This window comes from Rattus norvegicus, chromosome 13 (assembly GCF_021556685.1).
Source record: "Rattus norvegicus strain SHRSP/BbbUtx chromosome 13, alternate assembly SHRSP_T2T, whole genome shotgun sequence".
Lineage (NCBI taxonomy): Eukaryota > Metazoa > Chordata > Mammalia > Rodentia > Muridae > Rattus > Rattus norvegicus.
The window spans coordinates 87,928,041-88,072,219 of NC_141546.1; the positions used below are offsets into that span (position 1 = coordinate 87,928,041).

A 144,179-nucleotide genomic window follows, 5' to 3' on the forward strand; every position below is an offset into this window, starting at 1 on the left:
CTTGCTCTGACAGGACCACTGGCCTCATGAACTCATAGCTGTAGTTGCCTACACTAGATCAAGACCGTGAACATTCTAGCATGGAGTGAGAAGCTAACCGAGAAGCTAGGGGACAATTGGTGACTTCTTGGGAAGGGTTACTCAGTTTTAAAGGCTATGGCTCCTGTTAAGTTAATCATGGTCCAGTGGATGATCCAATACCTAGAAGTATAGAGACAGCACAACATGGAGTAAGTCATGAGTTACTGAAACAATAAAAAGATGCAAAGTTGTTGGAGGGGGGCACGTGTAGGGAAATGGTAGTGGGTCTGGTCTTGGAGAAGATAGAGTGGCCATGATCAAAATGTATTGTATTGCATTCTTAAAGAATAAAATAATTTTAAAAATGAATGGAAAGCGTATGTCAAATATTGTGCCTGGGTAAGTGGTTCACTATTCTGTTCATACAGGTGTCTGAGAAAAACAACAAGTCTTGGAATAATCAGATAAGTTCATTGTTTCCTCCATGTCTGCCTCTTTGCTACAGAGGTAGAGGGGCCACTCTTTCCTCACCTAGGAATGGAGCTGTGCATATACAGGAAGAGCTTCGTTTCAGGTTAATTGAGACCCAGGCCTCAATCAGAGCTTGCTCTTCTTTGCAGCCAAGGCTTAGCCTCATCCACACCTCAGTTCATATCCAACAGACACTTTTTGAGACCTATAAGTTGGTAGGGCCAGCGAGCCCCCTGCATGGGTGCCTAACACAGTTTTGAAAATGTGCATAAAGCCCTCGCTTTTGAAGGTTGAAAAATAAATCCCATGTGTTATTAGATGAACCCGTAGAGAACTAAACAATTTTTACAAATCCGATTTCCATGTAATCAGCTTATTGATCACTTTTAACCCAGTTGGATGGGTATAAACAGTTTGATTTTCACTCTCCAACTTCTGTTTCCAACTAGGCTCAGTAGAATTTCTATTTCCTGTGTCTTGCTGCTATATTGGACAGTTGCCATGTGTCTTTTTCTTTCAATTATTGAAGGTTTTGGTTTCCTTTTCCTAACTCTGCCTGCTACCTCAGGCAGTATCATGCTATTGATTTTCTTTTTGTTCCAGCTGTTGGGATTGGGGATGACAATAAGGAAGATGGAGTCTATTATTTAACCTTCTTGAGGGTGATAGAGAGAGCGGGACATGTCTGATACTAGGCTGGCAAGCTTGTTAGAGTCTTCCAGGAATGGTCATCACATTTTCCCTTGCTGTTATTGACACTTTGACTCTGATACATTGGTACACGAATGCTGGCATTGACATATTGACATTGTTATTGACAAAGGTGTGATGTTTGTCTGGGAAGGTATTTAAATGTTAACCTATGTATATTTGTGGGTTCTATGGAGGGCCCTTCTAAACCTTCTAGACAGTGTCTTGGCACGAGAAAGAAAATCACTGCTTTTCTCAAGTTCTCCTCCAAGAAGATATTCATGAGTTGCTCTTTCAAGTTCCTCTTGCCTGGTGGCTGCTCTTGGGAGAAAAGCCTAGAGTCTGTCTCAAGCCGGCATATTCAGCACAGTCCACTTAATCACAAGAAATTAAAATGCTGTTGCTGTGCCATGTCCTTTGTGTGCTGATTACTCCCCAGTCTATTGGTGAAGGAGAATTCTGTCTCCATTAGTTGTACAAAATAGTCAACAACATCTGACACTGGTCAGATGATGTCACCAGCAGGGAAATACTGACATAGATTCACAATCAAGTGAGAAGGGTCACAGAGGGCTTGTCCTCAAGAATGGACTATAAGAGTGATTGGAGGAAGGCTGTGCTGTGCCTAGAAGATGAGACAAACCTTGATTCCCATAGTATGAATGGTTCTGAAGAACTTTGAAGGTGGGCAGAGAGGTGAAGCATATTAGGTTGAGAACTGGTGGGTGCAGGTGGCCCAGGTAAGGGGTGAACCAGCTAAATATACTCCTGGTAAGGTTTCTGTGGCTCCATGATGTTCAAAGATGCAAATCCAGAGCTGGAATATTAGGATTTATAGTCTCTCTCTCTCTCTCTCTCTCTCTCTCTCTCTCTCTCTCTCTCTCTCCCTCCCTCTCTCTCTCTCTCTGATTTTTTTCTTCCTCTGCTTTTAGGCTCAAGGTTGGTTTTCTGAGTCTATTAACCACAAATTATTCAACATGGAGATGAGATCCCAGCAAATTCTTTTCATAGCATTGTCTCTTATCTATCTATGAGCAGATTTCTGGCTTCAGAAAGACAGTAAATCATGATATGGAGCTTATGATAGAGCAAGCTGCTCACTATGTGATGGCTGTGAAGGGAAAAAGGGAAAGAGAAAAGGACAAGGTGGGATGAAGATCGAAGACATATGCCCACCCTGGTACTAAAAGACTTCCAACTAGGCTTTATCTCTTAAACGTTCCACCACTTCTCACAGGCTGAGTCAAGCCTGTAGTATATGAGTCTCTGGAGGACTCATACAAATCATAATAAATTCCAAGGCTGCCCCTAGAAGCTCCTGTTGTGACTCTCTATAGATGCCAGGGGAGTAAAGAGAAGGATGTCATAGTTCTGTTTAATTGGGAGTAGGAAAGATGAGTCTTATCAAACTCCGAGAGAGATGTTAAGACAGAAATATTAGTGACCATCTTCAAAAATATGTCTTCTTCTTAGATGGGTCAGTGGTGTAAGAATATCAAGAATGTCACTGGACACTATTTTCCCCATGTCCTCTGAAGGTATGACTTTTCCTGGCAAGATAACCCTAAAGACAGCTGAGTTCAGGAAAGAAATAACTAGTAGGGCTGAGGGTCTTCAGGCTTTCTGATGTCACTTTGAGATTAAGGCATCAGCCTTTATTTTATATTGTAATAACTGAGTGTGCTATGCTTAAATTCACAATACTAAGATACTCAGGCTGTTGATGTAGGTATGTACGATAATACTTTAGGGTTCTGATGACAGCAAACATGGGACTCACTGAGTCTGCTATCTATCCATGCAACACGAGAATTGACATGAAGCTTCACATCTGTGCAGCTCACATAGACCTAGGATGCCCTCCATGCTCCTTCAGTACCCTTCACTTCCATCCTTTAGTTTGGAGAGAGATTTATAAAGATGATGGGCATGAGAGGAAACTGGCTGTGTGAAGAGACTCACAGCTATGCCCTTGGGCAGCAGCTTCTTATGATGGATGCGGGCTACCAAACATCCTGGCACGATCTCTGTGTGACTCTAAGGCCTGAAAGAGAAGGCTGAATGAGTGGAACACTCACCTTCCCCTCTTTAAGGCAGCTGCAAGATCCTTGTCTACTTCTAGTTAAACTAGGGGATCTTAATAGTTTTCTATGCCTGTTTCCATCTACAAGGGGACATTAGAATCTGCCAATCAACGAAAACCAGAAACAGGCACAGAGATCCGCCTTCTCCCATCCCTTAGTCTCATGATAGCTCATTTCATTGTCTGGATTCCCTTCACATCCCTGTACAGCATCCCAGCTCGTCAGCTCCTCTCAGCACGTCACCACAGGGAGATTTCTTTCCAGCACATTCTCTCTGGATGAACACAATTCGTTTCTATTTTGAAAACTGACTCCTATATATTTATGATTTCTCCTCCATGAACTCATATCGCTCTTCTCAATTCTACACCCACAAGTCTATCTGCTTCACTCCCATTTGAATAACGCCTAGGTATTTTAACCTTAAAAGGCTCAAATCCAAATCATTGTCTCTTTTCTCACACTGCAGTCACTTCTTGCAGTATTCCTTGCACTGGTTAAGCATTCATCCTAAGTTAAACACTTCGGGATCATCTTTGACTCTCTCAGCTCTCACACTTAATCCATCACCACAAATTGTCAATCTGTCCTCCCGCGATTTTTTCAGATCCCTCAGTTTCTCCCTATCAGCTCATTCTTCTTCTAGCCTAGTCCACCATTTCCTGTCTTCTGCAGCCCCGCAGTGCCTTCCCAGCCACTCTTCTCCCTTTATTACCTACCAACCCCTATGCTAGTAGGTGAGCTTTCTGAATGAGGTATTAAGTCATTGCCATCACATTACTTGAAGACACATGAGCACTCTTCATCATCCTTAGGATACACATCCTTCAGAATGGATTATAAAGTCATTTATCATGTGATTAACGTTGTCTTTCCACTTTGCTCTTCTGTCAATGTCCTGTGAATTTCAAGTCTTAGCACTATTAAATATTTTGTAGCCCAAATTATATTATTACTTAACCATTGCTGCTTCTCCTGCCTGCGATATACCTTCTGTCTTCTTCTCCCAGAGGCTTCAGCAGCCTTGCATTTAGTCCTGCAAATGGGAGTCCATTCTTTTGTGTTTTAAGATATTAAGCTTTAACTTCACTTCTTCTAGTAATACTTAGAACCCACCAATGTATATCACTATAGCATTTCACACTTATTTTCCCACAAGTTTGATCATACTTCATGGTAAACATGTGGATAATTATTGAACTCGTCTACTTCTAGGCAAGGATTGGGATTTCTTAGTCATTTCTTAGTCCATTGCCTGTTATGATGTCTTCACGTAATATGGCTTAGAGAATTGAAGTTCAAAATTTTTATTGTGATGATGTGTTTGTGAGAGGGTATATGTGTGATGGTGTGTGTGTGTGTGTGTGTGTGTGTGTGTGTGTGTGTGTGTGTGTGTATAGATCAGAGGAAAACTATGTGGAGCTAGTTTTCTCTTTCTACTGCTTTATGTGGGTTCCAGGGATTGCACTTAGGTGACCAGGCTTATGTGGTAAGTGCCTTTGCTCACAGTGCTATCTCACCAGCCCCAAGAAACCAAATTTTGATAATAAGTAGATGATTGTATAAACTTAAAAGTGTACATTTGTGCATACACAATTACAAAGGCACACATTATCTGTCTTTTCTATTATCTCATGAAATAGAGAAATGATAGGATTCCATGCCAAGCAGATAGTCTTACTGTTTATTAACTCTAAGGCAGTTTACTTAACCTCTCTAAACTGCATAACAAAAGCAGAAAATAACACTTTCCTCCATAGATACCTCTACTAACCCATTTCTCCATCTTGGAAAGAGACACATGGAGAGGTTAGAATATCATTAGAGTAGGACAGGCACAGGCACGATTATAACCGGTCGTCTAATTGCAGAACTTTGTTTCTGATCTCCAAGCAATGACCTCTCTCTCAGTTAACCCTCTTTCAAGAGAGTGTGCCTTCACAGGTGATTCTATACATTGTTCTGTTCTTTCTGCACTACTGCTATTTGAAAATGTTGTATAAGAAAGGAGGAGTGTGACTGTAGTCCAGCACATTGAAAACTTTCTCATTTGACAGCTCAAACCTAGGGGGAATAAAGAAAAGATAAGGATCATACAGGGAAATAGAAACTTCATAAAGAATGAGAGTAGGAGCTCCTTAGCCAGAACCAAAGCCTGCCACATAAGAGCTTGGATACTTCACAGGACTGGAGAGCAGTAGACACTCACTGCGAACTCACCAAGCCATGAAGGAGCAGCTACAAATGTACTCAGTCTATGTTTCAGTTTGATAAGTAGCTCATTGAGATACGGCTTATACTAAGAACTGTGCTAGGCTCTGGGGTACAGAAGCAGCAGTCCTCTTACAGAAGGGTTGGTTATATCCCAGACTAGGAAATGGGAAATTCTGATATATTTCCAAGATAGAGATGAACTTAGAATTTGGGACTTTATGTGAGGCATATCAATATGTTATTTAAGAAAAATCCTTTCACAGAAAGGATATCTGGGAAGAGACCAGAGTGACTCACAGTGAAGCACAGTATGTGGTTTAACAAAATTAAGGAGGAAGAGATGGCTGTGAGACAGTTTAAAGTTAACTGGCGGATCTTTCTGTCAGTTCTAGACTTGCCAATGGCCAACCATTAACCCCAAAAGCTGAGAGAAAAAGGCAGAGATTAGTGCTAGGATGAAAACTCAGTGGGTAAAGTGTTTGCTACTCAAGCTAGAGGTCTTGAATTCAGATCCCAAGCACTCATAAAAACCAAATAAAAACAAAAACAAAAGCAGATGTGTCAATGTGTATTTTTGGTGCTAAACCCAGGGAGTAGAACAGAAGAACTGATGAGCTCCAGATTCAGTGAGAAAGACTTCAAATAAAAAGGAGGAGAAAGATTGATGATGATAACGGATGTCCATGTTGTATCAGCACACATGCACCCATGCTCACTCAAAGTTACCTCCACTCAGGAACATGCACACGCACATGCATTTGTATGCATACTTCCACCTACCCACTACAGAGGCATTGTGGCTTTAAGGATCAATTCTGAAGACTGTTGTGAGGTGACACATTCCTTCTCTTGGGTTTCCTATTGCTGTGATAAATCAGAAATAAGCAATGTCAACTTGGGGAAGGAAAGGTTTATTTCAGTTTACAACTTTCAGGTCCTATTCAGTGGCTGAGAGATGTCAGGGCAGAAAGTCAAGCAGAGACCATGGAAATATGCTAATGTATGGCTCCTGTTTCATGGCTTACTCGGCCTGCTTTTTTAAAGAACTCAGGACCACTGTCCGGAGGCAATTCTATCATCTGGTGGGCTGGACTTTCCCAAGTCAATCTATCAGAAAGATACACTACAGACTTGGCTACATACAGGACAATCTTATGAGAATGATACAGAAGGCACATATCATTCCTCAAAGACTCACTGATGAGGAGGGCACTGTGCTGCTCAATAGTGCTGAGAATTACTTCATTTAATGCTTAAACTTTAGAGGGTATGCTGGTTCGTTTTGTCACATGTCTGGGAAGAAGGGATCTTAATTGAGAAAACGCTTCCATTGTTGTCTATAGACCATAGTTCTATATTGTTTGGAATTCCTCTTCCTTTCAAAGATGAATTTCTTTGGGCACAAGATTCATCTGATTTCTATTCCTTAGATTTCCAAGTCATCCCTGCTTTGTTCTCTCATTTTAAGAGTTCATTTTTATTTTCCAGCATTTGGTATTTTCATGTCTTCTTTACCTCATGCACTCATCTCCATTGGAGGCAAAATAGGAGTTGACTAACTAGGCTGTAAGAAATTTGGATATTTGGAGCCCAGCACAAAGGAAGCCAAGCTTTTACCCCATTACAATTGAAAATCTAAATCCACAAGGAGTTTCTAGCCCTTGAGTGGGTTTACTTGTCACTTAGCCAAAAGGGTAATTAAGAAATGTCCTGATTGTTAATTGAATATGGCACATCACTCTGTGTTTTTATATAAAAATGTTTTTCTTCAAGTTTCAAAGACTGCATTCAAGTAAGAAGAAGGATGCTTTTCTGTATCACTCCATGCCCTTTTGTGAAAATCTCCACTACTTCTGATTCCGTGTTGCTAAGGGATTAATCAGTGCAAATGACTAAATCAACACTGGGGCCAAGAGAGGTCTTAAGGCAGCTGAGAAGTTAGCTCGCAGGAAACGTGGGTAAAGCAGAAACAGACTCATGTGGGCTTGCTGCTGTGGATTTGCTTAATACTGCACACTTGTCTTTAGGGAGGGCCAAATGCAAAGGGCATGGAGAAAAAACACAGCAGGTGCTGTGGTTTAGATGTTTGCCCTTCCAAAATCCACGTTGTGACTTTAGCCGCTATGGGAATGTATTAAATGATGGATTTGCAAGGAGGTGATTACATCTTGAAGACAGTCCTCATACATAGGATTAGTAGCCCCATAAAAGGGCTACTAATAAAAGGCAACCAGCTAGGACTCTTGTAGCCTTTCCATCCCTTGTGCCCCACAAGGATACAGCCTTTTGTTCTCTCTGGAGTGTGGAGAGCAAAGCACTACCCTGGATGTAGAAGCTGAGTGGCCATAACCTGCTTTGATTTTTGGACTTCTCAGTCTCCAACACTATGAGAAATAAACTTCTATTGTTTCCAATTGCTCAGTCTCAGGTCTTTTCTTTCAACAGCACCAATGGTTTAAGAGAGTAAGTATGTCTAGTTATAGAAAACATGCCAAGAACTCCAAAAACAGAGTTTTGTACTAGGAAGTCAACAATCACAAGGTAAGAGATTATTCGGCTCTTTTTCTTCAAAGCAGTGGTCCAGGCATAGTGAACAGTACTGGGAAAATCAGTTCCCAATTTCCAGAGGTGACTCAAGGATAGAATGAGGAACCAAAGCCCAAGGAGATAATGTTCTAAAGCTGTGTGCCTGTTAGTTTGAAATGTCTACCTAATACAGCCCAGAATCACCTGGGAAGGGAGTCATAATGTGGCGTTATCTAGGTCAGGTTGTGGAGGATTTTCTAGATTGCTAATTGGGAAGACCCTGAATTTGAGCAGCACTATTACATGGTCCGAGCCCTTGACAGTCTAGGCGTGGTAGAAAACTAGGTGAGAGCAAGCAGGCAGACAGTACAGTCACGTCAATTTTTCTCTGATCTTGCGTGGATGTGACGTTGACCAGATGTTTCAATCTGCTGCCCCTCATACTTCTGCTGCAACAATGGACCGTAACCTGGAATTGCAAATTCAGTAATGCCTTTCCTCCCTGCAGATGCTTTTGGTCAGGGTGTTTTTATCACCAAAATGAGACTAGAAGCATATTTTCTTATAAAGAACTTTCTGGGGACACAGAAAGAACAGTCATCCATGTGGCAGGAGTTAGGGTACACAGCACTGCTATCCTTTCTGGTAACTGTCGTTGGCATAAGACTAGCCACCACAGTGTGTCTGTAAGATTGTAATGTTGATGAGCAGTGGAGTGTGTGGGATGCACATGCAGATGTGGCAGTACCATGAAGCAGGTTCAGAGCTGAGCTCTGAGAGAAAAGAAAGCAGGAAACATGTTTTCTCTTTCTCTCTCTCTCTTGCTTTCCCTTCCCATGTGTGTATTTCTCCATGCTGTGCAAGAGGTTCTTTGGCCTTTGGGCCTGACCTGTCCTATATCACTTTCTATTCCTCATTCTGAGGTTTTCAACTTCTTGGACCAAGCAGCTACAGATTTTCCTTTCCCTAGCCTACAGACGGCCATTATGGGACTGTTCAGCTGCAGACTGTGTGAACCAAACTAATAAATCTCTTGTTATAATTATATATACCCCATTGGTTCTATTTCTCTGGAAAACTCTAACTAACATAATGGTCCATAAGGGACCCAAGGGTTATGAGCTCACAGGACTAGACGCCTTGATGGTAAGGGGAGCCATCCTTTCACATTCAGGAGAGACTCTCATCCTGGAGGAAGGAATGCCCATGTATCAGGGACTTCCACCTCAGGTTGGCAGGTATGGATCTTGGTGGCAGGACTGTGAAAGTGCTTTTGAAACCTCACAATGTGCCCAAGACTCCCAGGTCCAAAGCTTTGGGGTGCTTTGATGCAGAAAGGGCAACGATACATTGCAGCAATTAAGAAGAGATAGCAGATACTGAAGGAAGCCTGGCCTAAACGTCTCAGAAGTTCATAATGATACTCTGTGCTCTGGCTAAAGCTCTTAGAATATTACCTCTCCCCCATCCAAGCAGAGGAAAAGAAATCATTCCCCTAAATGCAAATGGCATTAAGGAATAAGCAGAGAAAATACATCTGACAACTAGTGCTCTTGCCTTTTAATCAGTATATACTGACTGAACATTGTCCTAGGTCCCATAAAGACATTTTCACACACGTATACAGTGTATTTTGAGCATATGCCCATCCTACTCTTCCTCCTCCTCTCTATTCCTTCTTTCTCCATCTCTCCTTTCCTTTTCCTGCTCTCTTCCCTTTCCTCCTTTTCCCCACGTTGGTCGCCTTCATCTCACTAGACAGTTTATTTTCTATTTTCACGACGCACAGTCTGACAGGGCTTATGTTTCTGTACAAAATCTAGGATCTACACATAGGAGAGGACACATGCCTTGCTGTGGCTGACTTAATTTGCTTAAAAAATGTAGCCTCCATTTGCATCCATTTTCTTGCAAATGACAGTATGGTGGTATGGCCTTTAGGGCTGAATACAGTTCTACCCTGCACATTTAACTATGGACCATGTTTTCTTTATGCTGACACACACCTAAGTTCATTCCATAACTTATCTATTGTGAAGAGTGCAGCCATATACTCTGTGATGTGTGGATAGGGAGTCTTTTCCATAAATACTCAGGAGGATTAATAAAGCTGGGTCTCAGGGTAGATCAATGAACTTCCTTCCTTCCTTCCTTCCTTCCTTCCTTCCTTCCTTCCTTCCTTCCTGCCTGCCTGCCTGCCTGCCTGCCTTCCTGCCTTCCTGCCTTCCTGCCTTCCTGCCTTCCTGCCTTCCTGCCTTCCTGCCTTCCTTCCTGCCTTTCTTTCTTTCTTTCTTTCTTTCTTTCTTTCTTTCTTTCTTTCTTTCTTTCTTTCTTTCTTTCTTTCTTTCTTCACTCCCTTTTTTCTTTCTTTTATTGCTTTTGAGACACTTACATACTGACTTTATGTTCCTACAGAAGTTTTCCTTTTTTACATTCTTGCCAAAATAGTTTTTTTTCCTTAATGACTTATTTTCTGACTGGAATCAGGTAGAAGCTCAGTTTAGTTGTAATTTGCATGTTCTCTGATAGCTAGTGAGGCAAACACTTTTTCATATGGACATTAGAATTTCATCCATTGAGAACAATGTGTTCCTTTGCTAGCCCTTTTATTGATTGAGTTCTTTGATTTCTAAAGTAGAAACTTCTGTTTTATCTTTTTGGAAAGTCAGTTACATCAAGTGACATTTTCACTAAAGCAGACATGTGAAGAAACATTTCACTGAAGCAGACACAGGTGAAAGCAGGCATGTGAAAGGACATGTGATGAAGGAGACTTTGCCAATGACACCTATGTATTTGGTTCGACTTACATTGCACTGCTGAGTTCCACTTGTGGTGACCCCATAGAGAGAAACTTGCCAAAGATCTTCTCCTGAGGTTCCTGTAGCTTTTGCTGCTTCTGTGGACTCTGGCTGGTTGACAGAGTGATATCAGCTGATACAGACTCAAGTGGAGTTTGGCTGAGACAGACTCACATGGTGAGGCAAGTCCTATGGAGGGGGGACCGGTGATGTTTGGAGGGAGTATAAATAGGACCCAATGGAGAGTGATGGCGGGCTTGCATAGCTAGCTTTGCAAAGCTTCTTGGTCTCATCTTTTTGCTGATCTTCACGTCATTGACAGAGGCACAGAAGAGAACTTCTTTCGGCATCCCTGCTGGCCCTGGTTGCTCCTGCTAACTCATGCTAACTCAGCTGAGACCTGGCTGTCTCTGCTAGGTCGTGCCACTACTGCTGACTCCTGTTTGCTATTCTAACATTACTGAGCTGGACTACTGGTATAATCCAGTGGGTCTAGCTGCCACTGCTGACTCCTGTGAACCGAACTGCTGATTTCCTGACAATGCAAATGGGATTTGCTCCAAAGAACAATTTCTAATAGGTCCACTGCCCCATGCCCTACTAACCTTTAGTTTCCACTACTTCTGGTGGGCGGTGAGCTAGAAGGGAGGTTAAAGCGTTTAAGAATCCTTATTAAAAGTAAAGAAAAATTTAAGCCTGCAGGTTTCTCATTATATATTAGCTAATTCTCTCTTAGATGCACATGTAGTTAGCAATGATTTTCTTCCAGTCTGTCGGCTGTCCCTGCTCTTAGTTATCATCTTTGCTTGTGTAGAAGCTTTTAATTTCACAAAGTCTAATTTGTCAATTGTTGGCATTACTTTCCCAAGTGACTAGGGACTTTTTCCCACAAAATCCTTACCTATGATTATATCTTGAAGGTTTTTTTCCCTACTTTTTTCCCTCTAAACATTTCATATCTTGTATGTCTTTGACCCCTTGGGAGTTCACTTTTTGGATAGGATGAGAGATAGGGATCTAGTTTCATTTGTCTCTGTGTGAATATCCTATTTCCACAGCATCATCTGAAGAGACCATCTTTTCTCCAATGTATACTTTTGGTCTTCGTCAAAATCAGGTGGCTATAGTTATGCAGGCCTATTTTCCGAGCATTTCATTTTATCCCATTGATTGATATATCTGTTTTTGTGCCTATATGTTTTATTTTTGAAGTCATTTAAACTTCCATATAAACATCAAGACCACACACACACAGACATACAGACATACAGAGATACACAGACAGACAGACAGACACACACAGAGAGACTAAAGAACAACATTGAAATTTTGGTGTGGATTTTATTGAATCCGTATGTTGCTTTTGGTATTATATTTATGAAAGATTGCTTTTCTGAGACAGAATATTTTTTAGTAAAGTCACGAAACAAAACAATCTTAAGCTCTATCATTTCTATGATGACTAATCTTGGTTGTCACCTTGACACATCTAGGAGGAGGGAACCTCAATAGAGGAATTGCTTTTAGCAGATTGTCCTACGGCGTGTCTGTTAGAGGCATTTTATTGACTACTAATTGATGTAGGAGGGCTCAACCGTGGTGGGTTGTTATCCCTGGGCAGTTTGGTCTGGGCTGTACAAGAAGGGTAGCTGCATGTGGGTCTGGGGAACAAGTCAGTAAGCAGTGTTTCTCCATGATCTCTGTTTCAGTTCCTGTCTCCAAGTTATTTCCTTGAGTTCATGCCTTGGCTTCCTCAATGATGAACTATAAAGGTAAGCTGAAATAAACTGCCTTCTCTCTAGATTACTTTTGCTTAATGTTTTATCACAACAAGAGAAAGAAACTAGAAAAACTACCTAAGACGGCAGTATATAAAAATGTATTCATGTTAAAAAAAAAACAGAAAAAACTTCCTAGAGAATTTAAAAGTTAGGATATATAATTTGAATATATGTTATAATTCAAATGGAAAACTTAAAAAAAAAGAATATGTATGTATTTGGCCGGGTATGGTTGTGCATGCCTTTAGTCTCATACTTGAGAGGCAGAGTCAGAAGAACCTTAGTGAGTTTGAAATCGTCCTAGTCTAGGTAGTGAGATCTAGGACATCCAGGACTATATAGAGAGCTCCTGTTTGAAAACAAACAAAAACCAATGAAATTTTCAAAAAGTTTTTGAGCTTCTAATTAATTACATCATTTTGCTTTCCTTGGGGAAGACAGTCTTTCCCACCATTAGCAGTCCGTAGATGCCTGTAATTCTTTGCTTAGGGTTGAAACCTCCTGAGGTTTCCCGCATTTACTTTAGCATGTCTAGTTGTGTTGGCCTTGATCAGATCACTTTTAGGCATCCATGCTGGTGAGACTTGATAGGTGGAGCTCCTAATATTTATAGAAGACACAATCTCACAGACAACGCTTTTTTTTATCTTTATTAAATTGAGTATTTCTTATTTACATTTCGATTGTTATTTCCCTTCCCGGTTTCAGGCCAACATCCCCCCTAACCCCTCCCCATCCCCTTCTAAATAGGTTTCCCCTCCCCATCCTCCCCTCATTACCACCCTCCTCCCAACAATCACGTTCACTGGGGGTTCAGTCTTGGCAGGACCAAGGGCTTCCCCTTCCACTGGTACTCTTACTAGGCTATTCATTGCTACCTATGAGGTTGGAGCCCAGGGTCAGTCCATGTATAGTCTTTAGGTAGTGGCTTAGTCCCTGGAAGCTCTGGTTGGTTGGCATTGTTGTTCATATGGGGTCTCGAGCCCCTTCAAGCTCTTCTAATCCTTTCTCTGATTCCTTCAACGGGGGGTTCCATTCTCAGTTCAGTGGTTTGCTGCTGGCATTCGCCTATGTATTTGCTGTATTCTGGTTGTGTCTCTCAGGAGCGATCTACATCCGGCTCCTGTCGGCCTGCACTTCTTTGCTTCATCTATCTCATCTAGTTTGGTGGCTGTATATGTATGGGCCACATGTGGGGCAGGCTCTGAGTGGGTGTTCCTTCTGCCTCTGCTCTAAACTTTGCCTCTCTATTCCCTGCCAAGGGTATTCTTGTTTCTCTTTTAAAGAAAGAGTGAAGCATTCACATTTTGGTCATCCTTCTTGAGTTTCATGTTCTGGCAACGCTTTTTAATCTATCTCACTATGCCTTAGGTGTAGGAATTGTGATGTAGATGTTTCAGTTGGGCCGGAATCTACAACTCCACGTTTTGATCATTTGTGGTTTCCTGTGATGATCTGTGCTGCAAAGAGAAGTTCCTTGATATGGAGAGAAAATTACATTTACCTGTGGGTATAAGGACAAATATTTAGACTGTAGTTACAGATTATACTGGGTTAGTAAAGGGGCAATTTTAGGTTCTCCAAGATCCATGACTTCACTAGCGCTAGACTGGCTGGGTTTTCTGTATCATTCATGATTTTTTTCTTGTTGACAATGGTTCTTAAGTCTAGTTAGAGAGATTTTGGTGGCCACCAAGGCATGTGTGCCATATTGCACACTCAGGGTTACCATGCCATGCTGGCTTTTCTAGTCGACAGGCATCATAGCTAGATAAGATTGTTTACTGCTTTCATCACTCGAAGGTGTGCCTGGCATCTTCTGGAAACATAAAAGCTAGTCTTCAGGGAGGAGACTTTCAGATCAGATCCAGCTTAGGGCCTCTGGGTCCTCAAGTTGGAAACTTAATGCTTAATGTAATATTGGAAATTGAGGCCTGATTACTTTAGTCCCTTCTTGTAGTAATGTTCCTATGCCCCCCTCTCTTTTTTCCCATGTGTGATGATACAACATGAAGGTCCTCGTCAGGTACTGATACCAATTCCTGGACTTCTCAGTCTCCAGGACCATGAGCTCTTTTTTTTTAAAAAATAAACAACAGTAAGTGCTATTCTGTCATAGCAACACAAAAGAGACTCATGCAAATTATTTCTTTTAAAGGAGCTGCATATGTTAAGACGTTTTCCCTATACATTATTTTGTGACTTAAATGATTGGAAAACCAATGTCTCTGAATGGCTTCTGGCTGCTGTCCTATTTTTTCTCCTCATTTTTCTATCTTTCTCCTCTATGGCATTATCTAGCAGTTGTCATGGTACGTGGAAATGAAGAATATTTTTATGGTTCGTCCTCCAAACAGTGCATAAATCTTTTTGACCAACTCATTTTCTCATCATAGCAATTAGAGAGGAGCTAGTTTCATGGAGAGAGCCAGAAACCACAGAGAATTGGATCAGCACACCTACATTAGCAAGGTGAGAATTATGCATGATCTATGACCATGCGTAGTATAGTGAAGACCATATATAATGGAAGGAAAGACTATAGTATAAATTGAATAATAAAGACTATATTTTCAATTGCTAGGCCAGTATATTTTGACTAATGTGCTTTAGTTTTTAAAAAATACATAGCTATCACTTTCCATTCAGGAGTCTGGCAGAATTTTCTTTTGGGGGACTCCTTCACTAGTAACTTTTCTCATCCAGCTGCCCATTTCTAACTTCTGTGCATTGTATTGTGAAAGTAATTTTTGTTGATAAAACAATCATGTTTTAATCTCTTTCTCTTTCGGTGAGTGTGTGTGTGTGTGTGTGTGTGTGTGTGTGTGTGTGCGTGTGTGCATCTGCATGTGTGCACACTTGCATGTGTATACTATGGTGCACATATGGAGGTCATAGCATAAGTTTGTATGTTGGTGTTTACCTTCTATGTTGCTTGAAACAGGGTCCTTTGTTGCTAGTATGTAAACCAAACTAGCTGCTGCTGCCCTGTCATCTTCAGGGATTCTCCTGCCTCCTCCTCTCATGTTGCTGTAAGAACACTGGGATTATAGATGTATGCTACCATGGCCTTAAACGGGTTCTGAGGATCTGAACTCAGGTCTTTGTTCTTGCCTCGCAAATGCTTTACCAATGTGGCCATATCCCCAGATCCAAACAATCAATTCTAAATGATTTTAAGTAGTTCCCCTTTATGCTTTCATCTCACCTATAATTTACTACTCCTTCTTCTTCAATGTACCCATTTCCTTACTTTCACATGTACTCTAGGTCAAACACACAAATACAAAATTAGAAGCTCACACCCACGTATGAGAGAGAGAGTGTGTGGAGTTTGTCTCTTGAGGCTTGAGTTGGGACTATAGCTGCAGTCTTATATCTGGATCTGCTGCTCTATTTCACTGATGTGTACATCTCTTTTTGTGACAGTACTATGCTGTTTTTTATTACTGAGTCTCTGATATGAAAGCGCAAGAGTGGAAATACTGGGACAAAAGGTTTAGGTGGGATGGGGTAAGCAATAGGGAAAGAAGGAATACGAATGACTTAACTACATCTACAAGTGTGTGAAGATACTTTATGGAAAAAATGTAAGTTATTTAAAGCACGGCCAGAAACACATGGTCAGGGAGGCCATAGGCTCTAGGGGGAGTGCCTACTGATGTTATTTTTGTAAATGGCCCTGTGTCAAACTCTCCTCTACATATTTATGTTTATATTCATAGATTCGTGCTGCTCTGAGTCTCGGTCAGAAAAGCTTCTTATTATAGTGGGATGGGTAGTGGTCAGTGCAGAGACTCATAACTTCAGATATCTGAGAAAAGGCAAGTGTGAGTGCTCAGTCACAGATGAAACACTTATATCACCCATTGCCCCACTCAGGGCTCATTACAGGAGAGGAGGGTGGGACAAGTGTCAGAGCTGCAGTGTGGGGAAGAATGCTGTAAAAGAATGGCCTTTGAACATGACATTGCTGTTACATGCATGAACTCAGACCTTCACACGATAAAGAGGATTAAAAAGTGATCATGGAGGAGCTTCTGATGCCTCTCTTCTGGATGAGGATGAAGATTGGTGTGTGTGAAGGTATGAGGTCATGTAGGTTATCAATGCCCCAGTGGATGATCCCATTCACAAAACTGTATGGGAAGCTCTCATCAGACTTGGAAGACTTACAAAAGGATAGGAAGTTAGGAGGGAGATGTAGATATGTTGGGGGTGGAGGGAGACTGGGAAGGCATGGATGGAGGGATAAGGAGATGAATATGCTTAAGGTATATTGTAAACACGTATGAATTTTTAACAAATATGTCCCTTACTCCATCTCTGAAAACGGAAGTGTGGTTTTTTTTTTTAATCATGCCCATTCTCTCTAATACATTAAGTATTCATTTGAAAATGATTGGGAAAAGCTTTGAAATGTGTGGAAACAAAAGTAAGGTTTTTAAATGGAGAAACACAATTCAGAACACACAGAACAGAATTCGCACATTAGAATTATGAGGTTGTTTACGATGAATGCAATAAAAACATGAGTTCTGTCTTCTTAGAATAGGTTAACTGAGAAGTCTGTCCAGATTTCTACCTATAGCACAGTTGACTATTCTGTATCTTGACCTCTAAACAGTATAGTTAAGTATAGGAGTGTGGAAAGTGTAGGTGACTTGGGGAAGGAGGTCTTGTTCTACTGCATTATCTGACTCAGGATTGAGGTAGGCAATAGAAGCACAGTCATAATTACCAATACTTAGAGTAAGTGGTGAGGGACTGGTGACAAAGGCTTTTCATTCAGCTCTTAGCTGGGCAATCTTTGAGACAGGAGCAATAATGAGAGCATAGAAGTTGATGATCTATAAGGATCATGTAGTAAGCAAACTGACAACAAAATCATTTTCCTATCAACAGTAGGATCAATACAGGAGTGTTTCTTGACAGGGAATATGTTGCACACAAAATGATGAGTGGCCACCATATGATGAAATGGTAAGGAAAATAAAGGTATCACCTGGATAGATGCCATAATCAGGATAATTGCAAAGCTTCATTTTTTTTAAGCAGCATGTCTGCTAATCTTCGTGATGACTGCCTCTCATGGGTTTGTAGGCAAGCATGTAGCAATCATACCATCTCTGTGAAGAAGCAGTTGGTGACAGCTAAAGTAATGAAGAGGAATGCTTGTATAGCAGAGCCTTGTAGACTGATTCTGGGATACAAGGCCAGTGGGCATCTGCTGAAGAACCACCTGGGCTCTGACCTAGCCAGAATGTTCACAGGTACCTGGAGCTATGGAAGTGATGGTCAGAAATAAAGTCACAATGATAGCATAGCACTGTCAGTGGAGGTCAACTGTACAGGATGACAAAACATCTCTAGGGAAGCCTGGAAAGTTTCAGGAAAACAGCATGAAAGCCTCTGTCACCTCTGGCAGGATGTGAGCAGACCGTGTTTCACATGGTTCACAGGTTTGTTCTTTGTCGTTCTTCAGTTGCTATGTCTGAAAGCAACATGAGATGTCAACACAGAGATATTTTCATCATAACAGGGATTCTAGGATAGAGTTTGAGAAATGGGTTTAGGGAAGAGAGGGAGAGGAGTGGTGAGAAGAAGAAGAAGAAGAAGAAGAAGAAGAAGAAGAAGAAGAAGAAGAGGAGGAGGAGGAGGAGGAGGAGGAGGAGGAGGAGGAGGAGGAGGAGGAGGAGGAGGAGGAAGGGTAAGGGTGAGGGTAAGAGGAAGGGTAAGAAGGGAAAGGGGAAGAGGAAGGGGAAGGGAGAGAGGAAGGGAGAGGAAGGTTGGGGAGAAGGGAGAGACAAGAGAAAGAAATGGAGAAGAGAAAAGAAGGAAGAGGATCAGCATCTTTGTGGCTCTAATGAGAACCCATTGGTTCACATGGTCACCTACGTCATGCCATCCCTATCAGTCTTGCTCTTTCCTTAGTCTTCCTTTTTCCCTGGTCTCCAAAGTACCACAACGTGAGGCTGCTGCATATCTTTTCAAAGTATTCTGAGGGACATATAGTGTTGCACAGTGCATGGGTGGATGGCCTTTCATTTTCCTGTACGAAGGCCACAGAAGTCTGGTCTCTCCCCACCATAGATTTGCCTTATTTTTGTCCTAGGGAAAATTTGAAGAGGTGGGACAATGACCTGAGGCTGACTTAGACTCACGGGCCGGTAGCCTTGCTCAAAAGAAACTCCTAGTAGCATTGTTTTGAGAACAGAATTAGCCTGTGGGAGAGCTGAACTTCAGGAACACAGTAGGAGTGCAAATGTTGTATTTCTACTGCTAGCCAGATTGGTTTCCGTGAGACGAATCACAGGCAAATATCACTCTACTGTAAAAGTGTCCACAGGGACTTAAAGGGTTTCAGGACAAGTAACTAGGGAGAGAAGGGAACATACTGGGAAGAGAAGCGAGGCCCAGTAATGGCAACAGAATATTAGACCTTCAATAAAGCCAAGGGTGGGAGGCAAACCAACATTTTTTTTTTTTTGGAGAAGGCCTGGAGCCTCCATTTAATGCTGTTATGAGTGTGGCCATCACTTCGAGCCATTTTGAAAGTAGAGAGAATTGATGATGGCTTGGTACAAGAAAAGGGCATCAAATAGGCAGAGTGAAATTCAGAAGAAGGTAGAAAAGAAACCCAAAGCCTTCTGCTGTCCAGCTTTCTCTCTTGCACCACACATAATATTTTGTAAAAAAATTAGGTGGGGGACTCTGAGATTGCTACCATATATCAAGTGGTTGTTTCAGATGATTTTACTTAAAGGGCAAGAAAACATTAGCTGGCACCATATTTAGGTAACTGTTACTAGGAATCTAGGAAGTGATATAGATTTCTGGGAGTCTGGGAAATGCAATCTGGGAATCCCCGTGTTTCAGAAAAGACTCCATCTTTGAAAACAAGGAGCCACATACCTCAGGTAGAGGTGTGTGTGTCACTTACAAATGAATTAATTGATTTGCATTGAAAGAGGACTCTCATGGCAGCCCTGGCTTTCGTATGCACTTTCACAGCATATGCTCTGTGTTTATTTTGTTCTATATTTGGGAGATTTTAGAGTCTTTCATTACAACGTGTCTCACTGTCAACCTGTCTGTCATGAGTTCTCAATTCAAAGCGAGCATGAAGGAGCGTGTAGCTCAGATGGTAAATACAGGGCACTTCCTATTGTCCCAGAATCAAGTGGGGGAAGGTGATGGAGAAGAGAAAGGGAGTATAGGATGTTGGGGTGAATCATTTAGCTCTCTCCGGTCTTCTTAGAGGCCTGAAAATAAGATACAGGGAATCAAAGAGCACCAGAGTCTCTCTTTGGGAAGGAGAAGAGGTCAGAAAGGGCCCAGAGTTAAAGGCATGGGTTGGTTCCATTCCTCGAGGTTGGCTGGTTGAGTCTTAGTGGTCGGAGTGCCTGTCAGCGAACGTGAACATAATGACTATCTTAACAGGGCTCTCCCACTCCCAGTGACTGCTATGTGAGTCCACCCAGCCAGAGCGAGTGCAGCTGTGCACAGTAGCTGCTGTTCTTCTACCACCCAAGACCAGGCCCTGTCTGTGGCTGAGCCTGCGGGTGTTTCTGTGTAAGGAACACACCAGTGGATAATCTCAAAAGCACAATATAGCACAGAAAGGAGCTTTCAAAATGATTTATACATTCCAGAAGGATAAAAACCCTGTGGGAGAGTGAGAACACTGAAATGTGCTCATACATCAAAATCTTAGCCATGAAGCCAATGTTCCTTCCAGAGACGGAAGGAAAAGAGAGCGGAGGGGGAAGCGTAATTTGAGGGTGAAAAAGGAAATACCATTTGAAAAAAGGGAAGATAGTTTTGCATTATGGATCTTCCAAAACATTTCAATCTTTATAAACCAAAGTGGTGCCTAGAAACAGAGTCTGCTTTTTTAAAAATTAAAATATTCAAACCAGATTAAGTCTTCGTAATTAAGTTTTGTGTGTGAAAGAATAGTGAAATTAAAAGAAAGATAGTGATGTTCACCTCTCTCCCTTTCCTTGCTTTTCCATCCTCTCTGCTTTCTACATAAAACAGGTCTAAGGAGCCAGGGCTGACTTCACAAGAAGCAGATGATAATGACTCATTAAAATACACAAGAGAAGGATGGTCTGTGTTTGTACAGAAGCTTTCTTAGATCTCAAAGCCTCTACCCTGCCCTATTTAGGGGATATGACTCTGTTCTTTTCTCATTTTAGAGATTATCAAACAATTGTGGTTCATTTCTGAAAGATTGCTGCCATGCTAGGACATCTGACCGCCATTTTTGTTAAAACAAGAAACAGAATTCTGGTACCTTTCAAGGCCCAGCCTTGTTAGTCACCAGGTCAGCATGATGACATTTAGCAGGTTACTTACATCACCACACAGTGCTGGTAAAGGCATTTGTGAGAAGTTGTGAAGAGCCATAGGATCCAGATGGTGATAATAGCAGAGGCAACATGGGCCAACATAACAAGAAGTTAAAGCGAGCAATTTTAGGTTTCAGGGAGGCATTCTCCTCATTGCCACCATTGGAACACTGAGGACATGCACCATGTCACAACATGTATCCAGGAGGTCTTTCATGCATCTCCACATCTAGTCCTAGCAAGAGTTCTTTTATTTTTTTTATTGGATTTTTCATTTACATGTTATTCCCTTTCCAGGTTTCCTGTCCATAAGCCCCATCCCCCTCTCCCCTTCTTCTATGAGGGTATTCCCCCTCACCACCCACCCACCCCTTCCTACCTCCCTGCCATGATATTCCCCTATACTGGGGAGCAGGTGTCCAGCCTTGGCAGGACCAAGGGCTTCCCCTCCCATTAGTGTCCAACAAGGCCATCCTCTGCTACATATACAGCTCGAGCCTATTAGAACAATTTGGATAAGTTGCTGCAGCTCCTGGAGCAATGAGTGCAGGGCTTTACATTGGCCCTTGGCTCTCATTCTGAGGATGTGTGGTATAAGTAGGTACTGATAAAATAGGATGTACTTTCCTTTTGGATCTTGTGGCTATATGCTACTGCCCACAGGCACCTTAACCACCTCTGCATGGGGTGCCTCTTGGAACTTCTCATGCTGATCTGAGAAAGGATGGCCATAGACAAAACGTAAATAGCAACCCTGGAATCCAAACTCATTTGTTTTGGTATTTTATTTATTTTTATTTTAAAACATTTTTATGTACAAGTGTGTAAGTATGTCTACATGTGTTTGTGTACATATATATATGTGTGTGTATGTGTGTGTGTGTATGTGTGTGTATGTGTGTGTGTATATATGTGTGTGTGTGTGTGTGTGTGTGTGTGTGTGTGTGTGTGTGTGAAGACCAGAGGTTGATGAGAGGTTTCTTCAATTGCCCTCTACCATAAACTTTTAGATAGGTTTTTAAATTACATCCAGAGCTTGGTGATTTGTCTAAACTGTGTAGCTAGAGGGATCTATCTTCCTACTGCTGGAATTACAATCAAATGCTGTCGTGCTCAGTTTCTTTCTTTCTTTTTTTTTTTATTAACTTGAGTATTTCTTATATACATTTCAAGTGTTATTCCCTTTCCCGGTTTCCGGGCAAACATCCCCCTCCCCCCTCCCCTTCCTTATGGGTGTTCCCCTCCCAACCCTCCCCCCATTGCCGCCCTCCCCCCATAGACTAGTTCACTGGGGGTTCAGTCTTAGCAGGACCAAGGGCTTCCCCTTCCACTGGTGCTCTTACTAGGATATTCATTGCTACCTATGGGGTCAGAGTCCAGGGTCAGTCCATGTATAGTCTTTAGGTAGTGGCTTAGTCCCTGGAAGCTCTGGTTGCTTGACATTGTTGTACTTTTGGGGTCTCGAGCCCCTTCAAGCTCTTCCAGTTCTTTCTCTGATTCCTTCAACGGGGGACCTATTCTCAGTTCAGTGGTTTGCTGCTGGCATTCGCCTCTGTATTTGCTGTATTCTGGCTGTGTCTCTCAGGAGCGATCTACATCCGGCTCCTGTCGGTCTGCACTTCTTTGCTTCATCCATCTTGTCTAATTGGGTGGCTGTATATGTATGGGCCACATGTGGGGCAGGCTCTGAATGGGTGTTCCTTCAGTCTCTGTTTTAATCTTTGCCTCTCCCTTCCCTGCCAAGGGCATTCTTTTTCCTCATTTAAAGAAGGAGTGAAGCATTCACATTTTGATCATCCGTCTTGAGTTTCGTTTGTTCTAGGGATCTAGGGTAATTCAAGCATTTGGGGTAATAGCCACTTATCAATGAGTGCATACCATGTGTGTTTTTCTGTGATTGGGTTACCTCACTCAGGATGATATTTTCCAGTTCCAACCATTTGCCTACGAATTTCATAAACTCGTTGTTTTTGATAGCTGAGTAATATTCCATTGTGTAGATGTACCACATTTTCTGTATCCATTCCTCTGTTGAAGGGCATCTGGGTTCTTTCCAGTTTCTGGCTATTATAAATAAGGCTGCAATGAACATAGTGGAGCACGTGTCTCTTTTATATGTTGAGGCATCTTTTGGGTATATGCCCAAGAGAGGTATAGCTGGATCCTCAGGCAGTTCAATGTCCAATTTTCTGAGGAACCTCCAGACTGATTTCCAGAATGGTTTTACCAGTCTGCAATCCCACCAACAATGGAGGAGTGTTCCTCTTTCTCCACATCCTCGCCAGCATCTGCTGTCACCTGAGTTTTTGATCTTAGCCATTCTCACTGGTGTGAGGTGAAATCTCAGGGTTGTTTTGATTTGCATTTCCCTTATGACTAAAGATGTTGAACATTTCTTTAGGTGTTTCTCAGCCATTCGGCATTCCTCAGCTGTGAATTCTTTGTTTATCGTGCTCAGTTTCTATATGGGTCCTGGGAACCCAAGCCCAGCTCCTCAAGTTTGAGCAGCAAGCATTTTTGCCAACTGAGTCATCTCCTCAGCTCCTGGCCTATAAATCTAGGTTACTGTATAATGTTGTCATACATGTAGCCATGTCCTGGAAAAGACTAAGAGTGAGTTTAAAATAATTTCCTGTTCTTGTTCTTCGAGTGGTCTTATAAAAGCATTCTTTCCAACAACAGAGAGTACAGCAGATACTTTAAAAAGCTTCTATGTTTTCCAAATGTGACTACCGTTGGTTTTCCCTAATGTTCACGAAATACTCTTTACATACCCATTCCAACTCAGTTCTGGCTAGGGCATATTTTAAGTCAAAGAGACATGGATGTGGTTGCAGGCATTCCCACACCATTTCCCTATGAAACCACAGAGAACTAAATTCAAGGTTTCTCCTCTAGAAATTCATTATGGACTACTCCGGTAAAAACATCAGTCCTGGAGCCCGGAAAATGCTTTTACCTGTTCTTTTTGTAGCCACATAAAAATCAGATCCTTACTCGTACAACGAAGAGACTCAAAAGTTTTAGGAGAGATGGTTAGTATGCCCATCATTACACGACAGTGTTTTGCTTGTTTCCTAAGCTGACAGTTTTAATGATAAGCAATGGGAATGTTAAAATGTCAGGCAATTTTGGAATGAGTAGGCAATCAATTGTTTAGATTATTGTGACCTTCCAATATTTCTATATTCCTTATTGGTTCCAAATTACTCAAGTCATCACAGTGACTTTTTGGTGTTTCAACTGCACTTGAGAAGAACGCTCAATTCTTCAACTTTCAGTTATTCTATTCTTAAATACACTTCCATGGAACTGACCTTTCTTTTTGAAAACTATTTTGAGAATATAATATCATAGCATCATTTTGCTTTCCCCTTTCTTCTCTCAAAACCCTCTCATATACCCTTCCTTATTCTTTTTGAAAATTGATGGTCCCTTAGTTGTTGTTACACACACACACACACACACACACACACACACACACACTCCTAAATACATAAATTCAACATGGTTGGTCTGTATGTATGTTTTCATGGCTGAACATTTGGTACTGAGTAACTAATTGGTGTGCTCTTCCCTTTGGAAGACTGTATCTTCCACTCTCAGTATTCCTCAGTTGCCTGTAGATCTTTGTGTATGGTTGAGGACCCATGAGAAGTCTGTCATTCCTGTTTCAGCTCAAGTTTTTAGGCAGCCAGGTTGAGACTTCATGGATGTAGTTACCGACATTCCTTGGAGGCACAATCTCATAGCGAATTTCTTGTACCTAAGGCTCCTATACTCTTTATGCCTCCTTTTCTACAATGATTCCTGAGTTTAGGTGTGGATGTTATAGATGTGTCTACGGGGACTGGGCTCCACAACTCAGAATTTTGATTGGTTGTGGTTATCTTTAACCTTCAGCCTCCATCTGTTGCAAAGATAAATTTTCTTAATGTGGGGCGAGAACTGCAGTTTTCTGTAGCTATAAAGACTACTATGTAGACTGTAGTAAGGGATTGTACTGGTTAGTAAAGTTGTGATTGTAGGTTCTTTTCCTTTGCTAGCCGTAGCTAGTGTGCTAGGAACTAGTACCAGGCATTGTTTCCTTCTCGTTGCAAGTGGTCTTAAGTCAATTAGAGAGCTGTTGGTTACTACCAAGGTATACATACCACCACTGTACGTTTAGTGTTATTGTGTTATTCTGATTATTTTGATTCATAGCTGCCAGTGGCTTCCTGTCTTTGAAAGCTTGCATGGAATCTCTGTTACCATGAAAGCTAATCCTCAGAAAAGAGACATTCATATCAGTTCTAGCTCAGGGGCTTCTCGGCCCTCTGTCTGAAGTACATGGTTTCTTCAACACTAGGGACTTGACTTCTAGCTCCAAGGACAACCAAAGGCAATAGCAATGGCCTGTAACGTTTTGAGAGTTTCTTGGACAAGCCGGACAAACAATTTAAAAGAAAGCTTGTGCTTAGTAGGTTTTTCTTTTTCTTTTCTTTTCTTTTTTTTTTTTTTGCTTTTTAGAGGTAAAAATTTTTCTTCAAATGAACAATTAACATTGTAAATAATAGTAACAATAACAGCATAGCATACACAATCCTGCATCTAAGAATTGACAAAGGAGATGATTGAGAATCTGTGATGCTTGTGTTCCTCAACCAGAGCAAGGTGTGATGGTCTTCAGGAAAAGGCAAGACCTTGTTTGAAGAGAGATTCTGCTTTGAGTTGTTACTTGATGGAGTCATGGGTCATGTACTTAAGTTTCTTGAGAAGATGGTTGTTGGTCTTTCAGTTTCTTTCACTTCAGGCTTAGCGAGAGGGTTCCCATGGAAACACAAAGCTGCCACATGCTTTTTGCTATTCAGATTCACAGAACTTGAGAAGGCCAGGGCCACAGTAAAAACAGGGAAGTATTGTCTGAATTAAGATCATTGTGGACTCCTAGAATTTACAGGGCTAAAAGGATGCATGAGTGTTTCTCTTGAATAAAGTATGGGCCACATAGCAGAAAGAACGGATGTATAGTTATCTTGGATTCTACCAAAAAAGAGGCATTTTATGAGGCAGAGGGTTTCCAAGTACAAGAAACTGGGTAGAAACACCTAGATTCTAGCACAGACACAGATACAAATAATAGAGGAGAATAAATGATTCCTCTAACTTAGGTGGACTTTGGAGGGGAAGAGAAGTGCATGGCCCTGAAGATAAACATGAAGATATGGAGGATGGATTGTAGCACAGGCTGAGAGTCGTTAGGAGGAACCCATATTTAGACAACATAGACTTATTAAAATATAAACTCCAAAAAAGGCACATAGCACGTTTATTTCACCAGTATAACATTTTCGGTAGCTGGCATCGTGCCTGGAATAGAATAGTGGCTCAATAAATATTGAACAAATGGTTGCTACTATTTGCCTATATGGGATTCATTTCTGAAATTTGTTTTATGTCACTTGCAAAGGGAATGCTAAGCGAAAACACTCTACTATGGAGATGCAATGCTAAGGCAAACAATGTGTTCATATGCTCTTAGTGGAAATACTGATTACTCTAGATAGTCATTGTTAGTGAATGTTTATGGGAAGATTTCTCTCTGTGTGTCTATGTGTACATAGAGTATGTGAAGGTGTATTCTTGTATGTGTGTGGGTGCATGCATTTGTGAGTGCATGAGAGGAGGCAAGGAAAGATGTCAAGTGTCCTGCTTTGTCATTATCTGTCATATCTCCTTGAAGCAGGTTTTCTTTTCTTTTTTAATTGGATTTTTAAACCAGGATTTTCCTGGTTTCCTGTCCATAACCCCCTTATATCATCTCCCCTCCCCTTCTTCTATGAGGGTGTTCCCCCACCCACCAACACCTTCCCACCTCTCTGCCCTGACATTACCCTACAATGGGGCATCGAGCCTTGGCAGGACCAAGGGCTTCTCCTTCCATTGGTGCCCAACAAGGCCTTCCTCTGCTACATATGCAGCTGGAGCCATGGGTCTCTTCATCTGTACTCTTTGGATGGTGGTTTAGTCCCCAGGAGCTCTGATTGGTTGGTATTGTTGTACTTACCCTTCAGCTTCTTCAATTCTTTAACTCCTTAAATGAGGACCTCGTTCTCAGTTCAGTGGTTGGCTGTGAGCATCTGCCTCTGTATTTGTCATGATTTGCTAGAACCTCTCAGGAGATAGCTATATCAGGCTTCTGTCAGCATGCACTTCTTGGCATCAGCAATATTTTCTGGGTTTGGTGGCTATATGTATATGGGCTGAATCCCCAGGTGGAGCAGTCTCTGGATGGCCTTTCCTTCACTTTCTGCACCAAACTTTATCTCCATATCTCTTCCTATGAATATTTTTGTTTCCCCTTCTAGGAAGAACTGAAGCATCTGCACTTTGGTCATCCTTCTTGAACTTCATGTGGTCTGTGGATTGTATCTTGGGTAATCCAAGCTTTTGGGCTAATATCCACTTATCAGTGAGTGTATACCATGTGTGTTTTTTTGTGATTGGGTTACCTCACTCAGAATGATATTTTCGATTTCCATCTATTTGCCTAAGAATTTCATGAAGTTGTTGTTTTTAATAGCTGAGTAGTACTCCATTGTGTAAATGTACCACATTTTCTGTATCCATTCCTCTGTTGAGGGACAACTGGGTTCTTTCCAGCTTCTAGCTATTATAAATAAGGCTGCTATGAACACAATAGAATATATGTCCTTGTTGTATGTTGGAACATCTTTTGGGTATATGCCCAGGAGTGGTATAGCTGGGTCCTCAGGTTTTACTATGTTCAATTTTCTGAGGAACTTCCAGACTGATTACCAGGGTGGATGTACAAGTTTGCAATCCTATCAACAGTGGAAGAGTATTCCTCTTTATCCATATCCTCGCCAACATCTGCTGTCACCTGAGTTTTTGATCTTAGCTATTCTGACTGTTGTGGGGTGGAATCTCAGGGTTGTTTTGATTTGCATTTTCCTGATGACTAAGAATGTTGAATATTTCTTTAGGTGCTTCTTGGCCATTCAATATTCTTCAGTTGAGAATTTTTTTGTTTAGTTCTCTACTCAATTTTTAATAGGGGTATTTGATTCTCTGGAGTCTACCTTCTTGAGTTCTTTGTATATATTGGATATTAGCCCTCTATCAGATGTAGGATTGGTAAAGATCTTTTCCCAACCTGTTGGTTGCCATTTTGCTGTAATGACAGTGTCCTTTGCCTTACAGAAGCTTTTCAATTTTATGAGGTTCCATTTGTCAATTCTTGCTTGATCTTAGAGCATAAGCCATTGATGTTCTGTTCAGGAAATTTTCCTTGTGCCCATGTGTTCCAGGATATTCCCCATTTTTTCTTCTTGAGTGTATCTGGTTTGATATGGAGGTCCTTGATCCACTTTGACTTAAGGTTTGTACAGGGCAATAAGAATGCATCCATTTGCATTCTTCCACATGTTGATTTGTTGAAAATGCAGTCTTTTTTCCATTGGATGGTTTTAGCTCCTTTGTCAAAGATCATAGGTGTGTGGGTTTATTTCTGGTTCTTTAATTCTATTGGATTGATCTATCTGCCTGTCTCTGTACCTTACAGTTTTTAATCACTATTGCTCTCGTACAGCTGGAGGTCAGGGATGGTGATTTCCCCCAGAAGTTCTCTTATTGTTGAGGATAGTTTTCACTATCCTGGGTTTTTGTTATTCCAAATGTATTTGCAAATTGCTCTTTCTAACTCTATGAAGAATTGAGTTGGAATTTTGATGGGGATTGCATTGAATCTGTAGATTGCTTTCAGCAAGATGGCCACTTTTACAATGTTAATCCTGTCAGTCCATGAGCATGGAAGACCTTTCTATCTTCTGAGATCCTCTTCAATGTCTTTCTTCAGAGGCTTGAAGTTCTTGTCATACAGATCTTTCAATTGCTTGGTTAGAGTCACACTGAGGTATTTTATATTATCTGTGACTATTGTGAAGGATGTCATTTCTCTAATTTCTTTCTCAGCCTGTTTATCCTTTGAGTAGAGGAAAGCTACTGATTTGTTTGAGTTAATTTTTTATTTTTGCACAAATGAAGGATGCTTTTATTATTTTTTCATCTTTATTAACTTGGGTATTTCTTTTTTTTCATCTTTATTAACTTGGGTATTTCTTATTTACATTTCGATTGTTGTTCCCTTTCCTGGTTTCCAGGCCAACATCCCCCTAACACCTCCCCTTCCCCTTCTCTGTGGGTATCCCCCTCCCCATCCTCCCCCCATTACCGTTGAGTTAATTTTATATCCAGTCACTTTGCTGAAGTTGTTTATTAGTTTTGGGATTTCTCTGGTGGAAATTTTGGGGTCACTTAAGTATACTATCATATCATTTGCAAATAGTGATATTTTGACTTCTTCCTTTCCAATTTGTATCCCTTTGACCTCCTTTTGTTGTCTGATTGCTCTGACTAGAACTTTGAATACTATATTGAATATGTAGGGAGAGAGTAGGCAGCCTTGTCTAATCCCTGCTTTTAGTGGTATTGTGAAGCAGGTTTTCTTTTTTTTTAAATTTTTTATTAGATACATTTCTTTACTTACATTTCAGATGTTATTCCCCTTCCCGGTTTCCTGTCCATAGGCCCCCATTCCCTCCCCTCCTCCTCCCCTATTCGGGTATTCACCCTATACATTCCCCTTACTGCCCCCCCATATTCCCCTGCACTGGGGGTCCAACCTTGGCAGGATCAAGGACTTCCCCTTCCACAGGTGCCCCAACAAGGCTATTCTCTGCTACATATGCAGTTGGAGCTCAGGGTCAGTCCATGTATAGCCTTTCAGTAGTGCTTTAGTCCCTGGAAGCTCTGATTGGTTGGCATTGTTGTTCTTATGGAGTTGCAAGTGAAGCAGGTTTTCTAACCTAACCTGGAACTCATCATTTTATCAGATGAAACTTCTCATCAATGAGTTCCAGTCAACCTTTGTCTCTCCTACTAGGCCCACCTCTGAGGTTACAGGTCTATATGGCCACATCTGGCCTTAGATGTGGGTACTGGGGACCTGAACTCAGGTCTTCCTGCTCTCTTATGTAGGACTTTTACCTATGGACCCCACCTCTGAAGCCCTAGACACATTTCCTAGTATTAACTTATCATAAAGCAAACCTGAACTTACAAGATAATTATTCAATTTAGCCATCATTGGGGACTCTTCCTCTTGCAGTAGATCAGGACCAATACAGACTCTCACACCTGGGCAATGTGAAGAGAAAGGCTGTTCTTGTAACATTTAATTTTAAATGGGATATTTTCATGAGATCCCTTCCCTCATGACTCAGGAAACTCTTGCAAAAGAGGAGAAGGTAAGGTCTTAGGAACCTTTGGGATTGGAGGAAATGACCTTCCAGACACAACAGGATTGATCTACATATGAACTCGCAGAGACATACTGTGGTAGCGTGCATAGAGCCTGCATGAGTGCAAGTCAAATGGGGTACAAGAACGGAGAGGAGGAGGTGCCCATGAGTTCCTATCCCTAACTAAACAGCTATCTCCACTGTCTTCTTCTTTTTTTAAAGATTTATTTATTTCATGTATATGAACACACTGTAGCTATCTTCAGGCACACCGGAAGAGGGCATCGGAACCCATTACAGATGGTTGTGAGCCACCATGTGGTTGCTGGGATTTGAACTCAGGACCTCTGGAAGAGCAGTTGGTGCTCTTAACTGCTGAGCCATCTCTCCAGTCCTAACAGCTATCTCCAATTGACAGTTTTCTCCTATGGAGTCTCACTGGGCATATGAACCTCACTTATATGTAGGCACCATACCTAGCAGTAGATGGCAACACCAAACTAACCTAATGATGATTTTTTTTTTGGAGATGTTTTTTGGCTTATATTGCTTTGGTTGGCTTTTTTTTTTTAACTTATTGCTGTTTGCTTGTATAGTATAGTTTCCAATTTTGTATTTTTATAATTGTGTGTGTGTTTCTTGTGCTTTTTCTTTTTTAAAATTCCTTTTTTTTTGCCTTGTTGTTTAAAGAGAAGGAAAGCAGGTGTGTGAAAGGGAAAGTTTTTTTTTTCTTTTGGAAGGGAAAGTTTTAATCAGAATATGGCGTTATGAAAAAATTGTTTTAAAGAAGATGGAAGTTGAAAATGACTTCCACATCTCTAAAATCTCCATCCAAAATCACTTGATATTCAGATAGCAGATATCTCTGTGCTCTTCCTGCCCCTTCTCACCTGAGCTCACTGCTCCCTTATACTGTTCCATCAGCTTTGATCTGGTACCTGCTTCTTTGTGCTTCCTAAGTAATTAATTTCAGAAACAATTGCTTTGTTTATTGTTCTGGATGCTCTCATTGTGCCCTTCCTGGGCCTTGCTCTCCATTATCTTTGAGCTAGACCTGTATTTTTTTGTCCATATGCAGCCCAAACTGCATCTTCTTTTGGACGGTTATCCTGGTGTTTAGAGTATGTTCTAGGTGCTGTGTTTTATTCTCTTTGTAATCATATCAACGACTACCATTAATAATATCTGGATGCTGTTTTGGAGTGCTGTAGCCTGTATGATTCTTGCTGTGCTAAGTTGTAGCTTCAGTGTACACAGAGACATAGGACTAGGTGACTTACAGAGGGCAAAAGTCACTTGTTGAGATTTGAACTGTATCTTGTGAGAGGAAGGAAGTGTGGGAGGAGTGTAAAGACATTTCTGTTAGCAATATTTATTACGTGTTCCTCAGACATGGAATCTGTCTGTGATAACATCTCAGTGGCTTGCAAAAGCCAGGTGTTCTAGATCACCACTGGAGCTTTTGAGACATCATACATGTTTGTTTTCATACAAATTGATCTCAGTTTCTATATGTTTTTAATTTTCATTTTTATTCTAATCTCTCAATTTCATTTGCTGTCCAGTTTTTAACTGTCACTTATCTTTATCATTGTGTCCCTTGAGCAACATCATTTATTGACTTGTACTTTGAAAAGTAAGCAGAAGGATTTCTACTGCAATTTTACACATATTTTGAGCTATTATTAAACTGATCACCAGTAGCTTATTAGTGTTGCCACTTTCCTCCTTGTGAAATGCTTTGGCATTTCAGTTGCTTAAATTCCCCCTGCTTTATAACTTGATTTTTCAAGATATTGAAACACCAATTATCAAAAGAAGTAGAGCCAAGAGAAAGCATTTGAAATTACATCAAGCAACAAAACAATGCAGGTAGAATTTGATAGGATTTTTATTTGGCAGATATGTAGACAGGACATTCATAAAGAAGAAAAAACTCCAGATAGAGTGAGTTCTGCCACCTTGACCTCGTACACACTGATCATCTCATTTTCATGAGCTTTTGTTGTCCCACATACGGGGCTTGATGACTACATAACCATTTATTTCATAATTCAGGGCCCGCCAATCCAAAATATTAGGATTGGGTGGGAAACCTCTGTCCACAGAATGAATGTTCTCTGGGGTCAGCACACTGTCCCACATGTACAAATCTGCAATCTCTCCCACAAAGGACTGTGTCTTGTCAAACCCTCCTCCATACGTATCCTGCTCCTGTCCCAGGACAATACTGGGTGAGGATTTCACAGTGTATCCCTTCTGCAAACCCTTTTTTACCCAAGGCTTTCCATTGACCCAAAATTCAGCAATACCAGAGGAGGACTCCCAGCTGGTACAGAAATGTATTGGAGAAGGGAATTCTTCTAAACCACGGACTGTGACTTTTGAATTTCCAATGTATAGGCTATATTGTCCAACTTTGTCTTTATAAATTAGTAGCTCATTGTCTCTGCTGTTGACACTGTAGGAGAAAAGACTCTGAGAGCGGGAAAGGTCACTGTAGGCTCGGAAACACAGTGTAAAATTCTGCAGCGGTTTTTCTAGCCATGGGATCAGCTTCACATAATCAGTTTCAGATTCTCTGGGGAACACAAATACCTTCTGATTGAGGTCTGTGAGATAAAGCAAGAAAGAGAATGCATTTCAACAAATTCAGAGAAACAATATCTCAGGTTCAACTTTTCTCATTTTATGCTCCCCGACAGTAGCCTAAACTTCTTACCTGTCTGAGCAAAGGCTTCTGAAAGAAGGCTGGTGAAGACAGACATCCAAAGCAGCAGCTTGTCCATGCTTGGTCCAGGGTATGACAGCAGCAGCAGCAGCTGTTGCTTGGGTATGGGACGAAAGTGTGGTGGCCCCCTATGCTCTTCAGATTTTAAGTTTTGTATGTGCCTTTGATGACAATGAAGGGTGGAGAGAAGCAACACCATGTGAGGTATTCCCAGGTCCTCTTTTGTCCTGCCAATATTTAGAGCTGTTATTGGAAAGTAAATGATTAGCTCCTGTGCTGGAAAATCAGTGACAGTTATTCATTAGACACAAGCCAGTGCTAGAGCTCTAATCCCTGTGACCCAGATTCCATTGCTGGGAAGAGAAGAGATGCAGAACTTCAAGATCCTACCGATGGAACGAGAGGCCAGGTTGGCCACATGAGTTGTTCTGTTTTGCAGCTGGGTCTCTTTCTCATGACTCCGTGCTTTGCTAGACGGGGATATGGGGACAGGGCAATTACATACCTATTAAAGTTAAGCAAAGTGGCCTTTTCCGTGTAGGACGTTCTAGAGTTCCAGCTTCTGCCAAGCACCCTAAAACATCTATTTGTCTCTTTGATTTCGATTCCTCAAATAATGAGTAACACATCCAGGCATAACTAAGAGGATAGAGACAGCTGAACTACAAACTTCCTGTTTGCCCTGAGCATACTAGTTTTCTACAACGATTACTCAGCTACCCTTTATTTTATGACTCATGATGCTTTCTTATCTTAAACTTTCTTATTTCTCATTGTGACTAATTGGTTTTGGTGACATACACACCTGCCGAAAGTCAGCGTCTTCCTGTTTCCCGCTCTTTCCTTTGAGCCCTTGGGCATTAAGATGCATCTTTGCTGATGAACGCATTGTTGCATTGTGCTCAGATGTGTGCACTCATTCCCACACTCATTAGGTGTGGAGAATTAGATGGGGGCCCACTCTTACAGTGCCAATGAACTTCATACCTGTGTTCTCTCCTGCTAATTTAAAAGTCAACCTTTATTAGTCACCACTCAAAGCTGCTTGGCTTTCTCCTTTCTGCTTGCTTGATTTTCTTTCTCACCTCTAAAACCTATAGAATCTTTATTATCATTTTTTTGTGTCTAGCTTATTATTATTTTCTTTCTTTCCTTTCAGTTCACCTTGGGTTAATTAGGCTTTTCAATGACACATTGAAAATGACACTACCATGGGTAATCATCTTCTTCAACTCTACTCTCATTATTCTTCAAATCCTCATCTCTGGGAATATTTTTTTAAATCTATTTTTTTCTAATCTAAGCTGAATCTCGGGTTGTGAAGCCTTTCATAACTTGCAAAGTGTGGGTGAGGAGTAGACTTAGCTGGAGTTACACATCCTATTATTTCATGCATTATATACTGAACTTTCTTCTTGGAAGCCTATGCCATCTCCAGTATCCCTCTCCCTTGCTTGTGTTCTCTGAATCAAATCCTATTTTCCAGTCAAACACCTCTATTTGTTACTCTTTACTTCTGACTTACATCCTGACTTTGTTACTTCTATTCATCACCTTGAAATCCTTTATTATCTTTTTCTTTTTATTCAAACCCTAAAGGTTCTTCAAAATAAATCTCAAAAGTGATCTGCTTTCTAAGGCTTTTCTAATGGACCAACTACATATGATCTCACTTTTTTGGACTCTTAAAAATATCTTAGTTTTTTTTCTCTTACTTTGGTAAGACAACACGACCAAAGCAACTTAGAGAAGGAAGGATTATTTGGAACTTACAGCCTGCATGCTGGCACTGGAACAATATCTCACAGCCCCATCTTGATACACAACCATGAGACAGATAGATAATGACTCAATTGGCTGAGCAGAAAACTCTTTCTCTATCTTACACCCAACACAAGTGTCATAGAAGTGTAATGCTATTCCTGTCGTGCCCAGCTTTTACATGGGTGCTGGGGTTATGAACTCAGGTTCTTATGCTTGAGCATCAGTCACTTGATCCATTGAGCCATCTCCGCAGCTCCAGGGTAAGATTCTGTCTTTACATATAGTTTAGTAACAACAAAAAGTGTAAGGTAATTGAGTAAAATGTCTAGGAAATGCTACAAATAGGCACCAAGGAAACCTTTACTGTGAACCCAGGGACTATGTAATTCCAGGTTTAGGTGTTAATCAGTGAATACCATAAAATTCAGACACTAGGTTAACCAGCTGTGTATAGTTGTCATCATAAATTAATTACTATTCTATCAGCAAAAAAGTTTCAGCTGTCTGTGTAGCATGGAATCTTTTTAATTGATAATAAATTCATAGAAGCAGCCTGGGGAATATATGAGCCAGCCCAAAGAGCTTGGAGGAATAGAGTTTTATATTGCTGTTGGGGATGAGTGACAGCATGTATTGTTGACTATGGGAATACAGTAAAGAGGAACTCTTGGTTGACAAGTAAGTGCGATCACTATTAGAATGAGAAGAAGGTAGTAAAATGGATAATTGGGTCTTCTTTAGTGTCCCCACCATAGAATGACTCTTAGGCTTTATAAGAAAGCAACCCATGCTTCAGTAATCATCAAGACAGAAATCAAGAAATTTGTAACAGAGATATGGAGACAATTATTTCAAGGTGTAGGAGAATGAAACCCTAGTCTTCATACTGAGGGTATTTTCCACAGAGAGCTAATTTATGCTATTGTCCAGAGACTTTCAAATGCCATCTTGCTAGTGAACATTCAAGTACAGGCTGTAGTTTCTGTCCCTGCGGCTTCTATGAGGAAGAAAAGGCAATGATATATTGCAAAGAAGCATGGTGATGTGTGTGGCCACAGTAGAGGTACCCTGCTTTAGTCGCCATCAAATAGGACAGAAGAAGGTACTCTCTGAACCAAAAGAATTGATTGCAACGAGACCGATCTATAAGATGTAATTAAAAGATTTCCTGAAGGATTCAATAATGCCTTTGTATTCTAATGTCCTGTGTGATTGTGACATGTTTAAATCACAACTGTTAGGAAAAACTAGAGAGAAAGAGACTGAAGTAGGCAAGGGGCAGTACTAAAATTATTTTAGTACTGTGAAACAATTATTTCCCATGGGTTGGTTCTGTTAGTCACAAGAATATTTTTTTCCATCAATTCCTTATTTTCTTTTATTGGATTTAAAATTTTACATTTTAAATGTTATCCTCTTCCCTGATTTCCCATCCAGAAACCCACTATCCCATTTCCTCCCACTCCCTGCTTCTATGAGGGTGCTCCCTCACCTACCCACCCACCCACCCATCCCTTTCACTTCCCTTCCCTGACATTCTCCTACACTGGGGCATCGAGCCTTGACAGGACCAAGGGCCTCTCCTCCCATTGATGCCTGACAAGGCTATCCTCTGTGACATATGCGGATGGAGCCATAGCCAGCTCTGTGTTTTCTTGGGATGATGGTTTAGTCCCTGGGAGCTCAGGGGTGGGGCGCTGGATGATTGATATTGTTTTTCTTATGGGTTGCAAACCCCTTCAGCTACTTCAGTCCTTTAACTCCTCCATTGGAGATCCTGTTTTCAGTTCAATGGTTGGCTGTGAGCATCTGCCTCTGTATTTGTTATGCTCTGGTGGAGCCTCTCAGGAGACAACTATATCAGGCTCCTGTCAGCAAGCACTTCTTGGCGTCAGCAATATTGTCTAGGTTTGGTGTCTGTTTATGAGATGGATCCCCAACATGGGGCAGTCTCTGGATGGCCTTTCCTTCAGTTGCTCCACATGTTGTCTCCATATTACCTCCTGTGAGTATTTTCGTTCCTCCTTCTAAGAAGGAATGAAGCATCCACACTTTGGTCTTCCTTCTTCTTGACCTTTATATATTTAAAAAGCATTTAGATAGAAAAAGACAGTTGAAAATTAAAAGTAGGTAATGCCCACCCCATTATAAAATCAAATATAATGCAATCATAATGACAGAAAAGGAATTAAGGGGAATAGATGAAAGTAAGTTTGTATGATGTAAACTCAAACTGTATTCTAAACTTTTTAATTCTTATCATCTTAAATCATTTTCTATTGCTACAGTGAATGCCATGGACTAGGTAATTTATAATTTAGCATGGTTATAGATTCTGGGAAGTCTTAGAACACTGTGCACCACCAAGAGAAGATTCTTACTGCACTATGACAAAAGGCACCAATAGTGAAACAGAGTGAGCATGCTAGAGAAAACTTGCTTTTAATAACAACAGCAGCCAAAATAAGCCAGTAAGTTATAATCTACAAATAACTCATCATTTCAAAGGGCCTCACTGCCTAATGACTTGGGGGGAATAAGTTGGATAGTTTGAGGGATATATCCAAAATATGACACATATCATTTGGAAAAATAAGATGCTTCTGCTGTGGATATGATACTAGAGATCCCACTGGGAAGAGATGGGTGCCATATGTTGGGTCCAAAGTATTAATCCTGAAATGATGCTGTGCTTAAGGGAAAAAGAGGTGGTGGTGCATTTGAAAACTATGACTGCCACTTAGGTTTAGATATATGGAATTATTCTATAAGCGATGATGAAAGGTGGAATTGTCTCTTACAGGGGAAGAGAGAAAAGATCATGGGACTAAAACTATTTGAAGGAACACTTACTTTCATGGAGTTGAAGGGAAGAGAAAAGTTGGGGTCTGGGAGGACAGTATGTGTAGTGTCATGGAAACCAAGCTAGTGAAAGTTTCCAGAAAGCAGTGTCTGATGGTATTAGGTATACCAGAGAGATCTAAGTGGAAAGGATGCTGGATTTAGCAATAAAAATGTCATCAGTGACCTTTACTAGAGCAATTTTCATAAAGTGGGCATGGCAGAATTCAACCTTAACAAGATGATAGTTGAAAGAGCAAAAGAGATATTTCCTATATTTCAGTAATTCTGACAAGGGACAAATGAAAAGGATCAAATCCTTTCCAGGGAGCCCTCAATCCAGTGTGTATTTCCCACTTAGATTACATATTGTCTCTTTCTAACAGAGGGATTTGTTCTCTTTTTCTCATGCCCTAATACTCTGAACACCAGGTCCCAGGAGGCTGCTGAATTTCTTCTTCTTCTTCTTCTTCTTCTTCTTCTTCTTCTTCTTCTTCTTCTTCTTCTTCTTCTTCTTCTTCTTCTTCTTCTTCTTCTTCTTCTTCTTCTTCTTCTTCTTCTTCTTCTTCTTCCTCTTCCTCTTCCTCTTCCCCTTCCCCTCCTCCTCCTCCTCCTCTTCCTCCTCTTCCTCCCAGTTTTGGCATCCTTACAAACTATCTGTTTTCTTTCTACATCCTTTTGGTACTTTATTAAATGGGTATAAGCTCACTAGACTCTATCCTCATGAATGGATTCAGATCATGATTACAAGAGCAAGTTAGCCATAAAAATGAGTTTGATCCCTTCTTTCCTCCTCTTGTGTACTTCTTTTCCATGTGAAACCTTTGGCTATGTTGTTGCAAGACCATCATTACATGCAGAACTCCTTGACCTGAGATTTCTTAACATCCATAATTGTGGGTCAAGTAAACTTCTATTGTTTATAAACTACGATTTATGAAAGGCAGAACACAAGAGCAACTAGGGGACCTGACAAAGAAAATGTCTGGATACTTAAGCATCCAAGGTGTTGCTATGACTTCTTTTGTCTGTTTATAGTAAGATAGTAGAAAGGGGATATATTTGAGGATGGAATCTGTGATTAATAGGGAAAGGCATAACCTTTTGGTATCAATTTAGGGAAAGTCTAGGGATTACATAGCATTTGTGATCAGAATCCTGGTAGAGACACAGACAACAAATGACATTTTGAAGAAGTTGCAGATGGAATTGAATGTCAGAGAACCTACTGACAGTTGAAGATTGTTAGAGAAGAAAGTCCATTTTCTTTGGGGGCTTGGTCTTTCATAGGCTAATCATACTTCAGTAGATGATTCCACAACCATCCATATGTGGGTATCACTAATTGGACTCAGTGGGCTATAGTAAAAAGAAGACAAGAAGGTAAGAGGAGGAAGTAATGGGAAATTAAAGAAGGAACCATAATTGAAGAGTGGGAGATGATAAATTATACTGGAAAATATTACGTGCATGTGTGAATCCTCAGAGAATAAATAAAAATATCTATAAAGCAGAAAAAATGGTATTGAATAAACTTTAGTGTTTTCTTCCATAGTGGTGACTATTTCTTCCACAAAGCATTTCTTAGTTACCTACAGTACAGTATGGTTGAGTCCTCACAGGCTTACTCCTGTGTAATTTAACATTTCTGTTGTTGTCCATGTTAAGCTCGTCTTTATGCCTACTAAATAAGCACAATCCCTATGTTCTAAATAGTTGTCCTTAGACCCACATTAAATATAGTTCTCAACTCTTACCAAAATTTTTCTGCTTGAGTTGTTTGCTGAGGTGCTTATAGTGCTGAAGAGATTAAGGACTCTGGATTTTTGAGTTGATGTTGCAGTGAGTTAAGTCTTTGGAGTCTAATGGAATGAGATGAATACATTTTACATGTGAGATAAAGGTGGATTTTGGAAGGCTTGTTGAATTCTATTACTTGAATTCCACAGTTTATGGATCGATCAGAGTTTATGTGTTAATAACTTAGTCCACAGGGTTGCAATGTTAAGAGGTGATGCATTTAAGATGTGGGTAGGTAATGAGAAATGTATCCTTATGGGATTAGTGTGATTTTTGTATAAGTGACCATATAATAAAAGCACATTTGGCCCTCTTTTACTCCTTTTAAGATTCTCTTTTATTATATGATGTCTTCTATCATACTAAGTCACAGCAAGCTTGCCCTTACAGATGTAGTCCTTTACTTTTGGGCTTTTGAACGACAAGCCCTCTATTCCTCTCTTATTTGTAAATTACCCAGTTTATGGCTTTCTGCTACACAGCACAAAACAGACTATAAAACACTCAAGATTATGACAGATTCTTTACCAAGGTAGCTCTTTCAAACTAAATCTGAGCTCTGGGTACTGTGATGACAGTAAAGCCCCTCTTTTCCCAATCCTAAGGTCATCTCAAATTGCCCTGTCACTTTCTGGGTTCTATTGATGCATCAGAGTCTCTTTTCTCCATCTCAACTCTCTGTTCCCAATTTCAGACTTTATTTATAAAAGAAAACCCCTGCTGAGTTAGCTCTCTTCTACTCTGGGATTCAGTGAGACATTCAGACAATGTTGTCTCACCAGGATCTCACATTCACATTCAGAATTCAACTGAAACTATTCTCTAGGCATCTCAGAGTTTTCCTTCCTTTTGTACATCCCTGTTTATTTTTGAGATGATCATTTTTGTAGTTTCTTAAGTATAAAATTTAGCTTTTTTAAAATTTTCACCAAATTTTAATTTTGCAAAAATCATTCTTCAGATCAGCTTATAACACTGGCAGTTTTCAATCAGAAAAGGTTTTATTACAAGAAACAATGACATCATGTAAAAATGCAAAAATTGTGCAATTACGGCAAAATGTTTAAAAATATCTACACATTTGCTCCATAGGACTACAGTACTTACTACATACCTTATAAGGGAATTTTTGTCCATCATTTCTCATAGAATTTTTAAAAATAAAATTGGCTTTTTATTGGAAGTCACTTGTCATAACAATCTCCTTGCAATTCATGATCTCGCATGACACAAACATTTGAGAGAAGGAAATTGGGTTGGGGATTTAGCCAAGTGGTAGAGCGCTTGCCTAGCAAGCACAAGGCCCTGGGTTCCATCCCCAGCTCCAAAAAAAAAAAAGAAGAAGAAAAAAAGAAAAAAGAGAGAAGGAAATTGCAAAAAAAAGAAAATTTTAATAGTGAGGACTCAGTGTATCCCTACTTGTTGAACATGTTGAAAGAAAGTTTACTGTTGATAGGAATTATTTCTCTGTCTGTAGTGATATATGTCTCTGTCTTAATAAAGGTATTGAGGAAGCAGGTGCAGAGTTTTCACGTAAGCAGCTGGAAGAAGATGTGGTTAAACCTGTTATGTATCAATATGTATCTTGCTTATTATTCTGTTTTCCCTTGTGCCATCTTTCCTTCATGACTAAAAGCTCAGCTCTAAGGACCTTCCCTACTCTACAGATTCACTTCTTCTTCTTCTTCTTCTCCTTCTCCTTCTCCTTCTCCTCCTTCTCCTTCTCCTTCTCCTTCTTCTTCCTCTCCCTTTTCCCCCTCTTCTTCCTCTTCTTCTTTTTCCTCCTCCTCCTCTTCTTGTTATTGTTATCATCATTATTAATATTTTATTTGTTTATATTTCAAATGCTGTCCTCCTTTCCAATCTCCCCTCTGCAAATCCCTACCTCCTTCCCCTCCATTTTGCTTCTAAGAGGGTGCTCTCCTCCACCCATCTACTCTGGCCTCTAGTATCTCCCTTTGCTGGGGCAAAAAGCCTCCACAAGACCAAGGGCCTTCCATCCCACTGATGCCAGACAAGGCAGTCCTCTGTTACATATGTAGTAGGAGCCATGGACTGACTCAAAAATACTCTTTGGTTGGTGGTTTAATCTCTGGGAGTTTTGGGGTGTCTGGTTAGTTGATATTACTGTTTTTTCTATGGGGTTGCAATCCCCTTCAGCTCCTTTAGTCCATCCTCTAACTTTTCCATTGGGGTCCCTGGTTTCATTCCAATGGTTGGCTATATTTGCCAACAGATGTCTTATTCAGTCGCTGGCAGAGCCTCTCAGAGGACAGCTATACTCGGCTCCTCTCTGCAAGCACTTCTTGGCATCAGCAAAAGTGTTGGGGTTGGTCTACAGATGTTACAGACCCATTTCATTGCCATTTCCCACCCATTATAACACAAAGCAAGAGCCTCACAGAAGTTGCATGGTTCACCTTGTCAGGTATCCCTAGCACCAGTGAGTGCCATTATCTATATCCTCACTAGAAAGCGATGACATCACTGTATATTACCCAAACCACTGAGCACCAAATATAGTGGTGAGTTCAGAGCCCATGCAGTGCTCTTTGTTCTCACAGATGAGAGCCCTTCTCAATTTTCTTGTTCTTTGTCATTTTGAAACACAATTCACTGCTATGTGATTGCCTAGACATTCGTGAGAGATAGACCTGGGGAACAAGACTAGTGTGTGGTACTTTCTTGAATATTGATTATAACAGTTGTCTACATCATATCTATGCTCCATTAACATATGCTCTGTGCTATATAGTGACACACTCCCGTGTCATCCTACCATGAATCTCTCCTGTATTAATATTACTCTTGAAAGAAAAAAAATCTAGTAATCACAGTAAGGTTATGGGTTTAGTTTACATTTCTTATATCAACACACATTGCAATCATAATGTTAGGTATTTCATCATTTGTGTTTATTCCTTCATCTTGTCTTTTATAGCTATCATTATGGCCTAGATTAAGCCCAAATAGATGAGTTAAATATAAAAGGAGCCTTTTACCCAAGGCCTCCCTACATGCTTAGCACTCCATTGTTTACTGGCTTAGATACACAGAAGCAAAGGATACCAAATGTCCAGTTGTGGACAGAAAGATTTCTTAATAGATTGACTCATTTCATCAGAGACCTTTAGTCTGGGGTGATGTTTTTCCTGCTCACAAGCATTTCACATCTCTCTAGTGGACAAAATAGAGAGCTTTGTTGTAAATTGGCTGAAGCACTTAGGCCATTCTTCTACTTGAGCTCCCCATAGAAGGCAGAAGCTAAGATCTCAACTCTATTGCTCATTACCGCCACACAACAGCTCTTGAGTAGTACTTTGATGGCTTATTCTTATGGGTGAGCATTGTGACTGAAAGTCCTCTTGGCTCTCATTTCTCCTGGCCTTTCAGCATTTGACTTTTGTCTTTGAGTGGTGTAAACCTAGCAGTGATGATGGCAGGAATAACTTCAGTTAAGTAATCCCAGGGACAATCTGAGACTCTCAGTTCCATCATTTGACCCTTACTAGGTATTTCAAAATGTTTGATTTACCACTTGATGGTTGAAAATAAAGACTTTCAGCAAAGAAAGGCTCTTGCTTCCATGGACTCATCCTGACTGACCATATATTTAGGTGGAGAACACTTTACTGACATCAGAAGCAACAGATCTTTTTAAAACCACATCATCCTTGTAGTTCCCATGCTACTAAAATGAAGATTTTCTTCTCAGGAAATGACACTTGTATCCTAGGTGTCCTCTTCTTCCCTCTTGAAATCTTTTAAGAATGATTACTTTGCATGGAGGCTGTGTGGTAACTGGGTCAGGAGTGGCTAATTGTGTGCAAATAGCTTTGAGTGGTCCACTGTAAATGTCAAATATAATTTTCAATGATACAAACCTGCCAAATGTCCTTGTGTTTTTTCTGGGTAGATAGGTTGACATGGGGTGGGAGAGAAAGGCTGATGGTGCATTTTAAATCATGTGTCCCTTTTGGCCATGTATTTTCTTATAAGCCCCTCTATGTCTTTATCTTATTCTTTTTTCTTGAGTAGGTCATTATGCATGTGATTGAGACAAATTTTGGGTATTATAACACAGGTTGTTTCACCTGCATACCAGTTTCCTAATAACAACTCGATGGCTTATTATTTATATGAATGCTTATGGCCTTAAATTAGACTCATTCCCCTACTAACTTGTAACTTATTTAACCTGTTTATCCTATTTTATGTCTACCACATAGCTGGTTACCTCTCCTCAGTTTCATATGTCCAACCTCCTCAGAGTCTGGGGTGAATCTTCTCATGCCTGACCCTATCCCAGAGTCTCTCTCTCTCTCTCTCTCTCTCTCTCTCTCTCTCTCTCTCTCTCTCTCCCTCCCTCCCTCTCTCTCTGATAAAGACCTTCTACTCCCTGACTTTTGCCAATATGTCATCAGTTCTTATTGACAGTGCATGCTTCCACACAATATATAAAAGAATATTCTTTCAGGGTATGTTCAGTGTGAGATAGAATTAGAAAATACATCAGGGTATGGGGATATTCGAGTTATTTTAACTTCATGTCAACTCTTTTCACTTTTGTCTTATATGTTTTCACAGTCACTAAAGCATGTGGAAGACACATATTTTACCCACCTGTGTTTTTATTTCCTCCCAATAGGCTATTGAAAGTTAAAGGTTGTAGGAACAGGGCATCTCCTTCTGGAGTCTCCTGCCTCTCTCACTTGGCAGAATGGGCATGTCAATAGGAGATGTCAATGTCTCAGAGAGGATCAATTGCTAATGTACTTTTAGAGGTAACTCTGAGCGTTAGGCTCCTGGTAGATTTTGAAACTCATTTTAGTGGTTTTGAGAATTTTCTAAAACTGAACAAAAAATGTGACCTTGGGCACCATGTATATATTCTCCAATCTCAGAATCAGATTTTCAATGAAATCTCTGATTTAACAAAGGTAAATATCTATTGCTCTGTAATAAGGTTTTGCATAATGTTTCTGCTAAAAATTTACAGTAAAAGGTGAATTTCATATTTCAATGATGTATATACTCAGATACATCTACACATATAAATATATTTTAACCAAACTAATAAAAGAATACAAGGGAAATTGTTTGGGATGGCTGAGAAATGATCATTAGTTTATGAGATCGGATATGAGTTACTAGAGGAGAAAGTAATAGAAAATATATTTGAAGTGGGTTGAATCCATAAATGATGACATTGGTAGGACTCTTCCTCTTTTCCCTCCACTTTCTCCTCTTTTCCTTTTCTTTATCCCCTTTTTGTTTCCTATTTCTTTCCGTCCTTCTTCTCCTCTTTGATGGCTTCCATCACCATCATTACCACCACCACCACCACCACCACCACCACCACCACCACCACCACCACCACCACCATCATCAACAGCATTGACAGCATCATAGTCACCATCACCATCATTACCACCACTATCTTCATCTTCATCAGCACCATCATTGCACTGGATTTGTAGACTGTTCTTGGGTCATGACCATATTGACTATATTAATCCTACCAATCCAGAGCTTTTTCCTTCTTCTAGCATCTTATTTCTTTCTTTAGTATCTTAAAGTTGTACAACTCACTTGCTTGGTAGGATTTATTCCTAGCTATTTTAATTTTTGAAGATATTGTGAATGGGATTGTTTCTTTAATTTCTTTCTTATTATGTATGTATATAAGTAGACTTTTTGTTTTAACCACTCACCAGTAGTCTTTATTGGAATGCAGTATTTGAGCACAAGGGCAGAGGTAGGAAAACCTCAAAATTGGTCCTTGTGGGATTTATCCCGCTCACGTTATCAACTGATGTCATTGTAGAGGTCTTGTTTAGGCAACTATAGTGTTGAGATTTCATGAGTGTAGCTTCCCTATCATACAGAGAAGATGTTGTCTCAGAACAAATGTCCTACCCTCTGGTGCTTATAATCTTTTTGCCCCTTCCCCATGATTTTCCTTGTGTGTTAATTTCGTATCTTACTTGTTTTCTGAATATGTTTATCATCATTAGGAGTTTCCTAGCAGTCTTTAGGGTCTTTTGTGCATAGAATTAGTTCATCTACAAATAAGGGTAGTTTGATTTCTTTTCATGTTTATATTTACTTTATCTCATTCACTTGCCTTATTGCTTTAGTTAAGAATTCAAGCATGAAACAGGAGTGGAGAGTGCGGACAAACTTGTTTTGTTCCTGATTTTAGTGGAAATGATTTTTTTCTTTCTCCATTTTAGTATGATATTCATTTTCTTTATTATGTTGAGTTAAGTTGAGGTAAGTATACCTGCTGAACCCCTAGATTCTCCAGGACTTTTATCATGAAGAGTTATTGGATGTAATCTTCTGCATCTAATAAAATGATGGAAATGGTGGTGTGGTTTCTGTCCCTCAACGTGTCTATGTAGTGGATTGCATTTATTGATTTACATATGTATCTTTGGTATGAAGCCAACTTGAGCATGGTGGATGATCATTTTAATGAGTTCTTGAATTTGGCTTGCAGATATTTTTAAAAGTATTTTTTCATTTTGCATTAAAACCTTTTTATTTGTTCTTTGTGAATTTTACATCATGCACCCCAATCCCACTCCTCTCTTCCTCCACTTGTAACTGCCCTCCACCCTTGCAACTTCTCCCCATCTACAAAAAAGAAAAAATATTATGGAAGCTGTAGTATGTCACAGTATGTCCCACAGTATACCTTTTGTCCACATATATTTGCTTGCAAATGTTCATTGCAATGACTTGTTGGTATGGTATATGTCTTTGGCTTCTGCTACTCTATCAGTATTGGAACTTTGTTGTGACTCCTCTTGAGTATCCTGATGTTGCCCTGTGTCATGAAAATACTTTAGTTTTGGATCTGTAGGACTGTCCCTTTCATGCAATCCATTGGTAGGACAGATATGGGGGTGGGCCAATTCAAAGTCCTGCATCTGGGCCTGAGAAGTTTCTGAGTTGGTCAGCCCATTGCTTTTTCCATTCTCATGCATCTGGTGACAGCTCACTGTAACCCCTCTGTCCAGGGACATCTCTACTGTAATTCCTGATCAATGTGCAGAGCCTACTCTCCTGAGTGCTGCAGCAGGTGAGAGTCAGGGACATCTCTTCTGTTCTCACATCCTCAGGGTGAGGGTAGGGTAGGGTATCTCTCCCTAACACGCTACTTTGTACCTACAAGGTAGGTACAAAGTTGCTGGATCAGGTCTCCCATGCTCACATCCTTGGGGCCAGCTCACCATCAGGGTCAGCTCCACTGCTTGCTGGTTGGTAGGGTTTTTTTTTTTTGTTGAGAATTTTTGCATCCATTTTCATTATTGAGATTGGCCTATAACTTTTTGTTGAGTTTTTTATTTGGGTTTAGTATCAAAGTAATACTGGTTTTATAAAATAATTCATATGTTTTCTCTTTTTCTAATTTATTGAGTAATTTGAAGAGTATTGGTATTACTTTAAAGTAATAAAGTATTAGATCCTTTTTGAACTCCGATGTAATACTGCACTGAATCTAACTAGTCATTTGAGCTTTTTATGTTGGGAAATTTTTATCTCACTAGTTGTTATTGTCCTACCTAAATTATTTATTTCATTTGATTTAACTTTGCTATATCAAATGTGTTTGGGTGTTCATACATTTATTCTAGTTATTCCAGTAATGGAATATAGCTTTTTATAGTATATCCTGATTTTCTCATTTTCCTCTGCTACAATGCCTCATTTCTCTCTAATCTTTTTAATTTGGGCTTCTCTTCCTCTTTTTCTTAATGTAGATAGCAGTTTGTCAGTTTTGTTACTTCTTTTAAAGACCCAATTGCTCTTTTCATTGATTCTTTGTGTGTGCATTTTTTTTTATTGCTGTTGTTGATAATTTGTCTTTGACTTTCCTTGTGTCTTCCTGCCTACTCTTTTGGGTAGTGTTTATCTTGTTTATCCAAGGCCTTTGGGTATATTATTGAGTTTATTAATTTGATATTTCTAATTTTAATACTCTAGACACTTAAGCCTGTAAACTTTTCTTGTAGAACTGTCTTCATCATGTTCAGAACTTTTGGGATGTTTTGTTTTCATTTTTAAAAATATTTATATTCTAAGTTTTAAAATTTCCATTTTTGTTCTCTTCCTTGAACCTAATTTTCAGCAGTGTATCCTTCAACATTCATGAGTTTGTGTGCTTTCTGTAGATTTTGTTGCTGTTGACATCCAGCTTTATTCTGTGTAGTCAGATAAAATGACAAATGTTATCTCAGTGTTTCTAAATTTGTTGACACTTTCTTTGTCTCACAATATGTGGTCAGTTTTGGAAAAATTTCCATGGGATGATGAATGTGTATTCTTTAATGTTTGGGTGAAATGTTCTCTAGATAATTGGTAAGTCCATCTGTTTTATTTTTTCATTTAGCTTCAATGATTTTCTGCTTTAGTTTTTGTATTTATTGACTTGTCTATTGGGGAGAGCAGGTATTAAGATGCTCACTATTACTATGTTGGGATTAATCTGTGGTTTTAGATTTTAATAGTGCTTGTTTTATGAAGTTGCTGCACATAGGTTTGATCCATGTATTTTTAAATTCTAATATTCTCCTTGGTAGATTGTTTTCCTTAAAGAATATGATGTATCCCTCCTTACTTCTTCTTACTAGGTTTTAATTTTATTTTGTTTGCTCTTAGTATAGATATGACTTCTTGTTGCTTAGTTCTATTTGCTTGGAACAAATTTTCCCACCCTTTTGCCATGAGGTGGTATCTATCATTGGTGGAGAGATGTGTTTTATGGAGATAGCAACAAATAAAATAAAATGAATCTTGGTTTCTAATCCATCTAACCCTCTTAGTCTCTGTCTCTTTTAGTAGAAAATTGAGTCCATTAGTATTAAAAGTTATTGTTGAAAAGTATTTATTAATTCCTGTTGTTTTATTGTTTTGTTGTAGTTTTTAAGATCTCTTTCAAATCAGTGTTATCTTTTATTTGTTCTTTGTGCTCTCTAAGGCATATTTTTCCTCTTCAGACTTAAATATTCCTTTAACTATCCTCTATATAGCTAGTTTAGTGGTTAGAAATTGCATTAGTCTGTTTTTAGCATGGAAAGTGTTTCTTTAATCTGTTTTTATCAAGGCCTGATAATTTGGCTTGGTTTATTACAGGCTGACACCTGTATAACATGGATCCTGTCTTCTTGTTTAGCTTCTTTAGGTCTGTGGGGTGTAGCATATGTATCCTGTTTTTGTTGTTGCTGTTGTTGTTGCTATTTTTGGCTAATAGTCACTTATAAGTGAGTATATACCATGTATGTCATTTTGAGGACTGATTTATTCCAGCCAGGATGATATTCTGAAGTTCTATTTGCCTACAAAATTGATGATGTCTATGTTTTTAGTGGCTGCATAGTATTTCATACCACATTTTCTTTATCTATTCTTCAGTTGAGGGACATCTTGGCTCTTTCTAGTTTCTGGATATTACAAATAAAGTTGCTGTGAACATAGTTGAACAAGTGTCTTTGTGGGATGATGGAGCATCTTTTGGGTATGTACCCAGGAGTAGTATAGTTGGGTCTTGAAGTAGAATGATTCCCACTCTTTTGAGAAACCACTAAATTGATTTCCAAAGTGGTTATATAATTTTGCACTCCCACTAGCAAAGGAGGAGTGTTTCCTTTGCCCAACATCTTTGCCTGCATGTGCTGTCATATGAGTTTTTGATCTCTGCTTTGATAAGGGTAAGATGGAACCCCAGAGTTGTTTTGATTTGCATTTCCTTTATGACTAAAGGCTTAGAACATTTACTTAAGTGTTTCCCAGCCATTTGAGATTACCTGTTGAACATTCTCTGTTTAGTTCTGTACCTATTTTTAAATTGAGGTAATTGGGTTGTTGGTGTCTATCTTTGTGAGTTCTTTGTATACTCTGAATATTAGTCCTCTGTCAGATGTAGGGTTGGTGATGATTCTTTCCCAATCTGTAGGCTGCTGTTTTGTCCTATTGACAGTGTCCTTTGCCTTACAAAAGCTTTTCTGTTTCATGAGGTCCTATTTATCAAGTGTTGATTTTAGAGCCTGAATCACTGGTGTTCTATTCAGGAAACTATCTCCTGTACCAATGTGTTCAAGGCTATTCCCCACTTTCTGTTCTATTAGATCTTGCGTATCCATCCAGTTTTATGTTGAGGTCCATGATCTACTTGGACTTGAATTTTCTGCAGGGTGATAAATCTATTTACATTCTTCTACATGTAGATATACAGTTAGACCAGCACCATTTGTGGAAGATGCTTTACTCTTTTTTCATTTCTATGGTTTTGGCTTCTTTATAAAAAATCAAGTGTCTAAAATTGTGTCGGTCTATTTCTGGGTCTTTGAATCTATTCCATTGATCAACATGTCTGTTTCTGTACCAATACCACGCAGTTTTTATCACTATTGCTCTGCAATACACATTGCTAGAGTTAGTTTAAGGCCAAGCAGAACATTTTAGTGAGATGTTGGGATAGCAGATTAAGTGAGTCAGATTGGAGAGGAGTTTGAGCCAGAACAGTTGAGTTTGACCAGTTAGTCAGAGTTTAGAAAGAACTAGAAATGGTGAGCTTATTCAGCAGTAAGCCTCTACATGTCAATTACAATAGGTGATTGTCAAGTCTTCATATTTTTGCTTGTTTGTTTATGTTTTGCTTAGTGACTTATCTGGAATAAAGTTAGAAATGCTACTAATCCAGTGATAGGAATCCTCTACTAACTTGTGTTCAGATATTTTTTCTGACACAGAATTTTTCTAGTGTAACCCTGGCTGTATTGGATTAGCTTTGTAGACCAGGCTGGCTTTGAACCCACAGAGCTCCACCTTCATCTGCCCACCAAGTACTAGGATTAAAGACAAGTGCCACCACCACCTAGCTTCTTGCTCAGATTTTTAAAATTGCTTTTCTTCAGACCCCTCTTCTTAGGGAATACACTCTGATTAGCATAACTCATGTTTTAAAATCAATAGTTAATTATTGACTGCATGAACTTTGAGCATATATCCAGCTCATACTTATGTGTATAGAGCAGGAGATGAGGGTGAGAAGTTCGGAGTTTGCTCTCCATTAACTGGCCTAAGGACGATTTCTGCGGTATACGAGTTGAGTGGAAACATGCGTGGCTCTTGCTCTGCTTGAATATGTCTTGTGAAGAACTGAGCTGATGGAGAAGGAATCTCCCACCTTCCCACCTGTCACTGTCACCTGCATGTGGAGTGTGGTGGGAAGGGGTGGGCACAGACCCATCTAAAATGTCAGTTCTCTGTTTCTCACAAATTTCTCCTTATTAAAGCTTTTTAGACATTTGATGAATAAATGATTGCAGGCACTCTGGCAATCTTCAGAAGCTTGGAATAATTGCCATTAATAATTTTTCACAGTTGCAGAAATGTTTGTTCCAGAGATTTTTTTTTTTCTGAACTGCTTGCCTCACAAGCACTCCCTGAGCTTTTGCGTTTTGACTTGTGACTTTGCTAATGCCTCTGAGGCGGAGTAGCTTGCGTTGATAAAAGCATGTTCACTATTTAAGTGCCAGGTGCTAGGTCTAGCCTTAGATATACAGAGATAAGTTCTCTTCAGGACTTCTTGGAGAGACAGCAATCCAATTATTCTCTGTTTCCGGCCAGCCTTCTGTGGACTGTAATCAGAGAATGTTGCAATTGCAGTTCACAAAGGCTCCTGACCATCACTATGGAGATGAGGAGTGGTTGGGGGTTGGCTTTGTACAGGAGGCAACATTTGACCTGGATTTGAAAATATGAATAAAACTTGTCTTTTGACAGAGGAGGGATAGGCACTGCAGATCTCTGAAGAGAATCAGAAACTGTTTAAGAATGCGCAATATAACGGAGCACTTTACGCTACACGGAGCACATTGGACTTTCAACTTGTTAGTTTGGGGACGTTTTGAAGCAGTAGAAGCGTGTAGAGAAATGCAGGACAAGACATTAAATGACTAACAAGAGCCGTGTAAGTCATGTCACTAAGACACTGTGTTACCACTTTGAAGTTTCTTCCTCCCTCAGTTACTTCCTTGCTCAAGAACTTACTTCTAAATTATGACACAATGCTTCTACCTTTGCGTTCTTCCAGTCCCTTTTTTAAAAATCAAAATTTGTAGACAAAAGGAAAAGTGGTTGATGTAATAGTTGGTCAGGATAACCAAAGGGCCAGTGGTAAAGACATGTCTGAGACAGTGTCAATCAAATCGAGTTGTCTGCCAATAGAATTAAATGGGAGATTTCGGACCAGAAGGAACATTTTTAAGGGCCAACCGCCAAGCCAGCATTTTTCAGGAGCAGCAGAAAGAGATCAAGATGGTGTGGTGGAAGGACAGGAAGAAAAAGACAAAGGATTTTTAAAAGTGATACTACTTTGTGGATACCACAGTCTCTATAAATTTGTCTCACACACTCCAAATGGCCTTCTAGTTGGATGGACCTTTGAATTTAGATGGTTTCTAAAGATGTAGTTGGTCTCAGAATTCTGCGAACTTTAAGATTTGCTTAACAGACCTGCCAGGTTTGCCTGCTGTGATCAACACCATGAGCAAACGGAATTTGGATAGGAAAAGGTTTGTTTGGCTTATATTTCCATTTTACAGTTCATTATTGAGGGAAGTCAAGGCAGGAACACAAGCAGGAACCTGGAGGCAGGAACTGAAGCAGAAGCCATGGAAGAAGGCAGCTTGCTGATTTGTCTCTGGATTGCTTCAGCTACCTTTCTTTTTTTTTTTCTTTTTCTTTTTTCAAGCTACCTTTTTTATATAGCCCAGGGCTACCTGCTTACAGATAGTAACACCCATCAGTGGCTGGGCCCTTGTATGTCAATCAACAATTAAGAAAATGCCTCACAGACATAAACATTGGGCAGTCTAGTGGAGAAAGTTTGTACTTGAGCGTCTGTCTTTCCAGGTAATTATAAATTTATTTTAAGTGGACAAAACCTAACTTGTATATATACTTACCGTTTATCTCCTTGTGCATAATTATAGCCTACAACGGCCTATAAGTCTGTTTTAGGCATCTTTACTTTGTAAGAAGCTAAAAACAAGGCAAAAATTAAAAATTCAAGACAAACAATACAAGCATTAACTAATAGAATAGTTAAAGTAATAATGTATAAAAAAATCTCATGACAAGATCATGAGAAATTATTTTTGGCTTTTCTAAAAGACAATCATATGTTCCTGGTTGGCAAGAGGCTCTCCTCCAAGTTGTATTTCAAAGATTTTGTATCATATGGCTCTGCTATTTCCAGAGCCTCACAGTCTTGTGATGAATGCTCTGCCTGCAGGTGGAGACGAGAAAAGGGCAATGATGAAACCCTCCTCTGTTCCTTACCATGGTGGTCTGGAAATGTCATGTGACATTTCTCTGCCCACTGCTTACTAGGGAAGAGGATGGCAAATGTAATTCTGGGAGGGAAAGCTACTTCTTAACAAATTGGTGTAGAAGTAGCCAGCCGCTTCTGACATAAAAGCTCGAGTTCTCTATTTTACTAAATAAGGTAGGTTGTGATGGTTTTATTCTTAAAATCAATGTATAAGAAACTTCTGTTCACTCCATCTTGTACCCTGTGGGATGAACATTACAGCTCAGTTTCATTCATTGCAACTTTCACTGTTATTGCTCATTGCTTTAGAAGGTGCTAAAACAAGCACCTTGTTAGGGGAAGTTCTGCTGGCAATGCTGAGTTATCTTGGTCAGGAGGAGGGGACTTTTTTTTTTCTTAGAGAAGAAAAGGGAAGAGAAGGAAAGGGAAGGGAAGGGAAGAGAAGGGAAGTAAGCAGAGAGAGAGAGAGAGAGAGAGAGAGAGAGAGAGAGAGAGAAAGAGAGAGACCAAGTAGTAGAATTGCAAACCCAATTCAGATAGACTGACCTTCTAGAAATTAAAAATTCAAATTAAATATGGGGTAGGGTGAGATGGGAGTTTTTACAAAAAGAAGTAGACAGTCGAGGGTGGGAGTTTAAATGGAACATTTTACATAAACAGAAGGACTTGTGAGCAGTTAACTTAGAAGTCAACTGGCTGTTTGAGTGTGGCCAGAGTGCCACTCTCACTCTGGACATTCTTATGTACGTGGGCATACAGTAGAGGGAAAAACACTAAGAAATGTTGCTTCATATTTACGGCTCAAGGATCTACTCTACTTCATGCTTCGGGACAATGGCTTTCATGGTTTCAGTGAATAAATACCACAAATGCTTAAAATGGGAAATCTAACTGGATGACAGAGTTGCAGTTCTTGGAAGGGAAGAGTGGTTCCTGGAGTCTCTTATGAGAAACATAGAAGGTAGATTGAAGGGGGAAGAGTTATTTAAATTTCAAGAGAGGGCTATCTAGTAGTAAATGCAATATTTCATTGTCTCTGCATATAAGTCATTTTATTATACATTTCCAGTCTGTGAACTGGATGGTAGATATGAAGCACACAGAGTCTCACCCTAGATTGCTGCCATCCAGTTCTGTGGCTGCCATTTTCAGATGACTCATCGCCATGTTTATTTACACTTTCAGTGTCTAAGTGCTTATTAGCTCTCCTGTGATACCTGTATTGTGTATCTCATTGAATGTTTGTGATACTAAATAGACAATTATTTTCTGTAGATCTGCTGGTTTTAACCAAGACCTTGCTCCTGCTAGGTGGGTTCATTACTCATGAGTTACATACCCAGCTCTGCTCTGGAGTTTGCTCAAGACAGGTTTGCAAACAGAATGCAGAATACTTATCTGCATCATGGCAATATATAAAATGTTAGCTATCATCACCATTATTACATTGTTGATTTGCTTTCACTTTACTTTTCTATTTGCCAGTCCTAATTAAAGCAACAAAAACAACAACTTAAAAAGAGCATGAAAAAATTAGAAATGCATCAAAAGAACTCTTTTTATAACCTAAGAGTTTTTAACCTGTGAATAAATGTTAGATTTTAGTGAATGCTACTAGAAATCTATTAGATGTTCCAAAAAATGATTATAAATCCTGGAACCTGAATATCCTGAGATGCATTCATGCATCAAGGTATGATTTCTGGAATCATTTTGTTCAATAGAAAAGAAAACTAAAGAGAATGGGATACTCGAACCTCAGGATGCACAATTAGTGTCATTTGTTCAGGATAGAAATAACGTCAGCGGCACGGACACTTATGAAGGTTTAGATTTGTGTGACTAAAGCCGTGCCTGGAAAGTAAATATGTGTTCATTTGTGCAGGCTCTGGGAAGCTGAGGAAATTAGTTCTTGTTAGCTTTTTTCTTGACAAGCCTGGGCAGAGGCTGAGGCCCCGCAGAGCTTGCTTTCCACCTCACTACCTGTGGCAAAACAGTGGCTTGTGTATCAGCCAGAGTCCTGCTTCAGGAAGCAGAAACCATGTTAGTTGTTGTAAACAGAAAGACATTTAAAAGATGTAATTAAGTGTTTGCAAAACCGCAGAGGCCCCCAGGAGCAGACTATAGGCTGTGACTTTAAGAATAACTCACAGAACAAGATTGTCGAATTGGCCCACCAGGGCGCTCTGTTCTCTGTAAATGTTAGAGAGGAGAGGGATCTGGACCACACCTGGGACCTGTAGCGTGCCTTGTAAAGAGATGTAGGGATGCTGGAAGCAGAAGGCAGATTTCCGCAATGACCATAGCTGCCGAAGCCTAGGATACAGCTTCCTCATACCCAGAGGCTGCTCAGTCACAGAGCTGGCCACTGAACACTGAATGTGACAGTCAGAGAAACTGAGCATTGCTGCCAGGAAATTTACAGCACCTCAGCATCTTTCTCATGTGCACGTCCATGTGGCATGCCTTTGGCCAGCAAGATATTGCAGATTTCTTCATGGAGTAGGGAGGGAGGGCTTCAGGCGTTGCTCTCTTGAAAGAAGAGATGGATCAGATCGGAACTTTGGGTGCTGCCTCTTCCTGCACATTCCTACACTGAATGTGAACATGATGCCATTTTGCACCCTAAGAGTTTAAAACCAGAGTGTTTTAGATAGAGATCTTTAAAACGGACCAGAGATTTTCTAATTGGAATTTTGTGCTATTTGAGACAGGAAACATTTTTTTTTTTACTGTGAGCAAAATGAATTCAAGTATTAGATGCAAAAACTCTCATTGAGCCCACAGCAGCTCTGATTGCCGGAATAAAAGTCTGGGCAGGATTAATGCTTCGGCATGGAGCTCCACCTTTCCCTGAAGACTCATATGTTTGTTGATTGATATGAGAGGAGATACATTTTCTTTCTTTCTTTAATTTAGATTTATTTTTATTTTATGTATGTGGTGTTTTGCCCATATGTCTGGTTCCCCTGGAAGCCAGAATAAAACATCTGGTCTTTGGGAACTACAGTTACAGATGGTTAAAGCTGCTGAGATGGCTGTGGGTGCTGAGGACTTAACCTCAGTCCCCTGGAAGAGCAGCTGTGGCTCTCTCTAATCATGGAACAATCTCTCCAGCCCCAAGGGAGACATTTCCTTTAGTGACATAGCCACTGGGAAAATGCCCAGGTTCCTGTGAAGACCCATTCTCTCATAAGCGTTCTAATGAAACTTTTTATTTTAAAAAGGCATTCAATGAGAAGAGGAGGTATTTGGGAAGAGTAAAGCCACTGCAAAGGAGGCAGGGGAACAAGAAAGAGTCATGTGAAATGAGATGTGTGCAAGTGTCATGATGAAGTCCATCACATGTAACTAATGTATGCTCATAAAACATGGGTGCCATCATAAGTTGCTCTTCTATTCCTGCCCTCCCTTCTCTTCCTCCTCTTTCCTTCCTCTTCTGTCTCTTCCTTCCTTTCTTCTTTGTCCCTCCTTCCTCTCTTTTCCTACTTCCTTGTCATTTCTTCTCCCTCTCCTTTTCCTCACTATCTAGTCTTCCTATCTGTCCATGGAGGTTGACACTCAACAGACCACACCAGAGGAAGACATCAGTGTAGCAAATTCTGTTTCCATCAGAAGAGTTTATCTCCTCTTGCAATATGTCATCTGTCTACTCTGACCTCTGTAGCTATAATTTTTTCTAGATCTATTGTTCTGCCCAAACTGTGAGATCGTTTCTCAGGATACCTACTAGATTGAATTATATAGAATTGTTGGTATTTGAACATTTTGACTATAAAAATAGTATTAACTTTTGTGGTTCTACCGAGTTATATAACTTAGGAGGTTAATAGAAAACTTCAAAACGGAAAGAAGTCAATTTACAATCTTATGAGATCCATCAAACTTGAATTTAACTCATCCATGTCTGTTTTCTCTTTATACTCCAGTGCTGTGACATCTCTTTGGACAATCTGAAAAGGTCAACCTCAGATTCCAAAATTAGCAATTTCCTTCCCAACTCAATGTAGACTCTAGACTTAAGTGCCTATATGAAATTTATGAGACATGGTGGAATGGGGGTAGAGTACCATCACTTGTAATGTCCTGAAAATTTTCTTAGTAGATTGTACAGAAGGGACTTTCCTCAGTCACTCCAAGTCAGTTCTTTCATGAGTACAGTAGAGTGCAGAAGAGCGACTTGGTATCATGATCACTAGCAGCACTGAAGAAAGACCCAAGTGTAGCACATTTAGTTTCCATCAGAAGACACTTACCTTACTCTTCTCACAAGGCATTTACCCCAGGACCTTGATTATGTCTATCCTCCAGTTCTCCACAGATATCAGGAAAACCAGATGATGTAGAAATTATCACAATCTCTGACTTTTCTTATTTCGCAGTCATGTTTATGGACGCCCGTGGTGCTAAGTTCTTTATTTTTTGCTAATACATTTTCAACGAAATGATTGTTTTCTCAAGTTAAGAATTTCCCCTCTTTTGACACCACTATTGATACAGCTGACAATTACAAGGAGTGCCCTGAGAAAGTTACCAGCACACCATTTCAATTAACAATATGGATTTGCTGAGGAAAATCTTGGTATATTGACTGACAGATAATCCTGATGGCAGTTAACACTTCTGAAAGAGATAGTTTACATCTAGTCTAGAAAGAGAGCTCGTGAAGGAGCATGTAGGCTATAGTAGTTGTAGAGAAATAATGACTCACAAGCCATTCTTCTAATATTGGTCACTGCTGACTAAGATTTTTAAATCTCTTTTGGCCAGAACCCATCTGTCTTGCTCAGTTTTCTGATTCTTGTGAGCCTCGTAAACAGTCATTGTGAAATAAATTGATTAGATAAGTGAATGAATAAGATGGCTGTGTAGTATCTAAGTATCTAAGTTCATAGAACATGGCTTTGTAAAAACCCATATAGCCACCTTTTTGTTTTATTCATTAATTATTTTATTTATTTATATCCCAAAATGTCACTCCCTGGTCCCCCGCTTGCAGAAAATTTCCCCTTCTCCCCTTCACCTCTGAGAGGGTGTCCCTTGGGTATTCTCCCACCCTGGAACATCAAGTCACTGTAGGATTAGTCTCATTATTTGCCACTGAGACCAGGCAAGGTAGCCCATCAATACATATGTCCTGAGGCCTCAGACTAGCCTGCGCATGCTCTTTGTTTGGTTAGCTGCAACACTTTGAAGTTATCCTTTCCAACATATAGTTCCATACTTAAAAGCCAGGATGGGGCTGAGTGTTATACTAATAGAGCAGTTCTCTGGTCTCCATAAACTGATTCTCGACTGATAAGACTGTTCAAATGTTTCTTCTCTATGCTGAACTGATTATTTAAGTAGTCCTTTCTGAAGATCATCTTTGGAACAAATTGGTCATTGTCTCCTGTTTCCTGAATTCATGAATAGATTAAGCCATTGTTGAATTCATAGCTGAAAGACTTGTGGGAAGTGCAGCTTACTTGTAGGAAGTAATTCAACAGAGGTTGAAGTCAAAAAAAGAAGATTTATTCCTTCACAGGTAAAAGGTTTAGAAATGAGGAAAAAGTACCTTGCACTGGGACAATAGGAAAGATGTCTTGAAGGTATCAAAGGACCTGCCGAGACCTTGTCCACCACAGGTTTCTGTGTGAAAGTGTAGAATTATTTGAAAGATGTTGTTTTAGAAGAGAGCACTGCCTACACATCCTGCTTCTTGGGGCTTCCTGGAATGTTGTTTCATCGGAATTCATTTCATTGCACTCAGTCACACAGAGGTCAGCACAACTGTGGTCCAAGTTCAAGCTGGGGGCAGAACTTTGTCCATGCAATTCTGATTCTGCTGGCAGGTGGAGTGCCACAGTTACAGGGTCATGGAGGTTTCCTCAGGATTTAAAAGGAAGTCCTGAAACGCAGCCAATAGATAGCAGTTTGGATCCTCTGTGAGTAGTTTCTAGGGAAGGGGATGTGTGAAGCTCAGAGGGTAACATTTAAACCACAATAGACATAGGAACTAGAAATCACGGAGAACATGGCACATCTACAAAGAAAAAGCCCAGGCAGTGAGAAGAGCTGGCTTAAAGGAGAACTATGTGGTTTGTAGGTAGCAAGGTTCTAGGAGCTTACATTATACTATCAATCCTCCTAGCTCTAGACATAGAGTGATGAGCTTTTAATGTTTGCTTTCATGGGCTTAGGTCTTGCCTTAGCCCTGCCCCCATTCTTTGGTCCATGTTTTTTTCTTTTGGAAATGATAATACTTACTGTGTGCAATTCTTTCTGTTTATATTTGATTTTGCTTTATTTTTATAGGAACTCACAACCAACATTGTTTGCTTTGAGTCTCAGAGGACACTTTGAATTTGGACTTCTGAGAAATGCCATAACTGTTGAAACTAAGAGCACTCTTAGAAAAAAAAGGCTAAATGCATTTTATATTATGATATAAAAATGAGCTTTTGAGGAGCAGAGGTGGGGGTTTCTGTGGTTTGGATATGAAGTGTCCTATAAAGACTCAGATTAAAGTCTTGATCCCTAGCTGATGGCACTATTAGTAAGTGACTGGGTCGTGAAGACGCTGGAGTCATTAGTAGATTAATACATGTATGAGTTCACAGATGAATGGGCCTTTTGGGAACTAGGCCTACTTGGAGGATGTAGGTCATTGAGAGCATTATTTGAAGGATAAGCCCTATCTTGAAGCCCTTTCTGGCTTTCTCTGCTTTCTGGCCACTCAGAGGCCATCGCCTATGTACACCAGTAGGTCATGATTTTTTTTTAACCTCAGTTTTCCTTCTGGTCCCTTAGTTTCTATCAATAATGACGGTGGGACTAATTAGTTATTATTAAATGCCCAGACCATAACCTTTGGCTCATTCCTTGATTAGCTCATAACTTATTTAACCATTTAAACTATTCTGTCTGCCATGTGGTTAGTTACCTCTCCTTCAGTCCCTGCCCACTTCTTTAGAGTCTCCCTGCTGCTTTACATCCATCTTCCTGCTACTCAGTCTGTCTCCCATCTCATCTCTCTCGGCTTTCCCCTAGTCTGTCTTCTATCTCTTACTGTTTCTGAGAATCCTCTCTCCTCCTGCTAATGTCTTGCCTCATATTTCCTGCCTCAGCTCATTGGCCAATGGCTTTTTTTTTTAAAGATTTATTTATTTATTATATATAAGTACACTGTAGCTGTCTTCAGATGCACCAGAAGAGGGCATCAGACCCCATTACAGATGGTTGTGAGCCACCATGTGGTTGCTGGGAATTGAACTCAGGACCTCTGGAAGAGCAATCAGTGCTCTTAACCACTGAGCCATCTCTTCAGCCCGGCTTTTTTTTTTTGGACAGGTAATGTTTATAAGAGATTCTCTCTGTAGGATCCAGCCAACCATGTAGTAAAATCCCTAAAACTGGCCAATCAAATAAATCTTTTTATTTGATTTTACAATCCACAACTACTCCTGTTTTTGGTGTTTTGTCACAGTTACAAAAAATGACTAATGCAAAATGTCTTCTGTTGCTCTTGATGTTTTCCTATTCTCCCTACCAAGTTGCTCCCATAACGGCTTATTGACTTTCATCCTGCCTGCTATGTGAACTTCTTTCAGGGTCTGTAGATGTTCCTAGCAGCGAATCATAAGTTAGGCTGAATTCTTAGGACTCTGATATAGATCAAGTTCAAATTCACTTTGATGAGACAATTCTCAGGTTGGTGTAGGTAAGGCAGAGGACACACACCTCTCATTGATCCTCTACTCTCTCTTCATAAAGCACCTGCCTGACTATTGACTCACTTACCCGTTCTCTTATCACCTGAGCTGATATGACCTTAAAGAAACACGTACTGGATTTCCCCTTCAGCATTTAGGAAACCTCGCAGGCTCAAAATGCAGTGGGCTCAATTGTTCATGACTGGAATGTCCAGTTTTCCTGCATTGTATTGTGACTGAAGCCCATGCCCTTCATATCTCTTACCAGTGCTTTCTTTGGCTTCAACTTTTTGGTTAAATCCCAGTATTCTATCTTAACAATAGGACTGCTGAAGAGATGCTTTTGGCAATGAAAAGTAATGATCAAACACTAGGAGATACTGTATTTTTATCATAATTCTAGTAGTTCGATAAATGGTAAATTAAAAGGAAGCAGCAGACATGATCTACAGGGCTTGAAGTAACGTTATGTTCAAAGTAAGTGTCTCTTATTAGTGATTTTTCTCCCCAGAAATTTTGTCCTACTGGAGTATAACTTTAGCCCCACTTATGGGTCGTGCTGACCAGATAAGGCTACTACTACTAGTTTGACGTCAAGTTTGAAGTAGACCTTGATAAACAAACATGATCTTTTCCAGGGACAGCACAGAGTCCCACATGTACAAATTCTCAATATTTTCCATAAAGGATTGCCTGTTATCAAATCTGTCTAAGGAACACGTTCCCATATTGAAATAATCTTCAGGTGAGCTTCTGTGTAATATGCCTGCTTCAGAAATGTTTTGTCGACCCGCGGATCCCGGCCCGCAGCAGCTCTCTGCTCCCAGACCCCGTGGGAAAGAGACCTCACCGCCTGGTCAGGTGGGCACTCCTGAGGCTGCAGGGCAGAAGAGACCACCAACACTGCTCACCCCTGCCCACATCCCTGGCCCAAGAGGAAACTGTATAAGGCCTCTGGGCTCCCGTGGGGGAGGGCCCAGGAGCGGCAGGACCCCTGCCTGAGACACCGCCGGAACCTGAAGGAAACAGACCGGATAAACAGTTCTCTGCACCCAAATCCCGTGGGAGGGAGAGCTAAACCTTAAGAGAGGCAGACAAGCCTGGGAAACCAGAAGAGACTGCTCTCTGCACACACATCTTGGACACCAGAGGAAAACACCAAAGGCCATCTGGAACCCTGGTTCACTGAAGCTCCCAGAGGGGCGGCACAGGTCTTCCTGGTTGCTGCCACCGCAGAGAGCCCGTGGGCAGCACCCCGAGAGCGAACTTGAGCCTCGGGACCACAGGTAAGACCAACTTGTATGCTGCAAGTGACCTGCCTGGTGAACTCAAGACACAGGCCCACAGGAACAGCTGAAGACCTGTACAGAGGAAAAACTACACGCACGAAAGCAGAACACTCTGTCCCCATAACTGGCTGAAAGAAAACAGTAAAACAGGTCTACAGCACTCCTGACACACAGGCTTATAGGACAGTCTAGCCACTGTCAGAAATAGCAGAACAGAGTAACACTAGAGATAATCTGATGGCGAGAGGCAAGCGCAGGAACCCAAGCAACAGAAACCAAGACTACATGGCATCATCAGAGCCCAATTCTCCCACCAAAACAAACATGGAATATCCAAACACACCAGAAAAGCAAGATCTAGTTTCAAAATCATATTTGATCATGATGCTGGAGGACTTCAAGAAAGACGTGAAGAACTCCCTTAGAGAAACACAGGAAAACATTAATAAACAAGTAGAAGCCTACAGAGAGGAATCGCAAAAATGCCTGAAAGAATTCCAGGAAAACATAAATAAACAAGTAGAAGACAATAGAGAGGAGACACAAAAATCCCTGAAAGAATATCAGGAAATCATAAATAAAAAAGTAGAAGCCCATAGAGAGGAGTCACAAAAATCCCTGAAAGAATTCCAGGAAAACACAATCAAACAGTTGAAGGAATTAAAAATGGAAATAGAAGCAATCAAGAAAGAACACATGGAAACAACCCTGGATATAGAAAACCAAAAGAAGAGACAAGGAGCTGTAGATACAAGCTTCACCAACAGAATACAAGAGATGGAAGAGAGAATCTCAGGAGCAGAAGATTCCATGGAAATCATTGACTCAACTGTCAAAGATAATGTAAAGCGGAAAAAGCTACTGGTCCAAATAATACAGGAAATCCAGGACTCAATGAGAAGATCAAACCTAAGGATAATAGGTATAGAAGAGAGTGAAGACTCCCAGCTCAAAGGACCAGTAAATATCTTCAACAAAATCATAGAAGAAAACTTCCCTAACCTAAAAAAAGAGATACCCATAGACATACAAGAAGCCTACAGAACTCCAAATAGATTGGACCAGAAAAGAAATACCTCCCGTCACATAATAGTCAAAACACCAAACGCACAAAAGAAAGAAAGAATATTAAAAGCAGTAAGGGAAAAAGGTCAAGTAACATATAAAGGCAGACCTATCAAAATCACACCAGACTTCTCGCCAGAAACTATGAAGGCCAGAAGATCCTGGACTGATGTCATACAGACCCTAAGAGAACACAAATGCCAGCCCAGGTTACTGTATCCTGCAAAACTCTCAATTAACATAGATGGAGAAACCAAGATATTCCATGACAAAAACAAATTTACACAATATCTTTCTACAAATCCAGCACTACAAAGGATAATAAAGGGTAAAGCCCAACATAAGGAGGCAAGCTATACCCTAGAAGAAGCAAGAAACTAATCGTCTTGGCAACAAAACAAAGAGAATGAAAGCACACAAACATAACCTCACATCCAAATATGAATATAACGGGAAGCAATAATCACTATTCCTTAATATCTCTCAACATCAATGGCCTCAACTCCCCAATAAAAAGACATAGATTAACAAACTGGATACGCAACGAGGACTCTGCATTCTGCTGCCTACAGGAAACACACCTCAGAGACAAAGACAGACATTACCTCAGAGTGAAAGGCTGGAAAACAATTTTCCAAGCAAATGGTCAGAAGAAGCAAGCTGGAGTAGCCATTCTAATATCAAATAAAATCAATTTTCAACTAAGAGTCATCAAAAAAGATAAGGAAGGACACTTCATATTCATCAAAGGAAAAATCCACCAAGATGAACTCTCAATCCTAAATGTCTATGCCCCAAATACAAGGGCACCTACATACATAAAAGAAACCTTACTAAAGCTCAAAACACACATTGCACCTCACACAATAATAGTGGGAGATTTCAACACCCCACTCTCATCAATGGACAGATCATGGAAACAGAAATTAAACAGAGATGTAGACAGACTAAGAGAAGTCATGAGCCAAATGGACTTAACCGATATTTATAGAACATTCTATCCTAAAGCAAAAGGATATACCTTCTTCTCAGCTCCTCATGGTACTTTCTCCAAAATTGACCATATAATTGGTCAAAAAACGGGCCTCAACAGGTACAGAAAGATAGAAATAATCCCATGCGTGCTATCGGACCACCACGGCCTAAAACTGGTCTTCAATAACAATCAAGGAAGAATGCCCACATATACTTGGAAATTGAACAATGCTCTACTCAATGATAACCTGGTCAGGGAAGAAATAAAGAAATTAAAAACTTTTTAGAATTTAATGAAAATGAAGGTACAACATACCCAAACTTATGGGACACAATGAAAGCTGTGCTAAGAGGAAAACTCATAGCGCTGAGTGCCTGCAGAAAGAAACAGGAAAGAGCATATGTCAGCAGCTTGACAGCACACCTAAAAGCTCTAGAACAAAAAGAAGCAAATACACCCAGGAGGAGTAGAAGGCAGGAAATAATCAAATTCAGAGCGGAAATCAACCAAGTAGAAACAAAAAGGACCATAGAAAGAATCAACAGAACCAAAAGTTGGTTCTTTGACAAAATCAACAAGATAGATAAACCTTTAGGCAGACTAACGAGAGGACACAGAGAGTGTGTCCAAATTAACAAAATCAGAAATGAAAAGGGAGACATAACAACAGATTCAGAGGAAATTCAAAAAATCATTAGATCTTACTATAAAAACCTATATTCAACAAAACTTGAAAATCTTCAGGAAATGGACAATTTCCTAGACAGATACCAGGTACCGAAGTTAAATCAGGAACAGATAAACCAGTTAAACAACCCCATAACTCCTAAGGAAATAGAAGCAGTCATTAAAGGTCTCCCAACCAAAAAGAGCCCAGGTCCAGACGGGTTTAGTGCAGAATTCTATCAAACCTTCATAGAAGACCTCATACCAATATTATCCAAACTATTCCACAAAATTGAAACAGATGGAGCACTACCGAATACCTTCTACGAAGCCACAATTACTCTTATACCTAAACCACACAAAGACACAACAAAGAAAGAGAACTTCAGACCAATTTCCCTTATGAATATCGATGCAAAAATACTCAACAAAATTCTGGCAAACGGAATCCAAGAGCACATCAAAACAATCATCCACCATGACCAAGTAGGCTTCATCCCAGGCATGCAGGGATGGTTTAATATACGGAATACAATCAACGTGATCCATTATATAAACAAACTGAAAGAACAAAACCACATGATCATTTCATTAGATGCTGAGAAAGCATTTGACAAAATTCAACACCCCTTCATGATAAAAGTCCTGGAAAGAATAGGAATTCAAGGCCCATACCTGAACATAGTAAAAGCCATATACAGCAAACCAGTTGCTAACATTAAACTAAATGGAGAGAAACTTGAAGCAATCCCACTAAAATCAGGGACTAGACAAGGCTGCCCACTCTCTCCCTACTTATTCAATATAGTTCTTGAAGTTCTAGCCAGAGCAATCAGACAACAAAAGGAGGTGAAGGGGATACAGTTCGGAAAAGAAGAAGTCAAAATATCACTATTTGCAGATGATATGATAGTTTATTTAAGTGATCCCAAAAGTTCCACCAGAGAACTACTAAAGCTGATAAACAACTTCAGCAAAGTGGCTGGGTATAAAATTAACTCAAATAAATCAGTTGCCTTCCTCTATACAAAAGAGAAACAAGCCGAGAAAGAAATTAGGGAAACGACACCCTTCATAATAGACCCAAATAATATAAAGTACCTCAGTGTGACTTTAACCAAGCAAGTAAAAGATCTGTACAATAAGAACTTCAAGACACTGAAGAAGGAAATTGAAGAAGACCTCAGAAGATGGAAAGATCTCCCATGCTCATGGATTGGCGGGATTAATATAATAAAAATGGCCATTTTACCAAAAGCAGTCTACAGATTCAATGCAATCCCAATCAAAATACCAATCCAATTCTTCAAAGAGTTAGACAGAACAATTTGCAAATTCATCTGGAATAACAAAAAACCCAGGATAGCTAAAGCTATCCTCAACAATAAAAGGACTTCAGGGGGAATCACTATCCCTGAACTCAAGCAGTATTACAGAGCAATAGTGATAAAAACTGCATGGTATTGGTAAAGAGACAGACAGATAGACCAATGGAATAGAATTGAAGACCCAGAAATGAACCCACACACCTATGGTCACTTGATTTTTGACAAAGGAGCCAAAACCATCCAATGGAAAAAAGGTAGCATTTTCAACAAATGGTGCTGGTTCAACTGGAGGTCAACATGCAGAAGAATGCAGATCGATCCATGCTTATCACCCTGTACAAAGCTTAAGTCCAAGTGGATCAAGGATCTCCACATCAAACCAGACACACTCAAACTAATAGAAGAAAAACTAGGGAAGCATCTGGCACACATGGGCACTGGAAAAAATTTCCTAAACAAAACACCAATGGCTTACGCTCTGAGATCAAGAATCGACAAATGGGATCTCATAAAACTGCAAAGCTTCTGTAAGGCAAAGGACACTGTGGTTAGGACAAAACGGCAACCAACAGATTGGGAAAAGATCTTTACCAATCCTACAACAGATAGAGGCCTTATATCCAAAATATACAAAGAACTCAAGAAGTTAGACCGCAGGGAAACAAATAACCCTATTAAAAAATGGGGTTCAGAGCTAAACAAAGAATTCACAGCTGAGGAATGCCGAATGGCTGAGAAACACCTAAAGAAATGTTCAACATCTTTAGTCATAAGGGAAATGCAAATCAAAACAACCCTGAGATTTCACCTCACACCAGTGAGAATGGCTAAGATCAAAAACTCAGGTGACAGCAGATGCTGGTGAGGATGTGGAGAAAGAGGGACACTATTCCATTGTTGGTGGGATTGCAGACTGGTACAACCATTCTGGAAATCAGTCTGGAGGTTCCTCAGAAAATTGGACATTGAACTGCCTGAGGATCCAGCTATGCCTCTCTTGGGCATATACCCAAAAGATGCCCCAACATATAAAAAAGACACGTGCTCCACTATGTTCATTGCAGCCTTATTTATAATAGCCAGAAGCTGGAAAGAACCCAGATGCCCTTCAACAGAGGAATGGATACAGAAAATGTGGTACATCTACACAATGGAATTTTACTCAGCTATCATTACAACGACTTTATGAAATTCGTAGGCAAATGGTTGGAACTGGAAAATATCATCCTGAGTGAGCTAACCCAATCACAGAAAGACATACATGGTATGCACTCATTCATAAGTGGCTATTAGCCCAAATGCTTGAATTACCCTAGATGCCTAGAACAAATGAAACTCAAGATGGATGATCAAAATGTGAATGCTTCACTCCTTCTTTAAAAGCGGAACAAGAATACCCTTGGCAGGGAAGAGAGAGGCAAAGATTAAAACAGAGACTGAAGGAACACCCATTTAGAGCCTGCCCCACATGTGGCCCATACATATACAGCCACCCAATTAGACAAGATGGATGAAGCAAAGAAGTGCAGACCGACAGGAGGCAGATGTAGATCGCTCCTGAGAGACACAGCCAGAATACAGCAAATACAGAGGCGAATGCCAGCAGCAAACCACTGAACTGAGAATAGGACCCCCGTTGAAGGAATCAGAGAAAGAACTGGAAGAGCTTGAAGGGGCTCGAGACCCCATATGTACAACAATGCCAAGCAACCAGAGCTTCCAGGGACTAAGCCACTACCTAAAACTGTACATGGAATGACCCTGGACTCTGACCACATAGGTAGCAATGAATATCCTAGTAAGAGCACCAGTGGAAGGGGAAGCCCTGGGTCCTGCTAAGACTGAACCCCCAGTGAACTAGACTATGGGGGGAGGGCGGCAATGGGGGGAGGGTTGGGAGGGGAACACCCATAAGGAAGGGGAGGGGGGAGGGGGATGTTTGCCCGGATACCGGGAAAGGGAATAACACTCGAAATGTATATAAGAAATACTCAAGTTAATAAAAAACAAAAACAAAAACAAAAAACCAGAAAGAGTTGAGGCCCCAGGGAGTCGGGAGGTCTGATAGGGTTGGGGTAGGGGAGATATCTTCTTGGAGATGGGGAGGAAGAATGAGATGAGGCACTGTCAGAGGGGCAGGTGGGGGATAATGACTGGAGTGTAAAAAGAGATTATATTATTATATTTATTATATTTATTAAATTAATTATTAAATTGTTAAAAAAAAGAAATGTTTTGTCAACACAGAACTTTGGAAGTCAATGTCCAAGGAGGACTCTCAGCTTCACTGATTCAGGAAACCGCTAGTATACTTTAGGGAAAGTCTTATCATTCTCAGTGATGATCTTGTAATCCTTATCTAGACTTAAAATGGTCATCTCATTGATCTTCACTTAGAAGCTATGGGAGAAGAATACCTCTTTTGTACCGGGGTCAGTACAATCAGGAGGAAATTGATAATGTTCTGAAAAAGGTTTCTTGAAGTATTTGATCAAGCTCAAGTGAGCCTTGGAAGATTTGATGGAAAAAATTCATGCCTCATTGTTCATATATGTGAAAGAAACAAAGCAACATCATCTTTACTTAAGATGTGAGCAAGAAAAATAACATATCATTCAATAGAGAGACTCACGGCTGATCAAAGTACAGGTGAAAAATGACAGCGGAGTGCCCAGCCTGAAGTGTAACATCTACATCACAACTTTCTCCTCTGAAGGTTTGGGAAACATCACAGAAAAGGGAGTGGAAGGGTTGTAAGAGCCACAGGACATGGAGGACTGCTTTAAAACAGTCTCCTCTGGACATGATAGGACTAAGGCACTCATAAAGTAGCAGCAGCCATGGTTGCCTGCATAAGACCTATATAAGATCGAACCAGTCAAAATTCCAATATGGATGGCATAGTTGTGCACAAGGCCCCACTTTTAGAAGAGGAGCTATTGGCATTTTATGCCTTCAGGAGGTGGGAAGAGAATCAGTTGTTTTGCACGAGTGTTGTCTCTGGTAGGTTTTCACCATGTTTCAGTGGATGGCTCATGCATCTATATGCCTATGGGTAACACTATTTGGAATCATTAGACTATTAACAAATTTTAAAAAAGAAGGCAGGAAGTTGGGAGGTGATGTGGTGAGTGCAGAGTGACGTGCTGGAGGGAGTTAGTAAGAGGTAGACATAATTTAAGTATGCACACACATTCCATGTATATGTCTGCATGTGTACATATATAAGTATATGTTTATGTGTTTATATAGGTGTGTTGTGTAGAGATAACATGATGTTATCTTACATATGTAGAGGTTTACATTTTTAAACAATGGGGGAATTCAGGCTTTATATGCATCTTTGGTTGCAGTAGGGGAATGGAAGGTAACAGTGCTGTGTGAGTGAGTGATTTTCCAGTCACGCATCCATGCATCCTGATGTTTGCAATCAGAGTTACTGTAGAAACAGAAATGATGAGGTCCTGAACTAGAACATAAGTGACAGTTATTTCTTAGAAATGGCTGACAGAGGTCTAACTCCTGTGACCCAGATTTTGTTGCTGGAAGGAGGTTTATGTAGTTGTGGGGTTATGAATAGGATGAGGGGTTAGGCTGGCTATGTCAAGATGACCTCAGTCCACTTTCCAGAAACCCTTCCACTTGGGGGTCCTGTGATATGCCAGAAGCTTCTTCTGATCAAGGTCTTCATGGGCTCAGATATACAGTCTTTTTCTCTCATATGTCCCCAGCCATTTAAGCAAAGTTCAATGTCTATATTGTATGATGGTACTGCTTCCACGTCCATTCGTGCTCACATTCACTAAACATCACTTTCGAATGCCTGCCACAAACCATGCAGTGTTTAGGTTTTGCTTTTCTACTATGTAGGTTCCATGCATGGATTTCCATCTCCCTTATAAGTAAACGGCTCCAATTACAGTTAGAATACCGTACACTTGCCCTTCCCCCAGGTTTACAAAACATGTCTTAACTCCAGCTAAGTATTTCTTAACGAGAGTTAGTATTCTATTCATCACAAGTAGCTTACCTTGCTAAAAATGCTCTTCATTTCAACGTGATTACTTTCTCCATGACCATTCCCATTTTCTCTCCTTTTCCCAGCGGCCAGAACTTCAATCCCTGTTCTTCATCCAATCCGTTTGAATGGATATTTACTTCCAGATGTAGCAGTTGCCATTCCGTGTGTGAATCCTCAAAGCAGGTCAGACCCTAATTAACGTCATTCAGCTGTACGTTCGAGGGAGGTGTGTACAGAATTGGAGTTCTGCTTAGATTACACTTTGATCTTTAAGTCAAATATAGACTCTGAGATCTATAACCATCCACTTTCTCACTCCTCATGCTGTTTCTCTTGGTCTATTGGTCTTTCTCCTTTTTTGTGGATACTCTTATCCACCCCACGGCTTTCTTTTTAAACAGGTTGGCTCACTTTCCTTATAACTAAAATAGGTTTTAGGCAGGTCTCTGATTTCAAAGCTTGAATGGCTCTTTTCTTTATTTCCTTAAACATTTTATCGGTTCTTTGTGAATTTCACATCATGCATCCCAAACTCACTGATCTCTCCTTCTCCTCATACCCATCCTCGACCCTTGCAGTTTCCTCCCAGACAGAAGAAAAATATCACATTATGGAAGCTGTAGTGTGTCACAGTGTGTTCCACAGTATACCCTTTTGTCCATGCAAATGTTCATTGCAATGACTCATTGGTCTAGTATGAGATTTTCTGATTTTTGCTACTCTGTCAATACTGAAACCTCACTGAGACTCCTCTCAGATATCCTGCTGTTACCCTGGTTTGTGGAAATCCTGTAGTTTTGGATCTGTAGGACCAGCCCCTTCATGTTCTCCAGAGTTCATTGATGGGGTAGATGTTGGGGTTTGCCAATTCAAAATTCTGGACCTGGGCCCGAGAGAGATATCTGAACTGGCCAGCCCACTGGCTCTCCCACTTTCACACCCTTGGGACCAGCTCACCTGCAATCCCTGCCTCCAGGGCCAACTCTACTATGCTTGCCAGATTGTGTGCAGGGCCTACTCTCCCAAGTGCTGAAGGAGATGAAGGGCAGGCACAGTTCTGATGCTCTTGGGGCAGCTCTGCTGCCTCTATAGGTGGCAAAGGGCAGGGGACAGCTCTCCTTTCCCATTTTACCACATAGAAGACAAGAGGCATGGCCACTTGGTTGTGTCCCTGCCACCAGATTCAGCTGCCTTTGCTTCACAGGTGAGGTGCAGAGGTACAGGGCCTGTTCTCCCAAGTGCTGCAGCTGGTGAAGGGCAGGGCCAGTTCTCCTTTTCTCATGACTCCAGGGCCTGGTCTCCTACCTGTGGCAGGTGGCAAGGGGTGAGGAGGGAGGTGTCTGTCTCTCCCTTGTCCATGCCGTCACATGGGAGATGAATGGCAGTGCTGTATTTCCCACTCTCATATCCTTAGGGCTGGCTCACCCACAACTCCCACAATGTGCAAAACCCAGTCTCCTGAATACTGCATCTGTCTTAGGGGAGGGCCAGCTTTTCTCTCATGCCGCCAGAGCCAGTTTACACAGCTCTCAGACACCAGCATGTCCCCTACATGGCAGCTCAGAACAGAGATATTAGCCAGGCCTTTGGAAGTAATCCTGCTGCTGCTGAGCCATGAATCCAGATGTGGTTTTGGGTGGCATCACTGGCTACTCACATCAGGCTGCTCTTTACTATGCTCAATTCTCCGGTTCTGCCTCTCTTCATTCTGTTCACATCCTTCTTTTCCTCTTTCTCTTCCATTTCACCACTTGCTCCTCTTAGTGGCACCCAGGGTCTCAGAGTGTCTGGGGTTACCTCAAGAGTGTTCTCAGGAATGCTACATTCAGCTCATGCATTAAGGTACTGGGCATGGTCTGCTCACACCCCTCCCTCCCAGGCATGCCCAATGTCATGGCGACCATCTTAGGTTAGCTCCCTGTCTGGGATCCATGCTCAGTCTGGTGGTAGTCTCAGACCCTATGTGAGGGTTGTCTGTCTCTGTCTCACTCTTGCTTGGGATCTGGGAGTGTTTCCTGGCTCATGTAGAATGAGACTTGGCTCAGGCTCACTTTTTTTCAGGGAATGTTAGGCTACTAGTCATTCAGATGTTTATAGGTCAGAACAATGAATGAGACATAGCCTCTCTCCTCTGCTACCTATTGACACACACATGACACAGCAGCAATGCCTCTAGGGGCAGGGACTTGAATGGTTCTTATTTTAATTAATTAATTAATTAATTTTTCATCCCAATCACTGCCCCTCCTTTCGGTTCCCCCTCACAGGTTCTCTCCCCTTCCCTCCCCTTCTTCTCTGAGAGGGTGATGCGCCTGGGTATCTCCCTCCCCTGGTGCATCAAGTGTCTGCAGGGTTAGTTGCATCCTCTTCCCCCGAGGCCTCAAAAGTTAATCTCGCTTCGTGGAATGACTTCTATCTAAGGTGCAGAGTTTCCACCTTCCGAATGCCAGGACGATGAAATGTAAATGTTTTGCAATTGGATAAATCTGTATTTCAATTATGATCTTTTCCTTTTATCAATATGTAAACTTCATAAAACATTCAACCTTCTGAACCTATTGTTCCTCACATGCAAAACAGGGTTGTAGTGAATACTAACTGCATGCTAAATATTTCTAGTTGAGTGTTTTGTGAATAGCAAGTGCTTAAAGTCTTTATTAACGTTGTGCCATTTTTTTAGTAATCACATTATTTCATCTTATACTGGAAGTATTTATATATAGACATCCTTTTTATTTATGTATATCAAATGATATTATCTAAATACCTTTCCAAGTAAAAAGAGTTTTAAAGTATTTACTTTATCTCATCTACTGTCTATCAATTTGCTCCATAAATACGAGGGGATTAATAAATATTTTGGAGAATTAAGCAATAGAAAGCTATATTAATATTTTTTAGATACGCACACAGGAAGGGAGGGAGGGAGAGAGGGAGAGAGAGCTAGATAGATAGAATTGAAAAGTAAGCAGACCAACTACTCACTCATATTCACTTGTGGTCAATGTGGTATGTTCATTCTCTCAGATTAAGGATTCTTCATCTTTTATTGTAGTTTGTGTACTTGACACACTTTTAAGTACCCAACAGAGCAGTGTTTACTAAGGCAGATCCTGTTCGCAGGTGTTTAGAATATATTCATCATGTCTAATCAGGACTACATGCCTGTGGAACATCAGTTATTCCCTACTTCTTCCCATCTGTTTTATTGCACATACATATAACATTTCCTTTATTTATTCACCATTTCAGAAACATTTAGAATATTTTCACCTCTTGGCTACCCTGAAAAAAATGTTGCTGTGAACATATACGTGAGGCTACTGTCTTTCCAAGATCCTGACTTCAATTCTTCTGGTAGGCTCACACGTTGAATTCCTGAATCACACAGAAATTACATTTTACACTGGAAAAATTCTTTAAAATTATAACTCTATGGATTCAATTTGTGCTGTGCATATACTTCTCATGTAGGGCATGTATATCCCGAATACCTTCACTTAACTCCTCCTGGAACTTTTCCATTCCTTTAACACCCAACTCTGTATCCTCTCCCTTTGTTTTCCTTTGTTTCGTTTAGTGTTTCGTCAGCTCCAATCTGTAATGTTCAGACACTTTCAGGTCTACATTTTAGGAGCCAAATCATCAAAGAAAACTGACTTTCCCCCCTACCTGAAACCATCAACTGTCCGTATCTCTTCAATTAAAGGTAGGGACTTATGGACCCTTTCCAATCACATGATAATGTTGACTGGATTGGGCTTGTGCAGGTCCTGTGCAGGCAGCCAAGCTGCAGTGAGTTCATGAGTACTGTGGTCCTGTCCTGCTCAGGGGACACTGTTTTACTCCAGTACTTGCTGATCTCTCCAAGACTATCAAACATTTTAAATTCTTTTGGTGAAATGTCTTGTTTTTCAAAATGGCTTCCCTATTTTACATTTCTGTCTATAATGTACGAGGATTCCAATTTCCTTACACCCATTTTAAAAAAAATATTTTTGAAAGTGACCACTCAAACTGGTAATATTCCATTGTGATTTTGGCTTTTATTTCTCTTCTGATTAGGGTAATGAGGACCTGTCAAAACTAAAGCAAAGCCACAGCCGCGGATCCCGGCCCGCAGCAGCTCTCTGCTCCGAGACCCCATGGGAAAGAGACCTCACCGCCTGGTCAGGTGGGCACTCCTGAGGCTGCATAAGCTCCCGGAAGGGGCGGCACAGGTCTTCCTGGTTGCTGCCGCTGCAAAGAGCCCGTGGGCAGCACCCCGCGAGCGAACTTGAGCCTCGGGACCACAGGTAAGACCAACTTTTCTGCTGCAAGAAAGCTGCCTGGTGAACTCAAGACACAGGCCCACAGGAACAGCTGAAGACCTGTAGAGAGGAAAAACTACACGCCCGAAAGCAGAACACTCTGTCCCCATAACTGACTGAAAGAAAACAGTAAAACAGGTCTATAGCACCCCTGACACACAGGCTTATAGGACAGTCTAGCCACTGTCAGAAATAGCAGAACAAAGTAACACTAGAGATAATCTGATGGCGAGAGGCAAGCGCAGGAACCCAAGCAACAGAAACCAAGACTACATGGCATCATCGGAGCCCAATTCTCCCACCAAAACAAACATGGAATATCCAAACACACCAGAAAAGCAAGATCTAGTTTCAAAATCATATTTGATCATGATGCTGGAGGACTTCAAGAAAGACATGAAGAACTCCCTTAGGGAAACACAGGAAAACATTAATAAACAAGTAGAAGCCTACAGAGAGGAATCGTAAAAATCCCTGAAAGAATCGCAGAAATCCCCGAAAGAATTCCAGGAAAACACAATCAAACAGTTGAAGGAATTAAAAATGGAAATAGAAGCAATCAAGAAAGAACACATGGAAACAACCCTGGATATAGAAAACCAAAAGAAGAGACAAGGAGCTGTAGATACAAGCTTCACCAACAGAATACAGGAGATGGAAGAGAGAATCTCAGGAGCAGAAGATTCCATAGAAATCATTGACTCAACTGTCAAAGATAATGTAAAGTAGAAAAAGCTACTGGTCCAAAACATACAGGAAATCTAGGACTCAATGAGAAGATCAAACCTAAGGATAATAGGTATAGAAGAGAGTGAAGACTCCCAGCTCAAAGGACCAGTAAATATCTTCAACAAAATCATAGAAGAAAACTTCCCTAACCTTAAAAAAGAGATACCCATAGATATACAAGAAGCCTACAGAACTCCAAATAGATTGGACCAGAAAAGAAACACCTCCCGTCACATAATTGTCAAAACACCAAATGCACAAAATAAAGAAAGAATATTAAAAGCAGTAAGGGAAAAAGGTCAAGTAACATATAAAGGCAGACCTATCAGAATCACACCAGACTTCTCGCCAGAAACTATGAAGGCCAGATGATCCTGGACTGATGTCATACAGACCCCAAGAGAACACAAATGCCAGCCCAGGTTACTGTATCCTGCAAAACTCTCAATTAACATAGATGGAGAAACCAAGATATTCCATGACAAAACCAAATTTACACAATATCTTTCTACAAATCCAGCACTACAAAGGATAATAAATGGTAAAGCCCAACATAAGGAGGCAAGCTATACCCTAGAAGAAGCAAGAAACTAATCGTCTTGGCAACAAAACAAAGAGAGTGAAAGCACACAAACATAACCTCACATCCAAATATGAATATAACTGGAAGCAATAATCACTATTCCTTAATATCTCTCAACATCAATGGCCTCAACTCCCCAATAAAAAGAAATAGATTAACAAACTGGATACGCAACGAGGACCCTGCATTCTGCTGCCTACAGGAAACACACCTCAGAGACAAAGACAGACACTACCTCAGAGTGAAAGGCTGGAAAACAACTTTCCAAGCAAATGGTTGGAAGAAGCAAGCTGGAGTAGCCATTCTAATATCAAATAAAATCAATTTTCAACTAAAAGTCATCAAAAAAGATAAGGAAGGACACTTCATATTCATCAAAGGAGAAATCCACCAAGATGAACTCTCAATCCTAAATATCTATGCCCCAAATACAAGGGCACCTACATACGTAAAAGAAAACTTACTAAAGCTCAAAACACACATTGCACCTCACACAATAATAGTGGGAGATTTCAACACCCCACTCTCATCAATGGACAGATCATGGAAACAGAAATTAAACAGTGATGTCGACAGACTAAGAGAAGTCATGAGCCAAATGGACTTAACGGATATTTATAGAACATTCTATCCTAAAGCAAAAGGATATACCTTCTTCTCAGCTCCTCATGGTACTTTCTCCAAAATTGACCATATAATTGGTCAAAAAACGGGCCTCAACAGGTACAGAAAGATAGAAATAATCCCATGCGTGCTATCGGACCACCACGGCCTAAAACTGGTCTTCAATAACAATAAGGGAAGAATGCCCACATATACATGGAAACTGAACAATGCTCTACTCAATGATAACCTGGTCAAGGAAGAAATAAAGAAAGAAATTAAAAACTTTTTAGAATATAATGAAAATGAAGGTACAACATACCCAAACTTATGGGACACAATGAAAGCTGTGCTAAGAGGAAAACTCATAGCGCTGAGTGCCTGCAGAAAGAAACAGGAAAGAGCATATGTCAGCAGCTTGACAGCACACCTAAAAGCTCTAGAAGAAAAAGAAGCAAATACACCCAGGAGGAGTAGAAGGCAGGAAATAATCAAACTCAGAGCTGAAATCAACCAAGTAGAAACAAAAAGGACCATAGAAAGAATCAACAGAACCAAAAGTTGGCTCTTTGAGAAAATCAACAAGATAGATAAACCCTTAGCCAGACTAACGAGAGGACACAAAGAGTGCGTCCAAATTAACAAAATCAGAAACGAAAAGGGAGACATAACTACAGATTCAGAGGAAATTCAAAAAATCATCAGATCTTACTATAAAAACCTATATTCAACAAAACTTGAAAATCTTCAGGAAATGGACAATTTCCTCGACAGATACCAGGTATCGAAGTTAAATCAGGAACAGATAAACCAGTTAAACAACCCCATAACTCCTAAGGAAATAGAAGTAGTCATTAAACGTCTCCCAACCAAAAAGAGCCCAGGTCCAGACGGGTTTAGTGCAGAATTCTATCAAACCTTCATAGAAGACCTCATACCAATATTATCCAAACTATTCCACAAAATTTTAACAGATGGATCACTACCGAATACCTTCTATGAAGCCACAATTACTCTTATACCTAAACCACACAAAGACACAACAAAGAAAGAGAACTTCAGACCAATTTCCCTTATGAATATCGACGCAAAAATACTCAACAAAATTCTGGCAAACCGAATTCAAGAGCACATCAAAACAATCATCCACCATGATCAAGTAGGCTTCATCCCAGGCATGCAGGGATGGTTTAATATACGGAAAACCATCAACGTGATCCATTATATAAACAAACTGAAAGAACAGAACCACATGATCATTTCATTAGATGCTGAGAAAGCATTTGACAAAATTCAACACCCCTTCATGATAAAAGTCCTGGAAAGAATAGGAATTCAAGGCCCATACCTAAACATAGTAAAAGCCATATACAGCAAACCAGTTGCTAACATTAAACTAAATGGAGAGAAACTTGAAGCAATCCCACTAAAATCAGGGATAGACAAGGCTGCCCACTCTCTCCCTACTTATTCAATATAGTTCTTGAAGTTCTAGCCAGAGCAATCAGACAACAAAAGGAGATCAAGGGGATACAGATCGGAAAAGAAGAGGTCAAAATATCACTATTTGCAGATGATATGATAGTATATTTAAGTGATCCCAAAAGTTCCACCAGAAACTACTAAAGCTGATAAACAACTTCAGCAAAGTGGCTGGGTATAAAATTAACTCAAATAAATCAGTTGCCTTCCTCTATACAAAAGAGAAACAAGCCGAGAAAGAAATTAGGGAAACGACACCCTTCATAATAGACCCAAATAATATAAAGTACCTCGGTGTGACTTTAACCAAGCAAGTAAAAGATCTGTACAATAAGAACTTCAAGACACTGAGGAAAGAAATTGAAGAAGACCTCAGAAGATGGAAAGATCTCCCATGCTCATGGATTGGCAGGATTAATATAGTAAAAATGGCCATTTTTCCAAAAGCAATCCACAGATTCAATGCAATCCCCATCAAAATACCAATCCAATTCTTCAAAGAGTTAGACAGAACAATTTGCAAATTCATCTGGAATAACAAAAAACCCAGGATAGCTAAAGCTATCCTCAACAATAAAAGGACTTCAGGGGGAATCACTATCCCTGACCTCAAGCAGTATTACAGAGCAATAGTGATTAAAAACTGCATGGTATTGGTACAGAGACAGACAGATAGACCAATGGAATAGAATTGAAGACCCAGAAATGAACCCACACACCTATGGTCACTTGATTTTTGACAAAGGAGCCAAAACCATCCAATGGAAAAAAGATAGCACTTTCAGCAAATGGTTCTGGTTCAACTGGAGGGCAACATGTAGAAGAATGCAGATCCATCCATGCTTATCACCCCGTACAAAGCTTAAGTCCAAGTGGATCAAGGACCTCCACATCAAACCAGACACACTCAAACTAATAGAAGAAAAACTAGGGAAGCATCTGGAACACATGGGCACTGGAAAAAATTTCCTGAACAAAACACCAATGGCTTACGCTCTAAGATCAAGAATCAACAAATGGGATCTCATAAAACTGCAAAGCTTCTGTAAGGCAAAGGACACTGTGGTTAGGACAAAACGGCAACCAACAGATTGGGAAAAGATCTTTACCAATCCTACAACAGATAGAGGCCTTATATCCAAAATATACAAAGAATTCAAGAAGTTAGACCGCAGGGAAACAAATAACCCTATTAAAAAATGGGGTTCAGAGCTAAACAAAGAATTCACAGCTGAGGAATGCCGAATGGCTGAGAAACACCTAAAGAAATGTTCAACATCTTTAGTCATAAGGGAAATGCAAATCAAAACAACCCTGAGATTTCACCTCACACCAGTGAGAATGGCTAAGATCAAAAACTCAGGTGACAGCAGATGCTGGCGAGGATGTGGAGAAAGAGGAACACTCCTCCATTGTTGGTGGGATTGCAGACTGGTACAACCATTCTGGAAATCAGTCTGGAGGTTCCTCAGAAAATTGGACATTGAACTGCCTGAGGATCCAGCTATACCTCTCTTGGGCATATACCCAAAAGATGCCTCAACATATAAAAGAGACACGTGCTCCACTATGTTCATTGCAGTCTTATTTATAATAGCCAGAAACTGGAAAGAACCCAGATGCCCTTCAACAGAGGAATGGATACAGAAAATGTAGTACATCTACACAATGGAATATTACTCAGCTATCAAAAACGAGTTTATGAAATTCGTAGGCAAATGGTTGGAACTGGAAAATATCATCCTGAGTGAGCTAACCCAATCACAGAAAGACATACATGGTATGTACTCATTGATAAGTGGCTATTAGCCCAAATGCTTGAATTACCCTAGATCCCTAGAACAAACGAAACTCAAGACGGATGATCAAAAGTGAATGCTTCACTCCTTCTTTAAATGAGGAAAAAGAATACCCTTGGCAGGGAAGGGAGAGGCAAAGATTAAAACAGAGACTGAAGGAACACCCATTCAGAGCCTGCCCCACATGTGGCCTATACATATACAGCCACCCAATTAGACAAGATGGATGAAGCAAAGAAGTGCAGGCCGACAGGAGCCGGATGTAGATCGCTCCTGAGAGACAGAGCCAGAATACAGCAAATACAGAGGCGAATGCCAGCAGCAAACCACTGAACTGAGAATAGGTCCTCCGTTGAAGGAATCAGAGAAAGAACTGGAAGAGCTTGAAGGGGCTCGAGACCCCATATGTACAACAATGTCAAGCAACCAGAGCTTCCAGGGACTAAGCTACTACCTAAAGACTATACATGGACTGACCCTGGACTCTGACCTCATAGGTAGCAATGAATATCCTAGTAAGAGCACCAGTGGAAGGGGAAGCCCTGGGTCCTGCTAAGACTGAACCCCCAGTGAACTAGACTATGGGGGGGAGGGCGGCAATGGGGGGAGGGTTGGGAGGGGAACACCCATAAGGAAGGGGAGGGGGGAGGGGGATGTTTGCCCGGAAACCGGGAAAGGGAATAACACTCGAAATGTATATAAGAAATACTCAAGTTAATAAAAAAAAAAACTAAAGCAAAGATAACTTAAAGGAAATCCCTGGGAATAGATTTGGAATATTTGCATGTCAGTGTAGATAGTGAAATTAATTATAAACCATTGAATAAAATAGCGAATTACAGATTTTAATAATATGACAAATTAGTAATAGAAAGTATGATGCAGTACAACATGGTTATCAACACGAAATGAAAAATGAGTGGTGAAAAATAGAGAAACTTGGTTTATACTCTTTCAATAAAGTGGTCGAACAGCACCGGAAGTAGGATAATTCACATGTCAGCAGGTTGACAAGTACATGCCATTCCAACACACAGAGGCCTGAAGCAAGGACATGGGAAATTGGAAAACAGGCTGACTCATATGTTAAGCCTATCTGAGAAAAGCAAGGATCCTCCTCCTCCTCCTCCTCCACCTCTTCCTCCTCCTCCTCCTCTTCCTCCTCCTCCTCCTCCTCCTCCTCCTCCTCCTCCTCTTCCTTCTGTGCCTGTTTGTATCCTAATAAATGTGTGCAAAAGAAAGGGTGTGGGTATGGATTGGTGGGTAGGTGGGAGGACATGGGAGGAGTTGGGGGAGAGGCAGTGGGATACCATAATCAGAATATATTGTCTTTAAAAGACGATTTCAATTATATATAACAGAAAGACAGAAATGCAAGGCTAACGGTATAATTCAATCCTAGAGCACTGGCCTAACATGCACAGGCATCTGAATTTCATTCATAGTCTGGAAAATAACAAACAAAGAGGAAAAAGTGTAATTCAGAATCTTGTCTCTTGTTCACATGGAAAGAACAATAAAAAAATTCTTCATTATCAACAAGCAAAACCACAAACACAACCATGAGAAAACTCTAGAAAAATCTAAACTTTGAGGGCGTTTGAGACAATCACTGAGCTGTGATCTTTGGGATTTTTTTCAGGTAATGAAAAACAACAAACAAATAATTAAAAAAGAAAGAAAGCCCTTTCCAGACTGAGAGAGCTTGACGGGTCTAAAATATAGTAAATGAAAAGCTTGATTCTGAATAATTCTGAATTTGACTCCTTTGTGATTAAGACACACTCTGGAATCCTTGATGAGGATCTGAGGTTTCTATGATAGTGAGGATTGACAATGTTCATTCCTCAGTCTGGGTGAGTACATTGTGTTTACTGAGAAGAATGTCCTTGTTTGCAGGAAATACTGAAAATTTTCAGAGCCATGAGCCCTGCTTTTGCTAACCACTCTTGAGTGGTTAGAAGAAGCCACTGTACTTTGAGCTTTTCTGTAAGTTTGAGAAAATAGTAAAAGAGAAGACAGATAAGGCACAATTTAACTACAGAAGATAAACATGATAGATGAGCTATGATCAAGGAAAAGTAAGAGTGATTATTTGGGTCATGGAGAAAATTAGAGACAAACATTGCAGAATTTCCAAAGAGATAGATGGTTTTATTGGGTAATCGGTCAATCCCAGGAGGCTGGCTGCTTTAGAACAATGCTCTTGATCAGGTAGGTGGGGAGTGGGGGAACTGTAATAATGAGTGAAGGAAGGGAAGGCCCTTATGTCTCTGGTGCCCTTTCTTCTCTGAGAGATACAGCACAATAACAAAGTCATTGGAAATGTGGAAGAAAGCAGGTTTCTTTCAGAGCAGAAAGGGAAGCTGTGACATGTTTGGAGAGAAGTCATTAATCAGAGACCAGGAATTTAAAAGTTTCTCAATAAAAGTCTGTCCCCAAAAGCATAACCCCCCCAAAAAAAAACCCCACACCATTCTATCTGGCAAAATAGCAGGACATCAGAATGGTAAGGTCAACACAATTAGCTGCAACCTGAGATCACAAACCTACCCTCCTTTTTTTATCCAACCAGCAATGGGGCACACACAGACGGGCTCATTGCAATGAATGAGGACTTTTCCAACATGGAGAGCCCTGCATCCCATAGCCTCATGTTCCGTTTGGTTCTTGTTGCTGTGTCTACTGCTTCACTCCTTACACTGTACTAAATAAACTTGTTTTAGAATAAAACATCCAAATGGTGAGTCCTTCCACTGACCTACCAAAATCTCCTGCTAAAACAAAGAATAAAACATCCAAATGGTGAGTCCTTCCACTGACCTACCAAAATCTCCTGCTAAAACAAAGAATGCCAAGCTCTATGTCTTATTTTGTTTTTGACCATATTTAAGATGAGACAATAGCTTTAAGATACTTAAATTTTGATTATGTTATACAGGATAATTTCTTTTCCCTTTGGAAGCAGACATGATTTATTTAGACACAAGAATCACAGTGTCTCCTACTCCAATATAATTAGATGTCATCTAATGAGGCAAATAGAACAAAATGTAAGTAACTTGTGAATTTTGGAAAGTTTGTATTGTGGTCTCCTGCAATATTTCAATATGGTTTACATTTTGTTTAAAAATACGAATAAATACTGGATAAATCTAGCAAGGATGTAGAGATAGGAGATTCGTGTACACGATTGCCAGGAAAGTAAATTGATAACTGTGGAGTTTCTTCAAACCATAAAAATAGAGCTAGTTGAGTCAGTTACATCATTTCTGGGTATATCCCTGAAAGAACATATCAGCATACTACAGGAATGCTTGCATGCCTACTGCTACAGTGCTCACAATAGCTAAGATATAAAACCATCTTAGAAGTCCATCTACAGCTAGAGAGAAAATGAACTTGTTTGAGTAGAGAGATGAGGGAGCTGTGAGGAGTTGGGTGAGTGGGACCTATGATCAAAATATAATATATGAAAATTTTCAATTGAAAAAATTAATATTGGGGTTGGGGATTTAGCTCAGCGGTAGAGTGCTTGCCTAGCAAGTGCAAGGCCCTGGGTTCGGTCTCCAGCTCTGAAAAAGAAAAGAAAAAATTAATATTGATGCTATATGTATAAAATATAATGAAACTGTATGCTCCCAAAGAATTAATTAAAAAAGAAAAATATGATACAATTCAGAAATTCCTTATTTTTTTACCTCCTTCGTGGATAGTTAAGGACATTTGATTGGATGAAACCTGATGCACAACATCTTCAGAAAATTTCTCAAGGAAGGGAAGGAAAAACACCTGGGAGGCAGGCTCTGGGGATCCCAAAATGTCAACAACCAAGACAAATAAAAATCCCTATTTTTAATAAAATCCCCTGATATCTATTTGTGACATGACTCTTCTGGTTCCCTTGAGATAACCAGGGAAATGTGGAGAAAGGAGACCCAGGTGGTTAGGTTAGACAGCATTGAGTCCTTTGAAGATTTCCTCCTGATCTCTGAACTCATAGACTCTTCCTCTTCTACTCGCATCACTTTCAGAGCCTGGGAAAGAACTGAGTATGTTGTGCCATACACTGCTACTTCTCTAACTGCAGTCCTATTTGGATCTGGAGAGAGGTGAGCAATTATGAGGTATAGCTTTGCGGAGGAATGAGGACTTCTTTCTATTTCATTGTCTGTGTTGTTTTTGCAGATGTGGCCAGAACAGATCTGAGACGTGTTGGGAATGCCATGTGTTTTTCTTAGTCAGATTCTAGTCCCAATTGGTCCTGTGATTGGCCAAGACCTGGAATTGGACATCACAGAAATGCTCGCTGAGCTCAAGCCCTAACAGCACAGTTTCTCAGATTCTCTCCTACCTTCATGTCTTATCAAGCACTTCCCATCCTTCGATTACTCAGACACATGTAATAATCACAGATTTGAAAAGCGGTTGCTTTATGCCTCCCTGGTATCTTAGAACTGTGCTTCCAAGTCTCAGGAGGAGTGGTTCAAATGTTTTCTTTCTTTGTTTTCTACAGTAGTCATTTACATATCATGTTATATATACATATCGGGGAGCTGGTCCAAGTGGTTGATTTTAAAAAAAAATCCACTATATCACAGGTTAACATATATCAGAAATTATATGATTTCTTATACATACCAATATATTTAATAGTAATTTATTTCCATTCTCAAATGTTTCTGTTTCTTGTTTTATTCAACATATAGCCTCCTTAACCAAAATATTGGCTAGATCAACTTTTGACTTCACTAGCCTCTTTCCATATTACTTTATTGATAGATTAGATCATTCAAACCTTCCTGTCCCTTTTCCCTCCTCAACTGACATTATTTTATACTTTTTTGTTTTTTAATTGTTTTTCAAAAATTACTGAATGTCTTCTCTTTGATACAAATCCACCCCAAAGAGCATTTAACACATCATTTATTGAACACGTACTGTGTCCTAAATACTTTAAATGGATTTTCTGATTTACTCCTCACAATGTTTCTTTGACATGAGTTGCACTGCTATATTTGACATATGCAACTGAAAGTTGGCAGGACTAAACACATTTCTCAGATTCACAGTTATTTGAGTGTTATATTTTGTGATTGACTTAAGCGACCGATTGAATGTTGAGTTTGACATCTATGCAACAAGAAAAAGGAGATGGCCCTGTAGTGATAGTAATGTTGGGACACAGATGTTTTGCTAATGCTTCACCTAACACTGAGCTCTCAACCCTGACCACAAAGCACAAGCAAGGATTGGAAAATCTAGCTAATAAAAATTTGACCACCTGTGATCACCACTGATATCGTTATCTCTGTCATTCACCATAATCCTTGTTCATTAAGTGAAAACTCTCTGAATTGGTTATCTTTTCTTGAAGCACTGTCCTAGATTTGCAATGTCATTTTATTCCCTGCAGGAAGATGTGAAGAATGGGGGAAGAAATCACTCTTCACTCAAGGGTGCTGCATTGAGGCCTCCCTCATTCCTACGTTCTACTACTTTTATGAGTAACACTTTTGTCCCTTTGTCAAACAGCTATATTACATCTCACTGAGAATTCTAGACCCTTCACCCAGCGAGTACTTATTGAGTGCTACTTTGAGTTGGATGCGGAAATCTTCGCATGTATTTGGAGAGCTTACACTCTGACTTGAACTGGGGCTACCACCCAGGAGACAACAGACAACACTGCGCAAAGCAGTGGGAACTAAACTCCCATAAGGTAAATATTAGCAACCAACTCTCAGGAAATAAACAAGTCTTGATTTTTAATATTTGTTAGTCCCCGAGACGAAAAGTATTTCTCCATGGATTTCAATATAGCAAACATGAAATGTCTGAGCATGGAGCTGGGAAATGGTGTGTGCAGCCTGCTGCTGTGCTGAGGTAATGCAGTCAGGCTCCAGCACACCAGTGGGTGCAATGCTTATGAAAAAAAAAAGGGGATGAGGAATTGGGTCATTATGGCAATGTTTCATGGATGTGGTTAGCAATGAGCTGAGTCTTAAAATGCTCATATGAAACTATTTTAAAAATTAAAAGTAGATGTATGTGAGTTTGATAGGTGTGCAATTCTACAGTTTTCAAGGAAAGAGTAAAAATATAACTTCCCCTGGAATGTAGATGTGCATTGGGAAGAATGAGGGTGTTCTTCCGAGTACTAGGGTCCTAGTATCTGAATGGGATGTAAGGAATAAAGGACAATCCAGGTAAGATTTAAAAATATGTATATAGGCACAGATTGGATAATGGATATTGGAATGTTCCTCTGCTTTGGGGAGGTTATCATTTCTAGAGCAGAGGTTGGTGTAAAGGCAAATTGACTTTCTGAGAAAGTCAGTGAATGTTGTGATAATCCTTATCAGCCTACTAGAGATGTCTTCCTCAGATTGCAAAAGCAGTGTATGACTAGTATAGTAGAACTCAAACGTTCTGTTTAAATCTCCAAACCAACCCTGCAGCTGGAGCCACTGTAGATACAAAAAACAAACAAACAAACAAACAAAAAACAAGTGCTTTGACTCAGATCTCATGATTTGACACCCACAGTCCATATCCAGATTTTCTAAGTGCTACCTAATTCCAATGTTTCTTATGTTACAGTGTTTCTCTCCAATTCTTACCCTGAGAATTAATCTTAGTAAAGTCAAGTGAGAATGCTTTAAGTATGTAAAAATACTACAATATGATATCATGTAAAGGGACGGGAGTGTAGTTTAGTGGTAGAGTGTTGGCTTAGCATGCACAATATCCTAACGACAAACAACATTATAGTATACAGTGTTGTGAAATACAATATAATGTCATATAATGGAATGCAAATGTCTAATATATAGAACAATATATTTCATCAATTTTTGTATGAATTTTCTGAATTTTGGTAAGCCTTCAGAGCTGCAAGACCTGTGTATTGAACCCAGATTCTCTGTGAGAAGGAAGTACGCGAACTACAGAACTAGTTCTCACTCCAGGCCAATTTTACTTTTAATTATATTGCTAAGAATATTTCTTTATATCGCTATCTCATAATTTAGACGTTTGCATTGTTTGCAGCTTTGGACTTTTAGGAAAATGACTCTTTTTTTTTTTTTTGGTTCTTTTTTTCGGAGCTGGGGACCGAACCCAGGGCCTTGCGAGGAAAATGACTCTTAAAACATCTAAATATGAATATCCCTTTGTGGACACATTTTGTTTGTCTTGTGTGTAAATGTCCAGGAAAAATTACAGTCATGGATGTTGGTATAGAATTATTGTAATAACAAATTGTCACATTGTTCTCCATATAGGCTGTAACACTTTACATTCTAACCCTCAATATTTAAGACTCCCAGTTCTTTCCCTTGGTTACAGTGTTGGATGTTGTTAGGCCTTTTAATTTTAGCCATTTGAGTAGGTGTGTATCTCACTGTGGTTTTGTTCTGCATCTCTCCAATGGATAATGTTGCTCAGAAACCTTTCATGTGATTATTAGGTATTTTATGTATTTTTGTATATATTTCCATATTATCCAGCTTAAAATGTGTCTTATTATTGACTTGCAAAGTTCTTTATATATTCTGGATATAATTTCAGAGTTTGTGTTGTAAATGCTTTCTACTAGGGTATGATTTATCTTTTTGTTTTTCTAACAATGATGAAGCTTAAACTGTAATTTGTTCTCTTTTAATTTAGGCTTTTTGTTACTTCCCTAAGAACTGTTTCCTCATTTGAGGGTCACACATTTTCATCTCTTATTTTTATCTAGAATTTCTTAGGGTTTTGTCTGTTATACACGCCTATGATTCATTTAAAATAATTTCTGAAAAGTCATGGGGTAAAATCTTAGGTTCATTTTTCCCCTCATGAATATTTGCTTGTTCCAGAAACAATTGTTGAGAGTGTGTCTTTAAGACACCTTCACCCTTTAGAAAAAAAATAGTTGACCACATAAATGATATATGTTTAATTCTGCACTGCATTGTTCTATGTGCTCATGGGGAAGTGCACAGAAGTGTTCAGTGAAGTAGAAAAGAATTAGAATAAGAGGGGAAAAAGCCAAGGCTGACAACTTTAGGGAAGGAAACTTCTTCAGAGTCATTTGAGTTAATGGATTTATAAAGACCAACAGTAAGCGCAACTTGCTAGGAATTACAGACCCTGAGAGTAAAAGTCTGTCTTTGTAACTCTGAAAATGATTAGAGAGCAAAGAAACAGTAGCCACAGAGAACCACAGCCCTGATGATTTATGGAGTCCTACTTGTCTGTGCTCATGGCTATCTCCCACCATGTTGGTAAATATAGTAACTGAAGTAGGGTTGGGCCTAAAGTTTATAGCTCTTTCCCTAAGATGTCATTCCACAATGACTTTCGCGATGAGAATACGTTTTGTTTCTTAGCTAGAGGATTAGATACCTTAATCATTGCTTTTTGTCATTTTGAGACAGGATCTTTCAAAGAAGCTGAGGTTGGTAGTGAACTTATAACCCTTCGGCCTCTGTTATCAAGTGCTAAGATTATAGGCCTGCGTCGTGACAGGTGGTTGAGTACCTTAACATTAGGTAGGTAATTATGGATTTAGAAACTGGGACAGAATAAGGTATAATTTAAGGAAAGTTACCGAACTTTTACATATAGTAGGTGGAGCTTCGGGATGCATTGACTAGATTGGTGCCATGAAGTCACTGGAGAAGATACAAAAATGAGATAGGACGATAATATAATTTATTTTAAAAATTATAAAAGTTCATAATGGTTTCAAGACCTACAAAAATAAAGAAAGAAGTTGGATATTTGAGAAATGTTGAAAACATAGATATATGAAAGCAACCAACATAGAAACAGTAGAGAAAAATTGAAATTTAAAGAATGGCTAGAAAAATCAGGAGCAAAAGAGATCCAGAGAGCAGGTATGCAGTCGTGGTACAGTCGGAATGAAGAGATTTGTGGACAGTAACTAAATAAGCACAGGGATGACAGAAACATAATGTGGTGTCATGGAAACCAAGGCTAGAGAGTGTTATCAGGAGGTAGGGTCAGACGTGTCAAACCAAGGAACGAGGAAAGGAAGAAAAACAAAGTCTGACAGCTTTAGTAATGGAGACTTCTTCAGTGACACCTGAGTGAATGGCTTCAGAAGCACGAACATGTGATGCCAATAGGTGAAAAAAATTAGAGAGCATGAGAAAGGAAGTCTGTTCAGTAATATTAAAAATGGAACAGGAACAGTGAAATAGTCACTGTATGTGCTCTCTCTCTCTCTCATGTGTGTAGGTCGGTCTGTCTGTCTGTCTGTCTGTATGTCTGTTTGTCTGTCTGTCTGTTTGTCTGTCTCTGTCATTCCAGGCTCCTGGCCTTTAGCTCACAAGAAAGTCAAGGATGACCTTAAATTTCCAGTCCTTCTGCCTCTATCCCCATGCCAGCTTCATGCATCTTTGGAGACTGATCCCCAAGTTCTCATGCATGATAGGCAATCAAATCTCCAGCCCACATATTCTCTCTTTTACAGAAGAGGCTAGTTTTCTGTAACTCTCATAGTCATATCAAATTGTCCGTTTGGTTATTTTCATATTAGTTATCAGTTAGGCTTCAAATACATTGCCTACTCTCCCCCTAACCATGGAGCTTCTCTTCTTTTCTCTATACCTCACATTGTCTTAAAAACTCCTTTGGATCACAGTGGAAACTAATTGTTTTCTCACTCACAGGTCTTTTCTGGACTTCATCCAAAAGGTTGCTGCAATTAACAAATACATATTTCTTTGGTTGAGCTTTCGGAGGTCAATTGCAATGGACTGAATGTGGCAGAAGCCACTGTGAAGTTGCCCTTCTTTGAGAGTGTGAAATTTCTGGCTCATATTTTCTTCTTGAACTCAAGTCTTCACATTTAGAATTCAACTGTAACACTGTGTACAATGGTTCCCAGTGACCCTGTCACCAAATCTAGCAACCATTTGTTTTTGCAAATTCCGTCTTTCCCAAATACCTCACACTAGTGATTATTTTCTTTTATAAACATCCATCCTTGTGATTTTCTTGACATGTTCTTTACTGGTTTTAATTCTTGTTAAGTGGGTTTAAGTGCGCAGCAGAACATGACTGTCTCCTTGCCAGTCCCTTTCATTTCCTAGCATTACTAAACTGTGTGAGGTGAGCATGTACTCAAAAGTCTTCTTATGGACAGTTTGCTAATGTTTATACACTTAAATTCCAAAAAGTTGTGTAAATATTTCTTCTTCAGAAACAAATACTCCAGATGTGACCCCCTCATAAAGGAGGGGAGTCCTTTCACCTGCTCAGTGCAGCCTACCATTATTACTTTAAATTTCAATTGCTCATGAAAGTTCCCCTTGATTCTCCTCACCACTTTAACACATCAATAGTGCAGAATGCAGAGAATGAACTTCACTGAAGTGACAGAGTTCATCTTCCTGGGATTCTCTAGCTTTGGAAAGCATCAAACAACCCTCTTTGTAGTTTTCCTAACCATCTACATTTTAACTCTGGCGGGAAACTTCATTATAGTGACAATCACATATATGGACCGTCACCTTCACACTCCCATGTACTTCTTTCTGAGCATGTTGGCAAGTTCAGAGACTGTATACACACTGGTCATTGTCCCAAGAATGCTTTCCAGCCTGATTTTTTATGACCTTCCCATATCCTTGGCAGGTTGTGCAACCCAAATGTTCTTTTTTGTCACCTTGGCCACCAACAACTGCTTTCTGCTCACAGCAATGGGTTATGATCGCTATGTGGCCATTTGTGAGCCTTTGAGATATACGGTCATCATGAGCAAAGGGATGTGTGCCTGGTTGGTTTGTGGGTCTTTAGGCACTGGTCTAGTAATGGCAGTTCTCCATGTGCCAGCCATGTTCCATTTGCCCTTCTGTGGCACAGTGGTGGAGCACTTTTTCTGTGACATATACCCAGTAATGAAGCTTTCTTGTGTTGATACCACTGTCAATGAGATAATCAATTATGGTGTAAGTTCATTTGTGATTCTTGTGCCCATAGGGCTGATATTTATCTCCTATGTCCTCATTGTTTCTTCCATCCTTAAAATTGTGTCCACTGAAGGCCAGAAGAAAGCCTTTGCCACCTGTGCCTCTCATCTCACTGTGGTCATTGTTCACTACGGCTGTGCGTCCATTGCCTACCTCAAACCCAAGTCAGAAAGTTCAGTAGAAAAAGACCTTCTCCTCTCAGTGACCTATATCATCATCACTCCCTTGCTGAACCCTGTTGTCTACAGTCTTAGGAACAAAGAGGTCAAAGATGCTTTATGCAGAGCTGTGGGCAGAAACATTTCTTAAAAGATTTGAAACTGTTTGTCAGGAGACCTTTAGCTCAAGTACGTCTACTCACCAATAAGACATGATCCACATGCTCATCCATACAGTGTCTGTAGATAATCGTGTTGGAGAGTAGAAATGACTTTATTTTTAGTTTCTCAGTGACAGCAGAAAACAAAATTTTGTTTGGATCTAATGTTTGGATCTCAGATCCTACAATCATTTTACATTGGATTAAGCATACTTCTTTAAGTTCTGGATGGTTTTGGGTTGGAAACATCTTTGGATTCCACTTTACATAGACTCCCAGACAGTCAAGTACTTTATCTGGTCTCAATGTGGAGAAGAGACAAGTACAACAGTGTAGGAAGGGGTCTATGCACAATGAGCTGCAGGGATCACAGCTTTCATTTCCATCATCATTCACGAAAGAGAAGGCTTTTGTTTTGATGAGGTAAATCTATTCATTTCAGGCAGGATTTTCTCAATTCTTATTGATTGAAAAGTAAAGACACTTGCAAGAAAAAAGGGTCTCGTATTTCATTATTCAGCTACATTAACTCTTCAAATATTATCAATTTCTATGTGTATTTTTTCCTGTATATTCAAAGGAACAATGCCTTGTTCTCCAGAGGCTAAGCAGTAAAGAAAATATACTGAGGAAGTTTCTCTTGTAGCTATGTTTTTATTGTCACACTTTTCATAATGACTCTTTTCAACCTATGGAAACCTTTGTTTTTAATTTTTACATAGCAGCTGAAATGAAACTGGAGTTGCTTGTGTGTGTGTGTGTGTGTGTGTGTGTGTGTGTGTGTGTGTGTGTGTGGTGCTGATTCCAGAGTTCAAGCTAAACACTGTTAAGTTTTATTCTTGCAACAAACTGTGCAAGCTTCATATTTCTCCAGATATTTATATTAAAATTAACAGGATCATAGTCCATTGTTTTTCATTTAATAGGAATGACTTTGGGGCTATTTTATGTCATGGATATTCTCACCTAGATTAGTTTATCTCTACTCAGAAAAGGACTGAAAAAAATTCTAAGAGACACAAATATGAAAACAACTATGTTCTAGCAACATTATGACACTCATGATTACTATATCCCCAAATCAATTTCTAGTTCTTATTTTTCATTCTGATTCACAGTAATTGGGTCGATCATCTTCTAGATGGCCTGTGGCTTTCTCTGTTCTTGTAGATGCCTATATGAAAAGGTTCAAGGCAGGATGTTCAAGGTCCTTTATATATATCACCTGTGTCAAACCTTGCCAGCTCAATGGTATAATAGCTGATGTCATAGCTCATGTTTAATAGCTCTTGAAGTGGCACCACAACCTGAGTGTCATAATTAATTTGGGATGCTTGAGAATGTATCAGAACATTTTTAAACTATTCAAAACAATTCACTAAATCCTATGTATAAAAGATGAATGTGTTAATTTAAATGTATTTTATCAATTCTGTGAATATGTCATATAATATACTTTGATCCTATTTCCTCTAACCTCCTGCTAGCTCCACTTTTGTATACCCCAAACTCTCTTTTGATTTTACTTCTAACTCCTCAATTCTAATTTGTGCTGTCGATATACTTCTGGGTGTGAGGCCATATACTAGACTCTCTAGAGTATAACTGATCTACCAGAAGTCGTACCCTTTGGAAAACTGAATCTCCCCCTACAAAACCTGACCCATCATAACTCTTCAGTTAGTGATGAGAATTCATTAACCCCTTCCAACTTAATGCAAGAATGCTGACATACTATGTTTTTATTTTTTTCCAGGAAACCACATTTGCTGTGAATTCATGAGAGCAGCTTATACTGAAGACACTGTTTAACCCCAATCCTCCCTGATCACTGGCTCTGACAATATTCCTATCTGCTCTCCTGTGATGGTCCCTGAGCTTTGTGAAGGGCGTGTGATGTAGATGTCCTGTTTGTCAGTTGAACAATCCGCAGTCCCTAGTTCTTTACACTTAGATTTGTTGAGAATTTCTGTGTTGATCATTATGCAGTGCATAAGCTCTGTCTGTTTGTTGGCTCTCCTACGACTAGAAGGTGAGGTGCTATACAGTCTGCTGGGGAGACTCATTGGCAGTCTTATCCAGTTGAGAGCTCCAGTACACTTTTGAAAGACTTTGTAGTGAGTGATATAAGTATTTCTTCCTTGCACAAATATAAAATAAATTTCATTTTCCTTCTTTAGAGACTATTTGCTTCCATATTTCCTTTGACTATTCTCAGGATGCATCTTTTGATCCCTCTATTTTGCTCACATGATTATCTTTTCTTCCTTCCTTCCTTCCTTCCTTCCTTCCTTCCTTCCTTCCTTCCTTCCTTCCTTCCTTTCTTTGTGTGTCTAAGATGGAGCTATCCAGGGATCAGGAGGTAAACATAATCTTTACTGAGGGGTTACCATTTCTTCCATCCATTCCTTAAGTGTTTGGCCCCACTCCTGTCTTTTTGTCCAGGACTCACCAGTAAATGAACAAGCCACTGGGGTAGTTGTTTTGCATGCTTTGGTTTTCTACACCAGCAGGAGACAGCTGGAGTGCAGCAAATGAGTGGGCAAGCCTAGGCTGTTCCAGACCTTCCCAGTAGGATGAATCAGGGACAATGAGTCATTTGTTTCTGACTCCTGTAATTTATCCACAATACCTGTACTGCTTGCTAATGTGGGGGCTATTGTCATGTCTTCATTGTTGTTTTTCCTTATCGTCATTCCCCAATATCTTGCCATATTTATATTCCTTTATCTTATTTCTCTCCCTTTGTACAATTACAAATACATCTATTCATTTAGTACCATTTTTGTTCAATTTTTTTTTGTTTATCAGAAAATGTCCATAATGTTATTTATATACTCAAGTACATTTTCCAAGCACTATGTGCCAAGTAATTAACTGGCTATTGGGCTACAATAATGAGTAATGCAGGAACTATTTTTCATGTTATTCATAGTTCAGTGGGGGAAGTCAGACAAAATGACAAGAAGTACAAAAAAAACTGCTTAAGGCCCATGTATAGCATTGTTGTTTTGGTCAAGGGTATTCTTATAAAATATAAGAGCAATATAGACAAATTTATTTAGGGGGCCAGAAAAGAATTCACAGAGAGCTGGTATTTCATTAACTTTGTGTGACACTGGGCCAACTTATGTGTGGGATGGATGAGGAAGGTTGATTAAGAGCTAGGAGGAGTCTAAACAGTGGCACATTAGAACAGAGGCTTCGTTCTCCACTGTTGGCCCCTGATATATTAAGTATTAGCTGTGCAAAAGGTGCTTAATACATCTTCAGGAAACTGAATGTATGAGCTATAAAATTGTGTTCAAGGGTTGCCATGCTTATTAGTAGATATGACCTATCATTTTCCAGTCTGCCTTTTAGAGTTCTCTCATCTGAAGTCAACTAGAAGAAAAATGGGCAGAGTAAAGGTAACAAACACGGAAACACACTTGAAAGTGCTTTTCCCTATTATAGAATTGTGTACAATATTTATTACTTCCTCGCATATTTGCAACAATGAATCCCTTAAAACTAGAAAAAAATCATTATTTTGAAGTAACCAGGGCGAACATTGAATCAATATATTTGAACCCTAATCAGGAAAGTAGCTTTGGTAAACTTACAAGCAAGTGTATTTTAGCCTGAGATATAAAATCAAGAGTTAAGATATTTCAAAAGTGCTATCTTTTTAGAAAAAAAGTTATAAAAGATTATTATGGATATCATAATTTCTATGATGTGATCTTCACAGCATTGATTTTTGAAACTTCTCCAGAATAAGGTTTTATTTGATGTTTTTCCCATTCTCTACTGCAAACTATGATACATTAGAGGAGAAAATGGCTTCGGCACACCTAACGATAAGAAGAATAAAACATTTTATCAATGGGTACAGATTTCTTGAGAGAAGAGAAAAGAGAGCAGGAAAGAGAGTCAGGGACATAAACAGTAGGAACATCAGAGCTTTACTTTGAAAAGAACATATTTTAAAATGTGTGAAAAATAGCTTTGCTGCTGCTGCTGCTGTCTGAGAGAACATGAGTGTTAGCCCATGTGTTTGCCTCTGTATGCAGGAAGCTGGTTTGGGGAGTTTAGATGTGATGACAGTTATAGGAAGGTGTGATTTATTTGTGTTATTTTATTCAATACTGTTAGGATATGAAGTGTCCCTTCAAAAAGCTCATGTACTAAAGCACTGGATTCCAGCCAATGTATTCTAGAAACTTTACAATGTTGGGTCTAGTAGGAAGAACTATGTCACCGAGGCACCCCCACAGGGCTGTATCTTGTCATGTTCACCCCTTTCTCACTGGCCACCATGAGATGACCAGCTTTAGTCTCCTGAGTCTTCCCTGCTATGATGGTGTGCCTCACCACATTCCACAAACAGGGCAGCTAACTGATCATACACCAATAACTTGAGCCAAAATATTATCCTTCCTTCTTTAAAATTTCAATGCCAGGCTTTGGCACAGCCATGAAGGTCTTCCATAAATATTACCTCTCCTGTTTCTACACCTCTTTGCAGTTCAAAAATCTCATTTACATTATGAAGTTATTTGATTAAAGTAATACAGCACTCCTGTAAGGCATTTATACTAGCATTATAAGCACTCCTGCTATGTTTTGTGGGCTTTTTTTTGTCAGAGAAATCCACTGCTGTGGATAGTTGTTTAAAGTTTCCCAAGAGAACACAGGTCATTCGATGTAGGAGTAAGTCTTAGACAGAAGTGAGTCCTAGTTACATATCTGTCTTCATATATCCCACAGTTTATATCATTTTATTCATATGTATAAATGCACATAACTTCATTCTAACCAGAGAACAAACTGATTAATACATAAACTTTGCTTTTTGTATGTTAAAGTTTCAGTTCAATTAATATTCAATCATCATCTCTCAGAAGTGTTCCTTTCTTGGCTTTGTAAAAGGTCTATTATGATCATCGATGTATATATATATGTATATATATATATATATATATATATATATATATTTGAGTATATATTTTGGGAGTTTGATAACATTTAGTTGGAACTAAACTGAGTTTGTACTAGAATCCTTGCTTAAATAAATGGCTCATATACATCGCGGTATTTAATAAACTATGTCTTACAATCAAACAGATTCAGACTTTTAATTATTTCACTTGTTATTTTCATAAATTTAACAAGGATTCTTATACTAAGTGTTAAGTACTAGGGTAGGTATGAGGGATGCATTGATAAATAATAGTTGTGTGTTGCTTTGAATGGCTAGCCATTTGACTGCAACTCATTTTAGTGAAGGGTCATTAGCACTATACACAGAAAGCCAAGAACTAGATGAGAGAATTATGCAATTGTTAGAAAATTTTGTTTCTACATATATTGGTGAAAGAAGGTTAAAGTGAATGATTTTGCGAAGTGCAGGTGTTGTGTTGAACTTAGACATCCTCAAATTGAGCCTACTCAGAACACAAGTGCATTAGGTTAAGAAATCTAGAAACGCTATCATTTGTAGGCAAACTTTAATATTCAATTAGAAAATGCTCATTAGGAGAACAACAAAAAGTTGTGACCCACAGAAAACGGAAAGTCAGATGTATAGAAGAGCCTTTATATGATGTATATTAGCATTTAGGATCATTAAAACATTTAGCATATATAGGTTCAAGGGCTTGTGGGACTATCTGCTTACAGTGAGTGAACAGTCATGGATTTCAGTCAAGAAATCTAGACTTGAAAATTAAAATATGTGAAATGAAAACTTTGCTAATCTACTTAACTAATCATTAACATTATAGGATAGAGTCTAGAAACTTGAATATAAATAAAAATAATTAAATATGAAGAACATAGAATAAGTGGTGAAAAAAAGATATGATCTTAGTGAGTTATGCAGCAAGAATAAATCTAATGTCCATGTACTTGGACTCTCAAGGAGAAAGAATAGAATGTACCATGGACACATTAAAAATATGCTGCCTAAAATTTACTCAAATTGGTGGAAAACATAAACTTTTACACACCCATACTCAGGAAACAATAAGTCTAAAATATCTGCCTTCCTCATAAGTTGCATTATGGCTAGATCTACCCTCAAAGATTTGAGTACCTTGGCTAAGGGTGTAGCTCAGTTGACACAGTGCTTGCCTGGCAGGTTCAAACACAAGAATCCCAAGCAAGAAAGAAAAAAAACAATACTAAATTTAATTTTATTAGAATCTAAAATTTAATAATCAGGCCAGTGGGATGTCTAGTTAGGTAGATATTTACAGTCAAGAAAGACCACTTGAGTTCAGATGCCTGGAACTTATCTGATGAAAAGAGTGGACTGACTCAAGCAAGTTGTCCTGTGTGTGTGTGTGTGTGTGTGTGTGTGTGTGTGTGTGTGTGTGTATGTATACGTGTGCATGTATGTATACATATATGTACGCACACATTGAATAAATCTTAAAGAATATAATTTAAAACCAAAGATGAAGAACCTTAAAACTCGGGAAGACTTCAGTGGCACATTATATATCATACAATGACAGTGATTTAACAAATAATAGATATGGAACACAGAGAACAATTTAATGACAATTCGAGTTAGACCAGACATTTGTATTCAGGAAGAATTATCACCAAATAAGAAAGGAAAGGAAACACACATTCAGAGGAGGGAAAGTGAGAAAGCATATGATTTACTAGAAACAATAAGGGTCGTTTCTGAGGCTGAAAGAAAATGGCACCAGATTAAACTTTAGATTTATAGAAAGAAATGAAGATGACTAGAAGTTACAATTATGTGGGTAAATATGAAGAGATACTTTTTAATTTTGTCAACTGTTTGACAACACAATGCTATGTTAATATAATATGTTAATATTATAGCATACAATTGCAAGACTTATAATCCATGCATCTATGTTGCGAGAGGCTTTGTGAAACAAGAAATGATGCAATCTCAACAGCAGGAAGATCATGTTGAGTTGTGAAGGCATATTTTAATCCCGAGGAGAGTTAGTGAGAAGGAAAAGGATGGTGTTCACAGAGCAGAGATGTAGTAATCCTAGTATATAGTTTAGGTCCTTTGTGAGATTTGGGTGAAGATTTACAATATGTGCTGGTAACAGTGAGGTTGGATACTCTCTGAAGAATACTTAGCCTTTCTTTCAATAGAGAGTTTATGAATTATTCTGATCTTAGACATGAACTGAGGGATTGCAATATCGTACTGTGTTGAATTATGTCAGATAATAAATATGATGTCATTTCAGGTCTGAAATGTCAGAAGGCATCTAGGAAAGGCAATCGCAAGCAAGTGAGCTTTCTGGAGAAGGGAGCCATTTTGTTGTGATGGCTGCAGTAGGTGTACTCTGAGAGGCGGGTCTTCAGAGACTTCATCCCAGGATTGCTTCTCTCTAATATGCCTTTCTAGCCACTATTACATAGCATGATGACTTTCTGGGCATTTACCTGCTCTGTTGGGCAAATCTTCTGAAGAATTAACATGAAGATTTACTTTTATATAGTAATGCTGTGGAGATAAATTGATTATTTTTATAATTCTTGATAATGATTTTATAGAATGCCTAAATTGATAAAAGTAATTTCAATCCCCTTAATAAAATAGAGGCTGCAAATAGAGCTCTACAAGCCTTCATGGATCATGGAATAATTGTACTAGGAAAAGAAAGAAGTCTTGAAACAAATTTATATTCCTTATAGATTAGAAATGAGACTACTGGCTGGTAACTAAAGGTCATAATCAAGGAATAGGCAATTTATTGTAGGTTCAAGGACAGAAAATAAATGATGGACTAGTTTTTCTCTATAAAACTTCAAAATAATAAGACACAAGGAAGATGATTTTTCTCTTGACAAAGCTGCACCTAACTTATGACATAAAAATTATTGTCTTAAACTTATGATAAACTTATGGAGCAGATAATGAATGTTTAGACAGCTACTAGTCTTAATGGAATGACATGTAAACAATTCTGCTTAAGCCTTATCAAATTATGATATGAACTATTGCCTTAAACTTACTATGAACTTTTTGAATGTGAAAGCACTTAGAAAACCATGTGATCAATTATCCTGAGAAGGTATAAAAACTATGAACTACAATAAAGTGTAGCCCTCTTCCGCTTCATCCAGTATGCGTGTGTCTTTGTGCTTGAGTTTCATTCTTTTTTTATTAATTTTTTAATTGGATATTTTTTATTTACATTTCAAAAGTTATTCCCTTTCCAGGTTTCCTGTCCATAAGTCCCCATCCCATGCACCTACCCCTTCTTCTATAATGGTGTTCCCCCTCCCAAACCACCCCTTTCCTGCCTCCCTGCCCTGACATTCCCCTACACTGGAGGGGGGTCCAGTCTTGACAGGACTAAGGGCTTCTCCTCCCATTGGTGCCCAACAAGGCCATCCTTTGCTATGTATGCAGCTGGAGCTGTGGATCTGTCCATGTGTAGTCTTTGGGTAGTGGTTTAGTCCCTGGGAGCTCTGTTTGGTTGGTATTATTGTTCTTATGGGGTTGCAAGCCCCTTCAGCTCCTTCAGTCCTTTCTCTAACTCCTCCAGTGTGGACCCCATTCTCAGTTGAATGGTTGGTTGCTAGCATTTGCCTCTGTATTTGTCATACTCCGGCTGAGCCTCTCAGAAGACGACTATATCCTCCTGTCAGTATGTACTTCTTAGCTTCATCAATATTGTCTAGTGTTTTGATATATATATATATATATATATATATATATATATATATATATATATATGCGCTGGATACCCAGGTGGGGCAGGCTCTGAATGGCCATTCTTTCAGTCTTTGCTCCAAAATTTGTCTCCATACATCCTCCTATGAATATTTTTGTTCCCTATTTTAGGAAGGACTGAAGCATCTGCACTTTGGTGGTCTTTCATCTTGAGCTTCATGTGGTCTGCGGATTGTATCTTGGGTAATTCGAGCTTTTGGGCTAATATCCACTTATCAGTGAATGCATGTGTGCTTTTTTGTGATTGGGTGCCTCACTCAGAATGATATTTTCTAGTTCCATCCATTTGCCTATGAATTTCATGAAGTCATTGTTTTGATAGCTGAGTAGTACTCCATTGTGTAGATGTACCACATTTCCTGTATCCATTCCTCTGTTGAAGGGAATCTGGGTTCTTTCCAGCTTCTGGCTATTATAAATAAGGCTGCTATGAACATAGTGGAGCATGTGACTTTGTTATATGTTGGTGCATCATTTGGATATATGCCCAGGAGTGGGATAGCTGGGTTTTCAGGAAGTACTGAGGTAGTTCTTTTCTTTTCTTGTCTTTTCTTTTATCTCTGGTTCAGGAAGAGTTAAAGAGCTCCAAGCCTCTCACATGCCAGAAAGAAGCCTGAGTCAGAGTACAAGGACCAAGTAACTAAGTTTCTTTCCTTATCCCTGCTGCTATCAGCAGGAGGTGATTGCCAGAAGCTTAGTTTTTAGCCCCTGAATAGCAAGAGAGAGTTAAATTGCCAGAGGGCATCAGCTTTTGGACCCAGCCAAAGCCACCCTCGCTGCCTTCCCTGGGAATCTGACTGTCAGGACAGGACCCTGGCCCTGATATATTCTTTGCTAATTGGTTTAAGGACCCACTCTATGGTTATTTTTTTCTAGTTCCTGCCCAGTCAATGAGGATATATATATATATCCAGCAGTGAGAAGGATAGTCAAGGGTGTTTCTGATCCACAGGAGGTAGAGAATTTGCCAGAAAGCTATTTGGGATAAGGTGTATTCTGGATGTAGTCTGGAGAGATGCTGAGAACCATATCCTTTTCCTGCTACATACTCTGCGGTGCTAATGAAAATGCTTGTGCTGCAGGTATCTGATGCAGTGAAGCCAGTTCGTGCTCGGAAACCTGCATATGGATCACTCTGGAACTAGAAGGAGCTCTCTCCTGCAGTATCTCTGCAGTGTTCAGTGATGATGTGCTTAACACTGCTCTAGTGGTAGAAGGCACAGCTCCATTTATTTTTCTGCAGAGTAAGTGATGAAAGGAAATTGAAGCTGAAACATAATCAAATGATAATATCCAAAGAAAGGTGGAACGTCAACTCAGTCAATTATACACTGCTGCCCTCGGTCAAGGGAGCAACACCAGCTCCTTTCAGAACAGATTTTTAATGGGAAAAAGTATATGAATCAACTGTTATCAGAATTCAGACAGTGGCCAGTAAAACCAAACCAAACCAAACCAAACCAAACCAAACCAAACCAAACCAAACCAAAACTGTGCAGGTTACTAAGGAAAGCATAGGATAAGAAGGAAGCTGTACAAGATAAGAGCTCTAGAAAAGTATCTCCCTCCCTTGTCTTTCACAGAATACTGACGTGTGTATTTATCCAGAAAGGTGCTAGAAAGCTGCTGGAGAACAGTTACGAGGAAATGTAGAATAGAAGTACTCAACCACAGATCTGATTGGAAAGTAGAGAAGATTAACTGAACACCCCAAACATCCACCTGAGATGTGAGGAAGACCATGCTTTAAGAGTGTGGATCCTTCAACCCTAACGCCGAGTCATTCGATATGCCATATACAATTTAGGAAGAAAGAACAAGAGTCAAAGTGACCAACAAGTAACCCAAATTCATACTAGTACAAAGTCAATACTTTTTAAAGATATATGGAAAAGTCAAACTACTCATACATGAAATCAAACATCTCCAGACTCACTATATATGAAAACACACACACACACACACACACACACATACACACACACACACACACACACATGATAGGGTGAGTGAGCAAGGATGTTTAAAATTTTTTCACTATTTCAAACATGTGCAAGGATTAGAAGACAGGGATGGCATGAGAATGAAGGAGAGATATTAAAATGAGCAAATATGAAATAAATTTCCAATGGAACTTATACTGGATAAAATTAACAGCAGCCTAGAAGCCACAGGAGGAAAGTTCACTGAGCTTAATGACCTAGGGATAGAAATGACCTCAAAAAGAGAAAATACAAACAAGCTATTGAAAAACAATGCATTGGAACCGAGACTATGGCTCAATAAAAGAGATTGCTTAGCCTGCTTGAGTCCGTGGTTCAATCCCAAGTGCTTTATATGCGAGTATGGTGAGGCCCACCTGTGATCCAACAGCTAGGGAGGAGGAGGCAGGTCAGTCAGGAGTTCAAAGTCATTCTTGGCTACATGTAAGACCATGTCTGAGAAAATAAGACAAAATAAAACCCAAATACTCATTTCCAAGACAATAGACTGGATTACTAATGGAAAAAACAAAGAAACAAACAGCATGACATAAATAATCTCAGCAAAAAGAAGAAGAGGGGACAGCTACAGTCATAATATTTGGGGAAATATTTGAAGTCATAATTTAAAACTTGAAGCAAATTATAAGCCTATTATATTAGTCTGTTTTGTTACTGAAAAAAAAACATACAAGAAACTAGCTCTTTTTTTTAAATAAAAGAGTTTCATTTAACTCACAGTCCTAGAGGTCCAGGTTATGGGGGGCAGTATATTTTGTTTTTGGTGAAGGCTTCCTGGCAGATGACATCATAACGTGGTGCTTGGAACGATATGAGGAAGAGTGAGTTCATATATATATATGCACTCATTCTTGTGGAGACTAATCCAGGTGTATGTGACTTTCATTGATCTTTTCCAAGGTTAGTAATCTATCATTTAAATACCACCTACTAGGTCTTACTTTTTATTTTCTAACAGTTTATCTTTTATTCACTTTACAACCTGGCCACAATCCCCCTTCCTCCTTGCTTTCAGTCCTACCTTTATTCATCATCCCATTGCTCCCTTCTCTTCAGAGAAAGGGAGCCCCCTTGGCTACCAACCCACCCTGTGATATCTAGTTCCAGAAGAACTAGGCATGCACCTTCTCTCCCCCTGAGGCCAAACAGGCCGTCAGTATGGGGGAAGATGATCCAATGGTGAGCAACAGAGACTGAGACAGCCATTGCTCTACGTGTTAGAGGACCCACATGAAGACTGTGCTGCACCTTTGCTACAAATGTGTAGGAGGGTCTAGGTCTAGCTCTTGCATGCTCCCTGGCTGGTGGCTCAGGCTGTGTGAGCCCTCATGGCCCTATGTTAGTTGACCCTCTAGGTCTTCTTGTGGTGTTCTTGACCCCTCCAACTTGCTCATTTCTATTTCCCATCCTTCCAAAAGGCTCCCCAAGCTCCCCCCTGATATTTAACTGTGAGTTTCTGTAACTTCCTCCATCTGCTACCAGATAAAGCCTCTCAGAGACATTTCTGCTAGGTTCCTGTCTGGAAGCATAACAGAGTTTCAAGTGTCTTGGGTTGGCTCTCAAATACGGGGTGGGTCTCAACTTGAGGCAGCCATTGTTTGGCCATTCCTTCAGTTTCTGTTCTGTCTTTATCTCTGCTCATCTTATAGGCAAAGCAAATTTTGGCTTGAAGGTTTTGTGGGTGGATTCATGGACTGGAGGACTTCCCTCCTCTGGAAGTCCTGTCTGGTTACAGGAGATGACCATTTGAGTCTCTATATTCCCCTCTGATACAAATCTTAGAGCTATGGCTCCACTCTCACTCCCACCCCTCTTCTGTCCCCTCTCCCACACCCTGGTCACTATTCCCATTGCTCTCCTCACTTGCTCTCCTATCCAGTTCCTTCTCTTTAAACACCTCCAATGACTGTCTAGTTTCCCTTCTGAATGAGGTTCAGTCACCCTCCCATGGGATCTCCTTATTACCCAATTTGGTCAGGTTTGTAGATTGTAACATTGTTATCTTGCACTTTATGACTAGTGTCTACTTATAAGTGAGTCTGGGCCATGCATGTCCTTTTGGGCATGGGTTACCTCACTCAGGATGAAATTCTCAAGTTTAATCAATTTGCCTGCAAATTTCATGATGTCTTTGTTTTTAATAGCTGAATAGTATTCCATTGTATATTGTAGTATTCCACATTTCTTCTATCCATTCTTCAGTTGAGGGACATCTAGGTTGTTTCCAGTTTCTGGCTATTTCAAATCAAGTTGCTATGGATGTAGTTGAGCAGGTGTCCCTGTGGAGCATCTTTTGTGCATATACCTCCGAGTGGTATAGCTGGATCTTGAGGTAGAACTATTCTAAGTTTTTCTGAGAAACTTCCAAAATTGATTTCCAATGTGGCTGTATAAGTTTGCACTCCCACCAGTAATGGAAGATTGTCCATCTTTCTCCACATCCTCACTAGAATATACTGTTGCTTGAGTTTTTGATCTTAGCCATTCTAATTGATGTGAGGTGGAATCTCAGGGTCATTTTGATTTGCATTTCCTTGATGACTAAGAATGTTGGACATTTCTTTAAGTGCTTCTCAGTCATTCAGGATTCCTCTGTTGAGAATTTTCTGTTTATCTCTGTACTCCATTTTAAATTGAGTTATTTGGTTTTCTGGAGTCTAACTTTTTGAGCTTTTTGTATACCTAGATATTAGCCCTTTGTCAGATGTGAAGATCTTCTTCTAATCTATAAGTTGCTGTTTTGTCTTATTGATAGTGTCCTTTGCCTTACAGAAGCTTTTCAGTTTCATGAGGTCCCATTTGTCAATTGATGATATTAGAGCATAAGCCATTGGTGTTCTCTTCAGGAAATTGTCTCCTGTGCCAATGAGTTCAAGGCCACTTTTTCTTTTATTAGATTTAGTGTATCTAGTTTTATGTTAAGGTCTTTGATCCACTTGGACTTGAGTTTTGTGCAGGGTGATAAATATGGATCTATTTGCATTTGTCTACAGGCACACATCCAGTTAAAATGGTACCATTTGTTGAAGATGCTTTCATTTTTTCCATTTGGCTTCATTATCAAAACTCAAGTGTCTGTAGATGTGTGGGATTATTTCAGGGTCTTTGATTCAATTTCATTGATCAACCTGTCTGCTTCTTTTCTTATTTATTTATTTATTTATTTATTTATTTATTTATTTATTTATTTATTTATTTATTTGATTTTTTAAATTTACATTTCAAATGTTATTCCTTTTCCTGGTTTCCTGGACATAAGCCCCCAACCTGTCTCTTTCTATACCAATACAATTCAGTTTTTGTTGTGTAGTACAGCTTGAGATCAGGGAAGGTAATAATTCCAGAAGTTCTTTTCTGATTCAGGATTGTTTTAGCTATCCTGGGTTTCTGTTTTTCCACATGAAGTTGAGAATTGTTCTTTCAAGGTCTGTAAAGAAGTGTGTTGGAATTCTGATGGGATTAGCATTGAATCTATGGATAGCTTTTGGTAAGAGAGCCATTTTCACAATGTTAATCCTACTGATCCATGAGTATGGGAGATCTTTCCTTCTTTTGATATCTTCCTCAATTTGTTTCTTCAGTAATACAATTCTTTCATTTGTTTGGTTAGAATCATACCGATATAATTTATATTATTTGTGGCTGTTGTAAAGGGTGTTCTTTCCCTAATTTTTTCTCAGCCCATTTATCATTCGTATAAAAAAGGGCTATTGATTTTTTAAAGTTAATTTTGTATCCAGCCACTTGGCTGAAGGCATTTATTGGCTGTAGGAGTTCTCTGGCAGAAATTTTGAGGCCACTCATGCATACAATCATATCATCTAGAAATAGTGATATTTTGATTTCCTTTCCAATTTGTATCCCCTTGATCTCCTTTAGGTTTCTTATTGCTCTAGCTAGAACTTCAAGTATTATATTGACTAGGGAGAGAGAGAGAGAGAGAGAGAGAGAGAGAGAGAGAGAGAGAGAGAGAGAGAGAGAGAGAGAGAACAGCCTTGTCTTGTCCCTGATGTTAGAGGTATTGCTTTAAGTTTCTCTCTATTTAATTTGATGTTGGCTATTGGCTAGCTTTATATTGCTTTTATTATATTTATGTCTATGTCTTGTTTCTTTATACAAGCAAGACTTTTAACAAGAAAGGGTGTTAGATTTTGTCAAAGGCTTTCTTTAGTAACTGATGAGATGATCGTGTGTTTTATTTTCTTTCAATTTTTTTATATGTCTGATTACCTTGATGGATTTTCATATATTGAGCCATTTCTGTATCCCTAGGATGAAACCTACTTCATCATGGTGGACGATGTTTTTGATATGTTCTTTGATGTGGTTTATGAATATTTTGTCAATTATTTTGTATCAATGTTCACAGAAGAAATTGGCCTGAAATTCTCTTTTCTTGTAGAGTCTTTCTGTGGTTTAGTTATCAGGGTTACTGTGGCCTCAGAATGGTTTGGCAGGGTTCCTTCCCTTTCTATTTTGTGGAACAATTTGAGGATTATTGATATTAGCTCTTCTTTGAAAGTCTGGTTTAATTCTGTGAGAAATCATCTGGCCCTTTGGTGTTTGTTGTTGTTGTTGTTTGTTTGTTTTTGAGACTTTTAGTGACTGCTTCTATTTCCTTGGGGATTAAATAGTTTAGCTGATCTTGATTTAACTTTGGTAAGTGGTATATGTCTGGAAAGTCCTCCATTTCATTTACTCTGTGGTTGTGTATCTTTGTTGTTGAAGTATCTTTGTATGTTTCTTGTATGCAGCAGAATGATGATCCTGTTTCACATTCACTCTACTAGCACGTGTCTTTTTTATTGGGGAATTGAGTCCACTGATATTGATAAATATTATTGATCAATGATTGTTAGTTCCTGTTGTTTTGATGTTGATGGTGTTAATGTGTGTTTGTAATTTCTTATTCCCTGTGTTTTCTTGGGTGTAGTTAGCCTTCTTCGGTTGATATTTTCCTTCTAGTATTTTCTGTTGGACTGGATTTGTGGCTGGGTACTGTTAAACATTTAGTTTTGTCTTGAAATCTTGTTTTCTCCATTCCTGATGATTAAGAGTTTTGCTGGGTTTACTAGTCTAGATTGGCACCTGTGGATTTTTAGAGGCTGCAAAACATTTGTTCAGGTCCTTCTATATTTTAGAGTCTCTGTTGAGAAGCCAGGGGGAACTCTGATAGGTCTTTATTTGTATGTTACTTGGCCTTTTTATCCTTCCAGCTTTTAATATTCTTTCTTTGTTCTGTAGATTTAGTGTTTTGATTATTATGTTGTGGGAGGATTTTCTTTTCTTGTTCACTCTAATTTGTGTTCTGTAAGCTTCTTGTACGCTTATAGAAACTTTTCCTTTAGGTTGGGGAAGTTTTCTCCTATGCTTTTGTTGAAAATATTTCCTGTACTTGGAGTTCCTCACTGTCTTCTATTCCTATTATTCTTAGGTTAGGTCTTTTCACAGTATCCCAGATTTCTTAGATGTTTTGTGTCAGGAATATTTTAGATTTAACATTTTTTGCCTGACATATTAATATCTTCTATCATATATTGTATGCTTGAGATTCTGTGTTTCATCTCATGTATTCTGTTGGTGATGCTTGCATCTGATGTTCCTGTTCTCTTCCTCAGGATATCCTTCTCCAAGGTTTCCTCTGTTTGTGTTTTCTTTTTGCTTCCATTTTCTTTTTTTTTGTAGTAGGATTTATATATATATATATATATATATATATATATATGTATATATATATTGTTTATTGATTTCTTTTTTATTTATTTATTTTTTTATTAACTTGAGTATTTCTTATATACATTTCGAGTGTTATTCCCTTTCCCAGTTTCCGGGCAATCATCCCCCTCCCCCCTCCCCTTTTTTATGGGTGTTCCCCTCCCCATCCTCCCCCCCTTGTTGCCCTCCCACTAAGAATCTAGTTCACTGGGGGTCCAGTCTTAGCAGGACCCAGGGCTTCCCCTTCCACTGGTGCTCTTACTAGGATATTCATTGCTACCTATGTGGTCAGAGTCCAGGGTCAGTCCATGTATAGTCTTTAGGTAGTGGCTTAGTCCCTGGAAGCTCTGGTTGCTTGACATTGTTGTACATATGGGGTCTCGAGCCCCTTCAAGCTCTTCCAGTTCTTTCTCTGATTCCTTCAACGGGGGTCCTATTCTCAATTCAGTGGTTTGCTGCTGGCATACGCCTCTGTGTTTGCTGTATTCTGGCTGTGTCTCTCGGGAGAGATCTACATCCAGCTCCTGTCCGCCTGCACTTCTTTGCTTCATCCATCTTGTCTAATTGGATGGCTGTATATGCATGGGCCACATGTGGGGCAGGCTCTGAATGGGTGTTCCTTTTGTGTCTGTTTTAATCTTTGCCTCTCTATTTCCTGCCAAGGGTATTCTTGTTCCCCTTTTAAAGAAGGAGTGAAGCATTCACATTTTGATCATCCGTCTTGAGTTTCATTTGTTCTAGGCATCTAGGGTAATTCAAGCATTTGGGCTAATAGCCACTTATCAATGAGTGCATACCATGTGTGTTTTTCTGTGATTGGGTTACCTCACTCAGGATGATATTTTCCAGTTCCGGCCATTTGCCTACAAATTTCATAAAGTCATTGTTTTTGATAGCTGAGTAATATTCCATTGTGTAGATGTACCACATTTTCTGTATCCATTCCTCTGTTGAAGGGCATCTGGGTTCTTTCCAGCTTCTGGCTATTATAAATAAGGCTTCAATGAACATAGTGGAGCACGTGTCTTTTTTATATGTTGGGGCATCTTTTGGGTATATGCCCAAGAGAGATATAGCTGGATCCTCAGGCAGTTCAATGTCCAATTTTCTGAGGAACCTCCAGACTGATTTCCAGAATGGTTATACCAGTCTGCAATCCCACCAACAATGGAGGAGTGTTCCTCTTTCTCCGCATCCTCGCCAGCATCTGCTGTCACCTGAGTTTTTGATCTTAGCCATTCTCACTGGTGTGAGGTGAAATCTCAGAGTTGTTTTGATTTGCATTTCCCGTATGACTAAAGATGTTGAACATTTCTTTAGGTGTTTCTCAGCCATTCGGCATTCCTCAGCTGTGAATTCTTTGTTTAGCTCTGAACCCCATTTTTTAATAGGGTTATTTGTCTCCCTGCGGTCTAACTTCTTGACTTCTTTGTATATTTTGGATATAAGGCCTCTATCTGTTGTAGGATCCAGACCCTAAGAGAACACAAATGCCAGCCCAGGTTACTGTATCCTGCAAAACTCTCAATTAACATAGATGGAGAAACCAAGATATTCCATGACAAAACCAAATTTACACAATATCTTTCTACAAATCCAGCACTACAAAGGATAATAAATTACCATAAAGCCCAACATAAGGAGGCAAGCTATACCCTAGAAGAAACAAGAAACTAATCGTCTTGGCAACAAAACAAAGAGAAGAAAAGCACACAAACATAACCTCACATACAAATATGAATATAACAGGGAGCAATAATCACTATTCCTTAATATCTCTCAACATCAATGGCCTCAACTCCCCAATAAAAAGACATAGATTAACAAACTGGATACGCAATGAGGACCCTGCATTATGCTGCCTACAGGAAACACACCTCAGAGGCAAAGACAGACACTACCTCAGAGTGAAAAGCTTCCATGTTCATTGTAAGGCCTTGAACAATTTTATTCATTCCTTCATCTGTTTAGTTGCATTTTCCTGTATTTTAAAGGGGATTTATTTGTTTCTTCTTTAAAGACTTCTATTTCTTTGAGTGTATTTTCCTGTATTTGTTCAAGGGATTTATTCACTTTCTCTTTGAAGGCCTCCATCATCTTTATAAGATTGGATTTAAGGTCATTTTCTTGTGCTTCAATTGTGTCCGGATATCCAGGGCTTGTTGTAGTAGGCTAGCTGTACTCTGAAGGTGTATCATATTGCCCTAGCTTTTGTTGATTTTGTATTTAAGTTGGCCTATAGCCATCTCATTGTTACTGGATGATACATTGTGTTTCCTATTCAGTAGATCTGATGAAGGCCAGCTAAGGTGTTGGGGGACTTTTGAATTCCAGGGGGACAGCAGATTGATCAGGGAAACTCAATATGCCCCAGAGGACTAGTAAGACTGGGCAATGGGTACAGGGAAGAAATCTGATAACCTTCTGGATCAGCAGTTCTGATGAAGATGGGTGGAGAGGTGGCTGGACAATGGAGGCTCTGGGCAGCTGGATGTGCCCCAGAGGTCTTAGTGGGCAGGACAATCTAGGTCTCTTCTTAAATTTGTCTTCTTAAATACTGCTATCTTCAACCATACAAACCCTCATGTATAACATCCAATGACATCCAAACTACAGCACCCAAAGATTCAGTAGAACACATGCAAGAGACTATACATGGACTGACCCTGGACTCTGACCTCATAGGTAGCAATGAATAGACTAGTAAGAGCACCAGTGGAAGGGGAAGCCCTGGGTCCTGCCAAGACTGAACCCCCAGTGAACGTGATTGTTGGGGGAGGGCGGTAATAGGGGGAGGATGGGGGGGGAGCACCCATAGAGAAGGGGCAGGGGAGGGGTTAGGGGGATGTTGGCCTGGAAACCGGGAAAGGGAATAACAATCAAATGTAAATAAGAAATACTCAAGTTAATAAAGATGGAAGAAAAAAAAAAGAAAAGAAAAACACAGTCTCACTCCTATACCCCAAACCATACCAGGGACTTACAACATCATTTGTCAAAACTAATAATAAAATGAAAAATGTTTTAAAAGCTGCCAGGGGAAAACCACATTTTTTTTTTCATGTTCTACATAGCTTTAACTGTCAAATTGAGAAAACTTATATTTATTTAGGAGGAGAATTCAATTGAACAACCACCTACATCACATTGGTCTGTGCATACTTCTCAAGGGATTTTCATGGTTATTAACTGATTTAGAAGCACTAGCCCTCTATGGATAGCACCAATCTCCGGAGAGATGGTCCTAAACTATATAAGAAAGCTATCTAGGCATGAACCAGCCAGTCAGTATTCTCCTACTCAGTAGTTCCTGCCATACTTGTTTTGTTGTGAAATGGGTTCTGGGTTAAAGTGTGAAATAGCAAGCAGGCTCGATGATGTATGACAAAACTTTCCCTGGGGAGATACAACACATATCCTTACTCACTCCAGGTAAGGATTCCATGATAGACCTAAGTATGCATACCACCGAAGTCCAACTTGGTGAACAAATGCATTTTATTGGGGTTACAGGAATAGGGGTGAGGAGTTATGCGTAGTAGCTGAAATGACTTGGAGACAGCTGCATCACCAAAGCCCAACCCAGCATGGGTTATAGCTCTCAAAGCTTGGAATCTATAGTATCCTTCACAACTGGCACATACCTCAGGAGGGTGGAAAACACACTTTCCAGTTGACTCAGTTGGTTCCAGGCAGTGGCAACTTAGCTGTTTTTGTTTGTTTGTTTGTTTGTTTGTTTTTTGTTTTTTTTTTTTCAGGCGACTGATCTAAGCTCATAAATCTGCTTCACAGAGTGACTTGTATGTGTTTTCTTTGCAGCCTGGATAAATTAGTCCCAGAGGAACTCTCAGTTTACTCTGGCAGGGAGGAGCCAACTGGATCTATTCAGTTTCAGGGACTTCCTGAAGCATTTTGAGAGGTGTTTGTTTGTTTGTTTGCTTGCTCCCCCCCCTCCTGACTTTTGGGCTTCCCTGTAGGATGAATGTTTCAATCTCAGAGGAAACTGTTGCATCATACCTACATTCAAGTTCCTGCCTTCAGTTTCACCCTCAGTGATAGGCTGTTACCTGGAATCCTAAGCCACACAAACCCATTTTCTCCTAAAGTTGTCTTTAGTCAAGGTATTTATCACAGCAACAGAAATTAAAGCAGGACAGTTTGCATAGAAATAAAAAAAAATCAGACTTCTTATTGAAGACAGTGAAAATCAGAAACAATGACACAATGTCTTTTCTAAATGATAGTCTGTATGCTTAGATTTCATATCATAAATATAAGACTCAGTTATGATTTTTAAAGCCAAACTGTGAAAATTCATTGTCAACACCCCTTGAATAGGCATGGACCCCATAGATTCATGTACTTGAAAGCTTGGCCCACAGGTATTGACACTAACTATCAAGAGGTGTGGCTTTGTTGAAGAAAGTTTGCTACTGTGGAGACAGGATTTGAGGTCTCCTAATTTCAAGCTTTGGTGTAACAGTCTTCTTGCTGCCCACAGATTAAGATGTAGACCTCTTGGCTCAACCAGCACTATGTCTGCTTGCACATTGCCATGATTTCCACCATGATGGTAACGGACTAAACCTCTGAAACTCTAAGCCAGTTTCAATGAAATGTTTTTCTTTATGTGAGTTGTCATGGTTACGGTGTCTCTTGACATCAATAAAACCCTAACTAAGACACACCTGTAATACAGTAAATATTAAAAGTCCTTCAAGTGGGAGAAAAGTAATACCACATTGAAATGAGGAGATATACAATAGAGTAAAAAAAATGTCAGAAATTGTGAATGTCTAAGCTAATCTCAAATACACTTTAAAGTCATTTCAAGGGGCCACCAGGATGGCTCATCAGGCAACGGCACTTGCAATCCAACAATACAAGCATGATGTCATGGCTTCAATCTCTAGAGTCCATGTAAAGACGGAAGAATTTGGTGCTGGGGAGATGGCTCGGTGGTAAGAGCAATGGCTACCCTTCTAGAGAACAAGCAATGGCTACCCTTCTAGAGAACAGCAATGGCTACCCTTCTAGAGAACAGCAATGGCTACCCTTCTAGAGAACAGCAATGGCTACCCTTCTAGAGAACAGCAATGGCTACCCTTCTAGAGAACAGCAATGGCTACCCTTCTAGAGAACAGCAATGGCTACCCTTCTAGAGAACAGCAATGGCTACCCTTCTAGAGAACAGCAATGGCTACCCTTCTAGAGAACAGCAATGGCTACCCTTCTAGAGAACAGCAATGGCTACCCTTCTAGAGAACAGCAATGGCTACCCTTCTAGAGAACAGCAATGGCTACCCTTCTAGAGAACAGCAATGGCTACCCTTCTAGAGAACAGCAATGGCTACCCTTCTAGAGAACAGCAATGGCTACCCTTCTAGAGAACTTGGGCTTTACTTCCAGCAACCACGTGACTCTCAAAATGATCTGTAACTCCGGTCTCAGAGGATCTTGTGCCATCTTGTGACCTCTGTGGGCACTATTCACACAAAGCATACATACATACATACATGCAGACAACCACCTATAAATATCAAACATAAATACATAAATCTTTTGAAAATGTGAAAAAATGAGCTGACCCCACAAAGTTGTCATCTTATATTCATACATGTGCTATGAGTAGTCAAACATTCAGATCTGTTTTTCTCTTTCTCTGTCTCTTTCTCTCAGAAAAAATATTCATAAATAAAAAATACTTTAAGATCTTCTTTAGGAAATATGTATTGCAGTTTAAGCCTTGTATAATGACACGTAAGAAAAAGTGACAATATGAATATGCAAAGGGGTTGGACATCCATTGTTGTAATCTGATGTTGTGTGTGAGGTGGTATAATGCTCTATAAAAGTGTGCTATGACACATTAAGAATGAGTATTATAAAACTTGGAGCAACCACTTAAAAGTAGAACAAAGAAGTTTAGCTAATAAGCCAATGTTGGCTGTGAGATACAATCTTAAAATGCAATTAAGTAATACAGGAAAAGGCAAAATGGAACAAAGAAGAGTTGAATCGTACAGCTGAATAGCAATGCAATAGATTGAGCTCAACTGTACTAATAATTACATTAAATCTAGTTAAAATACCGAGACTGTCAGACAAAATGAAACAAAACTATTATATGCCTTTTTACACGAGGCATACTTTAAATATAAGGAAAAACAGGTTTAATGCAAGGATGCAACATTATATATGGTGAAATCACTACGTTCAAGAACACTACAGGGGCTACATTAATATTAGATTTGTTATGTTTAACTAAAGGAATATTGTTCCCTTAGTTAACTCAGACACAGGAGCAGTTTCCCAGTAATGAATGAGACAATCTGTTTATCAGAAAGACAGTTCTCTAAATCAGGACATGTCTAATAACAGAGCTTGGAAGTATCATACAGAAGCACAGCAGAACTAAAATGAGGATAGACAAATGTACAATTAATGTTGACAATCGCAGTGGCTCTCTCTGTTATGTGTAACAAGTAGAGGAGAAAAGTAAAGACGGGAAACACCTCAAAGACACTTCCTGCCGACTTGCACAACAGGAAACTTGTCTGGCAAAAGGACACATATTCATTTGAAGTGTTTGTAACATTAGCCAAGATGTAGGTGCTGATTTAGACTTTTTAGATAAAGTGTGTTTGGACTGGAATACCCATAGAAGCCAGGAAACCAGTAAGGAGGCCATGGGAAGATTTCAAGGAAAGGGCAATAGAAGGGAGACAGTAGAAATGAAATGGATTAATGAAACAGAAATGGTTAAGTGGGATGGGCATGGAGTGCGAGGTAGGAAAATCTAGAACTTGAGGAGCTTCATCTCTGTTAGCTGTCTTTGAAGGTGCTAGAAGGTTCTATGTATGCTACTAGGGAGAGATGTAATAAACAGTTTTACCCAGCTGTGAGCACTGAGAGCCATAACGACTGGCCTGAGCCCTCTGATTGGATTTTGAGCCCATTCTACAAGATAGAACTCATGCCTGTAGAGTTAAGTGGGTCCCAAAAATATGGATTTACCAGCCATGAACCCTCCAGAGAAATATGCTAAGTGGACTAAACTGACTCTTAATGATTCATTGTTATACCCATAGGCTAGTGCATCTCTCAACTCTCATCACAGATACTTCTTTTTGTGGTAGATGATTGTTTATACAAAGAACCAGAATTCATCAATATGCAGAGAATAACTCTGGAGTGCTCAACTCTAAATATAACACCTGTATCATATCCCTTTCCGCAAGATTCAATGATCATCTTGGAAAAAGGGGAGGGAAGATTGTGTATAAGAACAAAGAGAGTGGATATCTATAGGAAAACAGTATTCACTTTGCTGGGCAAGACAGCATGGTGTATATATAAACTCACAGTGGCTATGCCTGCATTCACAAGGCCAGCCATAATTCCAGCATAATAGGAGAGGAACTCATAACATTTTACCCTTAGATGAGAAGATACTAGCAACTGAGCATTGCTGGGGTGGGGGAGACAGGACAGAATCAGTTCTTCAGGGATGTGACTCCTGAGAGACCACCCATGCTTCAGAAGATGATCTCACACCCAGGCATATCTGGGCAGCATTAAGCAGACCTAGTGGGTTAATAAAAGAGCACATGAAGTTGGGAATGAAGAGTAGCAGGAAATACAGGCAAGGAACTGGAAGAGAGGGAATGGGAGGGAGATTTGTTCAAAACACATTAATAAGCGTGCTTGAACTTCTCAAACAATAAAACGGTCTTCCCAGAGAAGATCGTACCAACTGATTATCCAATACTAAATGGTCATTCCCCAAACCATACATATAAGTAATGCTATATACTGAGCAGGTTTTTTATGTATTTATAAATATATGTTGTATGTACATATTTAGTGGAAAAAGAGACAGGAATTTAAAAAGAAAAAAGGATAAATGGGAGAGCTTAAAGGGAAGAAAAGGAAAGGAGAAATTATGTAATTGTATTATAATTTCAAAAAGTTTGAAATTATAATTAAATTATATTGAAATAGAAACAGCCAATAGAAAATAATTTTAAAACAGATATATTTTTTTAAAAGATTCACGTGGCATCAAGTGTTTTCTAACACTGTATAGAATGAAATTAGAATTCAATGATAAATATACATGGAAAAATCCATAAATGTTTATAAGTAAAGCAGTACTCTTAAATACCTCACGGATCAATGCCAAGTCAGAAGAATACATTAAACATGGTCAGGCAAAGAAGTATGTTAGTCCTTGGGAGCTAGTGAGACAGCTCATTAGATAAAGACATGTGCTGCCCATCCTGGTTCCCCAAGTCCAAATCCTGGGATCCAATTGGTGGGAGGGAAGAACCTGGATCTACAAATTTCCTCCAGCCTCCACAGATTGTGCATAAAAAACAAATAAATGGTGAAAATACTCTTACAAGATACATCTATTTTTCTAGGTTAGTGTTTAAAGTCAAACAGTCTCAATTGAAATTGCACACGCTTTTAAAAATAAAAATTGAAAATCTAATTTAAAGTGTACACAGAAATACCTGGACTTTTGAACAGAAAAAAAAAAAAAAAAAAAAAAAAGAGCAGGCTTACCAGAAAATCTACACTGATCTGGAATAAAGGCTCTAAAATGTTAGCATACATATAAATCACCACAATAGAATGGAGAATACAGGCACAAATGAAATACAGTAAGGCATTTGCAAGCAATAATGGCAAGGCATTTTAATGCAAAAATTGTACTTTAAAATTTTTTATATTGGATACTTACCTTTTCACTGCGAAGCTGTCATAGTTCTCTCTGGACTTTAGACACCAGGTTCATCGGCGACTCACAAATCCATTCTTCTGTCACGTGGGTCTTTTTTCTTTTCCCCCTAGTGACTTCTGAGGCAGGAAAGTGTATGACTTTCAGAAAGTTTTGTTTAATTCTTCTTTGGTTGCACTCGCCTTAAGTGTTGAATCTGAGAAGAGATTGGTCTAACCGATCTTATGCAGATGTCAAATCATCCCCAGACTAAATGATAAACAGAAGAATCTCCTCCTCCCTGAATCCTCATGGCAGACCTTTGAAAATCAGTTCCCCAAGGGTGAAGACTTTATCGCCAGGCTGCCAGTTCTGCCCCATCAGTCTACACTCTAATCCCTTAGTACAGCCCTTAAGTATATTTTACTTCAAACTTTGATATTCATGTGCACATGTATATTGATGTTCATGAATTCCACATGAACATAGATGCCTGAGGAGGCGGGGAGAGGGCAGCAGATCCTTCTGGAGCTGGTGTTTTCGGAGGATGTGAGGGCACCAGACACCGGTGCTGGGAACTGAACCTGGTTCTTCCTGAAGAGCAGGAAGTGCCCTTCACTGCCGAGGCGTCTCTCCAGCCTCAGGTAGTGCAGTCCGGATGATTGCAGGCTGTGATTGTAGAGAAGCTTTTAAATTGGGGGAAGTTAGTCCTCCATCTTTGTTCTTCCTCAAGTTTTAATCAAGTTAACTTTCTTTAAACAAAACTATCCACCAATGTCGCATACTTAACACAGACAAAAATGATAAAACTTCAATTCATTCAGAAAACAGCACATTTACCAACACAGTGCTGGAGTTTCAAAAATAATCGCAAGGAATCGCTACAACTCAGAGGAGGGACAAATCCACAGCCGAAGTGAGCTTCATTGGGGATTTCAGCTACTCCATCTCAACGCTGATGACGCAATCAGCACAAATTTTTATAAACATAAAAGAAAAAGAAAATGAAATGTTAAAGAATAGTATAAAAAAGAAGGTACAGTTTTTTTTAAACTAAGTTTTCCTGTTATATACAAAACCTTTTAAAACAGGCAGAGTAAACATTAATCATTCCTTCAAAGGTTCATGGAGTTTGCAGTGACAGAACTTTTTTTTTTAATTTTTAAAACAAATGTAAGCCGTGTTTACAATCTTTAAAATGGCACAAGGTACATTCTATCATCACAACAGAATTACGTTAGGAACCAGTAACAGAAAGATAGGCAGAAAATATCTAGTCATTTGAAAACCAAATACCATACTTCTAAATAACTTGTGGCCCAAAGGAGAAATTGTAAAGAAATTTTAGTTTGAGCTGCCGAAGCTGGGCTTAAGGAGACCATACTACGATGACTTTTTCTATAATGCTGGAGGGGTGAGGAAAATTAGTGCTCCCTCTTTTTATCTTCAGGAGCTCAACGATGATGATAAAGCCAATGCCGGTAGACCCACTTGAATTGCTGTGTGTATTAAAAGCTCATTCCTCATTATTACCAAGCAGTACTCCGCAGAACAGAACTAGCTCATATATTCTAATTGGGTTCTTTTTCCTACTATATTTTGAGAGTGTTAATGATTTTCCCTAAGATTCTAATATAACGACTCTGGGCATTTCCACTTAAATTACAGATTCATACGACAGTGGTAGGAACTCCGAGGCAGTGGGAAGGCGAGGTAAGGTCTCTGTAACATCCACCATGACTTCGGTCACAGAGTTATGAGAATGATGATTCATTTTGTTTTTAGATCTTAAAAACGTTTATTAGAAAAGAAGCAGTATATGAAGCAAAGAAGTGCAGGCTGACAGGAACCGGATGTAGATCTCTCCTGAGAGACACAGCCAGAACATGGCAAATACATTGGCGAATACCAGCAGCAAACTATTGAAATGAGAACGAGACCCCCGTTGAAGGAATCAGAGAAAGGACTGGAAGAGCTTGAAGGGGCTCGAGACCCCATATGAACAACAATGCCAAGCAACCAGAGCTTCCAGGGACTAAGCCACTACCCAGAGACTATACATGGACTGACCCTGGACTCTGACCTCATAGGTAGCAATGAATAGCCTAGTAAGGGCACCAGTGGAAGGAAAAGCCCTTGGTCCTGCCAAAGACTGAACCCCCAGTCAACGGGATTCTTGGGGGGAGGGTGGTAATGGGAGAAGGATGGGGAGGGGGAGAGGTTGGGGGATGTTTGCCTGGAAACCGGGAAAGGTAATAACAATTGAAATGTAAATAAGAAATACCCAATTTAACAAAGATGGAGAAAAAAATAAAAAAGAAAAAATAAATAAAAAAGAAAAGAAAAGAAGCAGTATGTGGCAACATGTAAGGGATATCTATTTCAGGTTTTTGAGCACTTACCGTATGTGTCATTGCTGGTACTGATAGATCTTTATTCATTTATTAATACTGAAGTTTTAACTTTGAGAACAGAAGCCGAGGTGATTAAATTTAAACTCTTAAAGTGAAGATTGCTGGGGATGTTTCCAGAGGCAATGGCGAAGCAAGTGCATTTTTTTCCCCCGGACGTGATTTCGACTGCCCAGCTTCTTTTGTGAAATGTCAGCAGTTCCGAAAACTTCACCTTTCCCCTGTGAAGCAGAAATTATTACTTCTGTTGCTTATCCTGAGCTCCTGGTTTGGGGGGAGCAGTAGATGACACTTTTCCCAGATAAGACAGCACCAGGAATGGAGGAGTAAGCTACAGGGCTTTGGGTTCTGAGCTCTATGGTCTCACAGATCTCTATGGAATCAGAAGGTCCTGAGTGAGTTTGGATTTGAGCACGGAAGAGGCTGGGAAACCCTGCGGGTAATGGAATGGGATGAGTGCGCTAACAAGAAGCTGAAGAGTCAAGCCCAGCTAATGAAGGGAAGGCTCCTCATGCCTCTTTTGGGATAAATAATGTTAGGCAGAAAGATTGATTTCCGTTTCCACAGCCCGTGTCCAGTGAACATTTAACACGCAGAGAAGCCATAATACATAGCGGGCGATATTTTCGTGAGGCAGGGAAAAGGGGGTTCTGAGTGAAGCCTTATGGTTCTTTGGAAAAGAAAGAGAGGTTCCTGCAAGGCTTTAAGAACTCTGATGAGGGGTTGGGGATTTAGCTCAGTGGTAGAGCGCTTGCCTAGCAAGCACAAGGCCCTGGGTTCAGTCCCCAGCTCCGAAAAAAAGAACCAAAAAAAAAAAAAAAAAAGAACTCTGATGAAATGATGGGCGGAAGGCCGAGGGAGAACTGATCATTAACGGACAGTGCAGAGGAAGTGTAGGCTTCTGATAGAGTGGCGGGCTGTACATTTCTTTGTGCTAGCAATCCTGAAACATAACTGCGAGCAGGCAGCAAGCACTAGGAAGAGAGACTGAGAGAGAGGGTGGGAGCCAGAGAGAGAGAGAGAGAGAGAGAGAGAGAGAGAGAGAGAGAGAGAGAGAGAGAGAGAGAACGAACGAACCCGGGGCTTCCCTCCTAGGATTTAAGAGAACAGGCCATGATACAAGAAGCCAAGAGGACCTATTCTTTGGGTGAGAAACAACGGGCTCCAAATCTGGGCTCCTGGTACAGTGAGTTATTAATAAGTTACACCCATCTACATTCTGGCCGTTTTCTGATACGAATGCTTTCGAATGATTCTGGATCTCTTCTCATTACTGGAATGTACGCCCCTGAAGGTTGGGATACAGGCTGTAATGGTACTTTTTAATAATTAACTACCATCGATTTGTCAGCCAAAGGTCATCTCTTCCTACATTTGAGAATCTCAAACTCTTGGCACCTGAGAAGAGAACTAAAAAATCGTTCACAAATTATTGATACACTATAATCCCTTGCACGTCTCACCCAGTCATGGAGACCCTGCAAGATCTGAGCTCAATGATAGATTCTCCCACTTTAAGGGTAAGGCCCTTAGCACCTTTCCAGGTTGCCGTGCCATCCATGCCTGCAGGGTTTCTGGTCTTGGCGTTTGCAGGGGTTACCATAGAGGATGCATGATATTAGGGGGGAAAGAAACAGTTAATAAAATGATCCGATCTCTGTTTTCCTCCCCTGACATTTTGTTGGGTAAATATTTTTCTGCCTTTCTCTTCTTAAACACGCTCAGGAAGAGGTTTTTAGTCCCTAGAGAATACATTGATTACCAGGTGAAGTTGGTTCTACAGCTGGAGAAAGCTGCAGAAATTTAATTTGCTGTTGAGCGGTACCTGACTTCCTATCTGCGAGCCCCTTTCTTTTGATGCGTAGTGCAAGGACATGGAATGGACCTCATTAGACCCAGAACTGGGGAATGCGGCTTACACAATGAGGTTGAAATACTGGTTCCAAAACCACCAAAACTTTGTCTACCCCAGTGCTTGCTGGTGTTTGCTTTTAAAGCCTTCTTTAGGACTTGCTGGGCTCTGAGCCCATAGATAGGCCTGGTAAGGAAAACTATATCGGGAATGGTTTGCACTGGGTCATCCCAACCTGTCCTGGGGAAGGGGTATACCTCTCTTATTGAAATGAGTTCCAAAACAACGCTTCTATTTTATTCTTATTCTTTTTAATTGAAAAATGTCAGTTAGCATACACAGCAAGTCTTCATGACAACATGAGACATGTATCTCATAGTCTTTGTACATACTCACTCCCTTTATCGTCCCTTGCCATTGGGGTCTTTCCTCCCCCAAATTAGTTCTTTTTTCACTTTTATAAGACCAGCTAGCTCTTTGTGGAAGTAATTAACTGTCTACCTTTCTGTGTCTTGCATGTATCTAAGATAAATCTCCAGTGCTGGTATTTTAAAATCAGTACAATAGAGTTCACCTCTGAACCCTAGAGTGAAGTGCTTTAATGTCACCAAGCTTTGTCCAAAGCTCCGAGAAACAAATGTGACTGGCATTTGAATTGCATCGTTATCAGGATCTTGTCCTTTTCTTTCTGGAGCTTCTTTTTGTGTTGCTTGTGTTTCAAGTCGCCTGTTACATTCAGTTAATTTTTAAATGCCTTGTTGAGCTCGTGAAACGACTGCCCCTCACAGAGGGCTTTTGTGTACAGTTATTAAGTTCTCCATTAATCAGCTCTTTATTACCCCAAGGAGCAGAGAATTAGGGAATAAGCCAAAATATATTTTGTACAGGCAGAATGATACCGCAGAATAAATCAATGCTCTACAATGCATTTGCAGAACTCTCTTCTGGGGTTGGAGTGATACCCGTTTCATCATTACGAATGGATGCTAGATTTCTGTATCTGTTGAGATGATGATATGGTTTTCTTTTCATTTCTGTAATTGTGGTGAATTAAGTTGATTGATTTTAAAGTGTTCACCCCATTTTTTTTATTCCTAGAATAAATAGAACATAATTGTTGAGGCATTACTCAGCTCCCACATTGTAGCATTCCTTGTCAGTATCTGCCGTTAGGTGATGTTCTGAACAAATAAATTGGGAAAAGTTCTTTCATTTTTATTCTCTGAAGAAGTGTTTACAATAATACTGGTGTTTTAAGTTGGTTGTCTGGTAGACAGATTCCTTTGTAGACAGATTTTAACACATACCACTTTCCCTGTTATCCATATGATGTGTGTTAAAGACTGGGGGAGTGGGTGCCTGGGGAACCCATCAATAGTTCCCAAGTCTGTCTTTTTTTCTTTCACACACATAATACTATGAGGCTTAATTTGTAAATTAGGCTCAGTAAGAGATTAACAAGAATAATCAATGAAACAATGATAGTGTACTGTGATAATAGTCACATGAGTGTAGTCTTTCTGTCAAAATATTGTAGCATATTAACATTTCAGTTAAAAGAAAGCATCTTCTGGATCTTTCGGGGTGTGTCTGCATTCTAGGTGTCATTAATCCTCTTCCTTGGGGCCATGATCAAGTACAGTAGGAGACTCATGAGCGTAAGTACGGAAATACCCCAGCAATTCATTGGATGGCTAGTAGGTGACTAGTGAGGGGTAGCATCTACAGTGTAGATATGCTGTTCGAGACATGGGTGGGCTTGGGTAAGAGAGCAAGGGATTACATCACGGTGCTCAGAACGGTGCTCAGTTTAAAACCTAGGAGTTGTTTGTTGCTGGAACTTGTTTTCTGATGTTTTGAACCACGAGCAAGTGAAGTCACAGACAGTAAAAAGTACAGGTAAGGGAGTCAGGGGAGCAGGTAAGGGGGTGGGGAGAGCAGGTAAGGGGGTGGGGAGAGTAGGTATTGAAATAATTTGATTTCTTTATCACATAGGATTACTCAGATTTCTGGTGTTTAGCTAGGTTTGTTTTGTGAGTTCTCTGTTTTAGGTTTAAAATTTAAAGTATCGACTCAAAAATTATCAGAATATTTTGGTTTTTTCATCTCTATAAGATTCTGGAGCTGGCAAGCTGACTCGGCAGGCCAAGGTATTCGCTGTGCAAGCCTGGAGTCCTGAGTTTGATCACTGAAGCAAACACAAGGTGGAAGAAGCAGATCACAGAGTGGTCCATCACCTCCACATGTGCTTCCCTCCAACGTGCATGCACGATCTCCTTCGGTCACGCGTTCTATCCCCCAGTCACACGCTAACATACATTAAAATGGATCTTGTGCTTTGATTCTTGTTCTACCTAATTATCAACTTATTAAATATTATTCGTTCTTCTATAGAGCATTTGGCTTCTCTTGGTCTCTGTTTTGGTTTCTTTTCTACTTGTCTAAATCTTTGCATTTATTATTTTCTCATTTCTTTAGGTTTCTGTTTCTGCTTTATATTCTTAGGTTTACAGATAACTTATTGGAGCCAGTTGACAACTGCATAACTAATTGATTTTCATTTACTTCCCTAACATAGATATCTAAGGCTTTAATGTTATAATCACAGCTGAACCACATATAATGACTTTTCTATGTTCTGTGTTTATTGTCATGCAAGTGTCTTTCTAATTTCCATTAAGGTTTCTTTTCCATCCATTGAGTTTATTTCTAGAGGCTGGAGAGGGGCTCAGCAGTTATGAGTACTTCCTCCCTTGCAGAAGACCTGAGTTTGGTTACCCGAACTCACACTGGGCGGCTGATAAACATCTGTAACTCCAGCTCCAGGGCATCTAACACCCTCTTCTGGTTTCCACTGGCACGATACTTATAAGCACATATCTACTTATATGCACAAATAATTAATCATAAATATTTAAAAATATAAAACTAAAGTGTGTATAATTTAGACGATGAAAACATGTCCTTTAAGCCCAGAATGACCACACCAACTTCTTTTTGCCTTTCACATTTTTTTTTTGCCAGTGCTTGGGATAAAGAATGATATTAAGCTTTTATTAGCCTGAGGAAAAGACTATAAAAGAGGTCAATATGGTAAATTTAAAAAGTAACTCTAAAGTCCTTTGAATGAAACACTAAAGAACTATCTTCAAATTATCCCTTCGAAGTTTTATAGTATAATATGTATTTTTAATTTGCTAAATCAGTAACAGTAATAGTTTTCTTTAAAATACATTTATTAGTTGTTACACACACAAGGCGGAGTATGTAGGAGGTTCTGAAGAAAAGGGAAAGGGGAGATAATGTAATTATATTATAACCTCAAAAATAAAAGAAATACATTTTTAATGAATAAGTACATGTAATTGGCAAAATAAAAAAATGGAAACTTTCAGCATTTCTATTACAAAACACATAGCCAGAAGATTTTTTTATCTTGGCTAACATTTCAAGGTTCATAGCCTATTATGGTGGTGGAGGCCTGATGGTAGGAACATGAGGCATGTGGTCACATCACACCATGATATGCCACGCCATACTTACTACACTATACCACACCACACCATGACCCACCCTACCACACCATACCACACCCCACCCCACCACACAACACCACACCACATCCCATCCCATCCCATCCCATCCCATCCCATCCCATCCCATCCCATCCCATCCCATCCACAGTCAGAAGCAGAAGAGATGAACACTGGTGTTTGCTTGCTCTTTCCTTTTTGTTCAGCCTGGAACTGATGCTGACCCTTGGGAAGATGATACCTACATTTAGGATGGGTCTTCCCACTTCAGTTTGCCCATTCTAACAACTACTCACAGATATGCTCAGAGGTGTGTCTCCTGGGTGATTCTAGATCCTTCCAAGTCTACAACAAAGATCACAAGAAATGGGAATTTATTTTTAACCACTGAAAAAGAAGTTACATTTTACTACTCTAGGGTGCCTCCTCCGGCAGTGCAGAAAACATCCCTTAAGGATGAAGGTTGTGTGGTCAATCTGGTCTTCTTTCGCTCTCCCTTTCTTTCTCCCTCCTCCCCCTTTTCTCTTTTCCTTTATCCTTCACTTCCCTTCTCTCCATTCCTTTCTTCTCTCCCTCCCCCTCCCTTAATTAATTAATTTTGAAACAAAGCTTCATTCTGTAGCCTAGACTGCCCTTCTTGGTTGTATCCTTCTAGGTTGAACTTGCAGCAATCCTCCTCCCTCAACCTCCCTAACTCTGGGATTGCTGACAGGTGCCTTATTACCATGCCATCTGCACCTCTTCTAATTACCCCAGTGGTCCTAGGAAGGAAGTACGGATTATACTGTCCAGGAAGAGAAGTCTCTGGGAGCAGCAGTATAACTGTCCTTGGACAGCTGTGAGTAGAATGAACAAAGACTGTATATCAGAAACCCAAGGCACTGACAGGATCTGGATGGCCGGGTGACTCGATTCTTTCTAAGAAACCATGAATGCAAACAGCAATTTCTTCATCACAGTTCCACCTGGTTGGGAGGAACAATTACCTCATATCTGATTTCATTCTTTTTTTTTTTTTAACAGGATCAATCGATGGTAAGTTTGATTACTTTAAAGCTAACTTAACAAAAGAGAACGAGCTCCACCCAGTCGCACTCTGAGGATACTGAAGCAGAAACAGAATCGAGGAATCCATGTTCGCATTTAAGTTTTACTACTACAAAAATCTTCATTTAAGATCCAAAGTGACTGAACAGAGAGGATATGAGGAGGAGTGGCCTAAATTTCTAAGAAATAAGGAGAGCGAAAGCAAGCCCTGTTGTGGCAAGTGATGTGATGTCTTTCGAGTTGAAGGATGAAATCACAGAGAGGTGAGAGCAGGGCAAGAGCCCAGGGAATAGTTTAATGGTTTGGGTTTTATTTAAAAGAAAACGAAAACGGAAACAAAACACAACTCACTGAGTACGTGCTGTATGCTGGGCATATCAGTCCACCCTTGCCTTCAGTTCTCTCAGTCTCCTCGTTCCTGTAGACATTTTCTTTTCTACTTTTATGTCATACATACATACATACGTACATACATACATGCATACATACATACATACATACAAATGTACGTAGTTTTATGTGTCTATATAAAAACCTAGGAACCACAAATGAGAGAAAACATCTAATATTTGTTTGAAACAGACTCAGTTCATTTAATGTGATCATCTCTGATCGCATTATTTTTCTGCAGATGACAGCTTGATTCTTCTTTATGACTAGAAAACTTTTACACACAGACACAAAAAGAATATTGTCTTTGTGTATGTTTTTGGTTGTTGGATTGTTATGTTGGTTCTATAAATTAGCTATTGTGAATGCCACCACAATTCTTGTGAAAGTATATCTATGATCTAACAGAGTCCCTCAATTCGGTAGCTTAGACTGATATGGTTGGATTGTACAATAAGTTTATGTTCCCTTCCCTTCCCTTCCCTTCCCTTCCCTTCCCTTCCCTTCCCTTCCCTTCCCTTTTCAACAAACCCCCCTTCTGATTTCCATCGCATCTGGATTAGTTTACATCCCCACTGGCAATGTATGAAGGTTCTGTCTTGTTCATTCACATCCTTGCCAACATCTGTGTTTGTAATTTTTTTTATCTTTTCATGTTATCATCTATTAATTTTATTTGTTTATATTATTATATTTCTTCAGTTATAGGCCCTTCCTGACATTTATCTGATTTGAAGGCAAGGACTTTCACGCCTCATATTGCAGTTTATGGTATTTGCATCGCTGGAAGATGAATGTTGACTGAGCTGAGGACAGACTGGTGATCTTTTTATCAGGAAAATGATTACAGAAAGAGCTTTAGGGGTCCTGACTTTTTATATTGACTGTGAAGGACAGTTCCTGCTTGGTTTTCTGCAGCATAGAGACATAGCAGGTGCACAGGAGGTTCCAGGACTGAAAGCTTTGGGGCTTACCATGGCAGGAATATCGCACTGCTTCGGATAAGGAAGATGAAGGACCCTCCCTAACTCAGGCTTTAGGAGCCTGAACCCCTGGAGCACAGAGCAAACTGATGGCCCTAGTGTAGAATGCTAGCGAGAACTCTGCAAAGTTTCTGAGAGAAAAGAAACTCTGAAAGCATCAAGTTTCACGGGAGCTTCTTCTGTTCCTGGAAAGGGCTCTGGGGGAATCCAGGGAACAGAGGTCCTGATGATCCGTGGGAGGAAGATGCTCTGTTCTGGGAGAGCGTTGGAAGAGAGGCTTCTGCAGAGACAGAGTGCTGCAGGAACCATCCTTTCCTGAGGGATACAGCACAGTGCAGCCATGACCTGGTCTGCCTAAAGTATCCAAGGGAAAGTGGGTTCTTTGAATATTTGCTTTCATACCTAGTCATTTTTTTATGTTTTAAAATTCTTTGACTGTTTCATATATGCATCTAATAAATTTTGATAATTTTTATTACATTCCTCCTCTTACATTCCTCCCTGTCCTGCTTAAACCCCGTGTCCCCTCTCTTGCTTTGATATCTTTTTGTATGCATGTGAGCCACTGAGTTTCATTATGGCTGTACAAATTAGCATGAAGAGGGACTGTTTACTAGAGTATGGGCAAGTGACCATGTGGCTATACTACTGTGGAAAGTTCTTCTTCCCTGGTAGCCACTAGCTTCCTACAATCCCATAGAGGGTGGAACGTCATTAACCTGTCTATCAACCATGGTGGAATGTTGTAAATTTATCCTGTAGATAACCACAGCTGTAATGAGTTTATGAGTGCAATAGAATAGGCATACCCAGAAGACCGTGTTTTGAAAGATTTCCCTCCAATGTCTGGCTCTTACACTCTTCCCACACCTTCTTCTGTGATGTTTCCTGAGCCTTGATGGGTGGCATGGGGTCAGGGAAGTGATGTAGATGTTCTGTTTAGGACTGAGATCTCAACGGTCACTTATTCTCAGCATTACGACTATCTGTAGGTCTCTATATTATTGGCCACATATGATATAAAGCTTTAATCATGAAGGTTGAGAGCTGAAATAGTTAGTGTATATATATATATATATATATATATATATATATATATATATATATTTAGAGGATAGATTGACAACGTATTACTCTAAGCAAACAACAGTGGTAGATTCGGATCTAAAGCTATGATCTCTTTACCTGTTTTAGTGTTCTATTGCTGTGAAAAGACATCATGACCATGGCCACTCTTATAAAGGAAAGCATTTCATTGGTGATCGCTTACCATTTAAGAGGTTTAGTATATTTGGGGAGCATGGTGGCATTCAGGCAGATTTGGTGGTGGACCAGTAGCTGAAAGTTCTGTATGACAATCTCCACAGGCAGAAGGAAGAGAGAGACACTGGGCTTAGCTCGAGCTTCTGAAACCTTAAAGTCCAGCACCCCCCACCACTCCCCCAGCAAAACAGTTCCTCCAACAAGGCCACACCTACTTCAACAAAGTCATGCCTCCTAGTCCTATTCAAATAGTGCTTATTAAGCATTCAAATCTACAAAACTTTGGGGGCCATTCCTATTTCAACCACCATAACTAGCCATAAGTTGTAGACCAGATTTACCGAAATTCCCATTTATGGAACAGGTTTCAAATTCAGTTAGAATGGTTGATTTCAGTTGGTTACCCCAACAATAATCACACCGTGGTTGTACCAGTAACAAGTCCAGCCCACCAGGTCATTATCCTAGCTCATGGGCTCCATAGCTGGGAAGGACCAATGATTCCTTCTCTTTCCCAACCGCAGGGTAGCACCTTCCAACACTATAAACAGTATACATCAGGGAGAGAACTTCCAGTTCAGCTCATAATCTGCAACCAAGTATGTAGTGATGTATTTAGCAATGAAGTCTTATCATCTAGTCCTGGTGGGCAGCTAAGAGAAATCATAATGACCTGTGTTTTTTTTGGGCCTCTGGGGCCTTTCTGACAAGCAACTTGTAGGAAGGTATTCCACACCTAACACTGGGATTTTCATTTAATATCCTATGACTTCCAGGGGTAGCACTTGCAGGATCTCTATATCCATGGTTTAAAAATTATTTTTTAACTCACAAAATAGCAGGTGGCATATATGTGTGTGTGTGTGTGTATGTGTGTGTGTGTATGTGTGTGTGTATGTGTATGTGTGTGTGGTGTGTATTTGTGTATATAAATAGCAGATTGCTCGTTCTATCTATCTATCTATCTATCTATCTATCTATCTATCTATCTATCTATCTATCTATCTTCACTTTCTCCTGTCCATTCTTCCCTGACTCCAAGCCCTAATTAAATCTTCCCAATACAGTGCTCCCTCCATGCTCTTTCATATCACTTGTATTCTACCACACCTGCCCTTTTCCCGTCTCTTAATAACAGCACTCTACTATCTGCCTGGCTTCTGCAAGCCATACAAGGTTCTGCATATTCTAAATTAGCAATGAATATGGAAGAACTCAGCACATCACAGGCAGTGCCTTTACTGTGCAGATGGTCCTGGGGTGTATAAGAAAGCAGGCTGGGGGCTGGGGATTTAGCTCAGTGGTAGAGCGCTTACCTAGGAAGCACAAGGCCCTGGGTTCGGTCCCCAGCTCCGAAAAAAAGAACCAAAAAAGAAAGAAAGAAAGAAAGAAAGAAAGAAAGAAAGAAAGAAAGAAAGAAAGAAAGAAGGAAAGAAAGAAAGCAAGCAGGCTGGGCAATCCAACAGGAGCAAGTCAGTAAGCATCACTCCCATATGGCTTCTGCTTCAATTCCTGCCTCTGGGATCCTGCCTTGAATTTCTGCCTTGAGTTCCTACTCTGACTTCCTGGGAGTAAGATATGGGTCGGTAAGCTGGAATAAACTCTTTTCTCTTCTTTGCCCTTGGTCATGGCATTTTATCATAGCAATAGAAATGCTATGTATTTATGCATGTATGTATGCAGCCAGTATTTGATTATTTCCTTAGTGTTTTTATTGGCTATTCCAGGTTGTCAACTTGACTATGTCTGGAATGAACTTCTGTCCAAAATTGGAGGGCTCACCTGTGATCCAGATCTTGAGACTGGAAGACATAAGTTTCTGACCTGGATCTTGGCATAGAGTTCTTGAGGCACAATGGCCATGAAAAGCTTAGGCCCAGGCATGGTAGCACATGACTTTAATCTCGGGATATTGAGTTGAGGAGATCTCTGAGTTTGAGATCAGCCTGGGACAAATCAAGTCCCAGATGCAGGTGTGATGGTACACACCTTTAATCTGAGCCACACCTTCTGCTGGAGACCTACATGAGGACATTGGGAAAAGAAAGATTCATTCTTCTTCACCTGCTTGCGTTTACTTGCCAGCACGTCTGTTGGAATCTACTTCTACAGAAGAACAGCCGAAACAACTAGCATCGTGGGACTGAGCAACTCTTAGATTCTTGAACTTCCCATCCACAGCTGATCATTGTTGGGTTAGTTGGACTACAAACTGTGAGTCATCACAACCAATTCCCTCAATATAGAGAAACATTCCTTAAATTCTGTGACTCTAGAGAACCCTCACTAATACGGTGTCACATAGACCAGTCAGACGCTACACATTCTAGATTGCTCATTATCACCTCATTAATAATGCCTTAGAGCCTCATGACTTTAGTAGACTCTCAATACTTCCCTTCGATCATTTATCTGTTGCACTGTGTTCTTCCTAGAGTAGCCCTTAAAGCTTTGACATTTCATCCAGCTCACGCAAGAGTACTGGATGTTTTTGAACATTCTCCATTAATTTTAGTGTGTGTGTGCGTGCATGCGTGCGTGCGTGTGTGTTTGATGGGAAACTGCTACATACAAAGGTGCGTCATTGTACTACCTGAATACTCAACGCTGTGTACACTTTTTTCTTTTCCTCCTCTTTCCACTCTGAACTTGTCAGGTGGGGTGGTGGGAGCTGACTTTCTGGACTGGCTGTCATTGAATGGATAGAAGCTTGACATTGAAGTATTGGAGGACGTGATCAGTGTTGTTTTCTACCTCTCTGGTGAGAGGAAACTGGAGTTGGTGACAGTTGGCATATCAGACCTATGAGTTAGAGCAGTGTACAGCAGGAAGAGGCCTCAGTGTCCTCTCTTGACCATACTGCATGGAAAATCCTGATTGTCATTCCAGGCTTAGAGAGGCCCCTGTCGTTTTATCACAGAGAGCTAATGTGTTAGGTCATTTGTGGAAGGGCTCTGCATGCTATTCATAGCACACGAAATATAAAAGTTTGTTGTGATTTTTCTGCCCATGATCTGGCAGGTACTTCAATGTGAGCCAATAGTTTCTTTGACTTCTCTACTAATTTCTTTGACTTCTCCACTAGTGTGGCATTGCTGAAACCACCCGAGGTGTGGCCAGCTCCACCGTTGTCATTCAGGGCTGTTTGTCTTAGAATGCACAGATGATTTTGAATTGTCACCCTTTCGGCTTGTCTCTATAGCAGAGAAATTTCAGGAGTTTACAGTAAATGCATGGGCAGCAGACGGTATTGACTCAAAACAAAGATGCTACAGTCAGGGTGAGGGAGAGAGTGCAGCAACGTGCTTGCAATGCAAGCATGAGGACCTGAGATGGATACACAGAACCCACGAAAAAAATCCATGAGCAGTGGTATATGCCTATAATCCCAGTTCTAAGGAGACAGAGACAGATACCTGAGCTTTCTGGCCAATCAGTTTAGTTTACTTGGGGGCTAGTGAGTACACATGGATTTGGGATCCTCTTTATATCATCTCTGATGTATCACTGTCATCCAGGGGACATCCTGACAACAGATATGGGTGAGGATTACCAAATAGGATGAAGACTATGCTATAGAGTACATTCAGTCATCCTGACCATGGAGTAAGAAGTTCTTTTGTCAGGCTGAGTAATTATGGTCAAAATAGAGGATTTGCATTTTCTCTGCGCCTCAGAATTTGTAGCGTGAGCATTCCACCATTCAAGATGAATGAAGACTTCCAACTTCTATTTCTCCTTTTCCTGAAAAAGAAAAAGAAAAAAAAAAAAACGGTTTTGACATCTGGCAGTATGCCACATGGGATGTGTCACTCATCTTGTTTCTGTCAATGACAATCTGCCCAGAGTTCCAATGCGGCCACCAGGAGCCACCTCTACCCCATCCATCTTCCTGTTTTGGAAAGGATCTCACTTACTCTTCCAAGGCTGTGTGGAAGGCTTTGATATATTTCAGAAATAGCTGTGGTGGTTACTGAGGAGGGAAGGATAAATAGGTGGATCAGAGGTGATTTTAGGGGACAGTGAAATCATTTCATATGGTGCTGTGATACATGCAGATTATAAAATTGTCGAAACACATGAACAATGCAAAGCAGAATACTGATGTGCAGACTGGTAGATGACGGTCTTCATGTGTCAGTGTTGGTTTACAGATTGTAAAGTGTGCAGACTGATGTCTGTATTCCCACGAGGAGGCAAGTACTGGGGAGGGGTAGAATATGTGCTAACATTGGCCTTTCTTCTCAACTTGGATATTAAACTACTCTAAATAAAAATGTTTATTAATCTAACTAAAAAGAAATAATTGAAAGAAAATTAAGATATTCACACTATTTTGCTGTCTTTTAAAGCAAATCCGTGGAGAAAAAAGAATAACCAAGTTTCTGAAACATGTGAAAAATGTTCAACATGGCTAATAGGGACACATATGCCAAATTTTGAAATGCTTTCTGAAAGTTTAGAATTATTTAACCACACTGAAAACATGGGGGAAATGGGAGCCCTTACTAATATTCCTCTTTGTTTTATATGCTGTAAGTTTTGATAAATTTATATTATGTATCTACATTGTTCCATGGTGGTACAATTGTGAACAAAAGGCTAAAAATGTTTTTAATTCATACAAAATAAAAATTTAAATTATTGCTTCATCTATCTATCTATCTATCTATCTATCTATCTATCTATCTATCTATCTATCTATCTTCTGCTGTTTTCTATCTCATATGTGGTGTCAAGCCCAGAGCTTGTGATGTTTTGCTAAAGGAATATGCCCACTGATTCTGAGCTAGGTGTATAATCATAAATTTTGGAAATAGCAAGAGAATGATTATTGTCTATCCACATTACAGAATATCACACAGCTATACAAAACAATGCATTTTATCTACTTTTATTAATGTGAAGTGACAACTGTAATACGTTTTAAGTGAGAAAGACACACATTGAAAAGTAATGTGTGTTGCAGAGTCTAGGTAACAAGCAATCATGGCCAATTTATGGGAAAAAGGTAACAGTACGCAGGGCAAACTCTTACCTCTGATTGCCCAGGGAATGCAAGGAAGAGGGGCATTGTTGGCTTTTTCTTTATTTTCTAGCAATGATTTTGTTTTTTATTGTTACAATAAGTAGGTTCTGATTTTGTGGCTTGAAAGGAAAATTCAATAAATTTTAGCAGAGATAAAACAAAACAACAAAAGAGAAGCTTATGATATGGCCTCAGGGTCAAACATCTACAGACAACCAGGCCTTTTATGCTGCCAAGAGTGACTGCCTCTTAGCACAGTTTTCGTGCATTACTACACCAAGAAATCTGTTTGTTTTTCCATGCTTTGGGGATTGCTATAAAAAATTAGCTTTCTCCTGCCTGAGCTTGGTACATGCTTTGCTTCAGGATAAAATGCTTGTTAGTCAAGGCTCAGGAACTGGGTGAAGAAAAAGATCTCTGATACTATATCCTCTCCATCCTGTTCCTAAGTGGCTTTGTACTCAACCACAGAACAGTGTACAGGATAAGGGATCAAGACCTGGAAAAGGAATTAAAGAGATAACGTTATTTTTCTATTAAAACATGCATTTGGTTAAATATCAAAACTCGAACATAATGTATCAATAATCTAATCCTTATTCTAGAAACTTATAGGGACTTGTTCTTTTACTGTTTTCCACCCACTCTGATTCTTACACTCTTCTGCCTTCTCTCCTATGGGGTCCTTGAGCTTTGTGGGGAGGGATTTGATGGAGACATCCAATTTAGAACTGTGTGTTCCGAGGTCTGCTTGTCTGCATAATGTCTGGCTGAAGGTCTCTGAATCTCTTCCTTTCTTCTGCAAGAGGAAGCTTCCCTGACGACAGCTGAATAAGGCATTGATCTGTGAGAGAGCACAGTACCACTAGGAGTTATTATTACTTCTTTTTGAAATCAGTAGTATTTGGCTTTACCCCAGGTTTCTCGGCTAGCTAGACTCTGGTCCTTTGTCACGCACTCAGTATGAAGGGTATGGGTTTCATCTTGGGGAGTGGGCCTTACGTCATATCAGACAGGAGAGTAGCTTTTGTGGTAATTCTGGCTCATGTTTTAAAAATCAACTTTAACTTTTTAGTTAAAATACAATTACATAACTCCTTCCTTTCCATTTCTACCCTCTAACCTCTCCCATGTCCTCTCCCTCTAATCTCTACCACACCACCCAGCACTTCTCAAGCTCATGGCCTCTTTCTTTTGTTATAATTGTAACACGTTTAAATGCATAAACATATAAAAATAGTCTATTGAATCTGTTTAATGTTGTTTATGTGTATATGATTTCAGGGCTGACCACTTTGTATGGAATGAGTACTTAGGGGTGAGGGATGACTTATCCTTGGGAAAGACTACAGTTTCATCCCTGGAAAGGTTGGTTAGAACTGGGGGAATCTTCTTATAAGATCATTCCTGTGTTGGTGAGTTTGAGCTGGTCATTGGAAAGAAATCTCTTAGTAGGGTTGTGTAGTGTGTTCTTGGTATGGAAGTGGGCTTGCTGAGAGGTAAGAGGTAAGGAAAGGCAAGCAGAACGTCACATATCTTTAATGAAACAAGCTTGCAAGTTATATGCAAGTTTACTTTTTAATTATTGGTTTTTTGATTTATTTTAAACTTTATTATAAAAGACACAAATAAAAAACCATTTACCAAGATTAAACAAACTCAAAGGCTATACAACACAATGGATTTTTGTGCAGTCACAGTACTTTGGTAATCATTGTATCTCCACTGCCAGGTGAGTATGAGTAGTCAATTTATAAAGTATTTAATTTAATGTGTGTGTGTGTGTGTGTGTGTGTGTGTGTGTGTCTGTGTGTCTGTGTGTGTGTGTTTCCTCATGCCATAGGATATGTGTGTCGTGGCATACATGTAACGGTCAGAGGACAATTAGCAGGACTTGTTCTCTTTCTCTATGTGACTCAACTCACGACACTGTTCTTGGCTGGAAATGATTTTACACACATTATCATCTTGATGACCCATATGCTATTACTTTTATAGACTGTATTCTACTGGAGTCAAGCCACTAAACCCAGGCCATATGCAAGGGAAGACAGTTGAATTCCAGTTTTTGAAGGAGTGAACATCAGAGATTTGGGTATAAAATTACAACCACCACACAGTACTCACTGCATCTCTGTTGCTTGCTGGCTGTCAGGAACTTTTGGAAATTTCAAGTTTGCCGATTTTTTTCCCTACAGATTTGCAGTTTTTTTTTTCTCACACAGATTTTCTTTAGCTTCTCAGGATTTTGGTGATCCAAGTTCTTCATTCTGTTTTGCAGGCTTTGTACTACTCTTTTTTGCCAGATTTTTACATACAATTTTAAGGATAGAATTTTTATCCCCTAAATTAAACACAAAAGTACAGACATCCCCAATCCATTGGACCTAATTTCACCTGGATCTAAATCCATAGATCTCAGTTACCATGATATCATGATTCCTTGTTATCAATGGAAGGCTGTTTCCACTGCTCCATATAAATACCAATAGTTTAGATGCTTACACCCCTTTTATTTTTCATATAAACCATGTGCATCTTCATCTCATGGGTATTTATCATACTGCTTAAAATATAAATGACATGTAAATAATTCTTATCCTCTATTGTTTAAGGAGTAATGTCAAAAGTGTTTGTGCACATACACCACATCCACACCCTCACATGTGCTAAAATACTAACTCGCACCAAATTCAAGGAGCTTAGAGTTCAAAGAGGACTAGAGACAGGTCAGGCATCTGTGACGTGGGAAGAGGACATCAAGGCCCACCGATTTTGCTTTCTGTGGTGTATGACAAATTCAATTTTTGCATTTTGGAACTTTCTGGAGTTGTGCTCCAGTATCTTCTCTGTGGGGCTGTTTGAAACCATAAATACAGAATTGCTGCATACAGAATACTATGTTATGAACAGTAGCTGTCATTTCTGAAATACTCTATACTACACATGGTTTCAAAGTTTTATATACAGTCACTTGAAGCTATATTACTAAGTCAACCCTTTGCTCAGATCGCTATTCACAACTTCCCAAATTCCCAATTTTTTTTTTCTGGGGTTAAGCTTGGTTCACTTCTGGCATGAACTCTCTTATCTCTGAATTCTGATGAACACCCTCTTTATCTTTTCTCTCATAGAGCTGACTAACTGTCACACAAGGCACTGCTTCTTCCACAGCATTTACAGATTACATTTTTTACCTGCTTCTTTTGCGAATTAATTTAAAAGAAAATGAACTAAAAACTCCATAGATGGTTGTAACATGTAGGTGTGCTTGAGAACAGTTATCCAGGCCCTACTTCCAGATGATTCAATCCTGTCTACACAGACTTTTCTGCTGTTTCTCTAACCTACATAACATGGTTCTCCCTCAGACTTTTGAAATAATTCTTCTGGAATACTCTTTATTTAGAAAGTTCTGGAATACTCTATATCTAGAAAGTTCTGGAATACTCTTTATCTAGAAAGTTCTGGAATACTCTTTATTTATAAAGTTCTGGAATACTCTTTATCTAGAAAGTTCTGGAATACTCTTTATTTAGAAAGTTCTGGAATACTCTTTATCTAGAAAGTTCTGGAATACTCTTTACCAAGAAAGTTGCATGGCTACCTCTTTCATTCTTTTAACTTTCTGCTTCAAAGTCTTCCACTAGCAATGACATCCTGAATTATCCTGTGGAATTGGGAACACCTTTTAGTGATTTTTATTTGTAACTTGTTTTAACAAATGAAATATTATAAACTTATCTGGTAAATATTTATGTCTCTGAATACTATAATAAGAGCAGTGGCAGTCTAAATTGTTCATTGCCTATGAACAAATAAACACAGTAAATTTACTTAATAACTGATCAATAAATGCCCAGTAAATATTTTTAAAAAGCTGAGCAGCAGAAACTTTTCTGTTTTATATTGTTAGCAATTTCAAGTGTTTGAAAGCGGTGTTAGATTATGGAATAGGTGTAATGGTAATATTAATCAAACACTGGTGTGGTAATTGGGTCTGGAAAGACTTTTGGGTGCATTGAAGACCACAAACAGAATTACTTAAAACTATTCTTACTTGAATGATGGGAAGAGAAGACAACAGAAAAGGGGAAACATGAATGTTGTATTTTTTTAGCAACCAGAAGGAGCCCAGCAAGATACCCAACTACTCAACTTCAAGGCCCAGAATAACTGAGTATGCAATCAGATAATGACCAGTGCTTACTGTTGTAACACACAGAGGCATTAGCTCCTGTCTGGAAAGAGTGTCTGAGACAATTTGGGAACAGTCATGGTTGCAGGGGAGGTTGCTCAGTCTATCATAATATTTTTTTTGTAACTCTTGTTAGGGTTTAATCAATGATCTGGTAGCTGAGGAAAAACATTATAAATGCCCTTTTAGAAGATCTAAACATGAGCAAAGAAATTACATATGAATAATAGATCATGTTTTTGAAGCTGCAGATGAATTATTCAGAATTTTACTCCCCCCCATTTGGTACAATGGAAAACCATTACAAAAAAGTAAAGATAAGTCTTTAATAGGTATTATTCGAAGTTTTCCAGATAAGTCTGATATTTTGGGTTATAGATATAAGAGCCCTTCAAAGCATTGATTCTACACATGTAATGACACATTTTTTGATTGATTTGTCCATCTCCATGGACAGCAGATACCACATTTCTTTAAGTCAAATTAACTTTTATAATCAATTTTTTATTCATCAAAGGGTCAGATATCTTTACTTTTTTGGACTATTCTGGGGTCTTGGGTTTATGAACCACACGAAAATATGGCAGGTAACTTTTGGACTGTGATGAATCTGATCTATGCCTATTTCTTGTGAATCACCTGAAATTGTTCCACCTCTGTGCATGTTGAGGTTTGGCGATCTTTATTTAGTGCTTGTAGAAATTTTAGAGTCTGACAGTTAAGAGCACAAAATGTTAAGAGAGCAGGGCATTGCTTCTGTTTCTTGAGGAGGATCAAGAGGATCATGAGATCTTTTTCTTATTTTTTAATTATATGTTGTTATGTTTTATATATGCTCAGCCCAAGGAGTGGCATTATTAGAAGGTATGGCTCTGTTGGAGTAGGTGTGTCGCTTTGGGTATGAGCTTTAAGATCCTCATCCTAGCTGCCTGGAAGCCAATATTGTGCTAGCAGCCTTCAGATAAAGATGTAGAACTCTCAGCTACACCTACATCATGCCTGCCTAGATGCTGTCCTATCCCTACCTTGATGATGATGGACTGAACCTCTGAATCTGTAAGCCAGTACCAACTAAATGTCCTTATAAGAGTTGCCTTGGTCATGGTGTCTGTTCACAACAGTAAAACTCTAGCTAAGACAGAACTCGTTACCAGCGACTGGGGTATTGCTTTGACAGATCTGACTATGCTTTTGTTTGGAAGAATGTGGATTTTGGGGCTTTGGATTTGGAAGCAGAGGAATGCTTTAAATGGGACTTAATGGGCCATCGTAGTAGGAATATGGAAGACTTTGGTACTGAGAGTGATTTGAATTGTTGAAGCTTGGCTCTAGAGGTTTCAGAGGAGAAGAATTTTAATATATGGTCAAGAGACTGTTTTGTGGTATTTTGGTGAAGAATGTGGCTGCTTTTTGCCCTTGTCTGAAGAATATATCTAAAGCAAACATAAAGAGATTTATATTAGTTGCACTGACAAAGGAAGTCTCAGAAATGCCCAACATAGACCTTGCTCTCTGGTTATGTCTCTTGAAGAGCATTTTGTACAAATGCAAAATATATGGTTTAAATATTAAAATGGCACTATGAAGTAGAATGGAGCTGGGTTCTATGTTCTAGGAGACGGAAGATTAAGGGAGTAGGACTTTGGGGCAAGATCCTTCCCAGTTAAGTTTAGATCCAGGTAAGGTGATACACACTTTTAATCCCTTGAGATAAAGCCAAACAGATCCCTGAGTTCAAGGCCAGCCTGGGACAGGACAAGTTCTAGGTGAAGAAAAGCTTAAGTCCAGTGTGGTGGTGCACACCTTTAATCCTAGAATTAATAAAGTTGGACAACTGAGGGGGGCATGTTCCAGCCTCAGCAAGTAGCAGAATTGATTTGGCTCTGGCTTTAGAGTCAAGAATAAAAGGACAATTGATGCTGGATAGCTGGAGCTAAGAAATTAGTGGTAATTAAGAACAGACTAGTATCACTGAGGTGAAGTCTTCTGGGAAGTGTTTTCTGAGAGCACAAAGAAGTTGTGTTCCAGAGATAGCCAAGGTTGTCCCGCATGCTGAAGCTGGACTTGGTAATGTGTAAGAGTCTTCAAGGTCATACTGGTTTTGAAAGCATAAAGGCATCATGAAGAACAGCTGAGGCTTGGCATTGCGAGAGGCCATGGAAGGCCATTGTTGAAGGTGCAACCTCAGTTGCAATTGATGGCCCAGGAGTGAAAGGGCCATGACAGGGAGTTGAAGCTTGGTACCATGAAGGGAACCTATGAGAGGCTATTGGTGAAGCCTAGTTGCAGCAGAAGACACCAGAATATTGGAGATGCCAGTGTCATGGTATGATGATTAAGAACAGCAGTGGCAATGGAGTGGATCAGCCTGAGCTTAGAATAATACAGAGGGCAGAGCTGGAGAAGTGCCACCAACCCTTTGGAGGAGCCCAGAAGATCATGTGTGGATCCAAGACATTGAAACAAGAAACTGTAACATTGAAGTTGCCTTGGAGGTCCCAAGATGTTTGAGATGCCAGAGCCATAGGATATCTCCTGATGAAAGCTGCTAACAGGGAGTAGAACCAGCCCAGGAGAAAGAAGTTTGTTGCAGTCAACAAAGATGAAAAAGGACTTGGAGATCTGATGACAGCTTTGGCATCAGACATGGAGATACAGAGTTTGGAGTTTGATTTGGGGATTACAGTTAAGTGATTGGATAAATCTCAGAAGAAACTTTGAACTGTGTACTTTTAACATTGTCCAGACTGCTATAGACTATGGGGACTTTTGAAGTTGGACTAAATGTATTTTGCATTATGCTATGTTTAGGTATGGCCCCCATAGAGTCATATGTTTGAAAAAGCCTATGGGTGCTAGGGAGTGGAATGCTATGGTTTGTATATGCTTGGATCAGAGCGTGGCACTATTAGAAGGGGGTGGCCCTGTTGGAATAGGTATGGCCTTGTTGGAGTAGGTATGTCACTTTGGGTGTGGGTTTTAAGACCCTTATCTTAGCTGCCTGGAAGCCAGTGTTCTGCTAGTAGCCTTCAGATGAAGAAGTAGAACTCTCAGCTCTGATGCCTGCCTAGATGCTGCCCTACTCTCACTTTGATGATGATAGACTGGACCTCTGAACCTGTAAGCCAGCCAAATTAAACATTGTCCTTTTTAAGAGTTGCCTTGGTCATGGTATCTATTCACAGCAGTAAAACCCTAACTAAAATATATGTTCTTCCTGAGCATTCTTTTATCAAATACCTGTTACTCATCCTAAGATGTTGTCATCAAATAACAACTAAACATACACTATGCTTTTTATCTATAAGCTACACATATAGAAAACTGAATTTACATTGAAATAGCAATGGACCCAACAAACTGTCTGTTAGTTTAGTCTAAAGTTGGTACAAGGTTCTTTTGCAGTGAAAATAGATAAAAAAGGTTATGTTCCCATGGTCTTTTTATCCAACTACAAATAAAGGATGCTCTCACAGACTTTGATCCCAGTATAGTCTACACTGGTCCTGTTTTTACAGAATTCATTCTACATAGGTACTCATGGGATAAGTTTTTTAGTTCTTTTTGTTTATGAAGTACTGTGAGTGTGCAACATTGTGATGAGAGTTGCTGACAATCAATCTCCTGGCTTTTGTTTGTTTGTTTGTTTGTCTTGTTTTGTTTTGTTCTATTTTGGCCAGGGGACTAAAGAGTCTAGAGTTGTGTCACCATTGGTCTTCTTGAAGCCAATGTCTCCGACCTTTCCATTGTCAGCATTTACAGAAGTCACTTTTTTTTTTTTTTCGGAGCTGGGGACTGAACCCAGGGCCTTGCGCTTGCTAGGCAAGCGCTCTACCACTGAGCTAAATCCCCAGCCCCTGCAGAAGTTACTTTTGACCTCTCTGTTTTAGTTGAAGGTGTTCCTAAGAGCCCATGTGTTGCTTCCTTAATAACCAGGCAGTGGAAGTACATGAGAGATAATATTGATGTTGAAATGGAGGGGAAAGATGATATTGTGCATCTTTCCTGATGAAGTCATGATGGGGAAAAAAAAGAACAAATTCTAGGTAAATCTTTAGCCAATGAATAAAAATAGTATTCTGAAGAAATTTAATTACTTTTCAACAGCTCAACCAATTCTGGTATAAAAACTGTGAGGTTCTTGGGGCCAAAACCTGGCCCTGGTTTATGCATCCTCAATCAATGTTTCTCTGTTGAACTTTAGTAGATGTTAAGTAAACACAGAAATCCCCTCTTAATCCTATGTGGACAGTCATAACTCCAACTCCTATTAGATTTTCTTTCTCTGATATTTTTTGTTCTTCATAATAATTTATCGTTTGGATATATTATTAGTTTCCTATGACTGCTATAATAAATCATCACTAATTGATGATTTTGAACAGTAGAAAACCTTCCACTCTTCTGGAGGCCAGAATTCCAAAATCTAGGAGGTGACAGGATTGTCTCTGCTGTCAGCTGCTAGAATCCAAAATTTACAAAACAAGGCCAAATTAATAGGTTCTGTGATAATACACTACTGGATGTTTAGTAGTCATCTTGGCTACTTAATTTGAAGAGCGTCTTCTCTTTTCTGATGTTGGTGCACAAATCCCTGTGTCCTCACTGCCTGTATCTAAGCAGGCATTTTTGGGAGGCAATAATCCATCATAATATAAATTAGGGGACCTGGGCTGTGGTTTTAATTTTTCAGTTTTCACTATCAGAAAATGTGATCTTGGATAAATTTAATCACATCGAGTCTTATTTTTCATGTTGGTTGCAAATATAGAAACCAATTAGGCTTAGCTCAAGGAAAAGGGGGGAAAATCATTGTGAGTTACGGCATCTTCCCACAAAGCTCAAGGACAAGGATGCAGGCCAATCTGGGAAGAAATTACATCATGGAGTTGAGAAGTTATAAGACTCTCAAAATTTGTAATCTTTTTCCTCCCTGAAATCTAAGTAATTCTTTCCCCACCCCTCCTCATCCAGATTGGTATGTTTTTCCTGACAAAAACCTACGAAACTTAGTGTTACTGTTTTGTCTGTGTGGATAGGATCTTTGCATTTTCAACTATCACTTCTGGTCTCTCCCGTCTCACTTTCAGCTCTATATTTTAACTCTGCCAAGATCTTTATTTCTGTCTCTGTTCCTGTATTTCTCAGCGGGGGAACCAGAGAAATCCCGCTGAGATTGGATCTGTTTTCCTTAGTCAATCAGCTCTGACCAGAGAAGCCACATTACAGAAAAAAGGGACTTAGAGACGCAGGCAAGGTAGACTTGTGTCTTAGTCAGGGTTCCTATTCCCGCACAAACATCATGACCAAGAAGCAAGTTGGGGAGGAAAGGGTTTATTCAGCTTACACTTCCACATTGCTGTTCATCATCAAAGGAAGTCAGGACTGGAACTCAAGCAGGGCAGGAAGCAGGCGCTGATGCAGAGGCCATGGAGGGATGTTTCTTTCTGGCTTGCTTCCCCTGGCTTGCTCAGCTTGCTTTCTTATAGAACCCAAGACCATCGGCCCAGGGATGGCACATCCCACAATGGGCTGGGTCCTCCCCCTTGATCACTAGCTGAGAAAATGCCTTACAGCTGAGTCTCATTAAGGCATTCCCACAACTGAGGCTCCTTTTCTGTGATGACTACTCCAGCTTGTGTCAAGTTGACACACAAAACCAGCCAGTACAACTGGAGTAAAGGGAGTTGCAGTGAACACAAAGTTGGAGTTTGTCAGATTCATAAAAACATGTGCTACCGTTCTTTTTGGAGAATGGAGTTGATAGCTCCTCATTTACTTACGTCACAATAGTTTTATCTTTTTTTCCTATTTTTTGATGATCGCAGCAGACACTGTACCTAAGAATAAATATATTTCAAATTGTGTATTATTATGCGCTTGAAAGCACGACTTTAAAGTTTACAGTACAAAATTTAAGTTTTAAGCAAGTAACAGTCTTCATCTTGGTGGAAGAAAGAGGATAATTCATCCAATTGTGAAGTGGATCGTGATTTTTTTTAAGGGATCATTGATGTGGCTCCCAAAATTTGCTTTTTTAAAAAATCGTATGTGCAGCAACAGGGACTCGTAATTTCTGAAACAGGTATGCAGTAGTGTGCATAAGGAAGAAATCAGAACAGCAAGGGAGAGTGGTTTCAGTGTTTATATTGACAATATGAAAGCATTGACTGAGTTTTTGAACATAGAAAACACTAGATTTAAATGTGATAATTTCTCAGATATTTATTATACAGGTCATTACTTTTGACTGTATCATGAAAGTCACAATAAATGTTCAGCTGTAGGAACTAACAGTTTAATGAGAAAATAAAAGGAGTTAGTCAAATTCTTGGGAACTTCTGATTCTTGGAGTGGGGAAGACAAAAAGACAGAAGCATATAGATCTTACATGTTTTTCCAGGAAAGTCATTAGAATGTCACTGTTTCCTTTCATATTTCCAAGGCTAGAGCAACAATAGTGCCACTTCTTTTGGATTCAGAGTTCCTTCTACCATAAGAAGTCTCCTAGACCAAGAAGGCCCTCCATGGGAGGAAAAATCCTGAAGTGATCTCCTTGGCATTCTGGGTAAGAGGGAAACATAAATTTCTGTGTTTATTATCACCTTTCTAGGCCTTTTTTCTATTTTAACAAATGAATACTCTGATTGGACAAATTTTTAGAGTGTATGTGGTAAAAATGTTGGAGTTTGCCCTAAATCTTCAAGCCAATACCTCAGTGGATTGTTAAAAGGCCAACTTAAGCAACACATGTAAGTCATCCCTGGTCATAGAAATAAGACACTAGTCTATATTTGGAGACAATTATATGTAGCTTCTCAGAATGTTATCTGTGTAGAACATTCCCAACTAAGAATCTAAATGAAGAGACAGTTAGTTAAAAACCGGGGGTCCTGGCTATCTTTCTATTATTACTGCTAGTACCAAACTCATGAGCAGTTGCTCACTAAATGACGGATTAAGGAACACTCTACTAAACATGGCCTTTGGCAATATGGCACGGAGATTCTTATTTTATGAAGCATCAGCAATTTCTGATTCATGCTCTGAAAATGGCAGTGTTCCCTGGAGGCGCAAACGCATGATTTTTCTCATGGCAGATGAGAACACCACTACGCTGTATGTCTTCAGTTACAAATAGGAAGATTAGTGTTGGCCATCAGAGCAGACTCCAAAGAGAGGGTTGCAGACAACTAAGACAGAAAAGCAACTCTCAGGCTAAGGAAAGGGATGGAAAGATCCTCTTCTATGAAACAACCGGATGACTTGCTACTCCTGTACTCAGGTAGGACAGAGGGTCATTTTTTTAAATTACTTTTGTTTTTGAGATCATAACATAATTACATCATTTCTTTTTCCACTCTCTAAATCCTGAAAAATACCTCTCCTCGCTCTCCTTAAAAATCCGAGACATTTTGTCATTAATTGCTGTTACATGCATATATGTACTTGTATATGCATTGGTGTGTGAAATATAACCCGCTCTGGGCATATGTTATTTGTATGTATGTTTTCAGGGGATAATCATTTGGTATTGGGTAACCAATGGATATACTCTTTCCCGGGTTAGACTATTTCCCCATTCTCAGCCCTGCTTGTTTGCCTATAGCTAAATGTGTGGGATGAGTCTCAGTGTTTTTTTCTAGCAACTTATTTTGTGTTACATTGTGAGATTTGGGGTCAGGTGTTTAAGTACTCTGATTTAGACAGGTAATGGTGAGGGAA

At 39.7% G+C, this 144,179-nt stretch overlaps 2 protein-coding genes, 1 long non-coding RNA gene and 2 pseudogenes across 4 annotated transcripts; 2 read left to right on the forward strand and 3 right to left on the reverse strand.

The window, feature by feature from the left end:
* Nucleotides 17,145–17,888, reverse strand: Or10as1-ps1 (olfactory receptor family 10 subfamily AS member 1, pseudogene 1; annotated as a pseudogene).
* Apcs (amyloid P component, serum) lies at nucleotides 32,121–33,590 on the reverse strand. Of its 2 annotated transcripts, XM_087580514.1 has the most exons (3): nucleotides 33,484–33,590; nucleotides 32,970–33,221; nucleotides 32,121–32,859 (listed from the first exon to the last, which is right to left on the reverse strand). In XM_087580514.1, the coding sequence occupies exons 2-3, from the start codon at nucleotides 33,175–33,177 to the stop codon at nucleotides 32,240–32,242; spliced, it is 828 nt and encodes a 275-aa protein (XP_087436640.1). In that variant the 5' UTR covers nucleotides 33,178–33,221; nucleotides 33,484–33,590; the 3' UTR covers nucleotides 32,121–32,239.
* Nucleotides 33,299–95,687, forward strand: LOC108352577 (uncharacterized). The gene is made up of 5 exons (XR_015635650.1): nucleotides 33,299–33,387; nucleotides 73,836–74,065; nucleotides 83,311–83,388; nucleotides 84,812–84,998; nucleotides 92,337–95,687. It is a non-coding gene; the product is annotated as an uncharacterized LOC108352577 (long non-coding RNA).
* On the reverse strand, nucleotides 71,834–71,953 carry LOC120096401 (small nucleolar RNA SNORA17; annotated as a pseudogene).
* On the forward strand, nucleotides 89,641–90,570 carry Or10j5 (olfactory receptor family 10 subfamily J member 5). The gene is given in 1 exon segment (NM_001000499.1): nucleotides 89,641–90,570. A coding segment is annotated over 1 exon segment (930 nt).
* Nucleotides 95,688–144,179: the final 48,492 nt, after the last annotated feature.

Coding starts and splice junctions, on each gene's coding strand:
- Apcs (XM_087580514.1), bottom strand. CDS start 33,177: ATGGTGTTGCTTCTCTCCACCCTTCATTGTCATCAAAGGCACATACAA. Junction 32,860..32,969: donor AGAAGCCTTTGCTCAGACAG/GTAAGAAGTTTA, acceptor TTTATCTCACAG/ACCTCAATCAGAAGGTATTT.